At 36.2% G+C, this 139,420-nt stretch overlaps 4 protein-coding genes across 4 annotated transcripts in view; 2 read left to right on the forward strand and 2 right to left on the reverse strand.

The window, feature by feature from the left end:
* LOC100375006 (peptide chain release factor 1-like, mitochondrial) overlaps nucleotides 1-6,667 on the reverse strand; it is a 7,237-nt gene extending 570 nt beyond the window's left edge. The window contains exons 1-6 of the mRNA XM_006824911.3: nucleotides 6,481-6,667; nucleotides 4,674-5,228; nucleotides 3,990-4,072; nucleotides 3,325-3,511; nucleotides 2,452-2,615; nucleotides 1,942-2,059 (exon numbers count right to left, since the gene is read on the reverse strand). Of these exons, the coding sequence (XP_006824974.1) occupies nucleotides 1,942-2,059; nucleotides 2,452-2,615; nucleotides 3,325-3,511; nucleotides 3,990-4,072; nucleotides 4,674-5,205 (1,084 nt within the window). The 5' untranslated portion in view covers nucleotides 5,206-5,228; nucleotides 6,481-6,667. The remainder of the gene's footprint in view (nucleotides 1-1,941; nucleotides 2,060-2,451; nucleotides 2,616-3,324; nucleotides 3,512-3,989; nucleotides 4,073-4,673; nucleotides 5,229-6,480) is intronic.
* A 16,053-nt stretch (nucleotides 6,668-22,720) lies between these two features.
* LOC102808854 (uncharacterized) lies at nucleotides 22,721-105,347 on the forward strand. The gene is made up of 24 exons (XM_085501611.1): nucleotides 22,721-22,976; nucleotides 23,812-23,931; nucleotides 24,243-26,825; nucleotides 30,780-30,935; nucleotides 34,378-34,503; nucleotides 36,155-36,231; nucleotides 37,276-37,414; nucleotides 38,483-38,646; nucleotides 38,889-38,972; nucleotides 41,371-41,494; nucleotides 41,813-41,904; nucleotides 42,729-42,784; nucleotides 71,888-71,981; nucleotides 74,086-74,191; nucleotides 74,697-74,827; nucleotides 75,355-75,459; nucleotides 75,742-75,873; nucleotides 77,509-77,664; nucleotides 96,698-96,811; nucleotides 97,619-97,801; nucleotides 98,843-99,031; nucleotides 99,446-99,641; nucleotides 101,340-101,494; nucleotides 102,294-105,347. The coding sequence occupies exons 1-24, from the start codon at nucleotides 22,721-22,723 to the stop codon at nucleotides 102,471-102,473; spliced, it is 5,718 nt and encodes a 1,905-aa protein (XP_085357737.1). The 3' UTR covers nucleotides 102,474-105,347.
* Nucleotides 105,348-109,804: 4,457 nt separating this feature from the next.
* Nucleotides 109,805-120,431, reverse strand: LOC144343550 (dual oxidase maturation factor 1-like). Its single transcript, XM_085501019.1, has 9 exons — nucleotides 120,203-120,431; nucleotides 119,364-119,421; nucleotides 115,571-115,705; nucleotides 114,721-114,813; nucleotides 114,363-114,516; nucleotides 114,054-114,265; nucleotides 113,474-113,880; nucleotides 112,824-113,009; nucleotides 109,805-112,630 (listed from the first exon to the last, which is right to left on the reverse strand). The coding sequence occupies exons 1-8, from the start codon at nucleotides 120,371-120,373 to the stop codon at nucleotides 112,872-112,874; spliced, it is 1,368 nt and encodes a 455-aa protein (XP_085357145.1). The 5' UTR covers nucleotides 120,374-120,431; the 3' UTR covers nucleotides 109,805-112,630; nucleotides 112,824-112,871.
* Nucleotides 120,432-124,980: 4,549 nt separating this feature from the next.
* On the forward strand, nucleotides 124,981-133,317 carry LOC100369892 (proprotein convertase subtilisin/kexin type 9). The gene is made up of 12 exons (XM_002741778.4): nucleotides 124,981-125,411; nucleotides 126,161-126,310; nucleotides 126,771-126,897; nucleotides 127,069-127,199; nucleotides 127,581-127,722; nucleotides 127,881-128,083; nucleotides 128,314-128,497; nucleotides 129,624-129,797; nucleotides 130,183-130,337; nucleotides 130,437-130,623; nucleotides 130,734-130,951; nucleotides 131,609-133,317. Exons 1-12 carry the CDS (start codon nucleotides 125,073-125,075, stop codon nucleotides 131,780-131,782), a joined length of 2,184 nt encoding a protein of 727 aa, XP_002741824.3. The 5' UTR covers nucleotides 124,981-125,072; the 3' UTR covers nucleotides 131,783-133,317.
* Nucleotides 133,318-139,420: the final 6,103 nt, after the last annotated feature.

Raw genomic sequence — 139,420 nt, forward strand, 5'->3', positions numbered from 1 at the left:
CAGATTTGGCTGAAGATCTTAAGCATCAACAAATCTATTGAATCGCATGCGAAACTGACACCGTATTATTAAAAATTTGATGCGCAGCATGTCAAAGGTTATGTTTGACAAACATTCACTAATTTATAGCCATGTTATAGCCATAACATGCGTTGCCACGGTGTTCTAACAAACATTTAATATTTCATCTTTCCTTGGCTAGTTGTGTTGAGTGTGTAGAATTCAAAACTATTGAATGTTATTTCAGATGAGAAATAAATCAGTCAGGTTCAGATAATACAAGTTTTCCATATGAGAGTATCACAAGGCAAACTCAAGTGAGTTAAGGGAAGATTTGCAAAAAGGTGGCCTCTATGGCTGATGTATTTCCAAGTTTTACTATAATAAAATCTACACTTCAGTTATAAAAAGGGCAGCTAATAATGAATTATATAAGTAGTCCAGATTTAAATGTCATGTGACCAAAAATTATACTATTTATAATTCCACATTTCATAATGATAACTTATTTGAGTAAAACAAATAAAAATTCCCTTGATCAAGTTTATGTTAGTGGAAATCTCTATACACTATAAACAATGAAAAAAAAATTCCTAACAAAATCCTGAAATATCAACATCTACTGTAAAATCTTTATTAGAAGCTGCGGCTTCTATTAAAATGGTAGAATGCAACACAGGGGATGCGGCTTCTATTAGAGCACCTACACATATGAGAAATGATGAATTTTTGATTCTCAATTATTCAAAAATAATGGGTGCGACTTCTATTAGGGATGCGGCTTCTAATACAGATTTTACGGTAATGGCCAAAATCGTTTTGAATTTCTTAAATGTGTTTCCATAGATGCATCTTCATGGATCAATGGTTCAACTCTAATTTAGGCTCTAATTAATGAAAACAACAATTTTTGATGGTACATGGTGAAAGAGACACTGTAAGAATGTAAACTTCTTGTAAACGATCACCTACTACAATAGACGTACACACAAAAATTACTTTTCTGAGTTTAAGCAGCAAAAGCCAATAAATTCTCAGTAAATGGTATTTTGGGATGATTGTTGACACCCCCCTGAACAGTGTAATTACCCCTACATGTGCAACATATTTGAATTTAGTTGTTTAGGATCAATGTTTGTGCTGTTTTCTCGATTTTAGCTATTTTCACCGGCTTTTCAACCAGTGTTTTACAGCAGCTAGCGCAGAGCCCATAGAAATACATGATAGAGTGGTGCACGTTTTAAATAGAAACGTGGAGAGTCTTGTGACTCAGCTCTGTCCCGTGGATTTTGATAGCTTGGCCAAGCGCATTGATGAAAGAAGCAATATGATTGGCTGTTGGTAAACTGGTTCTAAAACTGTGAGGGCATTGTCACATACACATAGTCCTAACGAAATAGGGGGGGTAGCTGGTACAGTTTTATGGGAAATAAATAGGGTTTTTTACAATTCACAAGGAAAAAAATACGTTTTTACAGTTTACAGTGAAAATTGAATGTTTACAGTTTACAGAGAAAATGAAGGTTATTTTACATTTTACGGAAGATTAAGAAAGAAAACCTAGAAAATTCTTGTACGTACCGAGAAAAATGACACATTTTTACAGTGTACGAAAAAAATATTTGATCGATTACGTTGTAAGTCTAGCCTGTGATTACAGAATTACGGAATTTATTTTTTCAATTTACGTTGTACGAACAAAAAAATATTGCAATTACGTTGAACGAAAATAACCCTTGCCCACCCTCTTCAAGGTGATAGTGGAGTGCTTCGCCAGAACATTCATCTTGAAAATTCAAGATGCTCATATTCATAATCTGTTTTTGATTGTGCTTTGAGGGAAATATTTTGAGGGAAATATTTTGAGGAAAATGTTGCTTATCTGGCAACAAATGTTAATGCCAAAATACATATGGTCTAACAAAAAAGTTGAGAACTGACCTGTTGGTAAATGGACAATTCTTACAGCACTATCTGTTGTATTCACATGTTGACCACCTGCACCGCTAGCTCTCTTTGTCTCAATTTTCAAATCACTTGGTTTAATCTGCAAATCAATCTGTGAAAATAAACCAATGAAAGCGGTTTATGAAAGGTCATGTGACAAATGACATATTTTATTTATTAGCATTTATTAGCTGTATGGGCCTGCTCATCTATATGGTACAACCTCTAATTAGCATATCGCTAATTGAAGTCAAACCATCACCATTTAACTGAAGATGAGATAAAATAATTTGTTGCTCAATCTAGCCAATATGATGGTGCAGCTATTTTATGGTAGTTTGTTGAAATATTAAATTACAGTTTTTAATATATTTTTTCACAGACTATTAATCACACAAGAAAAAAAGATGTTTTCTAGTAGCTCCAGTTGATTTGATCAACAGTGACTGTAGAAATTCAGAGGGAATAAACTTTGAACCAGTTCAGCTAAGAATAGTAACCTACCTCTCTTGGCTGAGGTAAGACAGCGACAGTCATGGTGCTGGTATGCACTCTACCTTGCTTCTCTGTCTTGGGAACTCTTTGTACTCTGTGCACACCACCCTCATATTTCATATATGAATAAACACCCGGTCCACTCACGCTAACAGTGGCATGCCGAATACCGCCTGACAAATGAGAATTCAAAGATGTCAGTTTATTTATTTCAAATACTGGTTGGTGATGACACAACTCTTCAATAACATATTTAGCAACAAAACACAAAACATTGTCATAGATACTTAGTAACCAACAATGATTTTAATTTACAGAAATTGATGAGCTAAACTACACCAGGTTTTGATAACCCAAAAAAGCTTACGTCTTACTAATATTGGTAGACATTTACTCACACAGAAACCTGCAAATTCCACCCCAAACTATTTATTTATTTATTTATTTGTTACTACCTTTTTACATCAGGGGCTCACTAATAAGTAATTAGGAGCTACAATAAAATATTTGAAAAAGCACATAATACATAAATGGAAAAAGAAACAATTTAAAACTTAAAGGAATCTAGTACAAAAAATAAAACTTTTATACCACAATGATATATACTGAACTGTGTGAAAGTGATGCCCCAAATTTTACCAGAATGCCAAAAAGGTAAAATTGAAATTTCTGTATAAATTAAAGCTTTTTACAGAAGCTCTCCAAGTTTTGTACAAGTAATGAGAGCGCCCTCTGTAGTCACAACAAGAGAATCCAAACTCGCTTAGATCGATACCATCACTTCTTCATGAATAGCAAAAAGAAGACAGCGAGAATATTTATGAAAACAACCACTGATCAGGCAATTTCTATATCAAGATATACTCTGACATTTGATCTCACCAATGTCACTTTTGCCGACATCCAACACATCGAACTGCCATCTTTGAAAATGTGCATAACGTTGATACATTTCAAACATTTCAGCAGCAAATAACATTGCTTCTTGACCGCCAACCCCAGCAGAGATTTCTACAAGGACATCGCTTGTATCATCGTCTTCATCTTTTGGCACAAGAAGTGAGAATATCTGTGTGGGAAATAATTTGTGAAAATTGCACTTCTAAAGTTCATAAAAGTAACAATACAATATAAAGCTTCATTTTACAGTATAAGGCAGAAAGTGTTCCCTTAGTAAATACTGATCATCAAATTTTATTCAAATTCAAATTTGTAATCGACTGGCTCAAGAGCTCAACATTGTCTTCAACCATAACCTTGTCTTCTTGTAACCTAGCAACTGTGACTGCCAATTTTTCAAAATGAAGCGTTTGCTGATTTGATGTGAATTAAAACTCACAATGATATCCCAATATACCATTAATTGATTGGTCAATTTGAGCCATTTTTATTTATAAATGTTTATATTATGTTTACAATGTCAACAGGTTTTTGCCATACATCTCATGTAAAATTTATCTATAGGGAAATTTACATATTAAATGAATGTGTTTGTAATTGTTAATTAATGACTGTAAAAAGATCTGATTATAGACAAAAAGTCTTGCCTCATCTTCTAATTCTCTGATTGCAGCCATCATTTCTAGTTTTTCTTCTTTGGCAAGACTAATCATTTCATTATCATTGGAATCTAAAAAAATAAGAAGATAATTATTTGGATAAAATTGTTGAAGAGCTTAAATCTACATCTGAGTGTTTCTGTATTGTTTTCATCACTAAAAAAAGCAGGAAAATAATACTGACATAGTAGCAACAAGAAAGCAGACCCCCCCCCCTTACGAGATGTCCATGGAGGTCAATGTTTTGATTGGAGAACTATGATGTAGCAGTTACTGTAACTGGATATAGAAAACAGTAGTGCATATCTCAATTCAGAATGAGGTAAGGTTGGAGTTGGGGTTAGCAAACATCATGCAGTTTACACATCCTGTTTTCACCAGAAATGTAATAATAATCTTTATTGAAACCGTATCCCAGCGTGGGATCTTGGTTGGAAATACAACAACAAGTAACAAAAAACAAAGTGTAACAACAACACAATTCACAAACAATGTATGACATTCACTCAAGTTATAAAATGATGAGTGTTGAATTTGACTCTGTACAAAGACATGCATTAGACACAGGTAACCAATCTACACTACACTTTGGGGGAATAATGAAGCATTGCCTGGCAGTTATAGGCTGGCCAAGGCTTTATTGTTATTAAATATAAACATGTATCATCTCACCTTGTAATAAAATATTGATCTCTTCCAACTCAACATTTTTTTCTTCCCATTTTTTTAACAAGTCCACAATTGGTAACAGTTCCAATTTTCTTCTGTGTAAATTTTTAAGTTTACTTCCTGTGATTGAAGCACTTTCACTGAGTAAATCTTTCTGGATATCATCATACTCATTCTTAATCTTCTTAAAGAACATCTGTACATGGTCCGCATTAAAAGATATATCACTAAAACTGGCATGGGTACTATAACAGGACACACAGACACGCTGCACATTTGTAAATAATCGATACATATGAATGGCTGGATTGTTGTATGTGTGAACTGTGTGCTTCACGCAATGAAGCGGATTGTGATGCCTTACTGGAATAAATGAACTGTTCCACATTCCACTTTCACTGCATATGCTCCGTAATTTTGTTGAGAATGGAATTAATCTCTTGCAGGAAATGCTTTTTCGGAGAAGCTGAAGAGAGCAGCAATAGTGATGTAAATTCCAGACTTTGCTCATGATGCCAGAGCTGCTAGAAAACATCTTTTTCTTGTGAGATTAATAGTCTGTGAAAAAATATATTAAAAACTGTTTCAACAAACTACCATAAAATAGCTGGCTAGGTCGAGCAACAAATTATTTTATCTCAGCTTCAGTTTAAAGGGTGATGGGCGTGGTGCGTGTGTTCAAATTTCACGTCAACAAACAAGGTATTTTTGACATGTTGTGTACGTCGCTATGAGTCCCATATCGACAATGACACAGGGCAATGACTGCAAGCTTGAACCATGGAACTAAAAACATGAATCTAATCAACTACTATTTTAGCACTACTCCCCACATCATTTTACCTAGGTTAATTCAAACCATAGCTGTTAAAAATAACTAATGACTATGACCATTATTATTATATACTATTTTTATTAAAGGAATCCTTAATGTTCATTGAATCCTAAATTGAACTGAACTGGATGGATCTTCCCCCACAATATCTTCTTCAAGTCTCTCGAAGAACCCCAATTACAGTGACAGATGCAGTGTTCTGTTTGATACAGCGGCTGATGTGATTGACTCCTTTCACAACCTGCCTCCTAAAGAACAGTTCACTGCACTGTTGTATAATGATAGTATTGTCATCCATTGCCATTGCCACTCCCTTTGGGGAGTGAGTAAGTGTTAATAAATAAATTTAAAAAAAAAATACAAATGTTAGTTTTTGAGTGGTCAACCAACACACGTAAACCTAAATCAGAATTTTATCGAAACCAGAAATGAAACATCTGTAATGGCCAACCTACTTAATACACAGCTTGGCAGGTTTTGTAAACACTCAGACGTTTTAAAAAAATGGGCGTGGTCAAATTGATTCACAGTCAATTCGTCTAAATTCACATTCACCCCAATGCATTTGTCCCAATGCCTCAGGTCAGCCTTACGATCTTGTGCATGGTGATGTCGATTTCTATGCTGGTGTGCAAGAAGTTGTCAATTTCGATGAACATATGTGTGCTCTGTCTTGTTGATAGGTAGCTGCGGTTCCGTAGCTCTTTGATGCAACCTACAATCAAATTTCGCCCTAACATGTAAATAATGCGATCGGCAACATAGGGCTATGATTCCACAGCTAGTTGATAGGTATAGGTAGCCTAGTAGCCCGAGTACAGTTCTGTAGGTTGGCATCATACTGCTGATCATTCCCCCAATCAATCGGCCCGGATCATCAGCGGTAGGAGGTCAACCTACACTACAGGACTGTACTCAGGGCTAGGTGTGAATACTTCAACATGTTGATGAGATGTTTGAATTTTGTTAAATTACCTGCAAATAAGATTTCCTAATTCAGACAAATAAAGTGTAGATATTAAATGAACGTTCAACGACGCCGGTTTTCTTCAGATTACGTGTAACCAAAAGTAATGGCTTAATTGAAATAACGTTGGTGGGTTTTTTTCCTGACAACAATTTTAAAAGGCATGACTCCTCTTGGGCGCAGACATTTTGCATCCCAAGATGCAAGTTAACCACGAGCAGGTTGCAAGGATTTCTGGGTAAAACGCAAAGCTGAAAATGGCGACCAGATAAAAAGTGTATTCGGTGATTTATTTCTGAGAATATGTGTTTATGGCATTATCATGTAAGTAGCAGTAACACTCGATCACACTCGCTTAAAATGACTCTTACTGTATTCATGCATTTATTTTTACTTCTAAGTTAGTTGGTGTGGCTAATTTCGAAATCTGTCACTCCCGGCTGATCGAGTAAGAACGAGCATTTTCAGTAAGATGTCTTGACGGTACGTCATAAGAGTTAACACTGACAGGCGGATACTTGTCACCCGTCCTATTTTATGACAGATCACTAGCATAACAGTTACAAACAACAACGCCGACAGATTAACATTCTCTTCCAGTATTGTTTATTTCTTTACGTTGACTGGCATTCGGACTATTGTTCTTCCACTTCCGCATTCGTTTCTTATTATTGTGATAGTAGTTTTATTACGTGTATCAAAATGGCTGTCTTGGATTTCAACGGAAACGTAATTTTAAGTCGAATTAATTAGGGTGCCAATTCGCGGTAGATTCTAGTAATATAATATTCGGTCTGTTTGACATTCGCCGATTAACTGTCATGTTTACGCGATTTCTCTGAGACCTATGCATGGTAATGAAAGGTTAACTTTGTTATGTGTTAAGTAATGTAATATTTCGATACCGATACCTGAATAGTAATAATACTCTTTTATAAATACAGGAAACGCATTCAAAAACAAAAACAGTATTCTCACTCCATCAAACAACAGTAAAAATAATGTGAATTAAATCTAATATTACTAATATGAATCACAGCATTTGTACTAGATTATCCATAGTTGCATATTTTAATATATTATTGTGGCTTGGATGATGTATACCCATGATATCTATCAACGAACCACTTTATAGCATTCCTTAATTTATCAAGATAAATTTGAGTGTCGTTAAAAGCTTGTCTCAAGTGCTTTTGGCATTCTTTAGTGTTCAATACCACTGAGTTGTTTAAAACAATAACTGATAATGTTTGTGTTGTTGAATATGAATTTTGCATGATGAAACAAAAAATAACTTAAAAAATAAGGTATTTTATTTTGCAATGAATGAGTTCAAATTTATCTGACTGCTAATGTATGTTTTATCTAACATTTTTTTATTTTGAGAAAAAAAAAATGTCTGGGCCTCTTTCGCCTAATATTAACCCTAGCCTCCATCGCTCTTAGACTTTTTTAATTATTCAAAAAATAAAACATTCATCCTTAAATTCAGCGAAATCTTATTTTAGTTGGCAAGCCCTAAATCTGACTTATTCTGGTGAAGTAAATCAATGGAAAATATAATTTCTCATCTTCAAAGAAAATCCTGTCTTGATCCTCAATTCTGTAAAATCCTAGTTGATAAGCCTTGTCTTCTAGATGTGATGTTAATTCCTGAGTAGACATTTTAATGGCTTTTTTCTATTTTTTTTTCATTTGAGGCACATCTGAGGCCTGCTATTGAGGTCATAATGTTGATTGTCTGAAGTGAGCGTATACATCACCTATTTTCACATTGTCTTTGTTATATGCTATTGGTAATATATAATGCAATGTGTTAGAACCTATGTACAATGTAAGCACATAATCACTGGCATAGTATTAGCTTTATCATTGACATTGCAACATTGCTCTGATCGTGTCTCCCAAGACACTTTGTCATAAAAAAATCGTATCTTAGATATACTTAATATAACGTGTATAGTCACACAACATGACAGTTTTAGCATTTATTGTGGCTGCCTTTGTGCTCTTAGTTTATCAGCCATTCAAAGCGCCTAGTCTAATTGCTAAAATCAATTATGTTGCTGTTCCATTTACCATTTAACCTCCCTCATATCACATAATTACACTCACTTGAAAGACTTCAGTTTGGCTGTGAATAATTAATGCTTTGAATGTACATGTTTGCTCTGGGGCCTCCTATTACAGGGGGTGTTGGTGGCTGATAAATATAGATTTTGATACAAAGGTTCATGTCATTTTTTTCATCAAATCACAAGAGTTTAAATATTCCAATGTTCTAGATACAGATAATTTATATTGTTTTAATTAATTAATTATTTATTTAATTAAATCATATTTCAGATAGGGTACAATTAAATCTGAAGTGATACAAGTTAAGTTAATAGCATGGCTGCATATTTTTATTATTATGCAAAATTATAATTTCTGTTTAATAATCCCACTCCATTTTCTCTCCCAAAGTGAAACACAAAAGTGTATCATTTCTGCTGATTTTGGTGCAGAATAACAGAATTTGAATTATGGATTTTAAATAAACAGTCTTTATTCAGCAGATATTTTTATACATCTCATTAAGTGATAAAATAGTTGCTAGAAAAAAATTTTGTATTTTTATAGGAGGGATACAGTTTCTTACAAAACATGAAAAATTACCATCCTTGCTGGCCAAGGTCTTACCACTATTGAGATTCTGAATTCAGTGATTGTGTATTGAAGTGTGCCCTCTTTGGCTTTTCAACATCTTTTGCCGTACATATATAGATCTATTTTACAGACATCATATACATTATCTCTTAGTAGAACCACACACATGTATAAGGGGTTGGTGTTTGAGTATGAGAAACAGTAAAATTTGGACAATGCTAATAGAAGTATATACATGTAACACTACAGGTAATAATTTAATTTAATTTCAGTCTGAAATTTGCAATGGGAAATCGTTTCTCTTCTACCTATTATAGAAAATCTACTTAGATCTGGTTAATAGGACTATCATGTACACCTATAATTTATTTTAACGCAGTCCATGCTGCAAATGATTGTAGTAAGACAGTTTTCCAAAAAAAATTATTTTATTTCAAAACTTCTAAAGAAAACAGATAAATGCATGCCCTCAAAATGTTTTAGATGTATAGCATATACTGACCTAAAAATTGAAATTATTGATGTGGATCTCTTTGCACATATTTCAGAAATATTTCAGGGAAACACTTTTACATCTGCCATTTTGTTTCTCCCCAAATCACTAGAGGAAGTAATCAGACTTTGTTATTTGTTTTGATAAATTATTTGTTGAAGAATTTGATATTAAAAAAATCAAACATTTTTTTTTCTCAAATTGCTCACCAAGAGTTTTTTTTTATTTCTGTTGTTTTTTTTGTTGTTGTTGAAAATACTTTATTTTATCATGTAGTTGATGCCTTCAGGGGATGTTATTCATCCAAGTTTTGATATAAGTATCCTTGCAATTTGCCTGCAGCATAATCTTGAATGGCCCAGAGTCAAGGGGTCAATTGGATGACGTTATCTCTCACAGATATATACACCTATACATGTGCAATGCATTAGAAAATGTTTTCTCTATCCCAAGACAATTTGTCTTCTTTGATTCATTGCTCTACGGTGTCCCACTCAAAAAATAATATTCAGAGAGTTCCAATCTCTTTTGTGGCCATCCTCATTGGTGAATAAACAAGTACATTACACAGCTTAGACTTCAGTGAATGGAATCAATTGAAATTTCCAATTTGGTTTTAAATTGAGTTGATGACCACATTTATTACATCTCTGCCTGCAAGGAAAATAACCTCAATACCAAGAATTTTATAATGAATATAACAGTATTGAGAGTATGTGATAATATCTTAATACAAATAATAGTTTGAAGTAGGCTTACTTTAGTTACTTAGTAACTGTTTTTCTGAGTTTAAAAAGAGTTTTTTCGTTGTCAATCAGAGTTTTACCTCTAATTAATCATACATTTCAAGAATGGATTGCCCCATAAAAATGTAGAAAATTTAAAAACACTTCAAATTTTTGATATTATTCTGAGTTAAAGGTTCCATCAACTAAATAAAAAAATCAAATAAAAATAACAAGTGGGAGTACTTCCATAGATACCATGACTAGCATTAATCCCTATTCTGGTTTTTATTTTCCATGTCGTGTATACAATGTATGTTGGACATGCATAGTAACATACATGTAACTGTTATTAACCTAAACATAAATGACTTAAATCAGAACTTAATAATGATAATTAATTAATGATAAGAACATACTCTTTTTAGCTACTCATGATTACTATGGTGATAAAATGAATAAATCTCAGCACAGTTCTCTAATTTGTCCTGCACTGCTAAGTAACAGAACACAAGAGTGCCCTGCGACCACACCTATATAAATACACTGGATAAATTCTGTGTTTTGCATATGATGATTGTTTTGTTTTTTGGTGGAGGACAGAAATAATAAGAATAATATCTTTTTTAGTGTTTTGCTGTAATTTATTACATGTGTTCTTACAACAGCTGTATTCTGTTGACTCAACATATTGAATTTTCTAAGGAACCAGAAACGCAAAATACACTTACTTTGACCTTAAGGTATGCACTATGTACTAAGTAAATTATAAACACAAGTAGCCATTACTCTCAATTACTTTGGGAATTAATTAGTCAATAAATAAAAGGCCAATTACTATATAATAGTATCGAAATAAATATATATTTAAAATTATTTTTTTTTCCTCTCAAGAAGTAATCATCAATAATTCCTAGCATGTCATAAATCTCCATTGTCAATATGTTTTAAAAATCAAACAGTTTGAATAGTAAATGCTTTGAGACATATGATTATAGTGAGACTCATGGGAGAATTCTGTATTTGCTTTGATATATAATGGCCTAGTTCCTCTCTTTGATATTAAGTTTCTGTGTGCTCTGGTCATATTTAATAGTCTCATTATATTTCTTTTCTACAAACCATCATTATATATTTAAGCAATAACCCCCGCCGAAGGCGGGTATACCACGAGATATTGCACAATTCACGACATATATGCACGAGCCGCAGGCGAGTGCATATATGGAGTGAATTGTGCAATATCAAGTGGTATACCCAACTTCGGCGGGGGTTATTGCTATTATATTATACCAGTATATTGACAATTCGATAAAACTTGTAAAAAAAGAGTTTACTTTCATCTACTAAAAGATCATGATTATGGCCCTTGAACATGAATATTTATAAGAATAGTATGTAGTTGTACGCTGAATGCATACAAAAATTACATGCGCAACACAGTTCAAATTGAATACAAACTGATTTTTATTCCACATGAAAAAAAACATATCCACGTTGAATAGAGCAGCGTAAACACACAAATTAGCATAACAAAGGATGATCTTTCTGACCTTTTACTGACGCACAACGCGATTTGAAATACAGGGTCGTGTACAGTTTGGATCATTTAAACAACTGATTTTCCACGTTTTCATTCCGGGTTTTGTACAATTTGGACTGTAATTTGCCCATTGAAAGTACAGTTGTGAAATAAACCGGTTTTGTGACTCATCATACTACTTGTAACTGTGGATATTTGACGTTCAGCGGTACGCGGCGGGACGCAGTGTATCATGTACGGCGACCGGCACAGCGACCTCAGTTCCAACATCTGACCTGGATATCTTTGGTATAACCAAAGTTTTGTGACAGTATGACTGACAAGTTTTGTCGTTGTTCTGGGGTAAGTTTGATGGTGTAAGATCGGATTTTCGCATCGTTTTTGTGACACGTACATGATATGCCTTGTCTCAACTCCGGCCGAAAGACTTTGCACGCCGTCGCTCTAATACAGTGGTTGGTGTACACTCGGCACAAATCTGTAGCTTTCGAAATTACCTTCATCATCTCATGTAATTTATTTACCCATAGTGAAGAATTACAATACCATATATCATCGTCGAATCCTGCGTTGTCCCGTGTTTTTTGAAACAGATGGCAATTACCCGGGTGCACTGCAATTTTGTTAGCTGCCGCTACCGGACACCGGTTGTTATTGGTGGCATACATTTTTGCCTGTGACTCATAGTTTTTTGCATTTTTATGTCATTAAATCCCTCAATTATATCTTGTACTTAAAGATCATGTTTTCTTTGTTGGAAGTTCGCAATCCATCTCAAAGTAACAACACTGAGAACATAGCGTTCTGGCGTTCGTGTAGGCATCTCACGGTGTTAAGGGACGGTGGTTTAGCTTTGTGTGGCGAACGACAATCACCCAACGACCGACGCTCACAACTTGGATCCCAACATTTACAAAAAGCAATATTATAGTTATATAACTTTTCAGATGTTTTTAATTCAATATTTTTTTCAATATTCTTCTAAAATTCAACCACTATATTTCCCTAAAAATCAAATAATACCGGTTTTATGTATTTCCGTATTAAACCTGTAGTCAATTCATGTTCCAGGGCCACTTGGTTTAGCCATGCATTATCAGCCAATATACCATGGATTGCATATGCAAATTTTGTGTTTGGACCAATCAAATCAATGGATTAACACCATCAATATACTGGTATAATATAATTGTTATTAGCTTATTTGTTTAATCCCATGTAGTCTTTAGATACTTATTCCATCTCAGTCTGTTCCATGTGATATGGATGCGAGATCCAATGGCTATTGATGATCTGATTGGCTGATGATTTGAAATAATTGTGACATCATCTCCAAAATTGCCAAAAACATAGCTCATTTGATGACTTTGTAATATTTGGATAATATAAAATATTAATTTTTCATTACATGTATGTATTGTTAATTTTACAGAGCTTTAATATGATATTGATTTCTCTAGACCAGAAACAAAATTTGTTTTAGCCAAGTACCGTATGTTATTTATAGTTACTCGTAAAGACATGTTTTTTATTTATTTTTTGCAACTCTTTTGAATCAGGAGCTTACTATTTAAATAAATAAATAGGAGCTGCATAAGTTACAAATGAAATAACAACATTACCTAAAATCAACCAAAATTAGATCAAAAATTTGTATTACTGGTATGGAAAAAAAATGCTATTGAAGTGAATACTGATCAGGCTCATCTAAATTGCTTGAGATGTTTAGTTGCAATTGCTGTTACTTGTCTGAGATTAAAAACCTTGTCTTTTTCTGCAATAGATGTAATTTTTTTGTGTATTTCTATTACACTATATTTCTATACACTTCTATTAGAGCAAATGGTACATGGATATAAATGACCGCATGTGTTGCTGTTGTTGCCACTTAGTTAGTTCCTATTGTCTGTCTTGTGTGTACTCTCACAAGAATTTTGATTTTCATTGAATTTTTAATCCTAATAGATTCAGATCAATTCACCTTGATGTTTCCATGTTTGAAAATCTTTAAATTTGTTTTTGTTTGAAATTATGTTAAGACTAAAACCCACTATGAATCTAGCATTCAAAATTCTACAATTCACCCAACTTCAAAAGTAAATATTTGTCCATAGTCCAATTGATAGAACAATTACAGTGAAAACATCACAAATATTAATTATAGTAGGCTTTGGATTACGTCATCAGAAATATCTGCTGTTGCTACATATTGTCATGCAGAGAATTATAAATGCCTCTTTCCTCTTCTAGAATTTGTGGTTGCTAGGATACGACATGTGACCTCATTTGATCCTGGTTGTTGAACATTTGCTTAGGTGAGTGTTATTTTTCATTTGATTTCATTTGTTTTATACATGTAGTTGAGACTTCTAAACAGCCTCCAATTATCAAATCAAAAATTCACTTTTTAGCTTCGCTGTCAACTTTGCCAAGCGGAGCTTATCATATGAGTGATTGTCCGTCGTCTGAATGCTTTAATACTCGGTGTATATGTACCTTGGGTAGACCTCTCTTAGATTTGTTCATTTCATGATGATATCTTCAATTCTCTAATTTTGATGAATATTTTTGTAATTTTTGGTAAAAAGTGATATTTTCGACTTAAAAACCACAAATCCGATTGCTTTGATATTACATATCTAAGTACTACATGTAGACCTATCTCAAATTTGTTCATTTCGTGATGATATCGCTAATTCTCTAATTTTGATGAAAAACATAGGAGCTATCCTAGCCGAGCTGCTGTTTAATGTTGTTGTTGCTGTAAATTTACATCCCACACGTTTGGGGATATCATAATTACAGGTGGTTTCACATCAGGCCTGAGGCTTACCCAAAGGCTTGTCTAAATTTCCGGTGTGAAAACGAACCTAAATATTGCCACTCTTTTCCAGGCATGACTTAGGCCGGCCCTAATTTGAATCTCTAAGTAACTACAGTATGAACAAGTGCCAGATTAGGTAATCCTGTATTATCATTGACTAAATATGCAAATGTTGCGCAGTCTCAAAATTTTTTCACAATGGCTGTAAAAGGAGTCAATTTGACTGACGACAAAATAAAATCATTGATCAGTAATAATGGATGGAAGACTAATATCAAAATGAAAAGATTGCAGCCTGGTTAAGAGATACTAAAATAGAGAAAATGGCAACACAAGTAAAAAAAAAGTTGAGACTTCTGTTAGTGGATTTTAAACCAATAGTTGACAACAACAATCTTAATAGAGGGCAAAAGAGAAAGTCTTTCAATTTTTGTTCAACAGTTCAAAACCATGTCTCAAATCAAATTGGACAAACCAGCAAACTTTATATCCGCATAAACTCTCTGGATTTTTTGAGTCTTAGTAAATGTGACACAAAGCAAAAGACGTTAATGTGTTAAAGAATAACAGGGACCCTACAAACTTTGACCATTTTTAAATATTTAGTTTATTTTCGTAAAAAAAGACCTGCAGATTTAATGCACTAATGGGTCAAAATAAATTTTATCTGTTTAAGATCAGCTTTTTAATGAAAACTGTTAAAACTATCTCAATACTTGTTTTACCTTTTAAAAAAGTGTCAATAACCTCATTGAAAAATATTGTATAGCGAATGACAACAGATCATCTGCAACTTTGAACATAACGAATATTACTTTTCGCAATGCCTTATACATGTACGATCAAATATTGGGAAATTGTTAATAGTACTAAACTGTATTCTGATTGGTTAATGGCATTCCTGACCTATCACGTCAAAGGACACCATGGTAGGTCAACCTGTGCTAAAAAATTGCGGATATTGATTGATCAAGTGTTCTAAGTATCAATATAGGATAAAAAAACTTAATTCCTTCTGCCCCCCCCCCCCCACTGAAACTTAATTGATAAATATTGATCATGGTGTCAAACTACATTCACCATTAAATACAAATTGATAATCGGACAGTAGTAGCCATTGGTTCTAGGTCCATGTCCTGAAATTGACCTAATTTGACATAATTACACTCGGATCAAACCATTTTCTCGTCTTGGATGTTTGTTTTTTTCATTTTCTGTTATTTTTGTCCATGATTGGATTTACATGTATTTCATTAGTAAACCAAAGAAATAAAAATCTAACCATGACTGAATAATAAAACCTAGCTGTTAGAACCTTGGAAAAGTAAGTTATTTTTGTGTGTACATAATCATTTTCAAGTCTTCCAGTGTTCCTAACATTCTGTATGGTCAGTTTCCAAAATATTCAAGAACAAAACACAGCTTCTGTGATTGGACAATTATATACCCAGAATTCATTACAATCAATTTTGTAAGATTTAATTTTTATACTGTAGTAATGATAACATGATTGATTGTTTCAGTGTAACTGTATACCACATGCTAGGAATACTCCATGATATAATAGATAATCAATACCACCACAGGACATTCATTTTTACATGATGCACTGCATTACAATAATCAATATGCACAATATCTCAAGGCAGAGGATTATCTTACTTGACTACAATAATTAAAACTTTACAAGAGCTGATAAAACAACTTTTCTGCTCTTGGCATTGGTATATATATATATATATATATATATATATATATACTGATAAAGACTACCTGTTTACATGTATGTGTATGTAGCTGCTGCATACCATTCTCTATTCTCTTGGCTAAACAAAATAATTATGTTGCTGTGAATTAATGTTTAATAAATTTATTCTTAAATAATAACTTATCTTACTCTATTATATAAACCAAAAGAAAGACATGCATCTATTCTATTCTATTCTATTCTATTCTATTCTATTCTATTCTATTCTATTCTATTCTATTCTATTCTATTCACTGTTAGAAACTATCGCCTAGCAAATGTGATACTAGTATTCAGCTTTTTACAAGAGATGCTGCTTATATGCAGTACATGCATGTCAGTACAATTGACTGTATAAACATTTAATTAAAATAGATGTCAATGTACTTATTCTTTGTTGGCCTAAAGGTGTTTTGTAACCACAAGACATTAGATGTTTATAAATTTGAAATTCTACCTTAAGTGTCTGATCTAACGTGACAATTCATGATGATGAATGTCTAGAAAAACAATGTTATAGAATAGAATAGAATGTTATAGAATAGAATGTTATAGAATAGAATGTTATAGAATAGAATAGAACAGAACAGAACAGAACAGAACAAAAAAAGAATAGAATAGAATAGAACAAAACAGTACAGAATAGAGTAGAATAGAATAGAATGTTATAGAATAGAATAGAATAGAATCAAACATCAGTATAAGGTATTGTAATTTACTCAGTTAATAACAAACTGTAGGTAATTCAGATTTTGGTCCAATAAGTACATGATTTGTGTAATATATGTACAGCTGTGAGTACAGCTTCATGACATGAATAATAAATACTATGACACTCTGTCATCATATGTGCACATGTATGTAACATAGATCACCCAGTAGAATCTTGAAGAGATGAAATAGAATAGAATAGAATAGAATAGAATAGAATAGAATAGAATAGAATAGAATAGAATAGAATAGAATAGAATAGAATAGAATAGAATAGAATAGAATAGAATAGAATAGAATAGAAATTATTTATGTATTGGAGGTACAAAATAGAATGTGACACAAATGGCAATTAACATGTAGTTCATAGGATGCTGCACTCTCATGTTTATAGAGTATACTAATTTATTGTAATTCAGACTCCCCTTTCTCTGTGAAGTAATTGTCGTGTATGTACTATTATCTGCCACTGTCTACCCAGGTAACCACTCAAACACTATGTTACTTGTATAATTTATTGTAATTCAGACTCCCCTTTCTCTGTGAAGTAATTGCCGTGTATGTACTAGTATCTGCCTCTGTCTACCCAGGTAACCACTCAAACACTACTTGTATAATTGTCTATTTTGTAGATGAAACCAACTGACATTTCAGATTGCTAGTTATTTCAGTAGTTTGTCTGGATGCATACAGTAGATTTCTATACTACATGTATCTGTGTCTGTCTCCAGTATACATGTTTATTTTCATATCTCTTGTACATAAATGCATATTGCAATTATTGTGCATGGACATGTGAGACATCAGTCAGGACTGCTAATGATTTCAAGTTTAGAGTGTGAGATGGGGCACAATCTTGACATTTAAAGATGCAGTTGTTTAATGGTTTGACACTTTGGTATTTCACTATCGCGATGTCAATCATGTCATGCATTTGCGATTTTTTATGTTTGCCATTATGTGTCACAGTTACTATAGTATCTATGTGTTCTTTTCACACTATGTATGCTAACTGATGACATTCACTGTCTGTGAATACTAGCAGTATCTATGTGTTCTTTTCACACTATGTATGCTAAACTGATAGTGTGATTCATCATACTAGGCTCTGTCCATCACGGAAATAAAGTAGTTGCATGAGATTTCATCATTATTATAAACAATTCATTGTTTGAAAAATGCATTGTTGAATTGTCACGGTTTCTTTCATTCTGCCATTTCTCGGTGTTTTACTAACAGAACCTGTTCAGGTACCTGGCAAATGTTATCAGTTAATTGCCATTACATTATTTTTCTCCTTGTACTTTGTGACCATTTTCTTTCCCTCCAGGGATTGTGTAAGAGTCAATAAGTAAATAAATTAACATCAATTGTTATCAGCCAATGAGATCTTTCTTAACTTGATAGGGAAAATTTCTTGCAAAAAACTTTCCATGTATTCCATTTATGTTGGCTTGTACATGTACACACAAAAATATAGGAGTTAGTAAATTATCTGCAAGTAGAAATTTTACTACATAATTTCACAATTTTTCCCTTGAATAAAGTGCTTTAAAAACTATGTATGAATATGTGTACGAGGTAATTGATGTTATTTCTCTACATTGCATATTATTATCACCTATCGCATGGAAATTGAATGGATATCAGATTCCCATTTGTCCACTATGGTTTTATTTTATTTTGACATATGGTCACAGAATACTCACATCAAAAAAAATTGAGTCATTCACATTGTAACTAATTGATTCCTAAGAGGAAAACATCTCGTCATATCTGTAAATATTGTTCAGTAACATATAATGAAAGAATAGTATGTTGCTATGAGGTTGGTAATTAGATTGCACAAATTATTAGGAGATTCTGGAGAATACTATTTATTTGAACACTTAAAAGGCAATGGCATATATCCAAATCTATAATTAAATAGTACTTTTAAAACCAAATATTGTGATAATATTATCGCTGTATTTAATAGGTTGTAATACCTGCAAATGACTATAATAAGCAACATTAAAACAACAGTCATATATATCATATTCATAAGCATCACAAAGAACCAAAAAAAAAATCATATTTTTATACATGTATACCTTATACATTTATCAGAATCATTTAAATATATGATTTTGATCTCTGCAGATATTAATATCTAATATCTATAATGAGAAAAACTGATTTATAATTGGCATGATTTATTAATGTTTCTTGTCCCCGCGAACATCTACAGTATAGGGTAATGTACTACCTTATATGGTGCCTCAGAGGACATTTAAGTTGTTACTTATAAGGAAGTGATATTACCTTATAAGGTACCCCAGAAGTCAATAGACTTGGTTGAATTACAACAATGAAATATATTTCATTTAAGTCATTGCATAGCAAAGCACTGTCGTTTGAATAATGGTCTTCAGATTTCACTCATCCTTCAAAATGACATCTATGTAATTCAGGTGAAAAAGGAGTTATGTTGTTTTTTCTGTAGCTGCATTCCCAATGTGTGGCATCAGGTATGGTTGCAATATACACCCCATCGTAGTGTAGTACATGTACATCATGCAAGTTGACCGAGTGTTTGCATTGCTGTATACTCGCCTGTACTCTGGATATTTTAGTTTTGAATGTAATTGAGTTCTCAGTTATTGTTTGATATCTGATTTCTGATTCATCTACTATAGGTTTACTTTGTATAATAATTGTCCATTGCATATTACCGGTATTTCATTGTCGTTTATTTATCAATCTAGTTTAATTTTCATGTGTTAGTGACTGCAGTGCTTAGCAATGGCATTGAGTACTGACTCACATGTCTAAAAAGATTACTGTTGTATTTCATAGACATTATATTTAATACACATTTTTTTTTTTTTTAACTTGATGGCCACATTATTTATTCATTTCTATTCATTGCCTATCAATAACAAAGAATGATTTATATGGATATTGTTGAGTTGGAATAAATTAGTCTTAATGTATGTTTGATATTTAGTCGTAATGTTCTGTGCATTTGAAAATGCTAATTTGTTGGCAATAATAGTAAAAATATGTGGTTTATTACCATGTGAGGTTATTCCAACCAAATTGAGGTGAGATATCAAGATTAAATCGTCTGATTATATTCGGTTCTGATTTATTTTGTGGAATCGATTAATGTATTAATAATACACTGTATGTTTATACCACTATTTGTTTAATAAAATAGTGTGGGAGAATATTAGTGATAGGAAACAGAGTTAATTAAATAATCTGAGATTATGTATATATAGTACTGTGTCGTGTTCCAATTGTCTTTGTTTAATAATTATCTACAAGATTGATTGCATACTAAGTGGTCTGGTAAACAAAGTGTTTGATTTGACACTGTTCATACATGTATCTATATGTTGTTTAATGCTGGAACAGCCCTATATTTCATCATACTGTAAATATGAGGCAGTTTTTTTTCTCTGGAGCTAAGTTTATCTCGTCTGTTGTCATGCAAGAGTTAATTGTGTTAATCAGTAGTGTTCAGTAAAATGTAAAAGAAAACTTGACAGTATATAAATTGCAACTCCGCCTACTTGATTTGCTAAAATTTTAATAATTTTTTTTTTTTTGTGTTTGCTTTGAAAATATATAATAAATAGTTTAAAAAAGTATTAGAATTATTTAAGGTCATTTAACAACACTAGGAACACAGATGAGCATGTACATGTTTGTCTGAATGTTGATTGATTGTAATTGCTGGAACATTGTATATATATGCATCCCATCTTATTATTCATTACTGCTTCATTAGATTCATAAATTATACTTTAAATGAAATCGAAAGATTATCTTCTAATCCACTGATAAAAGATTATCTTCTAATCCACTGACGAAAGATTATCTTCTAATCCATCGATATTAGTCAGTTTTATAGGTGTCTGTCTTTCCTTTCAAGAGCTCAGAGTTTTTTTCTGGAGTCTTTTGTGGATACCATGTTGTTATAGAAGCTCCCCACTTTTAGTGAGTATAGATTGAGACATAATTTGGCACAACTATAATAACAAATAGTGATGCAAGTAGTTCCCATGCGGTCTGAGTCCCCATCATTATCTTAGGCTTGCACGAGCCAATCACATTCAATATTCACACACACATCGTACATCTCAGAAGTCATATGCATGTGCTTTTTTTTCTTGATCTGATTCAAGATGACTAAGTGACCACCATTTTTATGCTTAATAATCATCCAAATAATCCAATCAAACTTCTGTAACCATATCTCAGTTGTGTATGGATGTTAAAATTTGGTACATACATGTACCTTGTACATAATGCAGCCTCAGTTTCAAAATAGTCGACTGGTGGCATTAAAAATGGGCAAAGAATTTGCCTGTTTAAAAATTGTCATATTTTAATAATATCTCCACTCTATTCAATGCACAATTCATCATGATTATAATTCAAGATACAAATTCATATTTATGAAATTGTTGGAACATAGATATACTTCAATGCACTTCAATTTTGGTGTTCACAAAATTGTGAATTGGATTTTTAAAAATTATGAATGTTTCAAATATTAAGCCAGTCAGGAATAGAAAAATATTATATTATGTAATTTGGATTTCAATTAAAAGTACATTTTTACACTATAAAATGATCATGGTGCACCTTACAAATGTACAAGAAATGGGGAACTTTGCAAAAATAAATATTAGATTTAACCTGGTAATTTTGATTTCCACTTAATTAATAATTTAAATGTTTAGCATAAACAATGAAGTTGATCTGGTATAAGAAAGTCAATATTGATCTAATGTGTTTGTTCTGTATTGCTAAATCTACATTGATTCAATACCAAATAATGATGTTAATCCAATGTTAAAATTTAGTTTCATTGATTTTATGTTGCTAAATTTTCATTGATTGTACATTAAATAATGATGCTGATCTAATGTTAACAAATTAACCTTGATTCAGTGTTACAGTTTAGTTTCATTGATTTTATGTTGCGAAATCTGCATGGTTTCAACATGAAATAATGACATTGATTTGATGTCAACAAATCAACCTTGATTCAATGTTAGCTTTTGTTAGGTTTCAACCAGTATCCAACATCATGTGTCCACAGGGATAGTGACTTTCACTAGGATCTTTAAGACAGGGAGTCATATAGTGACTTTCAGATTTAGTATGCATCTTTACCCTTCAAAACGATCACATAAATGGTCACTGGTAAACAAAATCCACACAAACATTTGCAAAATCCAGTATTTTTAATAAATGGAACTGGACAGGAAAATACCACATATTCTAAAATTACTTGCATGAAAGTGAAGGAATTTAATTGTAAATTGCAGCTAATTGTTCAGTTAACCTGGTCTCATTAACCAAGTCAGGCCTGTCCAGTCATACATGTGTACAGTATTATATCAACAGGAAAATCAGTTTATTTAATTGCATCTATCCAATGATGATAAAGAATGTACAATGTTCTGATCTCTGGTTGCTGTTTGGCATGCTGTTATCTTAATGGAGCTCAGTTCAATTCAATATTGTTTTCAACTTTTCTTTGATTTAGTAGTAACTATGGAATCCGGATGTCAAGTACAAGCAATCTACGACTTTAAAGGCACTGAACCTAGTGAATTGACATTAAATACTGGTGATATCATAGAGGTGGTCAGCAAACTAAATGATAACTGGTTGCAAGGTACACACAATGGTGTAACTGGAGCATTTCCATCTAACTTTGTGACACTGCTGTCAAATAATACACCAAAACAAGTTACTGCTATTGAAGAATTTATTGCAACAAGCAATGGAGATCTGGGATTCCAAAAAGGTACATTAATTAGCAACGACAGCTGTGATTGGTTAGGTGAATATGTATGTATGTTATATATGAAACACATGATCTGATTGGTCTCTGAACTACAGCTGTGATTGGTTAGGTGAATATGTATGCTTGTGGTATATGAAACATTTGACCTGATTGGTCTCCTAACTGCAGCTGTGATTGGTTAGGTGAATATGTATGTGTGTTATATTTGAAACACATGATCTGGTTGGTCTCCTAACTACAGCTGTGATTGGTTAGGTGAATATGTATGCTTGTGGTATATGAAACACTTGATCTGATTGGTCTCCTAACTGCAGCTGTGATTGGTTAGGTGAATATGTATGTGTGTTATATATGAAACACATGATCTGATTGGTCTCCTAACTACAGCTGTGATTGGTTATTGAGTATTATATTACATGCAGGCAATAGACTAGTTGAATGCTCTTCATGGGTCTTTCACATATGTGATTATTTTAGTGCAATTTAGCAGTGACCTTATTTTGTGTCAAAATGTGTCTACAAACTTTTTTGTTCACTGTAAAATAATATGCATAATATGTCATTTTTGCAGCAGTTTTCATGGACCACAATGAAAACACATTTTCTTGTTAAAAACCCATAAAAAACATTGTCCATTTTATAATACTTCTGGACATCGGAAAGTACATTGTATGGCACTATACATGTATATTGTTTTTTACCGAGCAAAATTTTACGATATTAAGATATATCTTTATCAAAAAACAATGGTGAAATGTCCTAAAACAGGCCAAACTATTTTCACTGTGCCTAATGATAATGTTTGCTATACATCCTCATATATTTTATTTCTTAGGTGACATTATCACTGTGCTTGATAAAGTGGATGATAACTGGTGGAGGGGACAAATAGGCAATACTACTGGGATATTTCCAGTCACTTATGTTCAAGAACATACCAGTAATAATTCTCAAGGTAAGCGTCTTGTAATTTTATACCAGTACATTTTCAGGCCAGTTTGCTTCTGATTGGTTAAAAGTGGTCATGTGGTTCAGTTTGACCAGGTGGTACTGCCTATTTTCTATGTTTTACATTTGAAGGCCAGTAAGTTTATGATTATTTGAAAGTGGCCTTGTGGATTGCTCCCCAGTTATATTTGGAATATACTTCATAATTGTAACTGTGTGTGGTTATCTGCTTTTCTTTCCCATTCACAGCGTATTTTGCACCAAGCTTAATATTAAATATTTTCTCTGCCATTAATTTATATTGTTTAACATTGACAGGGGATGCAGCATTACAGACAGTCAAGGCATTACAGGATGTAACAGGACAACTACAAGAAGAACTAACTTTTAAAAAAGATGATGTGATCACAATAACTGAAACCATTGACTCTGATTGGTATCGTGGGACATTGAATGGTGTAAGTGGTCTTGTGCCTTCATTTTGTGTGCAATTAATAAAGGACTGTACGGATAGTGATACTGCTGTGGATTACATTAGAGTGAATGATAACCTGAGAAGGAGTCTACGTGGTGAGCTCTCAGATCATGTTAAACATAAAGCTCCCACGGATGCCAAGTCAACAGATGTGCCATGGGCTACATCTCTGTATCCATTCAGTGCTGAAGGGCCAGGAGAACTGAGTTTTATGGATGGAGAGAAGATTGAGTTAACAAGGAGGATCGATGAACAGTGGCTGGAAGGAAATATTGATGGTAAAGTGGGTGTGTTTCCAGCAAACTATGTCCAAATTGTGGTGGATGTACCCAAGGTTGGATTAAGCGAGACTGAGCAAATGATTTCACAGACAAATCAACAACATACAGATGCTAATGATAAGTGCAAAGATATGCAGGGAAAAGCATTGTATAATTTCAATGCAGACACAGATCAAGACTTGCCTTTAAGATGTGGTGAGATTATAACTATTGTTGAAAAAGTTGACGCTGATTGGTATGAAGCAAGAAATTCCTCTGGTCAGGTTGGATATTGTCCTGTCAACTATGTAGAACTCTGCCCAGGTAAACCTAAAAAGAGGCTTGCACCTAAACCCCCAATTAAAGCTGTACCACCATCTCCATGTGTAACATCTGACATCACAGTTAAAGAACAGACAACAACAGTACTGCAGCCACTAGATCCCATGCCCACTCAAACATTAGCTCCTGTTCTAGCACCTTCACTGACCCCTGCACCTGCTCCCATACTTACACCAATGCCAGCACCTGCTCCAACAAAGGCCCCCACATCAGCATTGTCATCTGCACCACCAGTCACATCAACCACCAGTGACAGTACAGCTCTGATAACATCACCAACAGGATCAAAACCCAAACCAGCATTAAAACCTAAACCAACTTCACCATTAAAAGAACATACAACTGCAATACATGGTGAAGGTGATGGAATCTCACCAAACATAGATTTAAATGCAGTACATGGTGAAAGTGATGCAGCATCACCAAATGTAGATGATCTATTTGGTGACACTGCACCTACTGTGGATCCTCTCTTACCATCAGTCTTCAGACCGGGTGGCAGCACATATAAGCATGTATCATTTATTCCAAAGGGACTGTCATCATCCAACAGTGTAGACTCAAGCAAGGGTGACACGTTACATCGTCAAGATGCTATAAGAAGTCCTCCACAAACTGATTTGAGTTTTTTTGATGATGCTGTTTTGCAGCCAACTACAGTACAGAGCAATGCGGAGAGCTCCATGCTTCCTCTTCCCCAGAAGACTTTACTTGATGCTAGTCCTTTGATTGAAACATCAGGGGATATTCTCGCTCCATTGAACGCTGCTCCAGTCATTGCTAAGACTTCAAACTTTGATCCTCTTGCTCCAAAGCCATTTACTCCTGGAGCACCAAAAGGAGTCAAGTCTGTTCAAGGTCCAACAGTGGGTGGATCCAAGAGTACATCGTCAGATTTTGATCCTTTTGGTACTGCTGTTCCTCTACAGAGTAAGATGTTACACAGTGTCCCACCTCCTGTTCCATCCTCAGCACCTTCAGCTCGTCCTACGTTAGAGACCAAATTAAGGTCCATATCACAAATTAGTCAGGATTTGGATGATTTCTTTGGTACATCAGACAATTATACCTCCAAAGTAAGTACATTGGATAGTATTGAGAGTACCCCATCAGAGACACTGACACCCCAACCGCCAACATTTGTGCCATTCACTCAAGTGTCCGCTGCCCCACCCCCTATTCCACCAAGACAGCCTTCACCGAATCCATTTTCCGCAACGTCAGTCACTGATTCACTCAAACACTCCAATCCATTCGCTGCATCTGAAAGCTCACAGCAATCACAAAGTGCAATAACAGAGCTACAGCATTCATCATCCATTTCATCACCTGATCAGATTCCATACCAGGTTGTCCCAAAATGGCATTCTAAGAACTATAGCATTGATAGTGTTACCTCTGAATATTCTGATGATGGAGCGGGTTACTACCACGGTTTAAATTTTAGTATTAACCCAGCACCTGTACATAATGAAGAACAAGGGCCCTTCAGTTTTAAACTACCACCTCCACCATCATCACCGCGTAGAACTCGTCTTGCCTCAGATGAGAGACCCAAATCTCCAAAATATAATCAAAAGACAGCTGTGCCTAGGCCAAAGTCCAAGAAGACCTCAGAGGATGGTGGATTGTTATCTCTAAGTACACCTCCTGCTTCCAGGAGAAACAACATTAACAAGTTAAAAGTTTCTGAAGCAATTGAAAGCTTTGAATGGAATGTTGGTGAATTACAACGCAAAGATACCATTGAGGATGAAACTGATATGCCACCTCCATCTCATGCACCACCTTCATTATTAATAGATGTGGATAATGAAGTAGCAGGTAATCCTAGAGTTTTTGTTTTGGTGCATGCCCATTCTATGTGGATATCAAAGTACCAGGTAATCCTAGCGTTCTTTGTTTTGGTGTATGTCCATTCTATGTGGATATCAAAGTACCAGGTAATCCTAGCGTTCTTTGTTTTGGTGTATGCCCATTCTATATGGATATCAAAGTACCAGGTAATCCTAGTGTTCTTTGTTTTGGTGTATGCCCATTCTATATGGATATCAAAGTACCAGGTAATCCTAGTGTTCTTTGTTTTGGTGTATGTCCATTCTATGTGGATATCAAAGTACCAGGTAATCCTAGTGTTCTTTGTTTTGGTGTATGTCCATTCTATGTGGATATCAAAGTACCAGGTAATCCTAGCGTTTTTTGTTTTGGTGTATGCACATTCTATGTGGATATCAAAGTAGCAGGTAATCCTAGTGTTCTTTGTTTTGGTGTATGTCCATTCTATGTGGATATCAAAGTAGCAGGTAATCCTAGTGTTCTTTGTTTTGGTGTATGTCCATTCTATGTGGATATCAAAGTAGCAGGTAATCCTAGTGTTCTTTGTTTTGGTGTATGTCCATTCTATGTGGATATCAAAGTAGCAGGTAATCCTAGTGTTCTTTGTTTTGGTGTATGTCCATTCTATGTGGATATCAAAGTAGCAGGTAATCCTAGTGTTCTTTGTTTTGGTGTATGTCCATTCTATGTGGATATCAAAGTAGCAGGTAATCTTAGCATTTTTTGTTTTGGTGTATGCCCATTCTATGTGGATATCAAAGTACCAGGTAATCCTAGTGTTCTTTGTTTTGGTGTATGTCCATTCTATGTGGATATCAAAGTAGCAGGTAATCCTAGTGTTCTTTGTTTTGGTGTATGTCCATTCTATGTGGATATCAAAGTAGCAGGTAATCCTAGTGTTCTTTGTTTTGGTGTATGTCCATTCTATGTGGATATCAAAGTAGCAGGTAATCCTAGTGTTCTTTGTTTTGGTGTATGTCCATTCTATGTGGATATCAAAGTAGCAGGTAATCTTAGCATTTTTTGTTTTGGTGTATGCCCATTCTATGTGGATATCAAAGTACCAGGTAATCCTAGTGTTCTTTGTTTTGGTGTATGCACATTCTATGTGGATATCAAAGTACCAGGTAATCCGAGCGTTCTTTGTTTTGGTGCATGCCCATTCTATGTGGATATCAAAGTAGCAGGTAATCCTAGTGTTCTTTGTTCTGGTGTATGCACATTCTATGTGGATATCAAAGTAGCAGGTAATCCTAGTGTTCTTTGTTTTGGTGTATGCCCATTCTATGTGGATATCAAAGTAGCAGGTAATCCTAGTGTTCTTTGTTTTGGTGTATGCACATTCTATGTGGATATCAAAGTACCAGGTAATCCTAGTGTTCTTTGTTTTGGTGTATGCTCATTCTATATGGATATCAAAGTACCAGGTAATCCGAGCGTTCTTTGTTTTGGTGCATGCCCATTCTATGTGGATATCAAAGTAGCAGGTAATCCTAGTGTTCTTTGTTTTGGTGTATGCTCATTCTATATGGATATCAAAGTACCAGGTAATCCGAGCGTTCTTTGTTTTGGTGCATGCCCATTCTATGTGGATATCAAAGTACCAGGTAATCTTAGCATTTTTTGTTTTGGTGTATGCACATTCTATGTGGATATCAAAGTAGCAGGTAATCCTAGTGTTCTTTGTTTTGGTGTATGCCCATTCTATGTGGATATCAAAGTAGCAGGTAATCCTAGCGTTCTTTGTTTTGGTGCATGCCCGTTCTATGTGGATATCAAAGTAGCAGGTAATCCTAGTGTTCTTTGTTTTGGTGTATGCTCATTCTATGTGGATATCAAAGTACCAGGTAATCCGAGCATTCTTTGTTTTGGTACATGCCCATTCTATGTGGATATCAAAGTAGCAGCTAATCCTAGCGTTCTTTGTTTTGGTGTATGCCCATTCTATGTGGATATCAAAGTAGCAGGTAATCCGAGCATTCTTTGTTTTGGTGTATGCCCATTCTATGTGGATATCAAAGTAGCAGGTAATCCGAGCATTCTTTGTTTTGGTGCATGCCCATTCTATGTGGATATCAAAGTACCAGGTAATCCTAGTGTTCTTTGTTTTGGTGTATGCTCATTCTATGTGGATATCAAAGTACCAGGTAATCCGAGTGTTCTTTGTTTTGGTGTATGCTCATTCTATGTGGATATCAAAGTAGCAGGTAATCCGAGCGTTCTTTGTTTTGGTGTATGCTCATTCTATGTGGATATCAAAGTAGCAGGTAATCCGAGCGTTCTTTGTTTTGGTGTATGCTCATTCTATGTGGATATCAAAGTACCAGGTAATCCGAGCATTCTTTGTTTTGGTGCATGCCCATTCTATGTGGATATCAAAGTACCAGGTAATCCTAGTGTTCTTTGTTTTGGTGCATGCCCATTCTATGTGGATATCAAAGTAGCAGGTAATCCGAGCGTTCTTTGTTTTGGTGTATGCTCATTCTATGTGGATATCAAAGTAGCAGGTAATCCGAGCGTTCTTTGTTTTGGTGTATGCTCATTCTATGTGGATATCAAAGTACCAGGTAATCCGAGCATTCTTTGTTTTTGTGCATGCCCATTCTATGTGGATCTCAAAGTAGCAGGTAATCCGAGCGTTCTTTGTTTTGGTGTATGCTCATTCTATGTGGATATCAAAGTACCAGGTAATCCGAGCGTTCTTTGTTTTGGTGTATGTCCATTCTATGTGGATATCAAAGTAGCAGATAATCCTAGTGTTCTTTGTTTTGGTGTATGCCCATTCTATGTGGATCTCAAAGTAGCAGGTAATCCTAGCGTTTTTTGTTTTGGTGTATGCCCATTCTATATGGATATCAAAGTAGCAGGTAATTAGTTTATAGCCAATTGCAAGAGCCAATCAACAGAGTACAAACCACAGATTAGAAGTTACAGTTGAATTACATGTAAGGTCGTTGCTGATTGGATATTTAACAAGGTTTAAGGTTGTATACCCAAGCATCTGGAATCACATAAGGTGTCAAAAGGTTATTCTGAAACATACGCTGATTAAGTTTGAAAGTCAAATTAGCATGTATTCATAAGTGTACCTTAAATTTTGAATGGAGTATGTATTTATTGCCAGTATTTGCATAATAAATGTGCATGCACCTGACAGCTTAGATATCATTATTAACATAGCTCTTATTTACATATGATCTATAATTGCTTGTAATTATTCTGCAGTCTTCCTTGTTCACTAACCATTGACATTCTTACCATGCCTCACATCCTAATCTTTCATTGCATGCTTTCCATCATGGCCATTTCCCTTGCATGCTTTTCATCATGGCCATTTCCCTTGCATGCTTTCCATCATGGCCATTTCCCTTGCATGCTTTTCATCATGGCCATTTCCCTTGCATGCTTTTCATCATGGCCATTTCCCTTGCATGCTTTTCATTATGGTCATTCCCTTGCATGCTCCAAGATTAATGTGTACACAGAGACAACTACTAATCTTTGTATACATTAATATATTTTATGCATGCCATTCTGCCAAATATTGTATGTACATTGTATTATATACTTTTGATGTAGAGGACATGATAGTTGACATGTCTTTTGCATGTGTGTGTTAATTTCATATGCAGCAGTATCATATGGTTTGACCATCAGTAAAAAAAAATGGTCATTTGTAATGTTTTTTATACATGTGCCAATGATTGCATGCATACAGCATGTTGCCATGTGTACCCTGGATTTCTAATAATTCATAATTGATTTTTTACTAATTAAATGCCTGCTAAACTATGTACAGACTAATAAACTTCCACCAATATTTTGTTATTTACCTTATAACATGGTGTCTTCGCTGTTCTACCATAGGATAGCTATGCAAGCAATGAAAGTTTTTCTTCTCTTGTATATTTACTTTTGATGTTCTACATGTATTCATTACAGCGCTTACTGGTGGGTCAGGAACTGTTTCAGAGTCCTCAACCTCAGCCGTAGATGATTTGCTTGGATTTGGAATTGATACATTTAGTAGCAGTCCCCAAACAGTCAGTAGTAATGTAGCCAAACCATCAAGACCTGCTCCTCCTGCCCCCCAAAAAGGTGAGGTACACATAGCCAATCTTCACAAATACCGATCTAATTATGAAACCATTTTACATAATAATAATACGTAATTATATTACAATCAAGTTTTGCTAAATTTTCTAATTAGCATAGCTGTAATGTATATGGGACTTGTTTCATGTACCTACTGTATTTTAATTATTGAACACTTGGTGGTGCTCTTTTTATGTTGGTTTTGAGGTAGTATTAAAATGTAATGCACCAATCCTACTGTGGTGGTGAAACCTGACTGGATTGATGGAACATACATATTCCTGTGTAATTCCATTTTCCTCACAATGTCTGTCATGTGTGATGTTTCCTAGTAAAGTAACTTGATTCTATACCTCATACTAAACTACAATTTTCACATATGACATGGCTGCCTCTTAATTTGTCACCATACTGCATAGAAATTATATGAAAACAAGAAAATCCAAAGTTGATCAGCATGCTGACTAGTGATGTTTGATTCAATCCAAAAAAACCTTCCTAAAATTATTATGAAAACACATGATTGAGTTCTTATAGGAAAATGACCAGTAATTGGCCAATCACATCACAAATCTTGATGTCGTCAAATCCTTCAGTCGGAATCCTACTTTGTTTTTCCAATGTACATGTACATAACATATGTATCTGAAGTTTTCACCAAACTGAGTTTACCAGTTGCTATGCCACTCAGTGTAACTATGAGTTTACCAGTTGCTATGCCACTCAGTGTAACTATGAGTTTACCAGTTGCTATGCCACTCAGTGTACCTATGAGTTTACCAGTTGCTATGCCACTCAGTGTACCTATGAGTTTACCAGTTGCTATGCCACTCAGTGTACCTATGAGTTTACCAGTTGCTATGCCACTCAGTGTAACTATGAGTTTACCAGTTGCTATGCCACTCAGTGTACCTTGTTGTCAGAGGCTGATACTGTTTTCTGCAGTTTTGTCATCAACTTAAAAAATCATTTCTTTCTGAGGCGTCTTGGAACATATGTATTGAAGTTAAATATGTCCCTTTTTGTGTAATGTATGAGTAAAAGCTGTTTTTCCAATTTCTAAAGGTAACTGGTAAAATGTTTGGTAAAAAATTGAAGATTCTTAGTCATACTCTGTCATGTACAAAATATACTCTAATTGTAATCCAGCAACCAGAACTCGTTTCTTAGTACATTTCAAGTGTAACATAACATTCAGCAGGCTTATTTCTAAATTTAGAATAACCTGCCTAAATAGGTAATTTACCTAAATGTCTTAGATATTGGTAACTACATGTACTTCAAAGAATACTTTTGGAAAGTCAAAACCAGTTCGGAAGTTACACTCAGACTGTGTGCTACATGTACATGTGAGGTACAACACTGAACTAAATCCGTACATGTTGACAATGTCTGGTACACATCGATACTGTCTAAGTGGGGTACAACACTGAACTAAGTCTTTTTTCTGTTTTTTTTTCACTCTCCCTCGTCCCTTGTGCACACTTCAAAACTTTATTTCACAGTTGAGCCTAGCATTCCTTCAGTTAAATCAGGCATTGCACTGTCACCATGTCGTACTGTTACCGTAGAAGTCACACTCACCTTTGAATCAGAAGGTAACAAAATTGCTATATTTGTAGAATCAGCACACTTTTCATTTGTATTTGGGTTTTTCTTTTTGGCTAGAGAAAAAAAGAAATTCTTGTTTTCTGTTTAAATTGTCCCGAAATTTTACCTTCTATCTCTGACTTCAAATTTTCTTTTACACAAAATTTAAAACTGAATTTAATTACAGTTACAAAAAATGTCTTCTGAAAATCATTGACAAGAATTTCTTTTTATCTACTTGCCTGATTTGACTAGGTTTGCTTAGCTTTGCTGTGAATTTCATAGACACCCCAGTAGCCTGTACATGTGTATGTTTTATTCAGTCTTCCATTCATTGTTAGTATTAATCATTTCATAACTACTTCTTTTTTCACCAAGATACAGAGAATTTGGCATTGCTTACAGGGTGGTTTTCAAAATCTACACACTATTTGATGAAGCTTTCACAGCAAGTTTAAAGGGTAGACAATCAATTTAAAAAATATATATATACTGCAGTGAGCAATGGCATGTTCTGTTTATCCGGTGCAAAATGCATGAATTAAAGAATATTTTCAAATACTGTGTGAATATCTGGTAATAATAGAACTACTGACAATGAATACTACATTCCAGTTGAAATTAACATTCATTTTTGTAGCTACACAATTGATGCAGTCATGTGACCTATACAGTCATCATATGCAGTCATGTGATCTATAGTCATCACGAGCAGTCATGTGATCTGTACTGTCATCTCGTGCAGTCATGTGACCTATACTGTCATCTCGTGCAGTCATGTGACCTATATACTCATCGCACACTACATATGTTGTACATGTGCTGACTGTGGTACTGTTAAGTTTAAATTTAATTTAGTCTCCATACACGTATCATCAGAGACCTTGAAGAACAACATGATGTTAGGTTTCTGTGGTGCATTTTTACAAAGATGACACTCTTAAGAGAACTCTCTTGTGGAGATATGTGAGTTTTATGTCTATCATATTTTTGTATTTATATACACATATATATATGTTATATAATATAATACACATATATATGTGTTATATAACACATCTCTCATAAGAATTTACATAAAATGTTATTTTTTAATCATGACTTATTTTAGCCATAGACTCATGACTATCATTATGTGAGCTCATGTGCTAATGAATAGTACAAATGCAGTAATCTTTCAAATGTATAATGTCAATGATGAGTTTGACTACATCTTATCCCACAGTCATCAGCACTTATATACTGTGATAACTTATTGTTTTTTTAAATTTTGATTAAGTAACAGTTGAATGCTTAAACAAAACAACAAATATATGTTGCCCATAACTCAAAGTTCTGTAGACTGTTAATTGGACATCGAGTTACAATTTGGACAAAGTCTCACAAGAGTGGGCGTGGTTTCTAAAATGTGGGCGTGGTTTTTAAAATGTGGGCGTGGTCCTTTTTGTAACTCATTGTTTTTTAAACTTGATGTCTTTGTAACTCGATGTTCGTTACTCAAACAATTTTAGTTAGCATCTTTTTTATCACAAATTTTTCACTTTGACTAAGTTTGGGTATATATACATACATGTATCGTATATATGAAAACAGGTAACCTTGAATACATTAAACTCACCCATATAAGGCTATAACAATATTCCTGTCTGGCATAGATGACCGTAGTCTTAATTCTAACTGGCATTAATTTCATTGTTTAAACAAGAGTACCATACATTGAATATTAATGTGTTAATTTTTTATAAATTATTGACTTTTCTTTTTATACTTGTGTATCTGCAAAGTGACAACTAACGTAAACTGACATGGCTATTTATTCATTGGACTAATCCTCTTATAGACCTTTTTGCTTTAGGTAAAGCACCACCAGCTGGTAGACCACCTCCACCAAAAAAGCTGCCACCTGGAAGGCCAGCGCCACCTAAGATGAGACCACAGACAATTCTAGAAGAAGATCTATTGGGACCAATGAGACCTGGAAGTGAGTGTCGGTTAATCCAACATTTCATATGTGTAGGCTTGTCTCATATTTTGCAGTATGGGATCGGATATACATGTACCGTGAAATCTGTATTAGAAGCCGCATTCCTAATAGAAGCCGCACCCATTCTTTTTGAACAATTGAGAACCAAAGAATCACCATTTCTCATATGTTGCATTGTATCATTTTATTATAAGCCGCCGCTTTTAATACAGATTTTACAGTAATTCAAATAATACTGTTCACATACAACAAATGATTTATAAACCTGCATAGTGTTAAATATACCTGAACCCCCGCCCCTCCCTCAAACAAAACAAAACAAAATGTTACCTCATGCTAAATTTTGAAAAGTACAAACCCCTATACTAGATCAGTTTATATTTCTACTTTGTATATTGTCTGTTTTTTGTTTCTCCTGTACAATGTTTTACATTCAATCATTTTTTTAGTTTCTTGTTGCAATTTTAATGCATGCAGTACAAAGTTTACTATTGCACCCCCCAATCAATCAATTTACATGTCTCCTGCATAAGTTTTTATGATTGAAGACCCCCTAAGTAGATGTTTAAAATATCCTAGATGTCTGGCTTTCCAACAATGTGTACATGCATAATAATTGTTTTAATTATGATTGTCTCCCAATTAACTTCACACTTTGTGATACAAACTACATGTATATCAACAGAATTAACAAAACAACATTGGCACACTCATTAAATCTCTGACCTGTATTCATCCTGGTATTGTTTGCTTTGCCTTCCATCTTCTATTTGTTTTCTGTAACAGTCCTTGATGGTACTCAGCGCAATGATATCATCATGGTAAAGTGACCTTTTACCTGTTGCTATTAGCTACAACAATAGGATTCTATATGAACTTTGCACCTTGGTATTTTGTACAATTACAATATTTCCTATTTCTGTCCTGATCTGTGTTTTTTTAAAGCTGGTCTATATTTAGATATTTAGTATTTCACCCAAGGTGAGGTTTTTATTTTAAGTTGTTTCAAAGTGTTCAGTACAACTTGGTATAAATAATGTTAAAACTACATCCATATTGTATGGCAGTGTTGCTACAATGTGTACAAAATGTCAATCAAATTGTTCAACTATAAATACCTGATTGGACAGTAAATAGCATAATACCGGTAGTATTATCAGAATTTTAATGTATCACTGGATTCTTTATAAACATTGACTCAGCCATTGTAAAGTAGGTATTGTTGGTGTATGTTCATTCAAGCATGTCGTGTCATCAGACTATGATGTTCTGTTTGCGTGTCTTGAATTTTTGTTTTTTAGCAGGTGTAATGGTGGGTGGTGGTTTGGGGTGGGGTCAGGTCTCTGTCTATGAACTAGAACAGACACAAAAGTTTTCTATCAATAAAGTAAATATTTTATTCTCATTGATAAATATATTCACTATTTACTCAACAGTTATAATTTTTATTTTGGCAATTTGACAATATTGATCTCAATCCTTTATTGTCAACTAACAGTTAGATGTACGTATACCATGTGTTTGTATTTGTTTATGTATGGCACATTCCTCGTGTAGATAATATATAACCTGTTGAAAAGTTGTATATTTACCTTCAATCTATCAATGCACAAAGCCACGCTGTGATAATTGTCTGTTCTGTTTATAGCTCGAAGAATGCAAGAAAGCGAAGAAATAATCACAAATCTTGAATCAAGACTTAGAGAATTGGATGTGGAGATTTTTGTAAGTTTCTTCTTATCTTATAAATTATTGTTTTTGTTGTTTTTGATATTGTTTAAAGGTGTGGCTTGAATTTACAATTTACCTGTTTATTGATGTATTGTATTTTTATTTGTAGTAATTTTGAGAACCTATGCAGTATTATATATTTGTATATTAATAATTAAGTTTGGTTAATGTAATAATTTTAGAATATAAATAGTAAGTATACCACTGTTGGGATTTGTTGATTTCTGGATTTAAATTTCGCTGATTTACCATTTCAGGCATATTCAGTGGGTTTTAAATTCACAGTTTTATCATTTAGATAATGTGTTTTATGCTAAATTTTACATATTCACTGGGTTTTAATTTAGCGCATTTTCCAGTCAGGGAAATGAGCAAAATTAAAACCCAGTTTTTAATTAATCCTTTTACAATAGTTGACATATAGCTTAAATATAAACAATACTTATTTGCAAAACTTAATCCTCTTCACACATGTATGCCTTTGTAGTCTGTCTGCAATGCATCACTCCAGGTAACCACAGTCTTTTATGAACTTATGTGAAATAGCAGGAATGATACAGAGTGTACAATTAGTGAAATATTCACAGGAAAAAAAAAACACTTTTGTAAAAATATAGTGATCTATCTTCATCTATATGGCTAGACACAGAATTGGAAATCATTTATATCTGCTGACATTAAGAGAAACTGTTATGGTGATGGTACATATTTAACACTTTGACCTTTCAACGTCGAATTTTGAAATCCTTCACAAAACAATCAAGAAAATATGAAATTGTGTTTATTTGGTTCAAAATTAACAAAACCTTTAGAAAAATGCATAATAATGTGCAAAACGTTGACCAACATTAAAAAATTATGACATTCAATTTGTTAAATTGATATTATACATGTGTATTAAATGCAAGCTGTACTTTATGTAGATTACATGGTAGATTATTGCACAGACTAGTTGGTGACTACTTATGATTTTATCTTAAAATTAAGAATTGTGTACAGTCTGCAAATGTTAATAATAGATAAATTTATTTTTGATAGGCCAAGAAAGAAGAAATACAGAGGTTGGAACAGATGATGAAAGTTGTGAGTGATGAGAACTGTGATGAAGTAAAACACCAGTTAGAAGCATGTGTATCTGAAGTGGATATACTAAGAAATGAAGAAACTAAATTAACAGGTATGATAGTGTTTTTGAATTTCATGCAACATTTTGCACTTTTCGATGATTTTTGACCAAATGGACATAGCTTGATCAAAATAAGAAGACTGGCTTTCAAATGGCTAATGGCTGCTATGTGCAATGCCTGTGTCAGTTTCATGCTATTTTAATAAGCTGCTTTGCATAATTATTTTGTTCATCGTTAAATCTTAAGAGCCACTTATAGGATTTTGAGTACTATTAGTGAAGATCTGTGCATAATTTGCATAATAATTAAAAAAAATTATGTACATCTACCGGTAGTTGTATCTCAGGAACCACTGTTTAATTACAAATTAAATTATTAGATATTTCTTTAGGTATTTGATTATATTTATAATGCCCTCCACAAAACATGTCATCACATGTACAGCATGCATCATGTTAATACTGAGCAGCACATTACACCTTTTTTTAAAGGCTTTTTGACAGAGTTATAGAAAAACTTTTATGAAAAATCAAAATACTAATTCAATGGCAATTTGAAAATAAAATACTGTGTATACATTAATATTGAAAACAAATTGACCGGAAACATGCCTCTTTATTTTCTGGGTCTATAAGGACCGGAAACATGCCTCTTTATTTTCTGGGTCTATAAGGACCGGAAACATGCCTCTTTATTTTCTGGGTCTACAAGGACCAGAAACATGCCTCTTTATTTTCTGGGTCTACAAGGACCGGAAACATGCCTCTTTATTTTCTGGGTCTAACAAGGACCGGAAACATGCCTCTTTATTTTCTGGGTCTACAAGGACCGGAAACATGCCTCTTTATTTTCTGGGTCTAACAAGAACCGGAAACATGCCTCTTTATTTTCTTGGTCTACAAGGACCGGAAACATGCCTCTTTATTTTCTGGGTCTACAAGGACCGGAAACATGTCTCTTTATTTTCTGGGTCTAACAAGGACCGGAAACATGCCTCTTTATTTTCTGGGTCTACAAGGACCGGAAACATGCCTCTTTATTTTCTGGGTCTAACAACCGGAAACATGCCTCTTTATTTTCTGGGTCTAACAAGGAATTTTATAACTGTTTTATTTCAGCTGAGTTGCGTGACTTGAAGCCAGATCCTGTCGCTGATTTGAAGAAAAAAAATGAAGAAATGAGAAATAAAGTAATTGATGAATTGATGAAAACTGAGAGAGATTACGTCAAAGATATTAAACTGTGCTATGATGGCTTTATTGGATCTCTCAAAGACCAGAAAGTAAGTAGTAGGTTTTCATATTTAACAAATACTATTATTTGGTTTGTAAATGTTGAATGTATGAAAATAGTTATAGAAATCTTTTTGTCTGAAAAATTATATTTTGTTACATTATTATATTATGTTCACATTTAAGAAGCATGTTTTTTTATGTGAGATATACCACATGCATGGTCATCCTTAAATTCAAAGCATGATTCATTTCATATTGCATTCAGTAATATCACCATGACTGTATTTAGTTCCAGACCTTGCTAGTCAGAGCCATAGCAGCCCAACAAGAAGCTAATCAAGAAGACAATAAGAAACAGAACAACAGACCCATTGTTGGTTTTCATTATTATTTTTTGCTCTATTATTATTGCTAATTTTTATTTTCTGGGTCTTTTCTGTGTTTTCCTACCTAACACCTAACATCACATATTTTTGTTGCATGTACTAATATTCACAAATACAGGTATAAGAGCTAATATTGATGGTTTTAATTCTTGTATAGAAAACAAATTCTGTTGATTTGTAATGTGTTTGGCATTTATACCCCAGGCTTATCTTGCACATTAATAATATTCATGGATTATTAAAAGATACCAGTACAAAAAAAGGCAAACATTCAACTCATGGCACTAAAAACTGTTAATGTACACACAGTCTCTCTATAAACCGGTCTAGAACCGGCAATGATTTGAATTGGGAATTACTTTTAATTTTAGCCACTGGCTGGACACATTCAAGGGGCTTATGAATAGGGTTCTGTCTGTTTGTCTGTCTGTCACATTATCTCAGAAGTTCATTTTTTCCAAACTTAGTACATGGTTGATACATTGATATTTCCTCCCAAAATAGCCTAAAAACCTACATTTTATATGTATTGAGAGATTGATTCTGTTAAGACTTGTATTATGGGTAACACCTGGCATACTGAGGCACATGCATTATTTTGCAGATTTTTTTTGGAATGGGCCATTTTGTTCATCAAAAATACTTATTTTTGTTCATTTACTATTAAAGTTTGTTCAGATTCAGTACAGAGGTAGTATATCATTTCACAAAGATGCGAGTTGATTTTTGTCAAGATTCAATGCAATATGGCTGATCAGTAGCCATATTGTATAACAAAAATCCACAATTTTCATCCATTTTATCACATTTTGGCTTATATCTCATATTCACGCAGTTCAATTAGGTCCAAACTTGGTTCACTGACATTTGTGAGATTTCAGATGATTGTATAGATTGTTATAGTAGTACATTTAATAATTCAGAGAATGTCTGAATGAAAAATCAATTTTTTTACTAATTTTCTCTTGTTGTTATCAGTTTCGATAACTTGAAGTTAGTTTAATTTATTGTGGACTAGTTCAAGATTGATTTTTACTTTTATTATTTCCTTCACTGTCCATGGTTGATTTCTGTGTGACTATTGTCTAAAAGTTGTGAATCAGTATTTATCCATAACGAGCATGGTTTGAAAGAAATTCTATCCATTTCCAGACCGGTCTGTAGTAGAACTATGCTGAGCAGCATTTTTTAAAAATTGACTGTTTGTCTTCCTCACTCCTGATATTTACAAATCTTACCAATATCTAATCATAAATTAAAATTTGTAATTTCACTTACCCATAATTCAAATTGTGCAAGCAGAAATTTATAGAATATTGAAAACTTGAAATATTACCTGTATGTGATTGAATTACACCTGCATGTGATTGACAATACCTCCAATATACATTGTATACATTATATTTAAAGGGACATATGCTGTGACTCTTACCTTTTTTAAACTGCATTATTTTGATACACTGTACACCTATATAACCTTCACTGTGACTGTACTCTGTGAGAAACCAGCTAGATTACCAAATCATGCAACCTGTGAGCTTAGCGTCATAAAATATTTTGATGGATGAACCTGAAAACTATGTCACTGCATAATCATGTGCATAGTGACCTATTTGCATATTTCAAAATGTGTGTATGCAACTACATTATATTACTCTACAGCTTATGCCTTTTTTAGGTCTATTGTTACCAGTACTAATTATTGATCTTCTGTTCCTTGTAACCTAGGTGACGGTGTTTCCATCCTCTGCTCTTCATTTTCATTGTTTCTGGTCTTCAAAATATTCATCCTTGGTGTAAAATTGTGTTGATATGTAGTGACTTGTACAATACTTTGATTTTGATACTAAATAGGGAAAAATCATGATTTCAGTCTTGCATGATTAATACATAAAATTCTTGCAAACATAACTATTGGTAATACACCTAAATGTGCATGTACCGGTAGCTTTGTCCAGGTTTGTTCTGGTTTTATTCTATTCAGGTGATGGGCTTATCTATTCTGTTTCCTCCTGGTATATTTATTTTAATGCTACTATTCTGTTGTTGCACCTAATAATTTATTCACAATGGTCTTTCCAGCCAAAAATAAATGTACATTCCATGCATATATGTGTAATTGACTGTACTGTCAATTTGCTTCTTATTCATATTCACTTTTACAACTAGATACCAGAAGGTAAAAATGTGATAAATGGATCCAATCCTGGCACATTTCTTCTTGGCTGTAATGATTTCTATCTTACTGGTCTGGAAGATACAAACTGATTGGAATTAGATTTAAAGTAGCTGTACTTAGTCTTCCTAATATTAATGGGAACTTTAATTGAAGCAGGGTCATACCTATGATCTAACTATGTATGTCGTGTTCATTTGACTTTGCAGGCCAAAGGAATAGAGTTAGATATCTTGTTTGGTAATGTTGAGAAAGTCATTGATGTATCTGAGAGATTTCTAGAAACTTTAGAAGAGAATGTTGCTAGGCAACCAACTGAGAACCAGGTGGCAGGTCAGTGGGATTACATTGTACATGGTACTATAAGGTAGATAATGCATCAGAAATGAATGGAACCCATTGAAGTCAGCTTCGAATCTCATGCTCAATTCTTATTAGTATTTTTTATCCATAGTTAACTTTTAAGGGTTTAAATATGCCAAATAACCTCCATCTGCCGGTAATGATTCAACTGTTTTCTATGTTGATTATATTACATATTATTTCTTTTTCTAAAACACTTTCACTCTAGACTTCATTGCAAATTGATTATTTTACAAGACTTGCATATTGATAAATTTTGTATGTATTTATAAAATTTTCTGTCATTAGGTCAATGTTTCATCAATTACTCTGAGGAACTAGAAGATATTTATTCTCATTATTGTAGAAACCATGATGATGCTATAGCTTTACTTGAAAAGGTAAATGCAAATAGTTTAATAGTACTGCTAATTTCTTTAATTCTCAAAATAGTTGTGAAATACATGTACCCCGGTACTCTAATGTGAAATACATGTACCCCGGTACTCTAATGTGAAATACATGTACCCCGGTACTCTAATGTGAAATACATGTACCCCGGTACTCTAATGTGAAATACATGTACCCCGGTACTCTAATGTGAAATACATGTACCCCGGTACTCTAATGTGAAATACATGTACCCCGGTACTCTAATGTGAAATACATGTACCCCGGTACTCTAATGTGAAATACATGTACCCCGGTACTCTAATGTGAAATACATGTACCCAGGTACTCTAATGTGAAATACATGTACCCCGGTACTCTAATGTGAAATACATGTACCCCGGTACTCTAATGTGAAATACATGTACCCCGGTACTCTAATGTGAAATACATGTACCCCGGTACTCTAATGTGAAATACATGTACCCAGGTACTCTAATGTGAAATACATGTACCCCGGTACTCTAATGTGAAATACATGTACCCAGGTACTCTAATGTGAAATACATGTACCCCGGTACTCTAATGTGAAATACATGTACCCCGGTACTCTAATGTGAAATACATGTACCCAGGTACTCTAATGTGAAATACACGTACCCAGGTACTCTAATGTGAAATACATGTACCCCGGTACTCTAATGTGAAATACATGTACCCCGGTACTCTAATGTGAAATACATGTACCCAGGTACTCTAATGTAGCCTAAAGAAAAAATTTGAACCATCTTTCAAAACATCAAATGAAAAAATCTGGCTTATTATTTGTTTACAGTATGAAGACAATCCTGAAATCCAGGAATATATTAATGATGGTCTGGCAGTTGTCAGGTAAGGATACTTTTATTGAATATTGTCATATTTCCTGTTCAAAATGTCGGTGCAATATTTTTTGCTCTCAGATCTATGAAGAGTTCTTACCTGGAGTTGATAACAATGAAAACAATAATATCTGAATTTTGGTCAGTCACTTAAGGTGAAGAAATATGTTATATGCAGGGATTTGTTTAAACAAGGAAACATGGGCGCAGCGCTCTCATGCCACAGCCATGCGCCCCCTTGCCATGGCCATGCGCCCCCTTGCCATGGCCATGCGCCCTCTTACCCTGGGGCAACCATAAAATTCTTATTGATCAGGGATCACATGTGGCCACAGTCTTTAACTGTGACCTGTCTGATAGTAATTTTGGCCCCAAGGAAGCCATAGAATGCTCCATTTTAACTTAAAATTATCAAAAACTCCACACCCTGGTAGGGAGATCCCTATCTCCCCCACTTGGTGACGCCGCTGAATTGTAGAAAAAAACCTGATATGCATAAAATATGTTACCAGGTATTCGTTGTTCTGAATCATTTTGCTGTTATTTTAATGATTGCTTCAACTGAGAAATGTTTTTCACAAAAACCTATATTTAAATATATATATATATATATATCAGTAATTTTAATGAAAAAAAAGTACATTTATCTTAGTAATAGTGACACCTGTTGTTTAGTGTGATGAACCCCCACGGTTGGGTACAGGAGCATAGAAGTTTTTAATTAAAATTGTTTTCCATAAGAAAAATGAAACCATCATACATGGCCTTATAAACAGCCTTTTACTTCATAGTGGGGTGGGTGGAGTAAAGCTGTGATTATTTTTATTACTTTCTGACCATCTAGTTTGCCATTTACCATGTCCATATAAACTAAAGCTCCAGCCAATATCAGATTTGACTACTTGTTTCAAGCTATGGCACTTGGAAATGAGTGTTGTGACATGTGGCAAATGTCCAACTGTCTTGGTTAATAAGATTGGCTATATTTCAACTAGAAACAGGTAAACCAGTATACCTGTATGTACGAAGCCAGTGATCGTTATTCAAGCCAAAGAAACTGCATCTATTTATATAAATACACATGGACAGAGAATATTTTCTTGGAGCACTAAATGTGACAATTGCCCTACTGTCTGTGATAAATATACCACACCAGCTACATAGTGCCCGACGAGGAGTTGGGTAGGTAGTGAAGAAAAACATTGACTGAAGCCTGGCAGAGGACTGAATTGTTGTCAACAGCAACAAACATACTGGGAAAGTCAAAGACAGTGAAAAAACAAACAAACAAAAAACACACAGGCATATAAATACTAACTTTCTAGGATCTTTATTGACTCCAAGTAATCCAGAGTAGAACGAGATGAATCAACGCTATACTCCGCCATCTTTATTTTAATATTAGATGCAACCATTATTCTGTAGGGGACAACGGGTCATAACTTGAGGGGAGTTAACACCCATGATTTTTAAAATGCCTTGATCAATAAGAGTCTAAGTTACAGGGAACATTATTTTCATTTTTCAGTGGACCAATAAATGCATTTGACAGGAAAATAGAAAAACTCTACCACAACAGCAATAAGAACAGCTTGCTGCATTATAAGTATCACTTCCCTGTCAAATTAGTGGTTCATGCTTATTTGAATCTGAACATAACAGGCCAATTCTATCACACCTTGCTAGGCTTGAACTTCCATCCAATCAGAGCATTCCAAATGAACATGATTCTCCACAAAACTAGAGGGCGCTCTGACCAAAAAATTGCCATGATCTAAATAAAAAGAACTGAATGTCCACAGTTATGTCTGTAGGTGTACCTTACCTGCATGCAAAATAAAGTCCAAGATTGGTCGGTTATGTACGTACTTATCCAAAATGAATTCATAACCATTTTAACACGTAGCCAGGGTAATGAAATTAAACGGTACCCACCGAAAAATACACAGGGTCTGAACCCTGACCAACATATTGAAATAAAGTCCAAGATTGGTCGGTTATGTACGTACTTATCCAAAATGAATTCATAACCATTTTAACACGTAGCCAGGGTAATGAAATTAAACGGTACCCACCGAAAAATACACAGGGTCTGAACCCTGACCAACATATTGAAATAAAGTCCAAGATTGGTCGGTTATGTACGTACTTATCCAAAATGAATTCATAACCATTTTAACACGTAGCCAGGGTAATGAAATTAAACGGTACCCACCGAAAAATACACAGGGTCTGAACCCTGACCAACATATTGAAATAAAGTCCAAGATTGGTCGGTTATGTACGTACTTATCCAGAGTGAATTCATAACCATTTTAACACGTAGCCAGGGTAATGAAATTAAACGGTACCCACCGAAAAATACACAGGGTCAGAACCCTGACCAACATATTGAAATAAAGTCCAAGATTGGTCGGTTATGTACGTACTTATCCAAAATGAATTCATAACCATTTTAACACGTAGCCAGGGTAATGAAATTAAACGGTACCCACCGAAAAATACACAGGGTCAGAACCCTGACCAACACATTGAAATAAAGTCCAAGATTGGTCGGTTATGTACGTACTTATCCAAAATGAATTCATAACCATTTTAACACGTAGCCAGGGTAATGAAATTAAACGGTACCCACCGAAAAATACACAGGGTCAGAACCCTGACCAACACATTGAAATAAAGTCCAAGATTGGTCGGTTATGTACGTACTTATCCAAAATGAATTCATACCCATTTTAACACGTAGCCAGGGTGGTGAAATTAAACGGTACCCACCGAAAAATACACAGGGTCAGAACCCTGACCAACATATTGAAATAAAGTCCAAGATTGGTCGGTTATGTACGTACTTATCCAGAGTGAATTCATAACCATTTTAACACGTAGCCAGGGTAATGAAATTAAACGGTACCCACCGAAAAATACACAGGGTCAGAACCCTGACCAACATATTGAAATAAAGTCCAAGATTGGTCGGTTACGTACGTACTTATCCAAAATGAATTCATAACCATTTTAACACGTAGCCAGGGTAATGAACCAATGCATTGCCTGATATTAAATGTTAACTAACGTTTTAGTACATATGTATAAGCATTCAGTAATTTTAATGAAAAAAAAGTACATTTATCTTAGTAATAGTGACACCTGTTGTTTAGTGTGATGAACCCCCACGGTTGGGTACAGGAGCATAGAAGTTTTTAATTAAAATTGTTTTCCATAAGAAAAATGAAACCATCATACATGGCCTTATAAACAGCCTTTTACTTCATAGTGGGGTGGGTGGAGTAAAGCTGTGATTATTTTTATTACTTTCTGACCATCTAGTTTGCCATTTACCATGTCCATATAAACTAAAGCTCCAGCCAATATCAGATTTGACTACTTGTTTCAAGCTATGGCACTTGGAAATGAGTGTTGTGACATGTGGCAAATGTCCAACTGTCTTGGTTAATAAGATTGGCTATATTTCAACTAGAAACAGGTAAACCAGTATACCTGTATGTACGAAGCCAGTGATCGTTATTCAAGCCAAAGAAACTGCATCTATTTATATAAATACACATGGACAGAGAATATTTTCTTGGAGCACTAAATGTGACAATTGCCCTACTGTCTGTGATAAATATACCACACCAGCTACATAGTGCCCGACGAGGAGTTGGGTAGGTAGTGAAGAAAAACATTGACTGAAGCCTGGCAGAGGACTGAATTGTTGTCAACAGCAACAAACATACTGGGAAAGTCAAAGACAGTGAAAAAACAAACAAACAAAAAACACACAGGCATATAAATACTAACTTTCTAGGATCTTTATTGACTCCAAGTAATCCAGAGTAGAACGAGATGAATCAACGCTATACTCCGCCATCTTTATTTTAATATTAGATGCAACCATTATTCTGTAGGGGACAACGGGTCATAACTTGAGGGGAGTTAACACCCATGATTTTTAAAATGCCTTGATCAATAAGAGTCTAAGTTACAGGGAACATTATTTTCATTTTTCAGTGGACCAATAAATGCATTTGACAGGAAAATAGAAAAACTCTACCACAACAGCAATAAGAACAGCTTGCTGCATTATAAGTATCACTTCCCTGTCAAATTAGTGGTTCATGCTTATTTGAATCTGAACATAACAGGCCAATTCTATCACACCTTGCTAGGCTTGAACTTCCATCCAATCAGAGCATTCCAAATGAACATGATTCTCCACAAAACTAGAGGGCGCTCTGACCAAAAAATTGCCATGATCTAAATAAAAAGAACTGAATGTCCACAGTTATGTCTGTAGGTGTACCTTACCTGCATGCAAAATAAAGTCCAAGATTGGTCGGTTATGTACGTACTTATCCAAAATGAATTCATAACCATTTTAACACGTAGCCAGGGTAATGAAATTAAACGGTACCCACCGAAAAATACACAGGGTCTGAACCCTGACCAACATATTGAAATAAAGTCCAAGATTGGTCGGTTATGTACGTACTTATCCAAAATGAATTCATAACCATTTTAACACGTAGCCAGGGTAATGAAATTAAACGGTACCCACCGAAAAATACACAGGGTCTGAACCCTGACCAACATATTGAAATAAAGTCCAAGATTGGTCGGTTATGTACGTACTTATCCAAAATGAATTCATAACCATTTTAACACGTAGCCAGGGTAATGAAATTAAACGGTACCCACCGAAAAATACACAGGGTCAGAACCCTGACCAACACATTGAAATAAAGTCCAAGATTGGTCGGTTATGTACGTACTTATCCAAAATGAATTCATAACCATTTTAACACGTAGCCAGGGTAATGAAATTAAACGGTACCCACCGAAAAATACACAGGGTCAGAACCCTGACCAACATATTGAAATAAAGTCCAAGATTGGTCGGTTATGTACGTACTTATCCAAAATGAATTCATAACCATTTTAACACGTAGCCAGGGTAATGAAATTAAACGGTACCCACCGAAAAATACACAGGGTCAGAACCCTGACCAACACATTGAAATAAAGTCCAAGATTGGTCGGTTATGTACGTACTTATCCAAAATGAATTCATAACCATTTTAACACGTAGCCAGGGTAATGAAATTAAACGGTACCCACCGAAAAATACACAGGGTCAGAACCCTGACCAACACATTGAAATAAAGTCCAAGATTGGTCGGTTATGTACGTACTTATCCAAAATGAATTCATACCCATTTTAACACGTAGCCAGGGTGGTGAAATTAAACGGTACCCACCGAAAAATACACAGGGTCAGAACCCTGACCAACATATTGAAATAAAGTCCAAGATTGGTCGGTTATGTACGTACTTATCCAGAGTGAATTCATAACCATTTTAACACGTAGCCAGGGTAATGAAATTAAACGGTACCCACCGAAAAATACACAGGGTCAGAACCCTGACCAACATATTGAAATAAAGTCCAAGATTGGTCGGTTACGTACGTACTTATCCAAAATGAATTCATAACCATTTTAACACGTAGCCAGGGTAATGAACCAATGCATTGCCTGATATTAAATGTTAACTAACGTTTTAGTACATATGTATAAGCATTCAGTAATTTTAATGAAAAAAAAGTACATTTATCTTAGTAATAGTGACACCTGTTGTTTAGTGTGATGAACCCCCACGGTTGGGTACAGGAGCATAGAAGTTTTTAATTAAAATTGTTTTCCATAAGAAAAATGAAACCATCATACATGGCCTTATAAACAGCCTTTTACTTCATAGTGGGGTGGGTGGAGTAAAGCTGTGATTATTTTTATTACTTTCTGACCATCTAGTTTGCCATTTACCATGTCCATATAAACTAAAGCTCCAGCCAATATCAGATTTGACTACTTGTTTCAAGCTATGGCACTTGGAAATGAGTGTTGTGACATGTGGCAAATGTCCAACTGTCTTGGTTAATAAGATTGGCTATATTTCAACTAGAAACAGGTAAACCAGTATACCTGTATGTACGAAGCCAGTGATCGTTATTCAAGCCAAAGAAACTGCATCTATTTATATAAATACACATGGACAGAGAATATTTTCTTGGAGCACTAAATGTGACAATTGCCCTACTGTCTGTGATAAATATACCACACCAGCTACATAGTGCCCGACGAGGAGTTGGGTAGGTAGTGAAGAAAAACATTGACTGAAGCCTGGCAGAGGACTGAATTGTTGTCAACAGCAACAAACATACTGGGAAAGTCAAAGACAGTGAAAAAACAAACAAACAAAAAACACACAGGCATATAAATACTAACTTTCTAGGATCTTTATTGACTCCAAGTAATCCAGAGTAGAACGAGATGAATCAACGCTATACTCCGCCATCTTTATTTTAATATTAGATGCAACCATTATTCTGTAGGGGACAACGGGTCATAACTTGAGGGGAGTTAACACCCATGATTTTTAAAATGCCTTGATCAATAAGAGTCTAAGTTACAGGGAACATTATTTTCATTTTTCAGTGGACCAATAAATGCATTTGACAGGAAAATAGAAAAACTCTACCACAACAGCAATAAGAACAGCTTGCTGCATTATAAGTATCACTTCCCTGTCAAATTAGTGGTTCATGCTTATTTGAATCTGAACATAACAGGCCAATTCTATCACACCTTGCTAGGCTTGAACTTCCATCCAATCAGAGCATTCCAAATGAACATGATTCTCCACAAAACTAGAGGGCGCTCTGACCAAAAAATTGCCATGATCTAAATAAAAAGAACTGAATGTCCACAGTTATGTCTGTAGGTGTACCTTACCTGCATGCAAAATAAAGTCCAAGATTGGTCGGTTATGTACGTACTTATCCAAAATGAATTCATAACCATTTTAACACGTAGCCAGGGTAATGAAATTAAACGGTACCCACCGAAAAATACACAGGGTCTGAACCCTGACCAACATATTGAAATAAAGTCCAAGATTGGTCGGTTATGTACGTACTTATCCAAAATGAATTCATAACCATTTTAACACGTAGCCAGGGTAATGAAATTAAACGGTACCCACCGAAAAATACACAGGGTCTGAACCCTGACCAACATATTGAAATAAAGTCCAAGATTGGTCGGTTATGTACGTACTTATCCAAAATGAATTCATAACCATTTTAACACGTAGCCAGGGTAATGAAATTAAACGGTACCCACCGAAAAATACACAGGGTCAGAACCCTGACCAACACATTGAAATAAAGTCCAAGATTGGTCGGTTATGTACGTACTTATCCAAAATGAATTCATAACCATTTTAACACGTAGCCAGGGTAATGAAATTAAACGGTACCCACCGAAAAATACACAGGGTCAGAACCCTGACCAACATATTGAAATAAAGTCCAAGATTGGTCGGTTATGTACGTACTTATCCAAAATGAATTCATAACCATTTTAACACGTAGCCAGGGTAATGAAATTAAACGGTACCCACCGAAAAATACACAGGGTCAGAACCCTGACCAACACATTGAAATAAAGTCCAAGATTGGTCGGTTATGTACGTACTTATCCAAAATGAATTCATAACCATTTTAACACGTAGCCAGGGTAATGAAATTAAACGGTACCCACCGAAAAATACACAGGGTCAGAACCCTGACCAACACATTGAAATAAAGTCCAAGATTGGTCGGTTATGTACGTACTTATCCAAAATGAATTCATACCCATTTTAACACGTAGCCAGGGTGGTGAAATTAAACGGTACCCACCGAAAAATACACAGGGTCAGAACCCTGACCAACATATTGAAATAAAGTCCAAGATTGGTCGGTTATGTACGTACTTATCCAGAGTGAATTCATAACCATTTTAACACGTAGCCAGGGTAATGAAATTAAACGGTACCCACCGAAAAATACACAGGGTCAGAACCCTGACCAACATATTGAAATAAAGTCCAAGATTGGTCGGTTACGTACGTACTTATCCAAAATGAATTCATAACCATTTTAACACGTAGCCAGGGTAATGAACCAATGCATTGCCTGATATTAAATGTTAACTAACGTTTTAGTACATATGTATAAGCATTCAGTAATTTTAATGAAAAAAAAGTACATTTATCTTAGTAATAGTGACACCTGTTGTTTAGTGTGATGAACCCCCACGGTTGGGTACAGGAGCATAGAAGTTTTTAATTAAAATTGTTTTCCATAAGAAAAATGAAACCATCATACATGGCCTTATAAACAGCCTTTTACTTCATAGTGGGGTGGGTGGAGTAAAGCTGTGATTATTTTTATTACTTTCTGACCATCTAGTTTGCCATTTACCATGTCCATATAAACTAAAGCTCCAGCCAATATCAGATTTGACTACTTGTTTCAAGCTATGGCACTTGGAAATGAGTGTTGTGACATGTGGCAAATGTCCAACTGTCTTGGTTAATAAGATTGGCTATATTTCAACTAGAAACAGGTAAACCAGTATACCTGTATGTACGAAGCCAGTGATCGTTATTCAAGCCAAAGAAACTGCATCTATTTATATAAATACACATGGACAGAGAATATTTTCTTGGAGCACTAAATGTGACAATTGCCCTACTGTCTGTGATAAATATACCACACCAGCTACATAGTGCCCGACGAGGAGTTGGGTAGGTAGTGAAGAAAAACATTGACTGAAGCCTGGCAGAGGACTGAATTGTTGTCAACAGCAACAAACATACTGGGAAAGTCAAAGACAGTGAAAAAACAAACAAACAAAAAACACACAGGCATATAAATACTAACTTTCTAGGATCTTTATTGACTCCAAGTAATCCAGAGTAGAACGAGATGAATCAACGCTATACTCCGCCATCTTTATTTTAATATTAGATGCAACCATTATTCTGTAGGGGACAACGGGTCATAACTTGAGGGGAGTTAACACCCATGATTTTTAAAATGCCTTGATCAATAAGAGTCTAAGTTACAGGGAACATTATTTTCATTTTTCAGTGGACCAATAAATGCATTTGACAGGAAAATAGAAAAACTCTACCACAACAGCAATAAGAACAGCTTGCTGCATTATAAGTATCACTTCCCTGTCAAATTAGTGGTTCATGCTTATTTGAATCTGAACATAACAGGCCAATTCTATCACACCTTGCTAGGCTTGAACTTCCATCCAATCAGAGCATTCCAAATGAACATGATTCTCCACAAAACTAGAGGGCGCTCTGACCAAAAAATTGCCATGATCTAAATAAAAAGAACTGAATGTCCACAGTTATGTCTGTAGGTGTACCTTACCTGCATGCAAAATAAAGTCCAAGATTGGTCGGTTATGTACGTACTTATCCAAAATGAATTCATAACCATTTTAACACGTAGCCAGGGTAATGAAATTAAACGGTACCCACCGAAAAATACACAGGGTCTGAACCCTGACCAACATATTGAAATAAAGTCCAAGATTGGTCGGTTATGTACGTACTTATCCAAAATGAATTCATAACCATTTTAACACGTAGCCAGGGTAATGAAATTAAACGGTACCCACCGAAAAATACACAGGGTCTGAATCCTGACCAACATATTGAAATAAAGTCCAAGATTGGTCGGTTATGTACGTACTTATCCAAAATGAATTCATAACCATTTTAACACGTAGCCAGGGTAATGAAATTAAACGGTACCCACCGAAAAATACACAGGGTCAGAACCCTGACCAACACATTGAAATAAAGTCCAAGATTGGTCGGTTATGTACGTACTTATCCAAAATGAATTCATAACCATTTTAACACGTAGCCAGGGTAATGAAATTAAACGGTACCCACCGAAAAATACACAGGGTCAGAACCCTGACCAACATATTGAAATAAAGTCCAAGATTGGTCGGTTATGTACGTACTTATCCAAAATGAATTCATAACCATTTTAACACGTAGCCAGGGTAATGAAATTAAACGGTACCCACCGAAAAATACACAGGGTCAGAACCCTGACCAACACATTGAAATAAAGTCCAAGATTGGTCGGTTATGTACGTACTTATCCAAAATGAATTCATAACCATTTTAACACGTAGCCAGGGTAATGAAATTAAACGGTACCCACCGAAAAATACACAGGGTCAGAACCCTGACCAACACATTGAAATAAAGTCCAAGATTGGTCGGTTATGTACGTACTTATCCAAAATGAATTCATACCCATTTTAACACGTAGCCAGGGTGGTGAAATTAAACGGTACCCACCGAAAAATACACAGGGTCAGAACCCTGACCAACATATTGAAATAAAGTCCAAGATTGGTCGGTTATGTACGTACTTATCCAGAGTGAATTCATAACCATTTTAACACGTAGCCAGGGTAATGAAATTAAACGGTACCCACCGAAAAATACACAGGGTCAGAACCCTGACCAACATATTGAAATAAAGTCCAAGATTGGTCGGTTACGTACGTACTTATCCAAAATGAATTCATAACCATTTTAACACGTAGCCAGGGTAATGAACCAATGCATTGCCTGATATTAAATGTTAACTAACGTTTTAGTACATATGTATAAGCATTCAGTAATTTTAATGAAAAAAAAGTACATTTATCTTAGTAATAGTGACACCTGTTGTTTAGTGTGATGAACCCCCACGGTTGGGTACAGGAGCATAGAAGTTTTTAATTAAAATTGTTTTCCATAAGAAAAATGAAACCATCATACATGGCCTTATAAACAGCCTTTTACTTCATAGTGGGGTGGGTGGAGTAAAGCTGTGATTATTTTTATTACTTTCTGACCATCTAGTTTGCCATTTACCATGTCCATATAAACTAAAGCTCCAGCCAATATCAGATTTGACTACTTGTTTCAAGCTATGGCACTTGGAAATGAGTGTTGTGACATGTGGCAAATGTCCAACTGTCTTGGTTAATAAGATTGGCTATATTTCAACTAGAAACAGGTAAACCAGTATACCTGTATGTACGAAGCCAGTGATCGTTATTCAAGCCAAAGAAACTGCATCTATTTATATAAATACACATGGACAGAGAATATTTTCTTGGAGCACTAAATGTGACAATTGCCCTACTGTCTGTGATAAATATACCACACCAGCTACATAGTGCCCGACGAGGAGTTGGGTAGGTAGTGAAGAAAAACATTGACTGAAGCCTGGCAGAGGACTGAATTGTTGTCAACAGCAACAAACATACTGGGAAAGTCAAAGACAGTGAAAAAACAAACAAACAAAAAACACACAGGCATATAAATACTAACTTTCTAGGATCTTTATTGACTCCAAGTAATCCAGAGTAGAACGAGATGAATCAACGCTATACTCCGCCATCTTTATTTTAATATTAGATGCAACCATTATTCTGTAGGGGACAACGGGTCATAACTTGAGGGGAGTTAACACCCATGATTTTTAAAATGCCTTGATCAATAAGAGTCTAAGTTACAGGGAACATTATTTTCATTTTTCAGTGGACCAATAAATGCATTTGACAGGAAAATAGAAAAACTCTACCACAACAGCAATAAGAACAGCTTGCTGCATTATAAGTATCACTTCCCTGTCAAATTAGTGGTTCATGCTTATTTGAATCTGAACATAACAGGCCAATTCTATCACACCTTGCTAGGCTTGAACTTCCATCCAATCAGAGCATTCCAAATGAACATGATTCTCCACAAAACTAGAGGGCGCTCTGACCAAAAAATTGCCATGATCTAAATAAAAAGAACTGAATGTCCACAGTTATGTCTGTAGGTGTACCTTACCTGCATGCAAAATAAAGTCCAAGATTGGTCGGTTATGTACGTACTTATCCAAAATGAATTCATAACCATTTTAACACGTAGCCAGGGTAATGAAATTAAACGGTACCCACCGAAAAATACACAGGGTCTGAACCCTGACCAACATATTGAAATAAAGTCCAAGATTGGTCGGTTATGTACGTACTTATCCAAAATGAATTCATAACCATTTTAACACGTAGCCAGGGTAATGAAATTAAACGGTACCCACCGAAAAATACACAGGGTCTGAACCCTGACCAACATATTGAAATAAAGTCCAAGATTGGTCGGTTATGTACGTACTTATCCAAAATGAATTCATAACCATTTTAACACGTAGCCAGGGTAATGAAATTAAACGGTACCCACCGAAAAATACACAGGGTCAGAACCCTGACCAACACATTGAAATAAAGTCCAAGATTGGTCGGTTATGTACGTACTTATCCAAAATGAATTCATAACCATTTTAACACGTAGCCAGGGTAATGAAATTAAACGGTACCCACCGAAAAATACACAGGGTCAGAACCCTGACCAACATATTGAAATAAAGTCCAAGATTGGTCGGTTATGTACGTACTTATCCAAAATGAATTCATAACCATTTTAACACGTAGCCAGGGTAATGAAATTAAACGGTACCCACCGAAAAATACACAGGGTCAGAACCCTGACCAACACATTGAAATAAAGTCCAAGATTGGTCGGTTATGTACGTACTTATCCAAAATGAATTCATAACCATTTTAACACGTAGCCAGGGTAATGAAATTAAACGGTACCCACCGAAAAATACACAGGGTCAGAACCCTGACCAACACATTGAAATAAAGTCCAAGATTGGTCGGTTATGTACGTACTTATCCAAAATGAATTCATACCCATTTTAACACGTAGCCAGGGTGGTGAAATTAAACGGTACCCACCGAAAAATACACAGGGTCAGAACCCTGACCAACATATTGAAATAAAGTCCAAGATTGGTCGGTTATGTACGTACTTATCCAGAGTGAATTCATAACCATTTTAACACGTAGCCAGGGTAATGAAATTAAACGGTACCCACCGAAAAATACACAGGGTCAGAACCCTGACCAACATATTGAAATAAAGTCCAAGATTGGTCGGTTACGTACGTACTTATCCAAAATGAATTCATAACCATTTTAACACGTAGCCAGGGTAATGAACCAATGCATTGCCTGATATTAAATGTTAACTAACGTTTTAGTACATATGTATAAGCATTCAGTAATTTTAATGAAAAAAAAGTACATTTATCTTAGTAATAGTGACACCTGTTGTTTAGTGTGATGAACCCCCACGGTTGGGTACAGGAGCATAGAAGTTTTTAATTAAAATTGTTTTCCATAAGAAAAAATGAAACCATCATACATGGCCTTATAAACAGCCTTTTACTTCATAGTGGGGTGGGTGGAGTAAAGCTGTGATTATTTTTATTACTTTCTGACCATCTAGTTTGCCATTTACCATGTCCATATAAACTAAAGCTCCAGCCAATATCAGATTTGACTACTTGTTTCAAGCTATGGCACTTGGAAATGAGTGTTGTGACATGTGGCAAATGTCCAACTGTCTTGGTTAATAAGATTGGCTATATTTCAACTAGAAACAGGTAAACCAGTATACCTGTATGTACGAAGCCAGTGATCGTTATTCAAGCCAAAGAAACTGCATCTATTTATATAAATACACATGGACAGAGAATATTTTCTTGGAGCACTAAATGTGACAATTGCCCTACTGTCTGTGATAAATATACCACACCAGCTACATAGTGCCCGACGAGGAGTTGGGTAGGTAGTGAAGAAAAACATTGACTGAAGCCTGGCAGAGGACTGAATTGTTGTCAACAGCAACAAACATACTGGGAAAGTCAAAGACAGTGAAAAAACAAACAAACAAAAAACACACAGGCATATAAATACTAACTTTCTAGGATCTTTATTGACTCCAAGTAATCCAGAGTAGAACGAGATGAATCAACGCTATACTCCGCCATCTTTATTTTAATATTAGATGCAACCATTATTCTGTAGGGGACAACGGGTCATAACTTGAGGGGAGTTAACACCCATGATTTTTAAAATGCCTTGATCAATAAGAGTCTAAGTTACAGGGAACATTATTTTCATTTTTCAGTGGACCAATAAATGCATTTGACAGGAAAATAGAAAAACTCTACCACAACAGCAATAAGAACAGCTTGCTGCATTATAAGTATCACTTCCCTGTCAAATTAGTGGTTCATGCTTATTTGAATCTGAACATAACAGGCCAATTCTATCACACCTTGCTAGGCTTGAACTTCCATCCAATCAGAGCATTCCAAATGAACATGATTCTCCACAAAACTAGAGGGCGCTCTGACCAAAAAATTGCCATGATCTAAATAAAAAGAACTGAATGTCCACAGTTATGTCTGTAGGTGTACCTTACCTGCATGCAAAATAAAGTCCAAGATTGGTCGGTTATGTACGTACTTATCCAAAATGAATTCATAACCATTTTAACACGTAGCCAGGGTAATGAAATTAAACGGTACCCACCGAAAAATACACAGGGTCTGAACCCTGACCAACATATTGAAATAAAGTCCAAGATTGGTCGGTTATGTACGTACTTATCCAAAATGAATTCATAACCATTTTAACACGTAGCCAGGGTAATGAAATTAAACGGTACCCACCGAAAAATACACAGGGTCTGAACCCTGACCAACATATTGAAATAAAGTCCAAGATTGGTCGGTTATGTACGTACTTATCCAGAGTGAATTCATAACCATTTTAACACGTAGCCAGGGTAATGAAATTAAACGGTACCCACCGAAAAATACACAGGGTCAGAACCCTGACCAACATATTGAAATAAAGTCCAAGATTGGTCGGTTATGTACGTACTTATCCAAAATGAATTCATAACCATTTTAACACGTAGCCAGGGTAATGAAATTAAACGGTACCCACCGAAAAATACACAGGGTCAGAACCCTGACCAACACATTGAAATAAAGTCCAAGATTGGTCGGTTATGTACGTACTTATCCAAAATGAATTCATAACCATTTTAACACGTAGCCAGGGTAATGAAATTAAACGGTACCCACCGAAAAATACACAGGGTCAGAACCCTGACCAACACATTGAAATAAAGTCCAAGATTGGTCGGTTATGTACGTACTTATCCAAAATGAATTCATACCCATTTTAACACGTAGCCAGGGTGGTGAAATTAAACGGTACCCACCGAAAAATACACAGGGTCAGAACCCTGACCAACATATTGAAATAAAGTCCAAGATTGGTCGGTTATGTACGTACTTATCCAGAGTGAATTCATAACCATTTTAACACGTAGCCAGGGTAATGAAATTAAACGGTACCCACCGAAAAATACACAGGGTCAGAACCCTGACCAACATATTGAAATAAAGTCCAAGATTGGTCGGTTACGTACGTACTTATCCAAAATGAATTCATAACCATTTTAACACGTAGCCAGGGTAATGAACCAATGCATTGCCTGATATTAAATGTTAACTAACGTTTTAGTACATATGTATAAGCATTCAGTAATTTTAATGAAAAAAAAGTACATTTATCTTAGTAATAGTGACACCTGTTGTTTAGTGTGATGAACCCCCACGGTTGGGTACAGGAGCATAGAAGTTTTTAATTAAAATTGTTTTCCATAAGAAAAATGAAACCATCATACATGGCCTTATAAACAGCCTTTTACTTCATAGTGGGGTGGGTGGAGTAAAGCTGTGATTATTTTTATTACTTTCTGACCATCTAGTTTGCCATTTACCATGTCCATATAAACTAAAGCTCCAGCCAATATCAGATTTGACTACTTGTTTCAAGCTATGGCACTTGGAAATGAGTGTTGTGACATGTGGCAAATGTCCAACTGTCTTGGTTAATAAGATTGGCTATATTTCAACTAGAAACAGGTAAACCAGTATACCTGTATGTACGAAGCCAGTGATCGTTATTCAAGCCAAAGAAACTGCATCTATTTATATAAATACACATGGACAGAGAATATTTTCTTGGAGCACTAAATGTGACAATTGCCCTACTGTCTGTGATAAATATACCACACCAGCTACATAGTGCCCGACGAGGAGTTGGGTAGGTAGTGAAGAAAAACATTGACTGAAGCCTGGCAGAGGACTGAATTGTTGTCAACAGCAACAAACATACTGGGAAAGTCAAAGACAGTGAAAAAACAAACAAACAAAAAACACACAGGCATATAAATACTAACTTTCTAGGATCTTTATTGACTCCAAGTAATCCAGAGTAGAACGAGATGAATCAACGCTATACTCCGCCATCTTTATTTTAATATTAGATGCAACCATTATTCTGTAGGGGACAACGGGTCATAACTTGAGGGGAGTTAACACCCATGATTTTTAAAATGCCTTGATCAATAAGAGTCTAAGTTACAGGGAACATTATTTTCATTTTTCAGTGGACCAATAAATGCATTTGACAGGAAAATAGAAAAACTCTACCACAACAGCAATAAGAACAGCTTGCTGCATTATAAGTATCACTTCCCTGTCAAATTAGTGGTTCATGCTTATTTGAATCTGAACATAACAGGCCAATTCTATCACACCTTGCTAGGCTTGAACTTCCATCCAATCAGAGCATTCCAAATGAACATGATTCTCCACAAAACTAGAGGGCGCTCTGACCAAAAAATTGCCATGATCTAAATAAAAAGAACTGAATGTCCACAGTTATGTCTGTAGGTGTACCTTACCTGCATGCAAAATAAAGTCCAAGATTGGTCGGTTATGTACGTACTTATCCAAAATGAATTCATAACCATTTTAACACGTAGCCAGGGTAATGAAATTAAACGGTACCCACCGAAAAATACACAGGGTCTGAACCCTGACCAACATATTGAAATAAAGTCCAAGATTGGTCGGTTATGTACGTACTTATCCAAAATGAATTCATAACCATTTTAACACGTAGCCAGGGTAATGAAATTAAACGGTACCCACCGAAAAATACACAGGGTCTGAACCCTGACCAACATATTGAAATAAAGTCCAAGATTGGTCGGTTATGTACGTACTTATCCAGAGTGAATTCATAACCATTTTAACACGTAGCCAGGGTAATGAAATTAAACGGTACCCACCGAAAAATACACAGGGTCAGAACCCTGACCAACATATTGAAATAAAGTCCAAGATTGGTCGGTTATGTACGTACTTATCCAAAATGAATTCATAACCATTTTAACACGTAGCCAGGGTAATGAAATTAAACGGTACCCACCGAAAAATACACAGGGTCAGAACCCTGACCAACACATTGAAATAAAGTCCAAGATTGGTCGGTTATGTACGTACTTATCCAAAATGAATTCATAACCATTTTAACACGTAGCCAGGGTAATGAAATTAAACGGTACCCACCGAAAAATACACAGGGTCAGAACCCTGACCAACACATTGAAATAAAGTCCAAGATTGGTCGGTTATGTACGTACTTATCCAAAATGAATTCATACCCATTTTAACACGTAGCCAGGGTGGTGAAATTAAACGGTACCCACCGAAAAATACACAGGGTCAGAACCCTGACCAACATATTGAAATAAAGTCCAAGATTGGTCGGTTATGTACGTACTTATCCAGAGTGAATTCATAACCATTTTAACACGTAGCCAGGGTAATGAAATTAAACGGTACCCACCGAAAAATACACAGGGTCAGAACCCTGACCAACATATTGAAATAAAGTCCAAGATTGGTCGGTTACGTACGTACTTATCCAAAATGAATTCATAACCATTTTAACACGTAGCCAGGGTAATGAACCAATGCATTGCCTGATATTAAATGTTAACTAACGTTTTAGTACATATGTATAAGCATTCAGTAATTTTAATGAAAAAAAAGTACATTTATCTTAGTAATAGTGACACCTGTTGTTTAGTGTGATGAACCCCCACGGTTGGGTACAGGAGCATAGAAGTTTTTAATTAAAATTGTTTTCCATAAGAAAAATGAAACCATCATACATGGCCTTATAAACAGCCTTTTACTTCATAGTGGGGTGGGTGGAGTAAAGCTGTGATTATTTTTATTACTTTCTGACCATCTAGTTTGCCATTTACCATGTCCATATAAACTAAAGCTCCAGCCAATATCAGATTTGACTACTTGTTTCAAGCTATGGCACTTGGAAATGAGTGTTGTGACATGTGGCAAATGTCCAACTGTCTTGGTTAATAAGATTGGCTATATTTCAACTAGAAACAGGTAAACCAGTATACCTGTATGTACGAAGCCAGTGATCGTTATTCAAGCCAAAGAAACTGCATCTATTTATATAAATACACATGGACAGAGAATATTTTCTTGGAGCACTAAATGTGACAATTGCCCTACTGTCTGTGATAAATATACCACACCAGCTACATAGTGCCCGACGAGGAGTTGGGTAGGTAGTGAAGAAAAACATTGACTGAAGCCTGGCAGAGGACTGAATTGTTGTCAACAGCAACAAACATACTGGGAAAGTCAAAGACAGTGAAAAAACAAACAAACAAAAAACACACAGGCATATAAATACTAACTTTCTAGGATCTTTATTGACTCCAAGTAATCCAGAGTAGAACGAGATGAATCAACGCTATACTCCGCCATCTTTATTTTAATATTAGATGCAACCATTATTCTGTAGGGGACAACGGGTCATAACTTGAGGGGAGTTAACACCCATGATTTTTAAAATGCCTTGATCAATAAGAGTCTAAGTTACAGGGAACATTATTTTCATTTTTCAGTGGACCAATAAATGCATTTGACAGGAAAATAGAAAAACTCTACCACAACAGCAATAAGAACAGCTTGCTGCATTATAAGTATCACTTCCCTGTCAAATTAGTGGTTCATGCTTATTTGAATCTGAACATAACAGGCCAATTCTATCACACCTTGCTAGGCTTGAACTTCCATCCAATCAGAGCATTCCAAATGAACATGATTCTCCACAAAACTAGAGGGCGCTCTGACCAAAAAATTGCCATGATCTAAATAAAAAGAACTGAATGTCCACAGTTATGTCTGTAGGTGTACCTTACCTGCATGCAAAATAAAGTCCAAGATTGGTCGGTTATGTACGTACTTATCCAAAATGAATTCATAACCATTTTAACACGTAGCCAGGGTAATGAAATTAAACGGTACCCACCGAAAAATACACAGGGTCTGAACCCTGACCAACATATTGAAATAAAGTCCAAGATTGGTCGGTTATGTACGTACTTATCCAAAATGAATTCATAACCATTTTAACACGTAGCCAGGGTAATGAAATTAAACGGTACCCACCGAAAAATACACAGGGTCTGAACCCTGACCAACATATTGAAATAAAGTCCAAGATTGGTCGGTTATGTACGTACTTATCCAAAATGAATTCATAACCATTTTAACACGTAGCCAGGGTAATGAAATTAAACGGTACCCACCGAAAAATACACAGGGTCAGAACCCTGACCAACACATTGAAATAAAGTCCAAGATTGGTCGGTTATGTACGTACTTATCCAAAATGAATTCATAACCATTTTAACACGTAGCCAGGGTAATGAAATTAAACGGTACCCACCGAAAAATACACAGGGTCAGAACCCTGACCAACATATTGAAATAAAGTCCAAGATTGGTCGGTTATGTACGTACTTATCCAAAATGAATTCATAACCATTTTAACACGTAGCCAGGGTAATGAAATTAAACGGTACCCACCGAAAAATACACAGGGTCAGAACCCTGACCAACACATTGAAATATAAAGTCCAAGATTGGTCGGTTATGTACGTACTTATCCAAAATGAATTCATAACCATTTTAACACGTAGCCAGGGTAATGAAATTAAACGGTACCCACCGAAAAATACACAGGGTCAGAACCCTGACCAACATATTGAAATAAAGTCCAAGATTGGTCGGTTATGTACGTACTTATCCAAAATGAATTCATAACCATTTTAACACGTAGCCAGGGTAATGAAATTAAACGGTACCCACCGAAAAATACACAGGGTCAGAACCCTGACCAACACATTGAAATAAAGTCCAAGATTGGTCGGTTATGTACGTACTTATCCAAAATGAATTCATAACCATTTTAACACGTAGCCAGGGTAATGAAATTAAACGGTACCCACCGAAAAATACACAGGGTCAGAACCCTGACCAACACATTGAAATAAAGTCCAAGATTGGTCGGTTATGTACGTACTTATCCAAAATGAATTCATACCCATTTTAACACGTAGCCAGGGTGGTGAAATTAAACGGTACCCACCGAAAAATACACAGGGTCAGAACCCTGACCAACATATTGAAATAAAGTCCAAGATTGGTCGGTTATGTACGTACTTATCCAGAGTGAATTCATAACCATTTTAACACGTAGCCAGGGTAATGAAATTAAACGGTACCCACCGAAAAATACACAGGGTCAGAACCCTGACCAACATATTGAAATAAAGTCCAAGATTGGTCGGTTACGTACGTACTTATCCAAAATGAATTCATAACCATTTTAACACGTAGCCAGGGTAATGAACCAATGCATTGCCTGATATTAAATGTTAACTAACGTTTTAGTACATATGTATAAGCATTCAGTAATTTTAATGAAAAAAAAGTACATTTATCTTAGTAATAGTGACACCTGTTGTTTAGTGTGATGAACCCCCACGGTTGGGTACAGGAGCATAGAAGTTTTTAATTAAAATTGTTTTCCATAAGAAAAATGAAACCATCATACATGGCCTTATAAACAGCCTTTTACTTCATAGTGGGGTGGGTGGAGTAAAGCTGTGATTATTTTTATTACTTTCTGACCATCTAGTTTGCCATTTACCATGTCCATATAAACTAAAGCTCCAGCCAATATCAGATTTGACTACTTGTTTCAAGCTATGGCACTTGGAAATGAGTGTTGTGACATGTGGCAAATGTCCAACTGTCTTGGTTAATAAGATTGGCTATATTTCAACTAGAAACAGGTAAACCAGTATACCTGTATGTACGAAGCCAGTGATCGTTATTCAAGCCAAAGAAACTGCATCTATTTATATAAATACACATGGACAGAGAATATTTTCTTGGAGCACTAAATGTGACAATTGCCCTACTGTCTGTGATAAATATACCACACCAGCTACATAGTGCCCGACGAGGAGTTGGGTAGGTAGTGAAGAAAAACATTGACTGAAGCCTGGCAGAGGACTGAATTGTTGTCAACAGCAACAAACATACTGGGAAAGTCAAAGACAGTGAAAAAACAAACAAACAAAAAACACACAGGCATATAAATACTAACTTTCTAGGATCTTTATTGACTCCAAGTAATCCAGAGTAGAACGAGATGAATCAACGCTATACTCCGCCATCTTTATTTTAATATTAGATGCAACCATTATTCTGTAGGGGACAACGGGTCATAACTTGAGGGGAGTTAACACCCATGATTTTTAAAATGCCTTGATCAATAAGAGTCTAAGTTACAGGGAACATTATTTTCATTTTTCAGTGGACCAATAAATGCATTTGACAGGAAAATAGAAAAACTCTACCACAACAGCAATAAGAACAGCTTGCTGCATTATAAGTATCACTTCCCTGTCAAATTAGTGGTTCATGCTTATTTGAATCTGAACATAACAGGCCAATTCTATCACACCTTGCTAGGCTTGAACTTCCATCCAATCAGAGCATTCCAAATGAACATGATTCTCCACAAAACTAGAGGGCGCTCTGACCAAAAAATTGCCATGATCTAAATAAAAAGAACTGAATGTCCACAGTTATGTCTGTAGGTGTACCTTACCTGCATGCAAAATAAAGTCCAAGATTGGTCGGTTATGTACGTACTTATCCAAAATGAATTCATAACCATTTTAACACGTAGCCAGGGTAATGAAATTAAACGGTACCCACCGAAAAATACACAGGGTCTGAACCCTGACCAACATATTGAAATAAAGTCCAAGATTGGTCGGTTATGTACGTACTTATCCAAAATGAATTCATAACCATTTTAACACGTAGCCAGGGTAATGAAATTAAACGGTACCCACCGAAAAATACACAGGGTCTGAACCCTGACCAACATATTGAAATAAAGTCCAAGATTGGTCGGTTATGTACGTACTTATCCAAAATGAATTCATAACCATTTTAACACGTAGCCAGGGTAATGAAATTAAACGGTACCCACCGAAAAATACACAGGGTCAGAACCCTGACCAACACATTGAAATAAAGTCCAAGATTGGTCGGTTATGTACGTACTTATCCAAAATGAATTCATAACCATTTTAACACGTAGCCAGGGTAATGAAATTAAACGGTACCCACCGAAAAATACACAGGGTCAGAACCCTGACCAACATATTGAAATAAAGTCCAAGATTGGTCGGTTATGTACGTACTTATCCAAAATGAATTCATAACCATTTTAACACGTAGCCAGGGTAATGAAATTAAACGGTACCCACCGAAAAATACACAGGGTCAGAACCCTGACCAACACATTGAAATAAAGTCCAAGATTGGTCGGTTATGTACGTACTTATCCAAAATGAATTCATAACCATTTTAACACGTAGCCAGGGTAATGAAATTAAACGGTACCCACCGAAAAATACACAGGGTCAGAACCCTGACCAACACATTGAAATAAAGTCCAAGATTGGTCGGTTATGTACGTACTTATCCAAAATGAATTCATACCCATTTTAACACGTAGCCAGGGTGGTGAAATTAAACGGTACCCACCGAAAAATACACAGGGTCAGAACCCTGACCAACATATTGAAATAAAGTCCAAGATTGGTCGGTTATGTACGTACTTATCCAGAGTGAATTCATAACCATTTTAACACGTAGCCAGGGTAATGAAATTAAACGGTACCCACCGAAAAATACACAGGGTCAGAACCCTGACCAACATATTGAAATAAAGTCCAAGATTGGTCGGTTACGTACGTACTTATCCAAAATGAATTCATAACCATTTTAACACGTAGCCAGGGTAATGAACCAATGCATTGCCTGATATTAAATGTTAACTAACGTTTTAGTACATATGTATAAGCATTCAGTAATTTTAATGAAAAAAAAGTACATTTATCTTAGTAATAGTGACACCTGTTGTTTAGTGTGATGAACCCCCACGGTTGGGTACAGGAGCATAGAAGTTTTTAATTAAAATTGTTTTCCATAAGAAAAATGAAACCATCATACATGGCCTTATAAACAGCCTTTTACTTCATAGTGGGGTGGGTGGAGTAAAGCTGTGATTATTTTTATTACTTTCTGACCATCTAGTTTGCCATTTACCATGTCCATATAAACTAAAGCTCCAGCCAATATCAGATTTGACTACTTGTTTCAAGCTATGGCACTTGGAAATGAGTGTTGTGACATGTGGCAAATGTCCAACTGTCTTGGTTAATAAGATTGGCTATATTTCAACTAGAAACAGGTAAACCAGTATACCTGTATGTACGAAGCCAGTGATCGTTATTCAAGCCAAAGAAACTGCATCTATTTATATAAATACACATGGACAGAGAATATTTTCTTGGAGCACTAAATGTGACAATTGCCCTACTGTCTGTGATAAATATACCACACCAGCTACATAGTGCCCGACGAGGAGTTGGGTAGGTAGTGAAGAAAAACATTGACTGAAGCCTGGCAGAGGACTGAATTGTTGTCAACAGCAACAAACATACTGGGAAAGTCAAAGACAGTGAAAAAACAAACAAACAAAAAACACACAGGCATATAAATACTAACTTTCTAGGATCTTTATTGACTCCAAGTAATCCAGAGTAGAACGAGATGAATCAACGCTATACTCCGCCATCTTTATTTTAATATTAGATGCAACCATTATTCTGTAGGGGACAACGGGTCATAACTTGAGGGGAGTTAACACCCATGATTTTTAAAATGCCTTGATCAATAAGAGTCTAAGTTACAGGGAACATTATTTTCATTTTTCAGTGGACCAATAAATGCATTTGACAGGAAAATAGAAAAACTCTACCACAACAGCAATAAGAACAGCTTGCTGCATTATAAGTATCACTTCCCTGTCAAATTAGTGGTTCATGCTTATTTGAATCTGAACATAACAGGCCAATTCTATCACACCTTGCTAGGCTTGAACTTCCATCCAATCAGAGCATTCCAAATGAACATGATTCTCCACAAAACTAGAGGGCGCTCTGACCAAAAAATTGCCATGATCTAAATAAAAAGAACTGAATGTCCACAGTTATGTCTGTAGGTGTACCTTACCTGCATGCAAAATAAAGTCCAAGATTGGTCGGTTATGTACGTACTTATCCAAAATGAATTCATAACCATTTTAACACGTAGCCAGGGTAATGAAATTAAACGGTACCCACCGAAAAATACACAGGGTCTGAACCCTGACCAACATATTGAAATAAAGTCCAAGATTGGTCGGTTATGTACGTACTTATCCAAAATGAATTCATAACCATTTTAACACGTAGCCAGGGTAATGAAATTAAACGGTACCCACCGAAAAATACACAGGGTCTGAACCCTGACCAACATATTGAAATAAAGTCCAAGATTGGTCGGTTATGTACGTACTTATCCAGAGTGAATTCATAACCATTTTAACACGTAGCCAGGGTAATGAAATTAAACGGTACCCACCGAAAAATACACAGGGTCAGAACCCTGACCAACATATTGAAATAAAGTCCAAGATTGGTCGGTTATGTACGTACTTATCCAAAATGAATTCATAACCATTTTAACACGTAGCCAGGGTAATGAAATTAAACGGTACCCACCGAAAAATACACAGGGTCAGAACCCTGACCAACACATTGAAATAAAGTCCAAGATTGGTCGGTTATGTACGTACTTATCCAAAATGAATTCATAACCATTTTAACACGTAGCCAGGGTAATGAAATTAAACGGTACCCACCGAAAAATACACAGGGTCAGAACCCTGACCAACACATTGAAATAAAGTCCAAGATTGGTCGGTTATGTACGTACTTATCCAAAATGAATTCATACCCATTTTAACACGTAGCCAGGGTGGTGAAATTAAACGGTACCCACCGAAAAATACACAGGGTCAGAACCCTGACCAACATATTGAAATAAAGTCCAAGATTGGTCGGTTATGTACGTACTTATCCAGAGTGAATTCATAACCATTTTAACACGTAGCCAGGGTAATGAAATTAAACGGTACCCACCGAAAAATACACAGGGTCAGAACCCTGACCAACATATTGAAATAAAGTCCAAGATTGGTCGGTTACGTACGTACTTATCCAAAATGAATTCATAACCATTTTAACACGTAGCCAGGGTAATGAACCAATGCATTGCCTGATATTAAATGTTAACTAACGTTTTAGTACATATGTATAAGCATTCAGTAATTTTAATGAAAAAAAAGTACATTTATCTTAGTAATAGTGACACCTGTTGTTTAGTGTGATGAACCCCCACGGTTGGGTACAGGAGCATAGAAGTTTTTAATTAAAATTGTTTTCCATAAGAAAAATGAAACCATCATACATGGCCTTATAAACAGCCTTTTACTTCATAGTGGGGTGGGTGGAGTAAAGCTGTGATTATTTTTATTACTTTCTGACCATCTAGTTTGCCATTTACCATGTCCATATAAACTAAAGCTCCAGCCAATATCAGATTTGACTACTTGTTTCAAGCTATGGCACTTGGAAATGAGTGTTGTGACATGTGGCAAATGTCCAACTGTCTTGGTTAATAAGATTGGCTATATTTCAACTAGAAACAGGTAAACCAGTATACCTGTATGTACGAAGCCAGTGATCGTTATTCAAGCCAAAGAAACTGCATCTATTTATATAAATACACATGGACAGAGAATATTTTCTTGGAGCACTAAATGTGACAATTGCCCTACTGTCTGTGATAAATATACCACACCAGCTACATAGTGCCCGACGAGGAGTTGGGTAGGTAGTGAAGAAAAACATTGACTGAAGCCTGGCAGAGGACTGAATTGTTGTCAACAGCAACAAACATACTGGGAAAGTCAAAGACAGTGAAAAAACAAACAAACAAAAAACACACAGGCATATAAATACTAACTTTCTAGGATCTTTATTGACTCCAAGTAATCCAGAGTAGAACGAGATGAATCAACGCTATACTCCGCCATCTTTATTTTAATATTAGATGCAACCATTATTCTGTAGGGGACAACGGGTCATAACTTGAGGGGAGTTAACACCCATGATTTTTAAAATGCCTTGATCAATAAGAGTCTAAGTTACAGGGAACATTATTTTCATTTTTCAGTGGACCAATAAATGCATTTGACAGGAAAATAGAAAAACTCTACCACAACAGCAATAAGAACAGCTTGCTGCATTATAAGTATCACTTCCCTGTCAAATTAGTGGTTCATGCTTATTTGAATCTGAACATAACAGGCCAATTCTATCACACCTTGCTAGGCTTGAACTTCCATCCAATCAGAGCATTCCAAATGAACATGATTCTCCACAAAACTAGAGGGCGCTCTGACCAAAAAATTGCCATGATCTAAATAAAAAGAACTGAATGTCCACAGTTATGTCTGTAGGTGTACCTTACCTGCATGCAAAATAAAGTCCAAGATTGGTCGGTTATGTACGTACTTATCCAAAATGAATTCATAACCATTTTAACACGTAGCCAGGGTAATGAAATTAAACGGTACCCACCGAAAAATACACAGGGTCTGAACCCTGACCAACATATTGAAATAAAGTCCAAGATTGGTCGGTTATGTACGTACTTATCCAAAATGAATTCATAACCATTTTAACACGTAGCCAGGGTAATGAAATTAAACGGTACCCACCGAAAAATACACAGGGTCTGAACCCTGACCAACATATTGAAATAAAGTCCAAGATTGGTCGGTTATGTACGTACTTATCCAGAGTGAATTCATAACCATTTTAACACGTAGCCAGGGTAATGAAATTAAACGGTACCCACCGAAAAATACACAGGGTCAGAACCCTGACCAACATATTGAAATAAAGTCCAAGATTGGTCGGTTATGTACGTACTTATCCAAAATGAATTCATAACCATTTTAACACGTAGCCAGGGTAATGAAATTAAACGGTACCCACCGAAAAATACACAGGGTCAGAACCCTGACCAACACATTGAAATAAAGTCCAAGATTGGTCGGTTATGTACGTACTTATCCAAAATGAATTCATAACCATTTTAACACGTAGCCAGGGTAATGAAATTAAACGGTACCCACCGAAAAATACACAGGGTCAGAACCCTGACCAACACATTGAAATAAAGTCCAAGATTGGTCGGTTATGTACGTACTTATCCAAAATGAATTCATACCCATTTTAACACGTAGCCAGGGTGGTGAAATTAAACGGTACCCACCGAAAAATACACAGGGTCAGAACCCTGACCAACATATTGAAATAAAGTCCAAGATTGGTCGGTTATGTACGTACTTATCCAGAGTGAATTCATAACCATTTTAACACGTAGCCAGGGTAATGAAATTAAACGGTACCCACCGAAAAATACACAGGGTCAGAACCCTGACCAACATATTGAAATAAAGTCCAAGATTGGTCGGTTACGTACGTACTTATCCAAAATGAATTCATAACCATTTTAACACGTAGCCAGGGTAATGAACCAATGCATTGCCTGATATTAAATGTTAACTAACGTTTTAGTACATATGTATAAGCATTCAGTAATTTTAATGAAAAAAAAGTACATTTATCTTAGTAATAGTGACACCTGTTGTTTAGTGTGATGAACCCCCACGGTTGGGTACAGGAGCATAGAAGTTTTTAATTAAAATTGTTTTCCATAAGAAAAATGAAACCATCATACATGGCCTTATAAACAGCCTTTTACTTCATAGTGGGGTGGGTGGAGTAAAGCTGTGATTATTTTTATTACTTTCTGACCATCTAGTTTGCCATTTACCATGTCCATATAAACTAAAGCTCCAGCCAATATCAGATTTGACTACTTGTTTCAAGCTATGGCACTTGGAAATGAGTGTTGTGACATGTGGCAAATGTCCAACTGTCTTGGTTAATAAGATTGGCTATATTTCAACTAGAAACAGGTAAACCAGTATACCTGTATGTACGAAGCCAGTGATCGTTATTCAAGCCAAAGAAACTGCATCTATTTATATAAATACACATGGACAGAGAATATTTTCTTGGAGCACTAAATGTGACAATTGCCCTACTGTCTGTGATAAATATACCACACCAGCTACATAGTGCCCGACGAGGAGTTGGGTAGGTAGTGAAGAAAAACATTGACTGAAGCCTGGCAGAGGACTGAATTGTTGTCAACAGCAACAAACATACTGGGAAAGTCAAAGACAGTGAAAAAACAAACAAACAAAAAACACACAGGCATATAAATACTAACTTTCTAGGATCTTTATTGACTCCAAGTAATCCAGAGTAGAACGAGATGAATCAACGCTATACTCCGCCATCTTTATTTTAATATTAGATGCAACCATTATTCTGTAGGGGACAACGGGTCATAACTTGAGGGGAGTTAACACCCATGATTTTTAAAATGCCTTGATCAATAAGAGTCTAAGTTACAGGGAACATTATTTTCATTTTTCAGTGGACCAATAAATGCATTTGACAGGAAAATAGAAAAACTCTACCACAACAGCAATAAGAACAGCTTGCTGCATTATAAGTATCACTTCCCTGTCAAATTAGTGGTTCATGCTTATTTGAATCTGAACATAACAGGCCAATTCTATCACACCTTGCTAGGCTTGAACTTCCATCCAATCAGAGCATTCCAAATGAACATGATTCTCCACAAAACTAGAGGGCGCTCTGACCAAAAAATTGCCATGATCTAAATAAAAAGAACTGATATATATATACATGTACATGTACATTGCTATGCTTTATACTTATTGATAAAAAAACACATTACGACATTGCCTGCTAATAGACTCCAAGGTTAACCAGCAAGCAGTGTGTTAATGTTTGCAAATTTAAATCTATAGTGAACTTCATAAAGGCATGAATGTTGTTTTACTTAAAACATTTTTAAATGATTGAGTTGAAGCGTGAGTGTCTTCCAAGGTAAACGTTTAATAGTTTCATGAAAAAACAATCATGCCTTTCATGAAAATTATTTGTTTTCCTATTTCAGACAAAGTACAAATTGTTGGGATTTAGCTTCATTTCTTATAAAACCAGTGCAGAGGATATTAAAATACCCATTGCTGCTAAATGAAATGATTAAGGTGAGTCCCATCTGTTGTCTGCTTACCCATTGCTGCTAAATGAAATGATTAAGGTGAGACACATCAGTTGTCTGCTTACCCATTGCTGCTAAATGAAATGATTAAGGTGAGACACATCAGTTGTCTGCTTACCCATTGCTGCTAAATGAAATGATTAAGGTGAGACACATCAGTTGTCTGCTTACCCATTGCTGCTAAATGAAATGATTAAGGTGAGTCCCATCAGTTGTCTGCTTACCCATTGCTGCTAAATGAAATGATTAAGGTGAGTCACATCAGTTGTCTGCTTACCCATTGCTGCTAAATGAAATGATTAAGGTGAGTCCCATCAGTTGTCTGCTTACCCATTGCTACTAAATGAAATGATTAAGGTGAGTCACATCAGTTGTCTGCTTACCCATTGCTACTAAATGAAATGATTAAGGTGAGTCACATCAGTTGTCTGCTTACCCATTGCTGCTAAATGAAATGATTAAGGTGAGTCCCATCAGTTGTCTGCTTACCCATTGCTACTAAATGAAATGATTAAGGTGAGTCACATCAGTTGTCTGCTTACCCATTGCTGCTAAATGAAATGATTAAGGTGAGTCCCATCAGTTTGCTGCTTACCCATTGCTACTAAATGAAATGATTAAGGTGAGTCACATCAGTTGTCTGCTTACCCATTGCTACTAAAGGAAATGATTAAGGTGAGTCACATCAGTTCTCTGCTTACCCATTGCTGCTAAATGAAATGATTAAGGTGAGTCCCATCAGTTGTCTGCTTACCCCTTGCTACTAAATGAAATGATTAAGGTGAGTCCCATCAGTTGTCTGCTTACCCATTGCTGCTAAATGAAATGATTAAGGTGAGTCCCATCAGTTGTCTGCTTACCCCTTGCTACTAAATGAAATGATTAAGGTGAGTCCCATCAGTTGTCTCTTTACCCATTGCTACTAAATGAAATAATTAAGGTGAGTCACATCAGTTGTCTGCATACCCATTGCTACTAAATGAAATGATTAAGGTGAGTCACATCAGTTGTCTGCTTACCCATTGCTGCTAAATGAAATGATTAAGGTGAGTCCCATCAGTTTGCTGCTTACCCATTGCTACTAAATGAAATGATTAAGGTGAGTCACATCAGTTGTCTGCTTACCCATTGCTACTAAAGGAAATGATTAAGGTGAGTCACATCAGTTCTCTGCTTACCCATTGCTGCTAAATGAAATGATTAAGGTGAGTCCCATCAGTTGTCTGCTTACCCCTTGCTACTAAATGAAATGATTAAGGTGAGTCCCATCAGTTGTCTGCTTACCCATTGCTGCTAAATGAAATGATTAAGGTGAGTCCCATCAGTTGTCTGCTTACCCCTTGCTACTAAATGAAATGATTAAGGTGAGTCCCATCAGTTGTCTCTTTACCCATTGCTACTAAATGAAATAATTAAGGTGAGTCACATCAGTTGTCTGCATACCCATTGCTACTAAATGAAATGATTAAGGTGAGTCACATCAGTTGTCTGCTTACCCATTGCTACTAAATGAAATGATTAAGGTGAGTCACATCAGTTGTCTGCTTACCCATTGCTACTAAATGAAATGATTAAGGTGAGTCTCATCAGTTGTCTGCTTACCCATTGCTACTAAATGAAATGATTAAGGTGAGTCACATCAGTTGTCTGCTTACCCATTGCTACTAAATGAAATGATTAAGGTGAGTCCCATCAGTTGTCTGCTTACCCATTGCTACTAAATGAAATGATTAAGGTGAGTCACATCAGTTGTCTGCTTACCCATTGCTACTAAATGAAATGATTAAGGTGAGTCACATCAGTTCTCTGCTTACCCATTGCTACTAAATGAAATGATTAAGGTGAGTCCCATCAGTTGTCTGCTTACCCATTGCTGCTAAATGAAATGATTAAGGTGAGTCACATCAGTTGTCTGCTTACCCATTGCTACTAAATGAAATGATTAGGGCGAGTCCCATATATATGATATCATTGCTTCACAGGGATTTAAAGAGTGTGACTTGTGCATGAATCAAATTTCCAATTTTGTTTTTTGCTGAAACTAAATATTACATAACTTTCTGTAATTGGTATTGTTTTCTACTTCACAGGTGACAGAAGATGATCATGCAGATAAACACAACTTACTAGTAGCTATAAATACAATGACTGATGTTGCCACGGCAATCAATGAATTTAAGAGGAGAAAAGATTTAGGTGGGTGAAATTTGAGTTCGGATTCGTAATTGCTGTTCTATAAAATAATTGATAAAGCCATATTTTCAAAGTTTGTTATACTTCTGGTTTAGTTTTGGGAAATTCATTTCTGTAAAAAACATAAAAACACTGAAGCTGGAAATAGAAACATTGAGGGCACCTTAACATCTCTCCTAAACTTCTTTTTTGAATCTTCTTGCAACTGTACTGTGACTTTATTGTTGACTCTGACAAATTCAGAATGGCTTAGAGTTTATGTCATATCAAAGTAATCTTAGTTAGCTAATAACCATAAATTTGACTTTTCCTGATTTTAGTGGTCACCACTTGCATTGAAATTTGGATCTTGATTCTAATTCGCCTTTAAAGCATTGAAGCATTGGAAACTTTAGGGGAAAATAATAAATCAAGAGAAAAAATCTACAGAGAAAAAATTTCAGAGTTCTGATAGTCAATTCCTTTGTCTTTATTTCATGCTTGTTTATTTCTTCTTCTTCTTCTGAAGTGATGAAATATAGGAAATCAGATGTAGACTCGATTTCAAATAAACTTGGTAAATTAAGTTTACATTCCATACGCAAAAAATCTCAGAGGATGAACCAAAGACTGACACAGATGACAGGTTTAGTCACACAGGTAAACCATTTTGTTTTTCTATTACTGTGATATCAGCAATTATCATACATCAAACGTATGGTCCCTTTAATCCTACAGTAAAATATGACAGCGTATTCAATGACAAGTCAAATATAGAAAATATTTTTATTTTTTATCGCTATCTACACACAGTAAAAATTTGATTGCGGTGTGTTTCAATGTTATTACTACTTTATGATCACTGTTTACTTGGTGTGTTCTAGCTGGCATTCCACAGTCGACTGAGAACAAATACCAAAACACAGCAGTTTGCAGATTCAGAAAATTGAACAGTGCAAACTACTGCAGCACTTTTAGAAGGTTATGTTATAATTTTGTATCCACTTTCACTCAAACATTCTATTAATCATACAGGTATAGCCAAACTACATATTGATGTGTGGACAGTGACTTTTTTGTTTCAGACCAACTTAATATTTTTCAAAATCATCACTAAAATGTTGATTTGTTATTCCTTACCAACTAACTGTTGATGAGAAATTTGATTTGTTATTCTCTCCTCACAGACTGTTGATGAGAAATTTAATGAAGAAGAGAGAAAATTCAGGGATTTAGAGAAGACAATTAAAATATTTGTAAAGGATGTGAATTCCTATCTAGAGAAGTTACAAGTAAGTAGTCTTTCTGTCACAGCAGATTCCATTTTGTAATTAGCTTACCAGTAGTATAGTGGGATTTACAAAGCCATGAACAAATGACCCTACCATCGATCAGATCATTGGAAGACCAGAGTCATCAGCTGACAATCATTGTCCAATGAATGAGACTTTAAGAGAGCCCTGTCATACTGTGCTATCCTCGTTTCACATTTCAATACACTGCTCTGTCTATTTTGCTAGAATTGCATGTTTACATAGATACATGCATAATGTGTATAATTTCCTCTCATTTAGGAATCTACTTCTTCACAAGCAGTTGTTGCTGAGGATATTGCTGATTACTATGCCAATCAGGCTAATTTAGATGAAGTTGCTAAATACAGTAAATCCCAAAGAGATTTGGCAAATAAGCTCTACAAAAACTATGTAAGTAGACAATGTTATATGCGATCACTTCAAAGAGAATCTATCCCAGATTAGCTGATTGTGCATAAACCAGTCTTATTTGCAAATGGTAGCTATGCCATGTGCTCTAACATAAATGTGATTAGTTATGTTGGTTGATTGTGATGTCTTGTGAAGCAATTGTATGAACACAGCTGTTTTTTACCTTGCCTGTACCATCAAAGATAGAAGGGTAAGGTATATTAAGGGAAAAATTTTGTCCGGCGTTGTCGTTGTTGTCGTCGTCGTCGTTAATAATTGTTATTGTGTGCATAATAACTTTTCTAATTCTATTCCAAACTTCATCAAACTTGGTCACCTTATTCATCAGTATAAAGTCTTCCCTGAGTTTGAATAACAGATGTCCTGTATGAAAATATCATGCAAAAATTGAGAAAATCTGATAAAATATTTTGACTGTTTCTACTTGACTGATCACTGGTGATACACATCAAAGGTCACTGATCTCAGTGGAAATATGCATTGTTGTATGTGTTCAATGAAGCAAATGATTTATCTTGTAATAATATCCTTGGTAATGTATCTCAGAATATCATACTGGGTTTCAAAACCAACTCATGGAGAGATTGCTCAGTCTGATACACATTTGCAAACCTACCAATAAATGCTTGACAGAAAACAAGATGTCAGAATATCAATATAAGCACTCCTATGAACTGGGTGCCAAACTTTGATCAAGATCTGAAGCTAATAGAAAATCTGTTTAGTTCAAAGTTATCAAATCAAAAACAATACATAAAAATTACATAAAAAGCAAAACATTTCATTCAAAACATTTAAAAAGAAAAATTGTTCTAAAATATATGTATTCTGTATTTGACAAACAGTTCATTCGACAAATGAAAACTCACAGGAATATCTTTCAGCTATGAGAACAGAATGATATAGTTTTTATAATACTGGTTTAAAAACGCACTTCAAAGATTGCAGTGTTTGAAGATGCAGATTCTCAGGAGGCAACAGTACTGTTGACTTCTCCCTCCACTGGACACCAACTAACTATTTAAGTTGATTTGCATACAAAGCAGAGCTTGCAACATGATAGCTATTCATAAAGGGTGTTTTTTTTTACTTTTCATATAATACAGTAGTCACACAATGAGGCAATTCATATTTGTCTCAGTGAATCATTAATTTTTGACAGACACCTGTACAAAATACTTGGACAAAAGCCAGCTAAGATTTTCTGTTATCTTGCATGTTTTATGAATCTATCACGTCTAAATGCAGCACTTTTTTTTGCAATGAGGCATTTGTTTTTATACTAAAATATCTGAATTACTTTGAATAAAGCTGGAAATTATGTCCCTTAAAATAATTAAACAAATAAGGCACCAATGTTTTTGTAAGATATTTACATCTTTTAAAGACATTCGGTAGACTGATTCCCCACTGTTGGTTCAACCCCAAAACTTGTTTGTATTCAAAATTAATTATGACAATGCATATTTATATTGAAACAAACTATGATAAAGGGAATTATATTATATAACAAAGGTCAAGGTCACCAGAGTTCAACTATGTTCATAGATTAAATTGCCTCATGTAATCAAAACACTTGTGTATGGACACCGACAAGTTTTTTCTGTTTTGCAGACATTATTTGTTCAGCAGAGAGTGGTATCACCTTTGAACTCATTACTAATCATGTTTCAAGGACCTCATAAGTTAATACAGAAGAGATTTGACAAACTGCTGGACTATGACAGTGTGTTGCACAAAGCAGAAAAAGGGAGCAAAGAGAAGGCAAAGGTAAGGATCACTATTGTAATATCCAATGAGAAGAAAGTACATAATTTTAAACATATACGCCATGTAATTATCCCATGTAATTAATCTGTTGATGGGATCTTGTGGTAATAACTTATTTCGAAACGATCCATGTCAAATTGACTGGTGGTTGGGCAGATGTTTAAGCAATGCATTCAATAGAAACTTGTATCTATTTGGTTCAAAATTAAATTTAAAAAATTGTACTGAAATTTTGGTTGGAAGAATGGTCGATGAAGTTCAGTGTTATTTTCATCAAAAAAGTTTCATCTCAAAATACTTGCTTGTTGGTAATTTATTATGTTGTCTGCACACATATTCTTACAGTGGTTGATCACACATATTCTTACAGTGGTTGATCACACATATTCTTACAGTGGTTGATCACACATATTCTTACAGTGGCTGATCACACATATTCTTACAGTGGCTGATCACACATATTCTTACAGTGGCTGATCACACATATTCTTACAGTGGTTGATCACACATATTCTTACAGTGGTTGATCACACATATTCTTACAGTGGTTGATCACACATATTCTTACAGTGGTTGATCACACATATTCTTACAGTGGTTGATCACACATATTCTTACAGTGGTTGATCACACATATTCTTACAGTGGCTGATCACACATATTCTTACAGTGGTTGATCACACATATTCTTACAGTGGTTGATCACACATATTCTTACAGTGGTTGATCACACATATTCTTACAGTAGTTGATCACACATATTCTTACAGTGGCTGATCACACATATTCTTACAGTGGTTGATCACACATATTCTTACAGTGGCTGATCACACATATACTTACAGTGGCTGATCACACATATTCTTACAGTGGCTGATCACACATATTCTTACAGTGGCTGATCACACATATTCTTACAGTGGCTGATCACACATATTCTTACAGTGGTTGATCACACATATTCTTACAGTGGTTGATCACACATATTCTTACAGTGGTTGATCACACAGATTCTTACAGTGGTTGATCACACATATTCTTACAGTGGTTGATCACACATATTCTTACAGTGGTTGATCACACATATTCTTACAGTGGCTGATCACACATATTCTTACAGTGGTTGATCACACATATTCTTACAGTGGCTGATCACACATATTCTTACAGTGGCTGATCACACATATTCTTACAGTGGCTGATCACACATATTCTTACAGTGGCTGATCACACATATTCTTACAGTGGTTGATCACACATATTCTTACAGTGGTTGATCACACAGATTCTTACAGTGGTTGATCACACAGATTCTTACAGTGGTTGATCACACATATTCTTACAGTGGTTGATCACACATATTCTTACAGTGGCTGATCACACATATTCTTACAGTGGCTGATCACACATATTCTTACAGTGGCTGATCACACATATTCTTACAGTGGCTGATCACACATATTCTTACAGTGGTTGATCACACATATTCTTACAGTGGTTGATCACACATATTCTTACAGTGGCTGATCACACATATTCTTACAGTGGTTGATCACACATATTCTTACAGTGGTTGATCACACATATTCTTACAGTGGTTGATCACACATATTCTTACAGTGGTTGATCACACATATTCTTACAGTGGTTGATCACACATATTCTTACAGTGGCTGATCACACATATTCTTACAGTGGCTGATCACACATATTCTTACAGTGGCTGATCACACATATTCTTACAGTGGCTGATCACACATATTCTTACAGTGGCTGATCACACATATTCTTACAGTGGCTGATCACACATATTCTTACAGTGGCTGATCACACATATTCTTACAGTGGTTGATCACACATACATTTGTATTCTTACAGTGGCTGATCACACATATTCTTACAGTGGTTGATCACACATATTCTTACAGTGGCTGATCACACATATTCTTACAGTGGTTGATCACACATATTCTTACAGTGGCTGATCACACATATTCTTACAGTGGCTGATCACACATATTCTTACAGTGGCTGATCACACATATTCTTACAGTGGCTGATCACACATATTCTTACAGTGGCTGATCACACATATTCTTACAGTGGTTGATCACACATATTCTTACAGTGGTTGATCACACATATTCTTACAGTGGTTGATCACACATATTCTTACAGTGGCTGATCACACATATTCTTACAGTGGTTGATCACACATATTCTTACAGTGGTTGATCACACATATTCTTACAGTGGTTGATCACACATATTCTTACAGTGGTTGATCACACATATTCTTACAGTGGTTGATCACACATATTCTTACAGTGGTTGATCACACATATTTTTACAGTGGCTGATCACACATATTCTTACAGTGGTTGATCACACATATTCTTACAGTGGTTGATCACACATATTCTTACAGTGGTTGATCACACATATTCTTACAGTGGTTGATCACACATATTCTTACAGTGGCTGATCACACATATTCTTACAGTGGTTGATCACACATATTCTTACAGTGGCTGATCACACATATTCTTACAGTGGCTGATCACACATATTCTTACAGTGGCTGATCACACATATTCTTACAGTGGCTGATCACACATATTCTTACAGTGGTTGATCACACATATTCTTACAGTGGTTGATCACACATATTCTTACAGTGGTTGATCACACAGATTCTTACAGTGGTTGATCACACATATTCTTACAGTGGTTGATCACACATATTCTTACAGTGGTTGATCACACATATTCTTACAGTGGCTGATCACACATATTCTTACAGTGGCTGATCACACATATTCTTACAGTGGCTGATCACACATATTCTTACAGTGGTTGATCACACATATTCTTACAGTGGTTGATCACACATATTCTTACAGTGGTTGATCACACATATTCTTACAGTGGTTGATCACACATATTCTTACAGTGGCTGATCACACATATTCTTACAGTGGCTGATCACACATATTCTTACAGTGGCTGATCACACATATTCTTACAGTGGCTGATCACACATATTCTTACAGTGGCTGATCACACATATTCTTACAGTGGCTGATCACACATATTCTTACAGTGGTTGATCACACATATTCTTACAGTGGTTGATCACACATATTCTTACAGTGGCTGATCACACATATTCTTACAGTGGCTGATCACACATATTCTTACAGTGGCTGATCACACATATTCTTACAGTGGCTGATCACACATATTCTTACAGTGGCTGATCACACATATTCTTACAGTGGCTGATCACACATATTCTTACAGTGGCTGATCACACATATTCTTACAGTGGCTGATCACACATATTCTTACAGTGGTTGATCATACATATTCTTACAGTGGTTGATCACACATATTCTTACAGTGGCTGATCACACATATTCTTACAGTGGTTGATCACACATATTCTTACAGTGGTTGATCACACATATTCTTACAGTGGTTGATCACACATATTCTTACAGTGGTTGATCACACATATTCTTACAGTGGCTGATCACACATATTCTTACAGTGGCTGATCACACATATTCTTACAGTGGCTGATCACACATATTCTTACAGTGGTTGATCACACATATTCTTACAGTGGCTGATCACACATATTCTTACAGTGGCTGATCACACATATTCTTACAGTGGCTGATCACACATATTCTTACAGTGGCTGATCACACATATTCTTACAGTGGCTGATCACACATATTCTTACAGTGGTTGATCACACATATTCTTACAGTGGTTGATCACACAGATTCTTACAGTGGCTGATCACACATATTCTTACAGTGGCTGATCACACAGATTCTTACAGTGGCTGATCACACATATTCTTACAGTGGCTGATCACACATATTCTTACAGTGGTTGATCACACATATTCTTACAGTGGTTGATCACACATATTCTTACAGTGGTTGATCACACATATTCTTACAGTGGTTGATCACACATATTCTTACAGTGGTTGATCACACATATTCTTACAGTGGTTGATCACACATATTCTTACAGTGGTTGATCACACATATTCTTACAGTGGTTGATCACACATATTCTTACAGTGGTTGATAAACATATTCTTACAGTGGTTGATCACACATATTCTTACAGTGGTTGATCACACATATTCTTACAGTGGTTGATCACACATATTCTTACAGTGGTTGATCACACATATTCTTACAGTGGTTGATCACACATATTCTTACAGTGGTTGATCACACATATTCTTACAGTGGTTGATCACACATATTCTTACAGTGGTTGATCACAATATTCTTACAGTGGTTGATCACACATATTCTTACAGTGGTTGATCACACATATTCTTACAGTGGTTGATCACACATATTCTTACAGTGGTTGATCACACATATTCTTACAGTGGTTGATCACACATATTCTTACAGTGGCTGATCACACATATTCTTACAGTGGTTGATCACACATATTCTTACAGTGGCTGATCACACATATTCTTACAGTGGCTGATCACACATATTCTTACAGTGGCTGATCACACATATTCTTACAGTGGCTGATCACACATATTCTTACAGTGGCTGATCACACATATTCTTACAGTGGCTGATCACACATATTCTTACAGTGGCTGATCACATATTCTTACAGTGGTTGATCACACATATTCTTACAGTGGTTGATCACACATATTCTTACAGTGGTTGATCACACATATTCTTACAGTGGTTGATCACACATATTCTTACAGTGGTTGATCACACATATTCTTACAGTGGTTGATCACACATATTCTTACAGTGGTTGATCACACATATTCTTACAGTGGTTGATCACACATATTCTTACAGTGGCTGATCACACATATTCTTACAGTGGCTGATCACACATATTCTTACAGTGGTTGATCACACATATTCTTACAGTGGCTGATCACACATATTCTTACAGTGGCTGATCACACATATTCTTACAGTGGCTGATCACACATATTCTTACAGTGGCTGATCACACATATTCTTACAGTGGCTGATCACACATATTCTTACAGTGGCTGATCACACATATTCTTACAGTGGTTGATCACACAGATTCTTACAGTGGTTGATCACACATATTCTTACAGTGGTTGATCACACAGATTCTTACAGTGGTTGATCACACATATTCTTACAGTGGCTGATCACACATATTCTTACAGTGGCTGATCACACATATTCTTACAGTGGCTGATCACACATATTCTTACAGTGGCTGATCACACATATTCTTACAGTGGCTGATCACACATATTCTTACAGTGGCTGATCACACATATTCTTACAGTGGCTGATCACACATATTCTTACAGTGGTTGATCACACATATTCTTACAGTGGTTGATCACACATATTCTTACAGTGGTTGATCACACATATTCTTACAGTGGCTGATCACACATATTCTTACAGTGGCTGATCACACATATTCTTACAGTGGCTGATCACACATATTCTTACAGTGGCTGATCACACATATCATATTCTTACAGTGGCTGATCACACATATTCTTACAGTGGCTGATCACACATATTCTTACAGTGGCTGATCACACATATTCTTACAGTGGCTGATCACACATATTCTTACAGTGGCTGATCACACATATTCTTACAGTGGTTGATCACACATATTCTTACAGTGGTTGATCACACATATTCTTACAGTGGTTGATCACACATATTCTTACAGTGGCTGATCACACATATTCTTACAGTGGCTGATCACACATATTCTTACAGTGGTTGATCACACAGATTCTTACAGTGGTTGATCACACATATTCTTTCAGTGGTTGATCACACATATTCTTACAGTGGTTGATCACACATATTCTTACAGTGGCTGATCACACATATTCTTACAGTGGCTGATCACACATATTCTTACAGTGGCTGATCACACATATTCTTACAGTGGTTGATCACACATATTCTTACAGTGGTTGATCACACATATTCTTACAGTGGTTGATCACACATATTCTTACAGTGGTTGATCACACATATTCTTACAGTGGTTGATCACACATATTCTTACAGTGGCTGATCACACATATTCTTACAGTGGTTGATCACACATATTCTTACAGTGGCTGATCACACATATTCTTACAGTGGCTGATCACACATATTCTTACAGTGGCTGATCACACATATTCTTACAGTGGCTGATCACACATATTCTTACAGTGGCTGATCACACATATTCTTACAGTGGTTGATCACACATATTCTTACAGTGGCTGATCACACATATTCTTACAGTGGCTGATCACACATATTCTTACAGTGGCTGATCACACATATTCTTACAGTGGCTGATCACACATATTCTTACAGTGGCTGATCACACATATTCTTACAGTGGCTGATCACACATATTCTTACAGTGGCTGATCACACATATTCTTACAGTGGCTGATCACACATATTCTTACAGTGGCTGATCACACATATTCTTACAGTGGCTGATCACACATATTCTTACAGTGGTTGATCATACATATTCTTACAGTGGTTGATCACACATATTCTTACAGTGGCTGATCACACATATTCTTACAGTGGCTGATCACACATATTCTTACAGTGGTTGATCACACATATTCTTACAGTGGTTGATCACACATATTCTTACAGTGGTTGATCACACATATTCTTACAGTGGCTGATCACACATATCATATTCTTACAGTGGCTGATCACACATATTCTTACAGTGGCTGATCACACATATTCTTACAGTGGCTGATCACACATATTCTTACAGTGGCTGATCACACATATTCTTACAGTGGCTGATCACACATATTCTTACAGTGGTTGATCACACATATTCTTACAGTGGTTGATCACACATATTCTTACAGTGGTTGATCACACATATTCTTACAGTGGCTGATCACACATATTCTTACAGTGGCTGATCACACATATTCTTACAGTGGTTGATCACACAGATTCTTACAGTGGTTGATCACACATATTCTTACAGTGGTTGATCACACATATTCTTACAGTGGTTGATCACACATATTCTTACAGTGGCTGATCACACATATTCTTACAGTGGCTGATCACACATATTCTTACAGTGGCTGATCACACATATTCTTACAGTGGTTGATCACACATATTCTTACAGTGGTTGATCACACATATTCTTACAGTGGTTGATCACACATATTCTTACAGTGGTTGATCACACATATTCTTACAGTGGTTGATCACACATATTCTTACAGTGGCTGATCACACATATTCTTACAGTGGTTGATCACACATATTCTTACAGTGGCTGATCACACATATTCTTACAGTGGCTGATCACACATATTCTTACAGTGGCTGATCACACATATTCTTACAGTGGCTGATCACACATATTCTTACAGTGGTTGATCACACATATTCTTACAGTGGTTGATCACACATATTCTTACAGTGGCTGATCACACATATTCTTACAGTGGCTGATCACACATATTCTTACAGTGGCTGATCACACATATTCTTACAGTGGTTGATCACACATATTCTTACAGTGGTTGATCACACATATTCTTACAGTGGTTGATCACACATATTCTTACAGTGGTTGATCACACATATTCTTACAGTGGTTGATCACACATATTCTTACAGTGGTTGATCACACATATTCTTACAGTGGTTGATCACACATATTCTTACAGTGGTTGATCACACATATTCTTACAGTGGTTGATCACACATATTCTTACAGTGGTTGATCACACATATTCTTACAGTGGTTGATCACACATATTCTTACAGTGGTTGATCACACATATTCTTACAGTGGTTGATCACACATATTCTTACAGTGGTTGATCACACATATTCTTACAGTGGTTGATCACACATATTCTTACAGTGGTTGATCACACATATTCTTACAGTGGCTGATCACACATATTCTTACAGTGGCTGATCACACATATTCTTACAGTGGCTGATCACACATATTCTTACAGTGGCTGATCACACATATTCTTACAGTGGCTGATCACACATATTCTTACAGTGGCTGATCACACATATTCTTACAGTGGCTGATCACACATATTCTTACAGTGGCTGATCACACATATTCTTACAGTGGTTGATCACACATATTCTTACAGTGGTTGATCACACATATTCTTACAGTGGTTGATCACACATATTCTTACAGTGGTTGATCACACATATTCTTACAGTGGTTGATCACACATATTCTTACAGTGGTTGATCACACATATTCTTACAGTGGTTGATCACACATATTCTTACAGTGGTTGATCACACATATTCTTACAGTGGTTGATCACACATATTCTTACAGTGGCTGATCACACATATTCTTACAGTGGCTGATCACACATATTCTTACAGTGGCTGATCACACATATTCTTACAGTGGCTGATCACACATATTCTTACAGTGGTTGATCACACATATTCTTACAGTGGTTGATCACACATATTCTTACAGTGGTTGATCACACATATTCTTACAGTGGCTGATCACACATATTCTTACAGTGGCTGATCACACATATTCTTACAGTGGCTGATCACACATATTCTTACAGTGGTTGATCACACATATTCTTACAGTGGCTGATCACACATATTCTTACAGTGGCTGATCACACATATTCTTACAGTGGCTGATCACACATATTCTTACAGTGGCTGATCACACATATTCTTACAGTGGCTGATCACACATATTCTTACAGTGGCTGATCACACATATTCTTACAGTGGCTGATCACACATATTCTTACAGTGGTTGATCACACAGATTCTTACAGTGGTTGATCACACAGATTCTTACAGTGGTTGATCACACAGATTCTTACAGTGGTTGATCACACATATTCTTACAGTGGTTGATCACACATATTCTTACAGTGGCTGATCACACATATTCTTACAGTGGCTGATCACACATATTCTTACAGTGGCTGATCACACATATTCTTACAGTGGCTGATCACACATATTCTTACAGTGGCTGATCACACATATTCTTACAGTGGCTGATCACACATATTCTTACAGTGGCTGATCACACATATTCTTACAGTGGTTGATCACACATATTCTTACAGTGGTTGATCACACATATTCTTACAGTGGCTGATCACACATATTCTTACAGTGGCTGATCACACATATTCTTACAGTGGCTGATCACACATATTCTTACAGTGGCTGATCACACATATTCTTACAGTGGCTGATCACACATATTCTTACAGTGGCTGATCACACATATTCTTACAGTGGCTGATCACACATATTCTTACAGTGGCTGATCACACATATTCTTACAGTGGCTGATCACACATATTCTTACAGTGGCTGATCACACATATTCTTACAGTGGTTGATCACACAGATTCTTACAGTGGTTGATCACACATATTCTTACAGTGGTTGATCACACAGATTCTTACAGTGGTTGATCACACATATTCTTACAGTGGCTGATCACACATATTCTTACAGTGGCTGATCACACATATTCTTACAGTGGCTGATCACACATATTCTTACAGTGGCTGATCACACATATTCTTACAGTGGCTGATCACACATATTCTTACAGTGGCTGATCACACATATTCTTACAGTGGCTGATCACACATATTCTTACAGTGGCTGATCACACATATTCTTACAGTGGCTGATCACACATATTCTTACAGTGGTTGATCACACATATTCTTACAGTGGTTGATCACACATATTCTTACAGTGGCTGATCACACATATTCTTACAGTGGCTGATCACACATATTCTTACAGTGGCTGATCACACATATTCTTACAGTGGTTGATCACACATATTCTTACAGTGGCTGATCACACATATTCTTACAGTGGCTGATCACACATATTCTTACAGTGGTTGATCACACATATTCTTACAGTGGCTGATCACACATATTCTTACAGTGGCTGATCACACATATTCTTACAGTGGTTGATCACACATATTCTTACAGTGGCTGATCACACATATTCTTACAGTGGCTGATCACACATATTCTTACAGTGGCTGATCACACATATTCTTACAGTGGTTGATCACACATATTCTTACAGTGGCTGATCACACATATTCTTACAGTGGCTGATCACACATATTCTTACAGTGGTTGATCACACATATTCTTACAGTGGTTGATCACACATATTCTTACAGTGGTTGATCACACATATTCTTACAGTGGTTGATCACACATATTCTTACAGTGGTTGATCACACATATTCTTACAGTGGTTGATCACACATATTCTTACAGTGGTTGATCACACATATTCTTACAGTGGTTGATCACACATATTCTTACAGTGGTTGATCACACATATTCTTACAGTGGCTGATCACACATATTCTTACAGTGGCTGATCACACATATTCTTACAGTGGTTGATCACACATATTCTTACAGTGGCTGATCACACATATTCTTACAGTGGTTGATCACACATATTCTTACAGTGGCTGATCACACATATTCTTACAGTGGTTGATCACACATATTCTTACAGTGGTTGATCACACATATTCTTACAGTGGTTGATCACACATATTCTTACAGTGGTTGATCACACAGATTCTTACAGTGGCTGATCACACATATTCTTACAGTGGTTGATCACACAGATTCTTACAATGGCTGATCACACATATTCTTACAGTGGTTGATCACACATATTCTTACAGTGGTTGATCACACATATTCTTACAGTGGTTGATCACACATATTCTTACAGTGGTTGATCACACATATTCTTACAGTGGTTGATCACACATATTCTTACAGTGGTTGATCACACATATTCTTACAGTGGTTGATCACACATATTCTTACAGTGGTTGATCACACATATTCTTACAGGTGTTGATCACACATATTCTTACAGTGGTTGATCACACATATTCTTACAGTGGTTGATCACACATATTCTTACAGTGGTTGATCACACATATTCTTACAGTGGTTGATCACACATATTCTTACAGTGGCTGATCACACATATTCTTACAGTGGCTGATCACACATATTCTTACAGTGGCTGATCACACATATTCTTACAGTGGCTGATCACACATATTCTTACAGTGGCTGATCACACATATTCTTACAGTGGTTGATCACACATATTCTTACAGTGGTTGATCACACATATTCTTACAGTGGTTGATCACACATATTCTTACAGTGGCTGATCACACATATTCTTACAGTGGCTGATCACACATATTCTTACAGTGGTTGATCACACAGATTCTTACAGTGGTTGATCACACATATTCTTACAGTGGTTGATCACACATATTCTTACAGTGGTTGATCACACATATTCTTACAGTGGCTGATCACACATATTCTTACAGTGGTTGATCACACATATTCTTACAGTGGTTGATCACACATATTCTTACAGTGGTTGATCACACATATTCTTACAGTGGTTGATCACACATATTCTTACAGTGGTTGATCACACATATTCTTACAGTGGCTGATCACACATATTCTTACAGTGGCTGATCACACATATTCTTACAGTGGCTGATCACACATATTCTTACAGTGGCTGATCACACATATTCTTACAGTGGCTGATCACACATATTCTTACAGTGGCTGATCACACATATTCTTACAGTGGCTGATCACACATATTCTTACAGTGGCTGATCACACATATTCTTACAGTGGTTGATCACACATATTCTTACAGTGGCTGATCACACATATTCTTACAGTGGCTGATCACACATATTCTTACAGTGGCTGATCACACATATTCTTACAGTGGCTGATCACACATATTCTTACAGTGGCTGATCACACATATTCTTACAGTGGCTGATCACACATATTCTTACAGTGGCTGATCACACATATTCTTACAGTGGCTGATCACACATATTCTTACAGTGGCTGATCACACATATTCTTACAGTGGCTGATCACACATATTCTTACAGTGGCTGATCACACATATTCTTACAGTGGTTGATCACACATATTCTTACAGTGGCTGATCACACATATTCTTACAGTGGCTGATCACACATATTCTTACAGTGGCTGATCACACATATTCTTACAGTGGTTGATCACACATATTCTTACAGTGGCTGATCACACATATTCTTACAGTGGCTGATCACACATATTCTTACAGTGGCTGATCACACATATTCTTACAGTGGCTGATCACACATATTCTTACAGTGGCTGATCACACATATCATATTCTTACAGTGGCTGATCACACATATTCTTACAGTGGCTGATCACACATATTCTTACAGTGGCTGATCACACATATTCTTACAGTGGCTGATCACACATATTCTTACAGTGGCTGATCACACATATTCTTACAGTGGTTGATCACACATATTCTTACAGTGGTTGATCACACATATTCTTACAGTGGTTGATCACACATATTCTTACAGTGGCTGATCACACATATTCTTACAGTGGCTGATCACACATATTCTTACAGTGGTTGATCACACAGATTCTTACAGTGGTTGATCACACAGATTCTTACAGTGGTTGATCACACATATTCTTACAGTGGTTGATCACACATATTCTTACAGTGGCTGATCACACATATTCTTACAGTGGCTGATCACACATATTCTTACAGTGGCTGATCACACATATTCTTACAGTGGCTGATCACACATATTCTTACAGTGGTTGATCACACATATTCTTACAGTGGTTGATCACACATATTCTTACAGTGGTTGATCACACATATTCTTACAGTGGTTGATCACACATATTCTTACAGTGGTTGATCACACATATTCTTACAGTGGCTGATCACACATATTCTTACAGTGGTTGATCACACATATTCTTACAGTGGCTGATCACACATATTCTTACAGTGGCTGATCACACATATTCTTACAGTGGCTGATCACACATATTCTTACAGTGGCTGATCACACATATTCTTACAGTGGTTGATCACACATATTCTTACAGTGGTTGATCACACATATTCTTACAGTGGCTGATCACACATATTCTTACAGTGGTTGATCACACATATTCTTACAGTGGCTGATCACACATATTCTTACAGTGGCTGATCACACATATTCTTACAGTGGCTGATCACACATATTCTTACAGTGGCTGATCACACATATTCTTACAGTGGCTGATCACACATATTCTTACAGTGGCTGATCACACATATTCTTACAGTGGCTGATCACACATATTCTTACAGTGGCTGATCACACATATTCTTACAGTGGTTGATCATACATATTCTTACAGTGGTTGATCACACATATTCTTACAGTGGCTGATCACACATATTCTTACAGTGGCTGATCACACATATTCTTACAGTGGCTGATCACACATATTCTTACAGTGGTTGATCACACATATTCTTACAGTGGTTGATCACACATATTCTTACAGTGGTTGATCACACATATTCTTACAGTGGTTGATCACACATATTCTTACCGTGGTTGATCACACATATTCTTACAGTGGCTGATCACACATATTCTTACAGTGGCTGATCACACATATTCTTACAGTGGTTGATCACACATATTCTTACAGTGGTTGATCACACATATTCTTACAGTGGCTGATCACACATATTCTTACAGTGGCTGATCACACATATTCTTACAGTGGCTGATCACACATATTCTTACAGTGGTTGATCACACATATTCTTACAGTGGTTGATCACACATATTCTTACAGTGGTTGATCACACAGATTCTTACAGTGGCTGATCACACATATTCTTACAGTGGTTGATCACACAGATTCTTACAGTGGCTGATCACACATATTCTTACAGTGGTTGATCACACATATTCTTACAGTGGTTGATCACACATATTCTTACAGTGGTTGATCACACATATTCTTACAGTGGTTGATCACACATATTCTTACAGTGGTTGATCACACATATTCTTACAGTGGTTGATCACACATATTCTTACAGTGGTTGATCACACATATTCTTACAGTGGTTGATCACACATATTCTTACAGTGGTTGATCACACATATTCTTACAGTGGTTGATCACACATATTCTTACAGTGGTTGATCACACATATTCTTACAGTGGTTGATCACACATATTCTTACAGTGGTTGATCACACATATTCTTACAGTGGTTGATCACACATATTCTTACAGTGGTTGATCACACATATTCTTACAGTGGTTGATCACACATATTCTTACAGTGGTTGATCACACATATTCTTACAGTGGCTGATCACACATATTCTTACAGTGGCTGATCACACATATTCTTACAGTGGCTGATCACACATATTCTTACAGTGGCTGATCACACATATTCTTACAGTGGCTGATCACACATATTCTTACAGTGGCTGATCACACATATTCTTACAGTGGCTGATCACACATATTCTTACAGTGGTTGATCACACATATTCTTACAGTGGTTGATCACACATATTCTTACAGTGGTTGATCACACATATTCTTACAGTGGTTGATCACACATATTCTTACAGTGGTTGATCACACATATTCTTACAGTGGTTGATCACACATATTCTTACAGTGGTTGATCACACATATTCTTACAGTGGTTGATCACACATATTCTTACAGTGGCTGATCACACATATTCTTACAGTGGCTGATCACACATATTCTTACAGTGGCTGATCACACATATTCTTACAGTGGCTGATCACACATATTCTTACAGTGGTTGATCACACATATTCTTACAGTGGTTGATCACACATATTCTTACAGTGGTTGATCACACATATTCTTACAGTGGCTGATCACACATATTCTTACAGTGGCTGATCACACATATTCTTACAGTGGCTGATCACACATATTCTTACAGTGGTTGATCACACATATTCTTACAGTGGCTGATCACACATATTCTTACAGTGGCTGATCACACATATTCTTACAGTGGCTGATCACACATATTCTTACAGTGGCTGATCACACATATTCTTACAGTGGCTGATCACACATATTCTTACAGTGGCTGATCACACATATTCTTACAGTGGTTGATCACACAGATTCTTACAGTGGTTGATCACACAGATTCTTACAGTGGTTGATCACACAGATTCTTACAGTGGTTGATCACACATATTCTTACAGTGGTTGATCACACATATTCTTACAGTGGCTGATCACACATATTCTTACAGTGGCTGATCACACATATTCTTACAGTGGCTGATCACACATATTCTTACAGTGGCTGATCACACATATTCTTACAGTGGCTGATCACACATATTCTTACAGTGGCTGATCACACATATTCTTACAGTGGCTGATCACACATATTCTTACAGTGGCTGATCACACATATTCTTACAGTGGTTGATCACACATATTCTTACAGTGGTTGATCACACATATTCTTACAGTGGTTGATCACACATATTCTTACAGTGGCTGATCACACATATTCTTACAGTGGCTGATCACACATATTCTTACAGTGGCTGATCACACATATTCTTACAGTGGCTGATCACACATATTCTTACAGTGGCTGATCACACATATTCTTACAGTGGCTGATCACACATATTCTTACAGTGGCTGATCACACATATTCTTACAGTGGCTGATCACACATATTCTTACAGTGGCTGATCACACATATTCTTACAGTGGTTGATCACACAGATTCTTACAGTGGTTGATCACACATATTCTTACAGTGGTTGATCACACAGATTCTTACAGTGGTTGATCACACATATTCTTACAGTGGCTGATCACACATATTCTTACAGTGGCTGATCACACATATTCTTACAGTGGCTGATCACACATATTCTTACAGTGGCTGATCACACATATTCTTACAGTGGCTGATCACACATATTCTTACAGTGGCTGATCACACATATTCTTACAGTGGCTGATCACACATATTCTTACAGTGGCTGATCACACATATTCTTACAGTGGTTGATCACACATATTCTTACAGTGGTTGATCACACATATTCTTACAGTGGTTGATCACACATATTCTTACAGTGGCTGATCACACATATTCTTACAGTGGCTGATCACACATATTCTTACAGTGGCTGATCACACATATTCTTACAGTGGTTGATCACACATATTCTTACAGTGGCTGATCACACATATTCTTACAGTGGCTGATCACACATATTCTTACAGTGGTTGATCACACATATTCTTACAGTGGCTGATCACACATATTCTTACAGTGGCTGATCACACATATTCTTACAGTGGTTGATCACACATATTCTTACAGTGGCTGATCACACATATTCTTACAGTGGCTGATCACACATATTCTTACAGTGGCTGATCACACATATTCTTACAGTGGTTGATCACACATATTCTTACAGTGGCTGATCACACATATTCTTACAGTGGTTGATCACACATATTCTTACAGTGGTTGATCACACATATTCTTACAGTGGTTGATCACACATATTCTTACAGTGGTTGATCACACATATTCTTACAGTGGTTGATCACACATATTCTTACAGTGGTTGATCACACATATTCTTACAGTGGTTGATCACACATATTCTTACAGTGGTTGATCACACATATTCTTACAGTGGTTGATCACACATATTCTTACAGTGGTTGATCACACATATTCTTACAGTGGCTGATCACACATATTCTTACAGTGGCTGATCACACATATTCTTACAGTGGTTGATCACACATATTCTTACAGTGGCTGATCACACATATTCTTACAGTGGTTGATCACACATATTCTTACAGTGGCTGATCACACATATTCTTACAGTGGTTGATCACACATATTCTTACAGTGGTTGATCACACATATTCTTACAGTGGTTGATCACACATATTCTTACAGTGGTTGATCACACAGATTCTTACAGTGGCTGATCACACATATTCTTACAGTGGTTGATCACACAGATTCTTACAATGGCTGATCACACATATTCTTACAGTGGTTGATCACACATATTCTTACAGTGGTTGATCACACATATTCTTACAGTGGTTGATCACACATATTCTTACAGTGGTTGATCACACATATTCTTACAGTGGTTGATCACACATATTCTTACAGTGGTTGATCACACATATTCTTACAGTGGTTGATCACACATATTCTTACAGTGGTTGATCACACATATTCTTACAGGTGTTGATCACACATATTCTTACAGTGGTTGATCACACATATTCTTACAGTGGTTGATCACACATATTCTTACAGTGGTTGATCACACATATTCTTACAGTGGTTGATCACACATATTCTTACAGTGGTTGATCACACATATTCTTACAGTGGTTGATCACACATATTCTTACAGTGGTTGATCACACATATTCTTACAGTGGTTGATCACACATATTCTTACAGTGGTTGATCACACATATTCTTACAGTGGTTGATCACACATATTCTTACAGTGGTTGATCACACATATTCTTACAGTGGTTGATCACACATATTCTTACAGTGGTTGATCACACATATTCTTACAGTGGTTGATCACACATATTCTTACAGTGGTTGATCACACATATTCTTACAGTGGTTGATCACACATATTCTTACAGTGGCTGATCACACATATTCTTACAGTGGCTGATCACACATATTCTTACAGTGGCTGATCACACATATTCTTACAGTGGCTGATCACACATATTCTTACAGTGGCTGATCACACATATTCTTACAGTGGCTGATCACACATATTCTTACAGTGGCTGATCACACATATTCTTACAGTGGTTGATCACACATATTCTTACAGTGGTTGATCACACATATTCTTACAGTGGTTGATCACACATATTCTTACAGTGGTTGATCACACATATTCTTACAGTGGTTGATCACACATATTCTTACAGTGGTTGATCACACATATTCTTACAGTGGTTGATCACACATATTCTTACAGTGGTTGATCACACATATTCTTACAGTGGTTGATCACACATATTCTTACAGTGGCTGATCACACATATTCTTACAGTGGCTGATCACACATATTCTTACAGTGGCTGATCACACATATTCTTACAGTGGCTGATCACACATATTCTTACAGTGGTTGATCACACATATTCTTACAGTGGTTGATCACACATATTCTTACAGTGGTTGATCACACATATTCTTACAGTGGCTGATCACACATATTCTTACAGTGGCTGATCACACATATTCTTACAGTGGCTGATCACACATATTCTTACAGTGGCTGATCACACATATTCTTACAGTGGCTGATCACACATATTCTTACAGTGGCTGATCACACATATTCTTACAGTGGCTGATCACACATATTCTTACAGTGGCTGATCACACATATTCTTACAGTGGCTGATCACACATATTCTTACAGTGGTTGATCACACATATTCTTACAGTGGTTGATCACACAGATTCTTACAGTGGCTGATCACACATATTCTTACAGTGGCTGATCACACATATTCTTACAGTGGTTGATCACACATATTCTTACAGTGGCTGATCACACATATTCTTACAGTGGCTGATCACACATATTCTTACAGTGGCTGATCACACATATTCTTACAGTGGCTGATCACACATATTCTTACAGTGGTTGATCACACAGATTCTTACAGTGGCTGATCACACATATTCTTACAGTGGTTGATCACACATATTCTTACAGTGGCTGATCACACAGATTCTTACAGTGGCTGATCACACATATTCTTACAGTAGTTGATCTTAAAAGTTCATTTTGCACACATTTCAGTCTATATAGTTCTCATGTTATTGATCATCAAGTACGTACATACATGTATCTCTTTGTTCCTACCATAATTTCTTACATGCAGTCCAAAATCAAAGATAAGGACAGTAAAGAGGATCTGGAAAAAGAACTGGAAAAACTGGAGAGTCCAATGAGTCCAACTAGTAAAATTGGACATAAAGAAAAACATTCCAAGGAGGTTGGACATCTTCAACCTTTAGATGTTATCACTGGTTCTTGTTGTTGTGCATTTATTTTGATTTTTGTTTTCCTCATCTTCAGTTTTCCTTATAGTACATGTTGGTTGTTTTTGCCGCCTTTTTAAAATTCTTTTACTTCCATGGTCTGATACATTACACAATCTTGATGATGCGTTTAGGAAATCAGTTATTATAGAAAAATTTATATGTTCCTGAACTATCATCCACAAAAAGTATATGAAATTTAATATTTGAATCCATTTTTCTAGATATCACTCTTCAGCTGTGATCATTATTTGTAGTGTTATCTCACTAGTAACTGTTGATACAATTGTTTAACCAATGTCTGCACTCTTCAATCAATATCTGTCTGTCTTTACTGCAGATTGAGTGATGGATGAAATACTTGCATGTGTTTTAATTTTAGTTATTTTTGGATGCATTTTTTTCTGCACTTATGAACCCTCCCCAGTACTACCATCATTCCCTATAACACTGGAGTCTGCTATATCATTCATAACATCCTTGCTAGTACACATATTATGCACTTATGTAAGCCTTTAAAAAGTGTGTTCGAAAAAAATAATTTCAATAATGCAATATTTTGACAGAAACCAAAAAAACACAAAATCATGAGCAGCCTCTTTTGAACTGAGACACACACTGGATCAGAAATATGTCTTTTTGGGGCAATACCAATAGTAGCACTTATTATGCTGTGCCTAATAATTGAATATTTGTACATACTGAACATTTAAAGATGTCGCCTTGCCACTTCACTTATATACAGTACATTGTTTTTGTAGGCTAAAGATGAAAGGCAAATGGCAAAGAAGAATTACTCTGCCATGAATACACAATTATTGGACGAGTTACCAAAACTATATAGTTTGTCTGTCACATTGTTTAAGGAATGTGTACAGTCATTTATTGAGGCTGAAAGGGACCATTTTGATGCTACGTTAAAGCATCTTTATCCATTACTTAAGGTGAGTGGCATATTTGTCATGATATTCCTACTTTACTCTTATTTAAGTTTAACATTTCACAAATCATAGAGTTCATCAACTCCTACTACATGTAAGTCTATATCTTTGTGCATAACTTTGCAGTATTCACATAAGAATACATGTACATGTACCCATCTTGAATTTTCAAGGTGAATGTTCCGGCGAAGCACTCCACTCTATATCACCTTGAAGTATTTCATTAGGACTATGTGTATGTGACAATGCCCTCACAGTTTAGAATCAGTTTAACAACAGCCAATCATATAACTTCTTTCTTCAACGCGCTTGGCCAAGCTATCAAAATCTTCGAGGCGGAGCTAAGTCACTAAACGCTCCACGTTGCTATTTAAGACGCGCACCACAATACCATGTATTTCTATGGACTCTGCGCGAGCTGCTGTGCACTGGTCAAAAAATCGAGAAAACAGCACAAACTTAACTTTGAAGAAATCCAACCAAATTTAAATAGTTTGCATATGTAGGGGGTGACAACAACCATCCCATAATACCGTTTTCTGAGAATTTATTGGTCTTTGTTTCACCATGATGGTTGCCAGGCGGTGAAAATGCCTGACCCGAGAATAAATGTTGCTGAGCATAGCTAAAGCTGTGGTGGCTTGGATGTCGAGGCGATACAGTGACAATATCCATACATCATGCAACTCACTGATATTCAGACCAAAGCTATTCAAGCTTTACTTAATAATAGTGGTAATAGTGTTGTCACCACTGTTGACTATTATAGAAGAGTAGGTGTTATACCCCAAAGCTCGTGATATCACTGCAACACATATTGGCAGTAATGAAGCCGAAAATATCAGAAATGCAGAGCTCCGAGCGTTTTCTGGCAGTCTTTGTAACAAAGCTTTCTATCGCGCAACCACGTGACATACACGATTATGAATGGTATTACCGCACGGTGTTGTAGAGAGAGGAATGTCCGAACGGAACAACACCGTGCAGGCGGACGATGACATGTACCACATATGTGTGTTTATAAACACTCTTTTTTTATTTTAGTTACCCATGATCCTTGATTCCACAAGGGAAGATATCTTGGATAGTTTTTCCCTAAAGCATCAAGATGCATCTGAGAAAATGATGGTATTTAGTTTTGTACCAAGGAATTTTGACAAGAAAGGTGAAAAAGTTGATAGGAAGTCATCCAGAAAATCTATTATTGGACAAGCTACCCCTCCCAAGAATCATGTGAGTATTCTTTAATTACATTGTAATATACATTTTTGTTGTCAAGGAAACTCGATAGATTCCTGCTGTATTTTACTGAAGTAGCAAATATGTATGATTTGTTCAGTGACAGCACTAATATATTCTTAGAATATTTTTATCGATTTGGTGTAATTTATTATTTTGCTTCTTTGAGATGAGAAGTGATGGTGGGGAAATTCTGGCATTCAAAGAATTGAACATGGTATGGAGTTTACTTTTATCCACCTTCATATAAGGACAAATAAGTTTATATAATAGGTAGAATTAGTGATCTCTATATCTTTGAATGTATTGGATTTCTTGAAATAACTTCCTTCACATGCTATCCATTGTATCTCTTGAATGATAGAATCCCATCATGCCTTGCAGAATAATTATTCATTTTTCACCTAGCATTCAGCAATGCAGACGGAAACACACAGAACTCAGCTGTTGTCAAACTATGGGAGTGACCAGTTGTATAAGTTGTCGTTAGGATACACTGCCAGAGATTCCATGGACATTAGTTGTAACCGTGGTGATATGGTTGCCGTAATAAAACAACAAGATCCAATGGGTGGTAATGATAAGTGGTATGTGGATAATGGAGGTACGTCATGCAAATATATTTCTGGGGAAATTTCCTACCCTTATGATATTATTGATTAACTATTGTACATTTATAGCTGAATGTTTTGTGTTTTAATGCAAATTCCTAGGAAATTGTGAAATACCCAAACATCATGTTGCAAAATGCTGAAATTACGCATGCCTATTCACAATCTAAATGATCTTTATTGTCAAAAACACATTATATAACCTAGGTCTTTCTACCTGACTGTTTAGTGATATGTTGCAGTTGTTAACCAGTGTTCAGTCTGTGAAATTGTTAATGGTAAACTTTAAGTGTTGTCTTCTTGCATTAGTTATTTGGGAATATTATCAAATTGTTGATACTCAAGTTTATTAGTTATAATTCGGTCTCCGTGTGTCAGTGTGTCCGTGTGTCCGTGCGTTCATGCGTCCATCCAGAGTCATATCTCAGAATCCCTTGGACCGATTCCGTTCATTCTTTGCATGTGCCTAGTACTTTATGTGGGACATATGCACATGTAGTGGTTTAGCGATTCGATTCAAAATGGCCGACTGGCAGCCATCTTGTTTTTTGAAAATCATGTATTTTGGACATGCTTTGTCAGTTTTCATTCAAACTTGGTACATAGATTATACATGTTAGGATACATGTCCATGATGATTTATTTCACAATTGGATCAAAGATGGCCGACTGGCAGCCATCTTGTTTTTTGAAAATGTTGTATTTTGGACATGCTTTGTCAGTTTTCATTCAAATTTAGTACATAGATCATACATGTTAGGATACATGTCCCCGATCGTCCGTGAGTTCCTGAGTCTGTCCGTCCGACCGTTCGACCGTCCGTCTGTCCGTCCGTGCGTCAGTCTATCCAACGTCATATTTCAGAATCCTGTGGACCGATTCCGTTCATTCTTTGCATGTGCCTAGTACCTTATGTGGGACATATGCACATGCAGTGGTTTAGCGATTCGATTCAAAATGGCCGACTGGCAGCCATCTTGTTTTTTGAAAATGTTGTATTTTGGACATGCTTTGTCAGTTGTCATTCAAACTTGGTACATAGATTATACATGTTAGGATATATGTCCGTGACGATTTATTTCACAATTGGATCAAAAATGGTTGACTGGCAGGCATCTTGCTTTTGTTTTTTTATGCGGTATCTTGGACGTGCTCTGTCAGTTTTCATTAAAATTTGGCATATACAATGTACATGTACTTTATACATGTTAGGATGCATGTCCATGACAATTTGTTTCAAAATCTGGTCAAGGATGGCCGATTGACAGCCATCTGACTTTTTGGCCTTACTACTATAATTCCACAATTTATGTACCATTTTCATTCATATTTGGCACATACATCATACATATCAGTGTGCTTCATAATCAGATCAAAGATGGCTGAATAACGGCTGTTTTTATTTTGACCATATTACTATGACACGAAACACGTGTTTTGATGTAAATAAACAATCTGTTGTATACGCCACTTGGAACTCAAGTTTCAAGGACACACTCGCGACAACCCCTCCGCTTTAATATGACGAGCACAAAGAGAACTTAACAGGGACTGTGTCATTTTCAATGACTTGTTTTAGATAGACTAAATGAAATTTGTTTTGTTTGGTTTTATTATATAAACATGTATAAATATATCCTCTCAGACATGCATAATGTTTTTTCAAAATTGTTATTTTATATATTTTCTAGTAACTCAAGGCTTCATTGCTTCAAGTATACTGGAACCCTGCAGTGATGTTGACCTCAGAGAAGCACCATTGGCATCAATTTCAGATCTTAGTAATAGCTCACAGTCACAGATAGACTATGTAAGTGATGAAGATTACAGGCAACAGCTTCCAGAGGTTTGTACTCAATTATTGTATGATTTTCTGTTTACTTAAAGCGAGGTATTCGTAGCGCTGCGCATGTACGATATTTGTGTTGATAAACATTGATTTTCCCACAATCCAATGCGCTCTTCTAATGGAAATCACAAGTATGAGCATTGACTTGCACTAATTACCGTCGGTGACTCCTTCGATACCTTTCAATCACCTAAAATTACCTAATTAAAGCTTGAAAATGTCTCAGTTTGTACTCGTTGATCTGTGCAACAGACAGTCGCCATCTTTGTTTATATGAGACCCATATATCTTGTGCATGCGTGGTGCAACGACTACCACCTTTTAATAGGCTTGTTTGCATATTTAGTGAATTTTCTATGTTTTCAATATCCTATGCTTCAACCCAAGTAGAATCTCTTAACAAATTGATGTCCTACTATATCCAATGTCTAATCTGTTTAGTGTTTTTGTCACAGAGAAATAAACTTTCAGTCTGCCAAAGTCCACTGGCTGATATTTATTCACTTTGTGAGTGAATTATTTACATCTGTCACAGTGTTTGTTCATTTTACCCTTCAAACATATTCAACAGCATAATACACTGATTTGGGAAGGATGATTTGGATATTTCATGAATATGTCTTAAGCAAATGATCAATGAAAACATGTTTTAGAACAAGGGCTTGGAGCGTCTGCTTCAACAAGTAGATTAATTAGGGTTCCCTGCAATGGAAGTGAGCCACAATGATCAGTGCATTTGCAAACTGCAGAATACTTCAAATACCACACTGACACTTTCAAATATTTATCTTCACAGTACTACTATTCAGAGTGGCCATTTGAGGCCAATGGACCCAACGAAATCAGTTTAGATGAAGGAACTGTGGTCATGATTGTAAACAAGCATGATATAGAAGGAAATCTTGAATGGTGGCTGGTAGACAAGAATGGTATCCAAGGTTACGTGCCAGCCAATTATCTGACAAAGATCGATTGATTTGCTATCATGCTTGAATCAATAAAGTAGATTTCTTGTAGCTGATTGTCTTATAAATAGAACACCTTGCTATCATGTATAGCAATTAATGGAAATAATGGCAATATGGAAAGTTACATTATGATATTATTGACTGACATTAATATTTTCATTTGTTGTATTGTCATATCAGAGACATACATGGATGTATAGTGCGACGCCCTCATACACATGGATGGAAATCTACAGTTAAGGTTACATACAGGCATTAACATTTGCTGTACTTAAAATATGACTGTCATAGTCACTGCTGATTCTGAGTGATGTGATATACATGCGTAGTTACATGTAGTAGATTTATACTAAATGTGAGTGAATATTGTAAATATCATTAAGCTCCGTGTAGGGGTAACAATAGCAATATAAATGGAATAAGATGTGTTGGGTCATTCCAGGTAAATGTTTGTGTATATGTACAGTGATTTGTTTGTAAATAGTCGATTTGTGTTTGTGTCCTACCAGTGGTTCTTAGTAAACCAGTATATTTATTGAGAAATGATACCACAGTGCAGTATAAATCAAATACTGCTAATATATTTAAATTAAAGTCTATCAAATTAATTTCTATATTAAAGATGATATAACTGTAAGGTACTTATGTGTCTGGTAATGGTTTTATGAGTACAGGTACTATGTATGGACACATTTTGTACATCATACACAATCTTTTAACATGACAAACATGGAATATTGTAGATTCGTAAGTAGTGTGTGTAAACAGAATTTGTGTGTAATATACAATGATTTTGAACATAGTATTTTTCTATGTTGCACTATTGGTGTAAAATGTGTGTCTTGTATTAATAATGCAATACATATAATCAATGCTTGTTATTTCACATGGTGCAAATGCATACTTGTCTATAGATAAGTAGTTATAATATGATATACATTTCAGTTCACTGATGTATGTGAAATTTGTTAAGATCCATACTGTGTGTTTAATATCTCTTAGCATGTTGTCTATGGATGTTTACATACAATAAATGTTTCTGAGTAATGTTCATATACCACTAAAATCCAGTACAACTTTAACATTGGTTACACATGTTGTTTAGTGTACTGTGTTATTCCATATTCATAAACTGTAATATGTTGTAGTATTTTAATAAATATAACATTAACATTAACAAAACTAGTGTGTATTAAGATAGTGTGTTGTCATGCATAAATTACACCAGTATCTTGGGTGTTAGTTCCATGATTTAATCATGTGTTATGTTATGTTAATAAATGTATTGCATCATACGTGTCATGTAAATTACGTTATACAATGTCATATAATCATTTGCAACTGTACCTGCATGTGATATATTCTATTATTATTAATATACGTCAATTGTATTTCCTTTTGTATTATGTGATATATTAAAATGTGAAATGAATAGGCTAGAGAAATTTTACTAAAACCTAAAGGCAATACAATATATGATATATATATATTAACACTTCGTATGTACATTAAGTTGGTTATTTCATTTATTTTTATTTATTGAGTTGTTAACATTTGAGATGTGAGACCTTGTGAACTCCTGTGTATATTTATTTCATTTTTATTTTTGATAACAAATTCAAGAGTCAAGTATGTTTTTTCTTTGTGTGATATATTTACTATGCAAGTGGACATGTTTTTTGAAGTATTAATTTGTACTGTGTTATGTAGATGATCCCAAACATGCAGCAATAACTTGTTTAAGTCAAGGAATTAGATGATTTGTATAAAAGTGCATTTGGTTGCAGCTGTTGTGAAAAGTGTATTCATTGAAGCAATCCCAATTTATGTTGATTACTCTAAACACCATGAATGTTTTTACTTCAACATTATATTGTACCTTTCTGTCAGATTGTAGAATATGATTACATATAAGCACATTATGATTATGTGAAATTGGCCCGTTTTATAATGGAAAATCTGTCTTGAATGATATTGTTTCTGAAAAGTAGTTAAAATACACAATGTGAAAATATATGTACACCTATTATCACTTAAAGTAATGGGATTGCTGGACGTACACCAGAACACAGCTAATCTGTTTGTGTACCCTTCCAATGTTTTTATATATTTCGGTAGAAGAGTGAAAATATTTTCAGTGATTTAGGAAGCAGATATTATTTAAATCATTGAAAGTATGTAATTCAATCAATGCTACCATATGCGTTTTGCTATGATATATATATGTATTTTTATCTGTCAAATCATATATTGCTTTAAAACTGTAATACCGGTATAATGTGTGTGTAATTGTTCAATACATAGATCTAAAGTAGTACAGGTATGTGATTGTCTGGACAAGCTGTGATTATTCAGTAATTTAAACGTTATGGGAAACATACAACTTTAAACAACACAACAAATCTTTGTTCCCCATAACCCGAACTGTTAATTGAACATAAAGTTACAATTTGGTCGTGGTTTCGCAAAAGTGTGCGTGGCTTTTGAAATATGAGTGTGGTCATTTGTAATTTTATGTTCGTAACTCGATGTCTGTAACTTGTAACAATTCAGCATCTCATTAGAAACATATTTATTCACTAATACAATGTTTGCAACAAGCTTATAATGACTAGTTTGTTACAAACTTGGTTGTATCAATAATTTGCAACAAGCTTGTATTGCTACATTGTAAAATAAAACGTGTCATATTCTTTCTGTAACTGTACTATGCTTCAATACAAGAGGTTAAACAGACTCTACCGCCCTATTCGAGGAATAGTAACTTATTTAACCTTACATTCTTTATCCCCAGTCTGTGTTGTATTGTGTACTTATGTGAGTCTACATGTTATGTTTAGACAATGGTCATGTAGACAATAATAAAGTTACCATTATAAGTATCATTATCTGTTTTTGTTTTCTGTCAACTTTCCAGGATTAGATTGATGAGGTCAAATATCACACTGGAGGAGGATAATAAGGATCATGACATTGCAACAACTACAAGTGACATTAGTGATAATTAATAATGCATAATTGATTCCTGAACATTTCTATTACCGTTATCCAAATATATAATAACTTTTTCAGTCTTTTTGTGATGTAGTCAGTAGCAGAAATTCGTGTTTTGGTTATGTGCATTTGTGTTCGTGTCTGACATCATTTTTGGACTTGTCTGGACTGATCTTGTTCGAAGAAAATCATGAAGGTTTACACATGCACATATGCAGATTGGATTTTTGTCTTTGACCAATTAGTGACCATATTTATAGCAGAAAATCTCTGAAATCAACATTTGAACGTGTCATCACTTGTTTCCAGGGTATACAATGGTAGTATCTGACCACCACGCAAACACCCTGTAGTTCAAATCACAATCATTGCAAATATATTTTGTCCATCATTGTTGAACAGACTCGTCTAATTTCATTTCTCTTTGATTAAAATGCCAAACCGGACTTCCACATTGAAGAGCTGACTAACGAGTGTAATGTGTAATAATGTATTAGTTGTCATGGTTATATTGTTGCCAAAAGTTCTTCAAAAAAACCCCAGACCTTAGAAAGAGTCTATGAAAAAACTAAATTGTCTAATTCGCTCTCTTAATTTTTGTTCTAATGTGTTAATGAATAATTTTTTTTGTCACACTGATTACTCAAATCATCATTGAAAATTAACTGTCCAATTCCGAATTGTGCATTTTCAGCCCCCCTTTCAAGGTGTTTTATCAAAGATAGATGATATCTTACATTTGTTGGCAATGAAATGCATCTCTCATTCCATCCAAATTATTTTGTAATGCAAAAAAGTCATTAATAAAATAGTAGATTTATATATTATGGCATCGTCGGAAAACGAGGCAGTTTTACCCCGCCTACAAGTACTGATGGTAAACAATTAATATATAGTAGAAACAGGGAAGGTGCCAAAATGGAACATCAGATATAACCGGGAGCTAGTCGGGCGTGTAACATTGTACTAAAACTCTCTGACTGACTGCGATTATTTACATGATAGCATACATACCCAAAAGCTTTAGCAAACTCGAAACAAATGATGTCCGTTTGACAGCCCAGAACGGTCCCTGGAGGACCCTGTGCTCAGATTGATGATTTTACGGCTTTACTTCGTCATAAAGGTAATTTAAGATACGTTTTTATCGTCTTATAGCACTTTATCAATGACAGGCAAGAGAATGGCAACCGAGGTGGCTCACGACATGACATTTTATAAAAAAAATTTTAATTCATTTCCATTTCGACCCGAGAATCGATTCTTGTAACTCGATTTCATTCGAAAATCTATTTTCTTTTTTGAAATTTGTTTTTCGAATTTATTTACGTTTCTAGAATCTATATCATTTTTTTTTTCATTTCTAAAATACACTTTCAATTTATTTAATTTAGTTGCCTAACTTTATTTTCGTTTTAAAAATCTATTTTCATTTTTAAAATCCATTGTCGTTTTTTCGTTTTTTTAAATATTTTTATATCTTTGAAATCAATTCACTTGTGGCTATCTCCTGGTAGCTTGTTCATATGCTCATTATTAAAAACTGAATAATTTAGATTTATTATGGGCCTCATTCGCCACACGGCCCATGTTCATTTGATAATTTCACACTTAGAACACACAAAATACCACCATTCTTTGAAAGCTGTTATTGATTGCTCTCCCATGACTGAGAATTATAGTACTTTTTATGATTCTACAATTTGACAAATCGTTTTCTGAATCATCAAGCCTATGCAGTGAATTTAAATCTCGTATAAATATGCTAATTAATTGCTTTGGTAACGAGACCCATCCACATTTTCAAAACCTCTGACGTTCTCAAAAATATTCATTCCAATAAATGATCTTTGAAGACATTTAAAATTGTAAACTGTCATGAATGTTTCAAGAAATAAATCGTCAAATTTGTTTTTGAGGTGGACAATTTTAACCCTTTCCGGAACAAATACGTGAAAGGGTAAACATTCTCATCAGGTCAATTCATGAATATTACAAGTTACGTGGGATATATTTATGCAGGCAAAGCATTTAAGAATGAAGTCAAACTCGGACTATAACACACACCGCAATGTATAAATAATATAATGTTTAACACCGAAAATATTTTAGACAGATATAACGTGCTTGAGTTAGGCTGAGGAAAAAAAATATCTCTGATTCTCGTTTCCGCGCGCATCATTTTGAACAATGCGCCTCGAACGCCTTTCTAAAGCATTCCAAAATGCGCTTGTACCCGCACTTGTCTCAAATTTCTCCCATTTTAGCTCAGTGGGCGTGCTTACTCGTATCGGTTTGAACTAAGTCCTCTCCACACATCCGGCGCCACTGCTTACCCATTAGTGGGCGTGCTTACTCGTATAGGTTTGAACTAAGTCCTCTCCACACATCCGAGCCACTGCTCACCCATTAGTGGGCGTGCTTACTGCTTACGTGCTCGTATACCCAAATGCTCAGTATAACTAAGGGTACATGCTACAGAACTCGACGCCATCCTGAATCCTGGTCACTCACGTATCAAAGAAAATTACCAAATTACGATGTTCAGCTATAAACATTTATATTGTTCCGTAGTATAGGTTTTAAAGGTTGTACGTCGACTTTCGTATGACTTTCTCTTTGCACGGCAACTGCAATAATCACCGTACTGAGAATAATAAGACCAGTACCAACTATTTCCAGAACCACTACGGAATCGTGAAAAACAACAACACCGGAAACAAAGCTTACTATCACACTGATATTTCGAACAACTGTAATTGTCGATGCTTTCTCTATTTGCAGAGCACGGTTAATACAGTACATACTGATGAAATACGTCACATTCATTCCAAATAAGTATGCCAGGAGAATCGGATTGTGGATTAAAACGCTGAAAATACACATAGCATCAGAACATGTCAGATATACTACTGGTAGTGAAAACACTGCGCCAAATATTCCATTGAAGAATGGTGGAACTGTCAGAGGAAGGTTTGATTTCATAGCACGTACACATATTATTCCACATGCCGTACACAGTGAAGAAGTGATGCAATAAACGTAACCAATCATCGGTTTGCTGTCTGCTCGACTTGATACATCGCCAAAAAGAAACTCAGGACGTGTGATGAGCACAATACCTGTTATATTCAACAAAATACTTAACACACCATGTAGCTTGATCTTTTCTCTCATTAATATACTTGTAAATAACGATACAACAATAATGACTGTTGCAAAGTAAATGGCCAAGCTGTCTCCAATACCAATAATGTGCATAGCATAATATGCTAGAATATCTGCAATTGTATCAGCAACACCTTTCAAGCAGTTCAGCACAACATCTTTCTTTCCAATACTAGCTATATTGATATCGTTATATATCATTATAGGCGTTGTTACTAAAACTACTACAATTGATTTGATGAGTACTATGTGGGAAGGTAGTAATCCGGCCTTGATACAATACAGTGCAAACACATCGGATATCGCAACAGTGATACCACCGGTTAGTCCCATTATGATTCCGAAGTAAGCATTAAAGTTGACTAGATTACATTCTCTGCACTTTGATTCAGTACCTGTTTCTGCTATGGTATTTTGTGTTCTAGTATTCTCTTCTAGTCCAATTGATAACGACATTCTTGCTTCTTTGATTCGAATATGTTACCCATTTAGTTTGATTAATGTTGAAACGACCAATGTACTATGTGTAATTAATAATAATACTTGGTATATTTGTTCTAACTGCTAACTATATAACATGTTCCTAGGATATACAGCTGTAGATAGTACACCAACATATGGAGTAATAACGAATGTTCAAATACATCCACCTTTGAAATACCACTAGCAAGTCGTCACAGGTTTGTAACCTATAGTATTCCTGTGATATGCTTGTAGATTTCATGGCTCCAATATACTAATATTTGACGTGATTCTCACCAACAGCCGTCCTGTCATGCATGCTATGATATTCCAAAAACAAATAATGATGTACACACAAGCACTGTTTACCAGTAATATTAATAGTTCGTCGATTATTGTGCCTGATATAACATGGGTAAGATATCTATATATAATATAATCAGCCAACGTGGATCGGATATGTACAGGTAACAAAACCTCAAGAAAGCATTGGTGAGGCATGCAATCCTTACCATTAATGCAAACCATTTGAAATAATGTAAATGGTACAGGAACATTTAAATCGTATGTAATTCGTGTATTAGCGATTTTATTTAGTATTGGGCATTTGAAGTTACTGTGGCGTGTGTTGTCGATAAAGATAGTATATTTGGTATGTGTCAGTTGTTAGGATGTGGTATTTTCTTTGAATTTTTTTAAATACCCACATGTAATGTAATAGTTTGAACGTTTTTATTCATCGGATAAAATTATTAGCATAGGTATCTATAGTAGACAACATTACTATGTGGTAAAATTAGAACCAAAAATCTACACAAAAAAATCAAAATAATAAATCAAAATAATAGATAATGCAAAAAATAATAGATACATTAACGAATACACAAATTATCAGATTAATGAATAAAATAATAGACAATTAAACAACCGAATAAATCAAATAATACATTAAATAAATGAATAGAAAAATAGATACATAAAATAAATCAGTAAATAAATAAATAAATACAAATCGTGGAAGCTTTTAAACACGAATTTAAAACTGTATTTGTTATAAAAATAGAACAAGAAAAAACCATCGTTCGAATCGCACGGTTTCGCTAAAGCCATGGAAATCGATTTTACTGTGCAGCATTGAGTACGATGTAAAATGTTTACCCAATGTTAGAAATACCTAAAACTCAGATAGTGTTAACTAGAGTTAAAACTTATGAAATTTCAACATACGAACATAAGGTGTATGTGTGACCAACAAGACTGTATCACTTACCGACTACTCTACCAAGCTCCATAGTGTACATTGCGACGAGCAACAATTTGTTTAATTTGATATTTCATTTCTCGTTGGCAATCATGTCGGCCATCTGCCAAAAATATATACGGTTGGACACGAAATTAGTGATAGCGCGAGTGCAGAATTGTGTTGAAATTGACTGCACTAACAAATCGATGTATGAAATGCCCCGATTGGTCAATAAAATGGGTTTGGGTCAGTCAGTCTTTGGATAAAATTCATTATTCAGATTTTAAAAAGTGATTAGTTCGACGCTTTGAATTTGAATAATCCGAAGACAGCTTCGTAACAATGGATGAGCAAGATGATGTTGTTGTTTTTATGGCAAATATTTATTTTTAAAACTGACATTTCTTACAATGTCGCGATGGTTGGGAAGAAGTGTCCACTACTCAGTCTTCAGAGCTTCGCCATTCAGGTATTATTGGAATAGATATCCCAAGCACGTTGGCACCATTTCCCCCCGGTGCTCCTGTTTAGTGTTGAACAAACAAAATGGCGACACATACGCCTCGAGAATTCTATGATATAAAACCAAATCCGTTTTCAATAAAAGTTTTGTGTGTTGTAAAATCAAAGTTGTGTTGCGGTAAATTAAAGTTCCATTGCGAGATTTCCATTTTTTGTGTCGTGAGAAAATATTGCGTTGAGAGAATTTAAGTTTTGTTTTGTGAATGAGTTGGGATGAAAGAAATTAATGTTGTGTTGTATGAATTCAAGATTTTGTTTCGTAATTTTGTTTTGTGAGTTTTGTTGTGCGAATTTAAAGTTTCATTTTGTTTATCAAACTTGTTTTTATAAATTAAGTTAGTGTTACTGAAAGTTAATGTATTTGACATCTGCCGGTCGATAAGTAACTGAAGTAAAATGGTGTATATGAAAATAAACCAGAAAAAACGAATTTTAATCAACGTGCAGTGATTGTATAACATACGATTGAAATATACCACTCACGTTAAAGTGTACGTACCTAAAATTCAAATATACCACTCACATTATAGTATATTTGTAAATCACAATGCAGCTATATGTTGCAGCGGTCTACCCGATTCCAAAACGTCAGTCAGACTGAAAACCAGACTATTCTAATTAATAGTCGCTCAGTGTGACAGCGGTTTTGTAATGGGCTGGAGAAACACTAAATACATTTAATTATTTTCAAACATTTTATCAGTCAGAATTAGCTATGTCTCACACACTAAACAGACTACCATCCAAAAGTACCGCACAACAAAGTCAAACTCACAATTACACTTTCCGCAACCAGAACATTCACAGATACGATACAATGAAACAAAAGAAAACATTAAAAATAAATACAAAATAAAATAAAATTTCCAAAGTTAATAAAAAATACGATCTAAGGGCTGATTAAAACTGCTAACAACTTGAATATAAATCTATTTACCCTGTTCAGAAATGTTATTAAAAGGAGATAATACGTGTAGAAAAAAAGAGTTGTGAGTTGTGACATTTTTCCTTCGAAAAGGCAAACGAAAAATGAATTATGTCTAAAGGTGCGCTGAACATTAAAAGGTGTACGCTTTCTCAAAAAAACAAAAACAATCCATATTGGCATGAAAACATCTATTCTACCACTAAACTACATATATCAATGTACCTGCAAACGAATACTGTAAATTCCTCTTATAACACCAGAAACCGTGACGTTTATGAATTAACAATGTATGTAAGATGGGATCGAACGCCTTGTTGAAAACAACATAGATTGAACCAGTTTGACTAATGTTATTATTAGGAAATAAATTCATATCTTGTTTTCTTAAAATATATCAATAGCACTACTGCGTTTAAAAATGAAGGGGAAATTCCAGAGATGTGAGATTTATTGAGAATGAAGGTTAAAGCGGGGGAGTCGTCACCTGCGCGTGCGTCAGATGGCCGTAGCGTGTCACTGTTTACAAACAAGCGTCTACCCATGAGCCTTTGCGTTTTAGCGTGTGTTGTTATCGTCGCTTGGGACTCAATTACCGCGCGTGCGCAGGTGACGACCCTCCCGCTTTAAAGGAAAGACAGTCTGGCATTCACACCGGCACATCTTTTTCCTAATAAATGCAATCCGACATACATATACAAGGATGACTCTACATCCCGACATAGTCATATACTTTCCAGAAACAAGGACGGTGACATTGATAATCGTGATGGGCGTGAAAACAGTATTGGCCTTTGTTTTACATTCTCATTCCTGGGTTGTCTATACCACCAGAGCGCCCTCTACCATACCTGTAAAACAGTAACATATTGTTTTTACCACAGTATAGCGCACCTAGTTACCGTGATACTTTCTACGTGTGCAAAAAGTAAGATATTTTAGGCCATCTAGTAGACCGGTCCTAACTGGTTATATGTTTGACCCTTGTCACGTGGCTAGCGTGAACTCTTGTCAATCGCGGCATAATAATATGAACTCACTTACTTGTTCCCACCAGGATGTTTGAGTATTGGAATATTTGCATAAATACAATCATCCTCTTCCTTCTGCTTCTATTTCATATTGCTGTTTAGATTTCTTTACTGGCAAGGATGGTGGTTTTTGTACTGGTTGAGGTCTTGGTTTACGAACATCACGATGCCCAGCCTTCGGACGAAACACCGGTCTATACTGTTAAGAGATATATTATAGAAGTCAATATTTACCGTTATTGTGCTAAAATATAATTACATAATACCATGATGAATTATACCATTGGTGATGCTATCATACCGATTTTCGCCGTTGACTATAAAATTGAAATAGCTACACAAACAGTAAATTCAGACCACTGACAAATAAAGTACACACTTTTTTTGGGAAAAATTGTATTGCGTTCTCGTTTTTCATCTGCCGTTACTTTACTTTTCGCTTGAATGATCCAAGAAAAAGTACTCCAGATTAGTACCAATTGTAGATGTGCTAGTTTGTCATTGGCTCTCACTAAATACAACTCACACATGAAAAGCTTTGTTATTATTAACACTGAAAGATGTGCCTGGAAATACATCTCACCATCCCTTGCAGAAAGAGTGGACTACATTGCCAATGTGGCCTCGCCTCTTGATATAAGATGTTTGAGAAATCACTCTCACCTCGTATATGTCATCTTCGTCATCGTCCTCCTCTTCATCTGAGTCCGGATGTGGTAATGACGGCAGTGGTGGCGGTGTGCAAGGTCGTTTCTTTTTCATTTCTTTCATGGTGATCTGTTGAACGTTAACATAAGATGAACACGCACCATCATCCGAAGAACTGTCACTCAGATAATCAACGGCAGGTGGTGCCGGTGGTGCCGCTTCATTGTCATCTCCAAATCTCACCCTTCCGGCATTTGCTTTCGTTTTTCTTTTCAATGTTTTCTTTACCGATGGTGGCGTTTGCTCAATAAAACATTCTTCGTAGTTCTCAATTATGTCATGTCCAAAAAATGCTGCTATTTGCGCGGGGAAGATATATTCAGCAACGAGAACGACAATGCCAAGAAATACACATAAGATACCTAAATAAATAAATAAATAAATAAATAAATAAATAAATAAATAAATAAATAAATAAATAAATAAATAAATAAATAAATAAATAAATAAATAAATAAATAAATAAATAAATAAATGCAGACAACAATACTTAGATATAATAAGCAAAATGTTGTTATTGGTAAGAACCACTTACCTGTAAATAATGTAATCCAAAAACACCACCCATAATTAAAGGCAATGGTATCGTCTTGAAAAGGAATCCTTAAAACCGGACCCCAGCGTAGAGTGCTGTATAGTATGTTGCTTAGCAACATCGAACCGCCAGTTACAATCAAAAGATAACACCCGTAACGTATAATCATAGCAAAAAGCACAATACTGAGAACCCAGAGAGGAAAGGCTAACCTGAAAAATGAACAAACTCATTCATATAAGAATGTACGGTTTTTACCCACACGTGATCATGAGAGTGATTTTAGAGTTGCCTGCGGACATTTCTTACCAGAGACATATGTGAGTGTAAAAACCAGCCGTTCTGTAAGAGCGCCCCCACCGGATGTTTTCTCCATCGATGGTGAAGTATTCGGCAATCCATAATATAGGGTATGGTAAACCTTTCCATTGCGCTTCGCGAAATTCACGATTTATCGAACCAGCTGTGGAGATAACAAACAGTAAAAACTACTAAAATATTATAATTTTCATAGTATAGAAAGATAGTTGAAAAGATACACTTAGGAATGCGTCGATGAACTCCACCACGACCATCGTATCGCTTCCTATAAAGTAGCGTTTTAAACATCGTAATACTAGTAGTTCGTTGAATACAATCTATGTCACTGAAGGGAACTCTTTCTTACCGCGAGGTCCAAATCCAATGTTCCCTTGATCCCAAACCCATACAAATCTCTCGTTATAGTCTATATGCTCATTCAGCTGATCAATGGGCTCCCCTACAAAACAATAGATACACAAATTGTTTAGTGGAGATCAGTCAAATTTCGCGACGATTGTTAAAAGGGTGTCAATAAAGAATTTATGCTTACACGTCCGGCCTGATTGAAATGTACCGTCTACTGTATCTACACCATCGCTACCACGTCTGACTAATTACAAGAACTCGTACGATTAACAGCCAGATATAACTCGTGTGACAAAGACGCTCTTGGTAGCTGACACATCCCGTAGGTGGAGAACTGCTCAAAGGTGATGTGCATGTGCATAGTTAATTTATTAGGATGTATAGTCACGTTATAAGCGATGTACACCGGCGACTGCAACGCGACCGAATCTACTTACATCTACAAAATTTAGTGGGGCTGGAATTAGTGTCTGACTGGTTTTCTAACAAAGCGTCACGGTGAATGGTACTCTCATTTTTCGTCCTGTCAGGCCCTACCTACTCCCACGCACCAGAAATGAACTTTATGCTGTTTATGCTGTAATTTGTTTCAAATTTGTATGACGTTCGTTTTTAAATATCGAAAAAAACTATAAACCACACTGCACATTTATAAAAAAAAAAAATTACGCTTAGGCGCCGTATCATATCAGAAACGTCATAATAAAATTTTTCTTCCAGATTACCCCTGATCTAACGGGCTTCGAGTCGAGGACACAATGGACAAAACAATACAAATTTTTGACATACAAACAACAACAACAACAAACAACAGCAACAACAAAATTAAAAAAACTATTTAACTGTACCTTTGAGTGTGATATTCACACTACGCAGTCCTATATGAACACTAATGGTGGCATTGATTTCTTCTCCAATAAAAGCTTTGTACTGAGTTCGAGTCGTTATATTAGAAACCTCCCAATCCTGTCCGAAATTGACAACTGAAAAATAACCACATGCACATAATAAGATCATAGCACATCGCTTAGACCATGGGAGGTACTAACGTAAGTTAGTACCTTCCTTGCTCAGACCAAATCGAAATAGCTGGAATATTATTTTTTGGTGGACCACAATTTTTCCAGCTGTTATGTAAGCACGTGTCATGAATGCCATAATATTTTACCACGTGTCACGGTTTTACACTGTAGCATAAATGTCATTACATTTTACCCCGTGTCATGGCTTTACACTGTAGCATAAATGTCATTACATTTTACTTCGTGTCATGTCAGCACACTGTAGCATAACTGTTATTACATTTTACCTCGTGTCATGGCTTTACATTGTAGCATAAATGTCATTACATTTTATCCCATGTCATGTCAGCACACTGTAGCATAAATGACATTACATTTTACCCCGTGTCATGGCTTTACACTGTAGCATAAATGTCATGACATTTTACCCCGTGTCATGGCTTTACACTGTAGCATAAATGTCATTACATTTTACCCCGTGTCATGGCTTTACACTGTAGCATAAATGTCATTACATTTTACCCCGTGTCATGGCTTTACACTGTAGCATAAATGTCATTACATTTTACCCCGTGTCATGGCTTTACACTGTAGCATAAATGTCATTACATTTTACCCCGTGTCATGGCTTTACACTGTAGCATAAATGTCATTACATTTTACCCCGTGTCATGGCTTTACACTGTAGCATAAATGTCATGACATTTTACCCCGTGTCATGGCTTTACACTGTAGCATAAATGTCATTACATTTCACCCCGTGTCATGTCAGCACACTGTAGCATAAATGTCATTACATTTTACCCCGTGTCGTGGCTTTACACTGTAGCATAAATGTCATTACATTTTACCCCGTGTCATGGCTTTACACTGTAGCATAACTGTCATTACATTTTACCCCGTGTCATGGCTTTACACTGTAGCATAAATGTCATTACATTTTACCCCGTGTCATGGCTTTACACTGTAGCATAAATGTCATTACATTTCACCCCGTGTCATGGCTTTACACTGTAGCATAACTGTCATTACATTTTACCCCGTGTCATGGCTTTACACTGTAGCATAAATGTCATTACATTTTACCCCGTGTCATGGCTTTACACTGTAGCATAAATGTCATTACATTTTACCCCGTGTCATGGCTTTACACTGTAGCATAAATGTCATTACATTTTACCTCGTGTCATGTCAGCACACAGTAGCATAACTGTTATTACATTTTACCCCGTGTCATGGCTTTACACTGTAGCATAAATGTCATTACATTTTACCTCGTGTCATGTCAGCACACTGTAGCATAACTGTTATTACATTTTACCCCGTGTCATGGCTTTACATTGTAGCATAAATGTCATTACATTTTATCCCATGTCATGTCAGCACACTGTAGCATAAATGTCATTACATTTTACCTCGTGTCATGGCTTTACACTGTAGCATAAATGTCATTACATTTTACCTCGTGTCATGTCAGCACACTGTAGCATAACTGTTATTACATTTTACCCCGTGTCATGGCTTTACACTGTAGCATAAATGTCATTACATTTTACCCCGTGTCATGGCTTTACACTGTAGCATAAATGTCATTACATTTTATCCCATGTCATGTCAGCACACTGTAGCATAAATGACATTACATTTTACGCCGTGTCATGGCTTTACACTGTAGCATAAATGTCATGACATTTTACCCCGTGTCATGGCTTTACATTGTAGCATAAATGTCATTACATTTTATCCCATGTCATGTCAGCACACTGTAGCATAAATGTCATTACATTTTACCTCGTGTCATGGCTTTACACTGTAGCATAAATGTCATTACATTTTACCTCGTGTCATGTCAGCACACTGTAGCATACTAGTAACTGTTATTACATTTTACCCCGTGTCATGGCTTTACACTGTAGCATAAATGTCATTACATTTTACCCCGTGTCATGGCTTTACACTGTAGCATAAATGTCATTACATTTTATCCCATGTCATGTCAGCACACTGTAGCATAAATGACATTACATTTTACGCCGTGTCATGGCTTTACACTGTAGCATAAATGTCATTACATTTTACCCCGTGTCATGGCTTTACACTGTAGCATAAATGTCATTACATTTTACCTCGTGTCATGTCAGCACACTGTAGCATAACTGTTATTACATTTTACCCCGTGTCATGGCTTTACACTGTAGCATAAATGTCATTACATTTTACCCCGTGTCATGGCTTTACACTGTAGCATAAATGTCATTACATTTTACCCCGTGTCATGGCTTTACACTGTAGCATAAATGTCATTACATTTTACCTCGTGTCATGTCAGCACACTGTAGCATAACTGTTATTACATTTTACCCCGTGTCATGGCTTTACATTGTAGCATAAATGTCATTACATTTTATCCCATGTCATGTCAGCACACTGTAGCATAAATGTCATTACATTTTACCTCGTGTCATGGCTTTACACTGTAGCATAAATGTCATGACATTTTACCCCATGTCATGGCTTTACACTGTAGCATAAATGTCATTACATTTTACCCCGTGTCATGGCTTTACACAGTAGCATAGATGTCATGACATTTTACCCCGTGTCATGGCTTTACACTGTAGCATAAATGTCATTATATTTTACCCCATGTCATGGCTTTACACTGTAGCATAAATGTCATTACATTTTACCCCGTGTCATGGCTTTACACTGTAGCATAAATGTCATGACATTTTACCCCATGTCATGGCTTTACACTGTAGCATAAATGTCATTACATTTTACCCCGTGTCATGGCTTTACACAGTAGCATAGATGTCATGACATTTTACCCCGTGTCATGGCTTTACACTGTAGCATAAATGTCATTACATTTTACCCCATGTCATAGCTTTACACTGTAGCATAAATGTCATTACATTTTACCCCGTGTCATGGCTTTACACTGTAGCATAAATGTCATTACATTTTACCCCGTGTCATGGCTTTACACTGTAGCATAAATGTCATTACATTTTACCCCGTGTCATGGCTTTACACTGTACATAAATGTCATTACATTTTACCCCGTGTCATGTCAGCACACTGTAGCATAAATGTCATTACATTTTACCCCATGTCATGGCTTTACACTGTAGCATAAATGTCATTACATTTTACCTCGTGTCATGTCAGCACACTGTAGCATAACTGTTATTACATTTTACCCCGTGTCATGGCTTTACACTGTAGCATAAATGTCATTACATTTTACCCCGTGTCATGGCTTTACATTGTAGCATAAATGTCATTACATTTTATCCCATGTCATGTCAGCACACTGTAGCATAAATGACATTACATTTTACCCCGTGTCATGGCTTTACACTGTAGCATAAATGTCATGACATTTTACCCCGTGTCATGGCTTTACACTGTAGCATAAATGTCATTACATTTTACCCCGTGTCATGGCTTTACACTGTAGCATAAATGTGACAATAAGTGCATCAGATAGTTTTTATGTTTTAATAAGTACTACAGACACTGTGAGATTAATAGATACTCATGTTGAATGTGGACTTGTTGAATTGACTTCTGTGTTTTTATTTCAATAAAGAACACAATGACAGGTACTTACGTATTATAACAGCGCCAATAAATATACTGCAGCCAACACGTAGAGTGAAGACTATTTTCTGGGATAATAAAAAAAAACAAGAATATGCATGACATATTAGAAGTAAAATGCGTTGCTCGGCTGAACGTTGCTAAAGTGGTAAACTGAGCACAAGAATCAGAACGTATTTGTTTGCGAGATTATGTTGACATAGAAGGATATTTCTTCTTCATTCAACACCGAGGCTAAGATTACGTGGCGCTTGACAACAATTAACACACTAAATATAAACGATTAAAGGTGACATCTGCCAGTGTTGTTTCATTTATGACTTGCCAAGGGCCCTTCTCATAGCCTAAGGTGGTTGTGAGAAGAATCTAAAGTGAAGCTAGGTTTGTCTGTAGTTTTGCCGATGGCGTATGACTCAAATAACACTATAAAATGTTATCTGAGCTTACGTAGACTTGTCTCTGGTCTGACAAAAGACGCATTGTGACTGGGATAATAGGAACACCACGTGATAATCATGGAATGCTTTGTAATGCGTGATATTTGTTCCGTATTTCCGGGTTCACTGAAATCCAGCGTACACTTCGCCACCAAACTAGTTGTGACTTTTTAAGACTAACATTGGAATAAGTAAATCGTGGAACTCGCTATTGGATGTAATACGACTTTTGGATGTATTTTACCATCTCCCTTCTACATCAACTAGTTGTTCTTCTTGGTTTCGAGATTTTCTATGCGGAATAATAAGCTTGGGGGAACATCTACATGTTGTTCTTCTGGAGGCAAAAATTCAAGAAAGCTACATTTACTCAGAAAATAAATGATTAAACCAAATGCGCACGCTTCCTTACCTCGCGGTCTCGCATTCCTGGCAAAATGACAAAAAACGAAAAAGTCAAAATAGATATTGTGTATATCAATCCAGCAAATAGTACGTCAGCAGTGACAGCAGTCCTGGCTTCTGGATAATATGTTCCGTATCCATAGTCACGGTAAGCATCGAAAAATCCAGTCGGAGCCATGGTGTATGACCACACAGTGTGTACTATCACCGTAAAACACCGTTAGTGCATGTAGCGCCAGTTGAAGTGTCACGTGACATACCAAGAAATCATGAGCGGCGTCAGTTATAATGGCAGGTACACTGAAATTCGGCTTTAGTCTGTGATGTTCAACTCCTAATTATGTACAGGTCAGGGCTGTTCAATACCGGCCATGCGCTCACCCGGTACACATAGATAGATAGATAGATAGATAGATAGATAGATAGATAGATAGATAGATAGATAGATAGATAGATAGATAGATAGATATTTTATTTGACACAAAATTTAGCATGAATGAAAAAAACATACAATAAATCAATGGTCAAGAAAAACACAAATAAAAACAATAGACTAAACTAAAGCTTAGAAATAAAATCAATAAATTTTCCCAAGCAATTGACAATAAAGCTATCTTTAGTGCCTAGCAAGCACTTGAATTTCTCATGAGTTGATAACTTGCAAATGTTATCATCATAAATTGCTAATTCAGCTTCAAATTTAGTACGAGCTTGTACAATCTGACTATTTTTACATGTGAGTAATACATGAAATTCATCCCCAATAGCCTGTTCATTACATAGAAAACAAAACCTTTGCTCTGGAGGTGTTTTATTATATCTAAGTTTTTCAATTGGCAACGCGTGAGAAGAAATGCGAAACTTAGTGAAGCTGACCCTGTGTTGCACATTTTTGATTTGTTCTAAATATGGTTCAAATTCAAAATTTTGTTTAAACTTGTTAAAAGTACGTAGCTTATTCTTTTCTGGTTTAAATACCGTTGGCAACCAGACTTTATTATAGTAAACTTGTTTGAATTTGGTTTTGAATTCTATAGTGTTAGATTCATCGCTAATTTTAGTTAATGTGAATAATCTTTTAACAAATGCTGTCCATGTCACATATATTTAAGAGGGGAGGCATGGGAGGGGGGGGGGGGTTAGCTGGTACGGTTTTACGGGAAATAAAAAGGGCTTTTCACAATTTACGAAGAAAAAAAAAGACGTTTTTACAGTTTACAGTGTTAACAAATGGAACATTTAATGGTCCGAAGAGCTCTCCGACTCAAAGTCTCCACCATTGCTGGCTGTGTGAAGAGACGCGTGCGCATATTACCCTCGTAATGCTCTTCATTCGGTTAGAGGGCCTTTTACGTCTTGACACTCAATTTTGTAGTGAATTGTGTCATCTAGTCGTTTTACAGTTTCTAAAATGTAATTTCCCTGGATTATTCTTTACGATTTTTTTTATTTGGATGTGAATTTTTGTACTTACGAGAAAAATGACACATTTTTACAGTGTACGAAAAAAATATTTGATTGATTACGTTGTACGTCTAGCCTGTGATTACAGAATTACGGAATTTATTTTTTCTATTTACGTTGTACGAACAAAAAAATAATGCAATTACGTTGAACGAAATAACCCTTGCCCCCCCCCCCTCATTTAAGCAATGTGTACTCGAAATCAACATGTCTGGGTATTGTTCCATTCGTACTTATACGCCATCAACGACGAAGCCCATCAATAACAATGCGAGTACAAATACACACACAAAACATGTGAATATTGATACAACAATTAAATAGAATCGTAACGGAACACTGTGAGGGAATCTGATACAAATAATACGAACTTTATAATATGCAACTGTCACAGAGAGCGATTTAATATTATACATATCCGACACACAGTGCGATCTAGTACCAATACGCAGCCCACACAGAGTGCGGTCTAGTACTACCGGGTAATACATATCCGACATAGAGTGCGATCTAGTACCAATACGTAGCCGACACAGAGTGAGATCAAGTACCAATACGTATCCGACACAGAGTGCGATCAAGTACCAATACGTATCCGACACAGAGTGCGATCAAGTACCAATACGTATCCAACACAGAGTGAGATCAAGTACCAATACGTATCCGACACAGAGTGAGATCAAGTACCAATACGTATCCGACACAGAGTGAGATCAAGTACCAATACGTATCCGACACAGAGTGCAATCAAGTACCAATACGTATCCGACACAGAGTGCGGTCTAGTACCAATACGTATCCGACACAGAGTGCGATCAAGTACCAATACGTATCCGACACAGAGTGAGATCAAGTACCAATACGTATCCGACACAGAGTGAGATCAAGTACCAATACGTATCCGACACAGAGTGAGATCAAGTACCAATACATATCCGACACAGAGTGCGATCAAGTACCAATACGTATCCGACACAGAGTGCGGTCTAGTACCAATACGTATCCGACACAGAGTGCGATCAAGTACCAATACGTAGCCCACACAGAGTGCGGTCTAGTACTACCGGGTAATAGATATCCGACATAGAGTGCGATCTAGTACCAATACATATCCGACACAGAGTGAGATCAAGTACCAATACGTAGCCCACACAGAGTGCGATCAAGTACCAATACGTAGCCGTCACAGAGTGTGGTCTAGTACTACCGGGTAATACATACCCGACATAGAGTGCGATCTAGTACCAATACGTATCCGACACAGAGTGGGATCAAGTACCAATACTTAGCCCACACAGAGTGCGATCAAGTACCAATACGTAGCCGTCACAGAGTGTGGTCTAGTACTACCGGGTAATACATACCCGACATAGAGTGCAATCTAGTACCAATACGTATCCGACACAGAGTGGGATCAAGTACCAATACGTAGCCCACACAGAGTGCGATCAAGTACCAATACGTAGCCGGCACAGAGTGAGATCAAGTACCAATACGTAACCCACACAGAGTGCGATCTAGTACCCACACGCGCCCGACTCAGAGTGCAGTTTAGTACCAATACGTAGCCGACACAGAGTGCGATCTAGTATCCACACGTACCCCACACAGAGTGCGATCAAGTACCAATACGTAGCCGACACAGAGTGTGATCTAGTACCAATACATAGCCGACACAGATTGCAGATTAGTACCAATACGTAGCTGACACAGAGTGCGATCTAGTATCCACACGTACCCCACACAGAGTGCGGTCTAGTACCAATACGTAGCCAACTCAGAATGCAGTTTAGTACCAATACGTAGCCGACACAGAGTGCGATCTAGTACCAATACGTAGCCGACACAGAGTGAGATCTAGACCAATACGTAGCCGACACAGAGTGCGATCTGGTACCAATACGTAGCCGACACAGGTTGCCATCTAGTACCAATTAACGATAAGTTATCTTTTAAATTTGATTCCATATTTTTAAACCATTTGCTTTTCTGGTCTTTGTTGACTGTAAATGCTTCTTTTAGTAGGGTGTTTTTGAGTGCATTGCACGGTTGAAATATTTAATCATTTGCTTCTGAATAAATACATCTGTAGGGTATCTTCCTAATTCACTGTAGATGGCCATTTTGTATATTAAAGGTCGTTGCCCCATGATTGGATACTTCTCGGTAGGTATAAATTGAGGTCATTGACCGGATTGGTCAATTATGGATTAATATATTCAAAGAACGGAATTGGAGTGAGATTAGACTATGATTGGGCAAAGAAAGGTAAAGCACCAAGCGTTGCGTACAACTTTTCTACTTCTTGTAAATAATTTGTACTTCTTCTGACCTCCATGATGTGACCATATATCACGACTTCTGTGTGTGACTGATCTAGCGCCCCCCCCCCCCGCGCCGAGAAACTCACCGGACGACACAGATTGTCTAGAATTCATAAGCTAACTTGACTAGTGCCTGACATGGGCATTGTTTAAATATTGTCTGTCTTGTCACTCTAACCAAATATAGTTTATCATATGGATTCCTCTATCGAATCTAAAAGCACGCAATTGAATATATAAATAGAATAGCAAACTACTACGTGAGGCAATCTTGTCAAAGACAAATAAATCTTAACAGTAAATGGTAGGTGGAAATAACATCAACTATTATTGATGCAAATCACACAGAACTAATAGACTAATATGAGCACACAATTCTGCAAAAAATAAAATATATATTTTCAATACAATGGAAAAAATAAATACAGAAAGAACGTAGGAGAAAAACTAACAGAAAAAATACGACCTTGAAAATTCGTATACTTAGGAGCTGTGTATGAGGAGCCAATTTGGAAAATATATGGCATTAGCGATAATAGTACTATTTGTTTACAACTTTGACTGCTGTGATGTGGGGAGCTGCTAGGGTTTTACACTTACGAAGAATATATGAAGTGTGGAAGTGATGTTTCGGAGAACTCTACAGCGTGAGCGGATGGGGCATTGTCTGCCTTCCGGCGTATTATTCTGGCTGTTTATGCACTATATATACTAGTAGTGTAATTATAGTGTACACGAAACAGGGATGACCGTGGCTTCACTGTCTCGAAATAATACTGCACATGTGTACATGTAGTACCACCACAATCATAACAAAACTCACAGTGAATAGTAGCAGTGTTTACATTCACACACTGTGTACGTCATTAGTTCACGCATTGAGGTATACCTCCATGGTTCACGGAAGGTCACCCTGAACAGACGTCAACTCAAAATGTAAGCATCCGTGTTTCGCCGAAATGTTGTATACAGACGTCACTTATAGCACCAAAACAGGATATCGCTCTCAGTGTAACTCCAGTCTTCAAACTTACAGCGTCAACTCACAGTTGTATTCCTTTGATTTATGCTATTATAAGTGTACGGTATATGATGGGCTTCAACATCTACGCCGATGTAGCGCCGTTAGCGAGGTTTCTATTAGTATTACTAATACTGCATCATGCCAACAAAGGCGTAGTTGGTCAAAGATTTTTCAGTGGTGCCCGGCAATTTAACGGCGGTGATGCGTTTCGAGATGACACGGCGTCAGCTAGTCGTGTTCCAGATGAACTTGTCAACTTTGACTACTGGGAAGATACTTTATCTCTCCAACCTTTTCCTGATCATTACGTCAGGCCCAGTTTTGATAGGATTGAACCTGCTGAGTTTATTCCAGCTGAACTGCCCGAAGAGGTTGTCCCAAACAGATATATCGTGGTTTTGGAGGTAATACGTCTCATGAATTCACTATTTGTCTACTTACTGATTCACCGATAATGTGGTAGTATACATAGTTCAAAGTTGCACCCCACTGTTTATACAGAAAATCCCGCTGATTATTTGATCACCGTGACAAAAATGATAAAATCCGTTGGTCTGGCAGCAATATTGGGAAACAAAGCTAAGCTCGCTTGCACTCGACGGAAACATGTTGTGTCAATCATACATAATAAGTACTCATTGCTGTAATCACTCAATTTTGTTGTTTTTGTGGCCACTTTCGTTTTAGGAAACATTTCTAATTTCGATCTCAGGATTCTTTTAGATAAGATTTTTCATGAATTGTACACAATACTTACATGAGAGATTTTCTACAATTCATGCAAAGAGGGAATAGTTACAGGGATCAGTGAGAGGCTTTCTACAAATCATGCAAAGAGGGAAATGCTTACATGCGTGGGTAGTCAGTGGCTCGGAGTTTCTGTAGACCATACAAAGTGGTCAATGCTTACAAGGGTCGGGGTCAGTGAGTTTATGCAGATCATACAGAGTTGTCAATGCTTACAGGGGTCGGGGTCAATGAGTTTATGCAGATCATACAGAGTTGTCAATGCTTACAAGGGTCGGGGTCAGTAAGTTTATGTGTATCTTACAAAGTGAGAATATAAATCTAGTAGTTAGCATAACATATTCATTATTGGCAAATAATCCGCTTATTCGTATATTTCTATGTTCTCTATTTTTTTTGATTGTAGGATGGTATACAAGAACGAGAACTCGGTGGTATCTTACAAACCCTTCACATCACCTCAGCACGCGGAGGTCCAAGCTCTGACATCGATAGAATATACTCTGGTATCACCACTGGATTTTCAGGAATAATGTCTGAAAATGCTGTTGACTGGGTACGTAGAGAATTATATACTCACATACATACTGAATTCAAAAGATTTAGAACAACAAAATATAAGTATGCCTAATACTAAAAAAATGCTTAATCTGTGATTAACTAATAGTATGTTAACTACTATATTTTTTTATTTTTTTACTCACACTTATGTTATTTTAAATTTTATTATCCCTTTACTTTCTATTTTACTTAACTATGCTTATCTTCTATAGAAAGACTAATGTCAATAAAGTTATCTTAGATACTGAGAACTACGAGCACACACAACAACGGGTACTTAGATACTGAGAACGCTAAGCACAAACAACACCGAGTACTTAGATACTGAGAAATCTGAGTACAAACTGTGTGTTTATTTCACATTCATTCCATATTCGATATTGCGACAACTATAGTAAATGTAAGTATCTGTCACAGTATCGTTGGCATCATTTTAATTGTGTTATTGTTTCTAGGTGAGAGGAATTCGTGGTGTTGCCTACATAGAAGAAGACGTGATGTTCGAGGCACAAACCGCCCCATGGGGCTTAGACAGGGTTGATCAAACAGAGCTGCCTTTAGATGGCAAGTATCAAGTCGGAGGTATGTTCGAGCTTGCTTCTACCTTAGAATTCATGCTCTCTAACGTCAACTTTGTCGCGTGCCAAGTTTGACCAAGTGGGTCGGCATGATCTCGTATACTATACTGTGCAACAAATAACTGGATGGGTGAGATTTGTGACGCATCAAATTTAAATTTGTTTTTGTGTACAGGTGACGGATCTGGAATAGACGTGTATGTACTGGATACAGGAATACGGTACACCCACGATGAATTCAAAGGGAACAATGGAAACACTCGTGCTACATGGTCTGGTTACGACGCATTTGGTAACGGCAATAACGTAAGTTAATTTTCATTAAATACGTTACTATAAAATAAGTAACATTTCCTGCGTTGACTCTCGTTTCATTAACGGCTGGGTTCTAAGGACGAACTTCACCGTATACTCAATTTCAGGTAGTACTATTAGGCAGTGACAATACACTTCACGACAATACAATATACAACACCATGTGCTACACTACACTACACTACACTACACTACACTACACTACACTACACTACACTACACTACACTACACTACACTACACTACACTACACTACACAGCACGGTGTCACAATTTACAGCATCTCACTACAACACGGTAAAAAGATATTGCATTTTTGTTAATGTACAGTGCCATGTTGGTTAACCACGCATGTGTTGTTTTATTCTGCAAGGGTGCTGACTGTAATGGACATGGCACTCATGTTGCTGGCATTGTTGGTGGGAAGAATTCGGGAGTGGCACCGGGGGTGAATTTACTTAGCGTAAGAGTTCTAGATTGCAATGGAAAAGGACAAGCGTCTATAATTTTGGAAGGTAAGAATCTGCCTAAAATTGTCCCTTTCAAATACATCAACAACACTTCGTTGTTGCGGCATTGAACTTGGGTAAACTGAGATCCCGGGTGAGACCGCCACGAAATCGCTCTTTTAAATCACGAAATCGTAACTTTAATATACTGGTTTCGTTTACAGGTATGAATTGGGTTCTGAGTAAAATAAAACAAAAAGGAACGGCAAATAAGAAGACGGTCGTAGTGCTGTCGTTGGCCGGTCAGTTTAGACAATCTGTTAATAATGCTGCGAAAAGATTGGTCGAAGAGGGCGTAATCGTTATCGCCGCCGCTGGGAATTACAAAAGAGATGCGTGTCGATACTCACCAGCCTCTGAACCCGAGGTAAGACTGGCATTTCAAGTTCATTTCTTTGCTCGAACATATCTGATAATGGGGTAGAATATCATCAAATTATTTCATCTACAATATATTATCTAATAAAAGAAGGTCAACAATCCCATCGAAGTGTGCTCAATACTGCGTGAGTCTATGAATAGAATAGTGAAAAGTATTTATAGTAATCGATATGCAAATAACTCGACATACTGTCATTCTATATGTTTTGTTCTCAGGTCATAACAGTTGGTGCAACCAAAAATGATGATACGGTGTATAATTTGGGCTCCTTCGGAACCAATTATGGTGGATGTCTGGATATATTTGCACCTGGTCAACACGTACACAGTGCAGCCCACAACTGTGACGATTGCCATCACGTGATGAGCGGAACATCGCAGGCTACGCCCCATGTGGCTGGTATGATAAATATTCTAATTCGAGTTTTTAAACTGAACCTTAGATGACGTGGTTGTTACTTATATTAATTATATACTACTTTGTGGATTTGGTAATGCTGGGTGAATTTGATTTCGTATGAATGAGCAGTGTATTTTACATGCGTTGTACGCGACATACGTGACCCACAAGAATACAAGCCAACACGAAATATTCTGCACCCGTGTTCGTGTTTGTGAAAAAAATCTCTGATCATTCTTAGAATCGTGTAAAGTAGCAAATAGTCGTCTATCGATGTCAAATTAATTACCCCATCTCTCAAATACGCGCGACAAAACACTTATGTGGCATCAAATGGTGTCGATACTAGTAAGCGACAGCGGTGTCGCTAAAAGCGACGATTCTGGTTAAACAGTCTGATTCGTTAGAATATAAATGCACGTAGGCACACTAGGTACTCTAATGATATGGGGGTCTCTGATTGTCAACAGACCGAGTGTTTGGCATGTATGGTAATTACCGTAAACACATATTTTATATCTATACCGTCTGTATCGTGACCAAAAAGTAATCATGTGATCATGTCAGTGTATGCAATCATTGGCTGGCGACGTATTATCCCGGCACGCAGTAATTCTTTCTTCAAAACATTTTTTTACTGACGGTCGAATAGAGATAAAACAAATGTCGCCGAATGTAGAGACCTTCGTCACATATGCTCTACGTGATGCATTATATATAAGTTGTTTTTGTTTAGAGGAAGAATATGACCCAATAAAGCAGTATTGGTGGGAGGAGGATTTTGACTGCTGCTGGCCCGGCGATGTCATCACAGCGTTGCGTTGATGATTATTTAAAGCGGGAGGGTCATCACCTGCGCACGCGCGGGAATTGAGTCCCAAGCTACGAAAACAGCACAAAAAACGCAAAGGCTCATGGGTAGTTTGTTTGTAAACAACGACGCGCTATGGCCATCTGATGCATGCGTAAGTGACGACTCCCAGTAAAACTGAACTTACATTACGGCGATCTGTGTGGTCGATTCGTTACGTTTTAATTCTAAGCTCTTTCCAGTTATTTTAATGGGATTGTCGGATTGTGTACTTATATACTTACTATTACACAACTTTTACTATAATTTTAATAGGTTCGGCAGCCTTGTTGCTACAATCAAATCCGTCATATACACCAGTGGACATACGTCGTCTATTACTCCAACGATCAACCAAAGATAAGCTCGATTTTGGACATATTCCAAGTGTTGCTAGGCCATTGACACCGAACAAGTTGTTGTATGTACCAAACCTTGGGCGTATTATGAGTATGTATACCAAGTTTAATTCACAACATATTTGGTACAGTTTTATATATAAAATACACGTGTAATTATACAATCATTAACAACTGATAAGCTATAGGTTTTAATTATCGTTTTGTGTTTGTTCTATTCTTGCTTATTTTTCATCTCTTTTGGGGTTGCTTTCAGTATTTCGTGTACCATATCTCTTCTTTAAAGCAATCGAGATATGAAAAAAACGGCAAATAAAACCTCAACTTCCTCACCCCAAATTGTAGCCTATAATTACTCCGGATTTCAATCAGAGTAATTGTTACTTTCATATATTTATTTTATTTGAAGTTTTCGAAGGCCTAATATTAATAAATATAACTTACGAGTTTAAGCATACGAAATACATTTCCTTCAGGTGGAAGTGAGAGCGTATTTTGCCGCAGTGTGTGGTCGGCTTTATCCGATAGACATTCCACAGCAACAGCTGTAGTGCGGTGCTCACCCCAAGAAACGATGACGAGCTGTTCTAGTCTGAGCAAAAACAATAACCGAGCAGGAGAGTATATCACGGTAAGTTTTACTTGATTTAATATGAAGTGTAATGTTCATGTTAATGAGTTATTTTAACTTGGACTTCCGTTTTTAAAACGTGGAACTATTTCGTTACAGACATTGAATGGTGCCGATGTATGTGTTGCATTGAATGGCGACGGAACCGGAATTGGCGTATACGCTGTTGCTAGATGTTGTACGTGGCCATCGATCACGTGTTATACAAATACGTCATCAGAATCCACCGCCTCTGATAATGCACGGACTCACTCAACATGTCATAAAAAAGGATATGTACTTTCAGGTAAGTGACCGCATAATACCATTTGTTATTTTTTTCATTTTCGAAAAAAGAAATAATTTCGACAGTGACAGTATTCTTTATCGACTAATTCAATTTTTCGTCTATTACAGGCTGCAGTGCTTATACCACAGGGCACATTATCGATGGTGCAAGGCCGGCGACCAATTACATATCGCCGTTTGCCAGATTACGACCACTGCGTACATGCATAGGCCAGAATGCAGTTGGTGGACAGGGCGTAACAGCCCAGGCCAATTGTTGTAAAGCACCTAATTTAAGATGTAAAACAGTCTGGTCACCAGAATCCGGTACAGCCACGAATAGTGTGGTAAGTGTGTAATCTACTTGTATTCTTGAAGGACAAGAAGCTGATTCAAAATAGCTTTTGTGGTAGCGAATACTCACGCGGGTGGGTTGGTATTAGTTTGTATGCATGTTTACAACTAATGAGCAACTAGACAATTATTGTGTGTTTTTTTTTCGAAGATAAAATAAAGTCGTTTCTTGGACATACAAACAAATATGCCAAAAATACAGTGTCTGACCCTTTAGCAATGCGTCAAAACGTATATAGCCTGGCGCGTAGCGGTAGATATGTATGCGCTTTCAGAATTTTGCGGAGAAATCATATCATTTCGAAGTTCGCGTTTCCGCGAAAACCAAAAAAGGGTACTGACAAATAATAATTACTGATACCTATTCATAGGCCAAGGCAGCAAACATAATAAATAGGCAGTGGAAGGCCATGTCGTTTTGGAAGTTCCACCTGACCAATACACATAACATTTTTACTAAATTAAGGTATTTTTGATATGTCCCAACTATACAAGCCAAATATCTCAAATAATGTACACCATGCTTACACGAGACAACGCCACGCGCACATATGTTACATGACAGAATCTCAACGTTCGAAAGGATATGTGAACAAATTTGAAAAATATGTTTTAATTAAAATATGATATGTTCTACTTGTTTTAAACAGACTGCAGCTGAATGTGAAGATGGATGGCGTATGACTGGCTGCAATGCATATTCATGGTCTGGTGATTCTGCTGGGGCGCAGTCGTTCGATAACAAATGTTTCGCTAGAGTGGGCGTTAGTGGAAGTCCAGACGGGATATATGCTGTCGGAGTGTGCTGCACGTATACAACCTAAACCACTTATGCAGCCTTGAACTTGAATCTGAGATGATAATATTAATATCAATGAAAGAGACTAACTGCCATTGTGTATTGTGAGACACTTGTGACAAGTGACATTGGTCACAATACAAGGACTTCGAATCCATTGTAAATATTTAATTCTTGCGTTGCAGCAGACAACAAAGTTGTGTAAATTGGACATTCTACGTCATGCTACAATATAAACTTATTAATAAAAAGCGTTTTTTTAAAATTTGCAAACATTTGTCATAAACACCACATTATCAAAGCATGGACTGAGTTTGCCGACTGGTTCTTCGCGTCGAGCCCGCTGATGCACTTTGGTCGCTAATGTATTCAAAACGATTAGGCTGTGCCATTTATTCTGCTGAACTAATGGTATTCCACGAAACATAGGCCCATTAACTTGTATTTTAATAACAGTTTGCTGCATTGTGTTTTCTTGCGTATCATAAAAATATTATCAGCTGAAAGACCTTTCATCGCATGGATAGTTTTTCATCTATCTTAAACTACGTATTATACATATAAATGACGTAACATGATAGTTACAACCAAAAGCTACAGGCGCATGTTATATCTTTCCCCAATACAACTATTCCAATTCCAATCAACCAATCACAATAATTTGACAAATATCAAATGTACAAAAACATCGACCGATTTAAAACAAATTTATTGAAAAACAAAACAAAAAAACAACAGCACTAGCAACCTGTAGCCATTTCGGAGGCACCTAGGGTAGATGTCTGGGTTCATCCAAGTAAATAATACAGAAATTCTCAAGGAGATGATTAAACACAACAAAACATCATAGATATTACAACGGAATCTGAATAAATACAAGGAACTGCGTTACACAATTCATAACACAGTCACACTTGGTCAATTGTAATTGACCAATCACAACAAAGGTGAGGCGACCACGGGAGTTTTTTTTCCTGACTTATTTTCATTTTTAATATAGAAACGAATCGATTAAGAAACAATGCTTGGCTCATACCTGTCTATAACCGGACACAATCACCAACATGACGTGTTGTCGTCTGCGTTAAGCCACCCATTACAAGTATACATGGTGCATATTACGTTTGTTGAACCATCTGTATATGCAACTATGCAATTGTGACATTTTTATACATTTTTTATGTTCTATCATTTTGATTGTGTTTATATTTATCATGGTTGTTTTTTGTAATTTCATCACTTCTTAATAAAAAAACTATTGCTGTAAATAATATTGTTTGATCGATAGTTTGTTCAAATCTGAACTTATTAAACAAAGCACTTGTGTACGATAGTCTGATCTACAACATGCAAACTGAATTAAACTGAGTCATAATGCCAAATAACCATACACATGTGAATTAGAACAAGTAATTCAATTTTGAAGCGGTTCACACCATTTTTGACAGGGAACATTTATATTTACCGCGATGGTCCGCATTTAATCTTTCAATTTCATAACAGAGATTTTATTGTAATATCTTTTATTTCATTGTAATAAACTACGTGATTCAAAGACGATATCTTACCCGTGGAAAGATAGTTCATGGCCACAATTGAACTCGTTCGTGTACTGGTAAACTACACTATTCTAATATTTTGCTTGTGTATGCAGAAAGTGGGTAAAAACTTGCTTACCCTGTTCTGTGCATGCAAAAGTGACTTCAGGCGAAATCATGTACCGATTTCAAATAAAATAGAGAAGAGAGTTGACAGTGTTATTTACTTGTATTTTAACCCCGTGAAATTCATTCGTGAGAAAATCTGTTTGCTTCAGAGTTGCGGTTTTCAGACTGTTTACAAAAGTGAACGAGAGGTCAAATTCTGCAGAAATGTCATATAAAAATAATAGAGGGCGCACCTTACGATTTAAGAACCATGGGTATGGTTACAGTGGTTAGTCTCAATTTGATTGCACCGGTTTTGTACAGACGACAGAAAAGTAAAGTGCATTTCGTACCGAACTTCTGAACAAATACATCACAATTATGCCAATCACATAAATGTAATTTCATCTCTGGTGAATTATATTAAGCAAAGACACGGATGAACCCAAATGACCTTGCATTAGTATATAATAATCATCTTGTTTCAAATTGACCTTGTTTTGTGTCAAATAACATCAGAGGAGACACACACACCTAGAATATGTTGTCCCTTGGAGGGGTATTATTGTAATAACTGGGTACTGTTGAACGGAACCAATAAAATATTGTTCTACAGGACAGTGTCAATATAGTATAAAGCAGAAAACTACATGTACTACACTAGATCCGCAAGTCACTGGTCTACGAGTTGTACACCCGCATACGTCGCATTGAGCACAGGGAGCCCATACTACTACTACTACCACTCTCGTTCTCGCGTGCAGTCGTAACTCTCCTCCCCAAAAAGGGTGATAACACCAAGCTCAAAAATTGGCGCCCTGTTAGTCTGCTCGGTAGCGACTATAAACTATTCACTAAAACGCTTTCACTGCGTCTCCGCCCGGTTATGGGCACTATTGTTCATCCCGACCAAAGTTGTAGTATACCTAATCGACGTATTCCCGATAACATAAACCTCCTACGGGATTCCATTGACTACGCTAATACATCTAATATCCCACTTGGCATCGTAGCTCTGGACCAAGAAAAGGCTTTCGATAGAGTACATCACTCGTACCTCTCGTGTGCTCTGTCAGCCTTTGGCTTTGGTTCACGGTTTATTGCGTATATCAAACTTATGTATGGTAATGCTCAGTCACTTGTTCGTGTAAATGGTGCGCTCACGTCTCCTGTTATGTTTTCCAGAGGGATTAGACAAGGCTGTTCATTGTCATCTCAACTTTATGTCTTAGCGATTGAACCCCTTCTAGACAAAATTCGAAATGACGATGGTATTCTTGGCCTTCAAATACCTGAAAGTAACGGCTACCGATGCAAATTAACCGCCTACGCTGATGATGTTGAATTCCTTATGACACGTGATCAAGACTTCAATAAGCTTGCATACTGGCTTCGTGTCTATGAACAAGCATCTAATGCAAGAATAAATTACGAAAAATCCAAAGGGCTTTGGGCTGGCGGGTGGCGCAATCGTAACGAGTCGCCACTAGGTATTAAATGGAATAATGTGGGACTAAAATTGCTTGGCGTATATCTGGGTAATACGAAATCATACGAGGACAAAAACTGGCCAGAACTAGTACAAAAAGTTGAAGGCAAAATCGCCTTCTGGTCTAAATTCGCCGCAGGAATGTCCTATAGAGGGCGTGTTCTCGTCGTAAATCAACTTGTTTCATCACAACTTTTACACCGGCTCATCAGTCTTGCTCCTCCCTCTGAAACGATAAGTTATATCCAGTCAATATTTATTGAGTTCTTGTGGCAAGGTCGTCACTGGATAACTGCTGAGACGCTCTATCTGTCACTTGAGAACGGAGGACACAATTTGATTCACCTACAATCTCGTATTAATGCTAATCGTGTTCAATATATTCAAAGATATTTGTATAGTGATTATGATCATCCCAGTTTCAAATTCACAGATTACTATTTCAGTAAAGTAGGCAATTTGATGCTCACCAAGCGTCTGCTTGCAACTAATATAACATTACCACATCCAAACTTACCTAGTGTTTACGCTGGGCTGTTACACTGCTGGAATTCGCTTGCAAAAAGGCGTAAAATCAATGATAGTAATCCGGTCAGTCTCCTCAATGAACCACTTTTTAATAATCCTTTACTTTGTCTTCCTACCTTTAATGAGACTTTTTTGATGAAATTTCTCCCGGCGGCCGGGATCACCAAGATACATGACCTAGTCGATAAACAGAGTAAAGCATGGTCTTCGAGTACGGAGATATACAACAAACTTAATATCCGATCGGAACGCACACTACATCTCCATTTAAAATCATTACATCAAAGTATTCCTGAAAAATGGAAAGTAACAATCAACACTTACCTGAATAGTAACGAGATTAAATCACCCCAACCCTGGAATGACTACTACCAACTTCATCATTCTAATGAAATAAACTTGCCCCTATATAAACTAGAAAAAGGGACAGTGTATAAATACATGATTACATTGCTTCATATTAAACGGCATCCGGATAAATGTGACACAGTGTGGCGGGAAATCTTGAATCTCTCGGACGAAGATAAACCAAACTTCAAAGCTTGCTATGCTTCCCCGGTTACTAAGTTAGAAGGGGACTTACAGTGGCGCATTATACATGGAGCATACACTACTGGCAGATTTCTGGTTCATGCCAATTTTTCGCAATCGAACACGTGCCCACTTTGCGGGGACAACGACTCCTTACGTCACATATTTCTTGATTGTCCTGTTATTGTTCCTCTGTACAACTGTATCAAAACAATAATAAAAAATCTTGTTGTATCCGATGCTGACATACCTGTGTGGTGGTTTATTTTATTGCCTCCTGGTAGATCTGGTTTATTCGTATCTCGTCAAGCACGTAACTTATTTAATTATATTGCCTGTACTGCTAAGATTTCGATCCACATCAGTAGGCGCAACAAACGCCAAGAAAATGGCGTAATCGAACCACTTGAAATCTTTAAGCAGCGCTTCATTTCAAGGTTAAAAGCCGAATTTGACTTTTTCAAAATAAGTAATAAATTACAGGTTTTTATCAATAAGTGGGCTATATGCGATGCGTTATGTACTGTGCACAATGACGAGCTTGCTGTTTGCTTAGAAGTACGCTTGTAGTCTGCTACAAGTTAATATTCCTGGACCAGTCTGTTGTATTGGTATTGTTTTCACGGGTAAGGTCGTCACAGTTGAGAAGACCCATAGGTGCTGGTGTAACCGGCTTTAAGTCGGCTTCGTGGGGTGACATACTTTATGTATATCACGTTGATTTTCATTTCAAGTTTTGGTCGGTTTCTATAAACACCAAGCTTCCAGTTAGCTACGTTGGGTGGCCTGAGTACGCTCCGCCACGTCGTGTCACGGGTGACTGTCAAATCTCAAATAAAGTATTGTTTTTTTCACACACTGAACCCGCCTACTGTCATTTTAAATCATGTCCACTTTTCATCACGAATAAATCAACTGGTAGTATTATCACGTAGTTTTTAAACTTTGTTGTGTGTTTTATTTCTGTTTTGGGACTGGTAGGGGGGATCGTAACTCCTTGTGGTGAGAACCAGTGAGACTGGCCTACTTGCAGGGTTCCAAAGCTTAACGTTGTACGTTTTATTGCTTTCATTTACGTTACTTGTCTTTGTCAAACTGCTTATTAAAAATCACTACTACTACTCGATAGTGAAATTACTTTCGATGAATTGAATAAAACACTTAAGCTGCTACCACGGGGTCGCACGCCGGGGTTGGATGGCCTGCCAAACGAATTCTATCAAACGTTTTGGCATGTTATAGGCATGTTATAAATATCTATTGATGACGGCGTGTTACCACTCTCGTTCTCGCGTGCAGTCGTAACTCTCCTCCCCAAAAAGGGAGATAACACTAAGCTCAAAAATTGGCGCCCTGTCAGTCTGAAACGATAAGTTATATCCAGTCATTATTTATTGAGTTCTTGTGGCAAGGTCGTCACTGGATAACTGCTGAGACGCTCTACCTGCCACTTGAGAACGGAGGACACAATTTGATTCACCTACAATCACGTATTATTGCTAATCGTGTTCAATATACTAGTATTCAAAGATATTTGTATATTGATTATGATCATCCCAGTTTCAAATTCACAGATTACTATTTCAGTAAAGTAGGCAATTTGATGCTCACCAAGCGTCTGCTTGCAACTAATATAACATTACCACATCCAAACTTACCTAGTGTTTACGCTGGGCTGTTACACTGCTGGAAATCGCTTGCAAAAAGGCGTAAAATCAATGATACTAATCCGGTCAGTCTCCTCAATGAGCCACTTTTTAATAATCCTTTACTTTGTCTTCCTACCTTCAATGAGACTTTTTTAACGAAATTTCTCCCGGCGGCCGGGATCACCAAGATACACAACATAGTCGATAAACAGAGTAAAGCATGGTCCTCGAGCACGGAGATATACAACAAACTGAATATCCGATCGGAACGCACACTACATCTCCATTTATATCATTACATCAAAGTATTCCTGAAAAATGGAAAGTAACAATCAACACTTACCTGAATAGTAACGAGATTAAATCACCCCAACCCTGGAATGACTACTACCAACTTCATCATCCTAATGAAATAAACTTGCCCCTATATAAACTAGAAAAAGGGACAGTGTATAAATACATGATTACATTGCTTCATATTAAACGGCATCCGGATAAATGTGACACAGTGTGGCGGGAAATCTTGAATCTCTCCGACGAAGATAAACCGAACTTCAAAGCTTGCTATGCTTCCCCGGTTACTAAGTTAGAAGGGGACTTACAGTGGCGCATTATACATGGAGCATACACTACTGGCAGATTTCTGGTTCATGCCAATTTTTCGCAATCGAACACGTGCCCACTTTGCGGGGACAACGACTCCTTACGTCATATATTTCTTGATTGTCCTGTTATTGTTCCTCTGTACAACTGTATCAAAACAATAATACAAAATTTTGTTGTATTCGATGCTGACATACCTGTGTGGTGGTTAATTTTATTGCCTCCTGGTAGATCTGGTTTATTCGTATCTCGTCAAGCAAGTAACTTGTTTAATTATATTGCCTGTACTGCTAAGATTTCGATCCACATCAGTAGGCGCAACAAACGCCAAGAAAACGGCGTGATCGAACCACTTGAAATCTTTAAGCAGCGCTTCATTTCAAGGTTAAAAGCTGAATTTGACTTTTTCAAAATAAGTAATAAATTACAGGTTTTTATCAATAAGTGGGCTATATGCGATGCGTTATGTACTGTGGACAATGACGAGCTTGCTGTTTGCTTAGAAGTACGCTTGTAGTCTGCTACAAATTAATATTCCTGGACCAGTCTGTTGTATTGGTATTGTTTTCACGGGTCACAGTTGAGAAGACCCATAGGTGCTGGTGTACCCGGCTTCAAGTAGGCTTCGTGGGGTGACATACTTTATGTATATCACGTTGATTTTCACTTCAAGTTTTGGTCGGTTTCCCAATCACTACTACTACTACTACTGTAATCATATATGAAGCAAATATTGTCTGACAAACATGAATGCATAATCGGATATTTTGATATCTTAAGGCTGGCCGTCTCGTTTCGCTGTTCTAATGTCACGTGACTAGTTCACACCATTAGGTGGCAATGATGGTTTTCACAGTGTTTTTTGTTGTTCTCTGCACACGTTTTGCTGGTACGGTGCTATAAACACCAAGCTTTCAGTTAGCTACGTTGAATGGCCTGAGTACGCTTCGCCACGTCGTGTCACGGGTGACTGTCAAATCTCAAATAAAGTATTGTTTTTTAACACACTGAACCCGCCTACTGTCATTTTAAATCATGTCCACTTTTCATCACAAATAAATCAACCGGTATTATTATCACGTAGTTTTTAAACTTTGTTGTGTGTTTCATTTCTGTTTTGGGACTGGTAGGGGGGATCGTAACCCCTTGTGGTGAGAACCAGTGAGACTGGCCTACTTGCAGGGTCCCAAAGCTTAACGTTGTACGTTTTTTTTTGC

The sequence above is a fragment of the Saccoglossus kowalevskii genome, chromosome 7, assembly GCF_978046115.1.
Source record: "Saccoglossus kowalevskii chromosome 7, keSacKowa6.1, whole genome shotgun sequence".
In the NCBI taxonomy this organism is placed as follows: Eukaryota; Metazoa; Hemichordata; class Enteropneusta; family Harrimaniidae; genus Saccoglossus; species Saccoglossus kowalevskii.

Excerpts from the sequence above, each read along its gene's own strand:
- LOC100369892 (XM_002741778.4), top strand. The coding sequence starts at position 125,073 with ATGATGGGCTTCAACATCTACGCCGATGTAGCGCCGTTAGCGAGGTTT. Across the intron at positions 126,311-126,770 it reads CTGAAAATGCTGTTGACTGG|GTGAGAGGAATTCGTGGTGT; the intron begins GTACGTAGAGAA and ends TATTGTTTCTAG. Across the intron at positions 126,898-127,068 it reads TGGCAAGTATCAAGTCGGAG|GTGACGGATCTGGAATAGAC; the intron begins GTATGTTCGAGC and ends TTTTGTGTACAG.
- LOC102808854 (XM_085501611.1), top strand. The coding sequence starts at position 22,721 with ATGGAATCCGGATGTCAAGTACAAGCAATCTACGACTTTAAAGGCACT. Across the intron at positions 42,785-71,887 it reads GATGGTCTGGCAGTTGTCAG|ACAAAGTACAAATTGTTGGG; the intron begins GTAAGGATACTT and ends TTCCTATTTCAG. Across the intron at positions 97,802-98,842 it reads ATCTTTATCCATTACTTAAG|TTACCCATGATCCTTGATTC; the intron begins GTGAGTGGCATA and ends TTTTTATTTTAG.
- LOC144343550 (XM_085501019.1), bottom strand. The coding sequence starts at position 120,373 with ATGGCTCCGACTGGATTTTTCGATGCTTACCGTGACTATGGATACGGA. Across the intron at positions 115,706-119,363 it reads TATTGGCGCTGTTATAATAC|TTGTCAATTTCGGACAGGAT; the intron begins GTAAGTACCTGT and ends GTTATTTTTCAG. Across the intron at positions 114,814-115,570 it reads TGTGAATATCACACTCAAAG|GGGAGCCCATTGATCAGCTG; the intron begins GTACAGTTAAAT and ends ATTGTTTTGTAG.